Source organism: Pinus tabuliformis, chromosome J (genome assembly GCF_031772625.1).
Source record: "Pinus tabuliformis cultivar Carrire ecotype Pingquan chromosome J, CPIR1, whole genome shotgun sequence".
Lineage (NCBI taxonomy): Eukaryota > Viridiplantae > Streptophyta > Pinopsida > Pinales > Pinaceae > Pinus > Pinus tabuliformis.
In genome coordinates this window covers 302,071,123-302,215,301 of record NC_142295.1, presented here as the reverse complement: position 1 = coordinate 302,215,301, position 144,179 = coordinate 302,071,123, and the positions used below count along the sequence as shown (strand labels likewise).

General features: G+C 39.6%; 1 protein-coding gene across 1 annotated transcript; it reads left to right on the top strand.

Annotated features, from left to right (window-relative positions):
- Positions 1 to 53,440: 53,440 nt before the first annotated feature.
- LOC149226951 (cytochrome oxidase complex assembly protein) lies at positions 53,441 to 142,115 on the top strand. The gene is made up of 4 exons (XM_089377642.1): positions 53,441 to 53,625; positions 70,684 to 70,824; positions 97,238 to 97,425; positions 141,646 to 142,115. The coding sequence occupies exons 1-4, from the start codon at positions 53,543 to 53,545 to the stop codon at positions 141,828 to 141,830; spliced, it is 597 nt and encodes a 198-aa protein (XP_089233768.1). The 5' UTR covers positions 53,441 to 53,542; the 3' UTR covers positions 141,831 to 142,115.
- Positions 142,116 to 144,179: the final 2,064 nt, after the last annotated feature.

Genomic DNA, 144,179 nt, shown 5'->3' with positions numbered 1-144,179 from the left:
TCTCAAAGTATCCTCCTCCCCCTCCTCTCATATAGGGGAGGCCCCTGCCTCTAACTCATTTTGACCCCTCTGCTAGCATCATTAGGATCCCTTCAGCTTGCCCTCAGCAAGGCACACTCAACCACCATGAATAGGACCTTATCCTTTGTCCTTGCCTCATGCCTAATCACAACGATGGGGATATCTCACCCTTGGGGTCCCATATCTGCAACCACAACCATGAAAGATATATTCAAATCATCACATAAAAAACCCAAGAAATCACATAATAATTGAAAATAAACCAAAAAAAACTCATACTTGTGCATCCCCACACCTCACTGAGAGGTAAGTGCATATCAGGATCTACTAGAAACTGCATCCTTGCATAGGGGAACTCTATTATAATATATGGCATGGAGAGCCACCACTAACGCACTCACTTGGTTCAAAACCTTCTTACCTCTCCTCCCCCCTCACAAATCATGAGGTTCCCCACCTCATGATTCTTGGCCACTAGGGAGGAGTCACATCAACCCGTACCTAGGGATGAAGAAGCACTGTCACTCAAAGAAAAACTACAATGTAACAAAAGTGAACTCATGGAAGCGACCCTGCACTACCCATGTGAGTTGGGCTATCAAACTCCCATGAAGCAAGTGTGCCTAGCTGCATAAGGTGCCCCCCAACATCCTCTCAACCACCCCTAGAAGGTGACCCATAATGTTGTGAGGCGTTGTACAACAATATAGCCTAGACTTCTTAGTTGTTGATTCCTGCACTCCAACATCTTTAATCATCATTATTCATATAGCACCACCCTCCATTTCCCCAGGAATGTAGTGTCGCAGTGCTCACTCTGTTGAGAAATCTATAGGGAAATAGTTAGGATGGTTTCTCTATTCTTGATAACTGCTTGTGATGTCTTTTTATTTTTTATTACTTATTTGCTTCTTCTCTTATTATTATGTTTGTTCTTATTATCAAACAACTACCAAAAAAAGAAGAACAATAGTACACATGAACACAATATATAGGCTACAAGCTAGGGCCAAAACCTCTCCACTTAAGAGGAAAACCCGTAAATCTCCTCTTTTTATAGATTCTTCAATTAACAAATTCCAAGACCTCTTGACCAAGACCAATACCCTTCCAAGACCAAGTTCGACCTTCTTGATGTTGTGCTTCCTTTGTCTAAGTCAAACCCAATCATATCTCTTCCAACATCACAACTTTGAACCCCAGCTTCAGATTTTTAGCCTCTACTACAGGTCTAAAATTTGCGGTCGTGCAACTACTACTACATCCACACGTGTGAGAAAAAATTAGGCTTCCAAGGCCTCCCAATAGCTTCACTTGACTTGCTTCCTTTTCTAGGGCTAGAGAGTGACCTAGTAGGCTCCTTTTCCAGCAACTTCAATCTTCTTCTAACAACTTGATAATTTCAACCTTGAAGTTGCAAACCCTCGCTATTCTTCTTCTCACGTGTGAGAGAGAATTAGCCCAAAAACTTCTTCCTTCATCCTTCTCCTTCTTCCCTAGCCTTCTTGCTCTTCTTCTTCTTTGCTTAGATGGTGAGAAGTGAATGTGTGTCCAAGGGGGGTTGAGTTCCTTCCTTTATATACACCTCCAAGGTGGACAAGGCTCCTCAAAATAGGTCGGATTCTTAGCTGGCAGGCCGACTTGGCCTTAGAGGGTATTTTGACACTTTAGATACAAAAATAATTATTTTTACAAGCTACAATGTGGCCGATGGGGTCTTCAACATATGATAATGACTCTTTTAACTTATTAACCTAGGACAAACCCTAGAAGCATTCAATGGGTGCTTGACCTCTAAAATAACAGACCTTGAGCATGAAACCCATGCTTCAAATTAATAATAATATTTTTTCTTTTATTTTACAATATACAAGAATCAAAAGTACATTTTATAATTATGATCACCGAACCTAGTTACACATTTTTCAATGCTCCCTCTTAACAAGGGAGGTACTCATAAATGGTACATGGACATTCTCAATCTGAAGATATCTCATAAGAAGAGTCGGATTCGTAACCCATCTATTTAGCATCATATCAACAAACATTGTCGCATAGTAAGGCCTTGACTAAAATCTCTATCTCTCCACAAGATCATAGCACAATGTTGGTGAGACCAATGATTTATAGACACCTTCATCATGATCTCTCAAGGTACATACCCCACCTGGGTGTTCACAGGGTATGAAATTTCAGGACTATTATTATCTTGGATTCCCAATCCTCAAAGAATATCAATCCTCTACGAATAGTCTTATCTTGGATTCCCTACCTCATCCTCAAAGAGTATCATATGTCAGATGCTTACCCAATCCTCCATGCTTTCTTCCCAAGTGAAGACAAGAATGATGTGTCCATCTCTCCCTCTCAACTAGGGAGGATATATAAACTAATCCAATCTTGTCTCTCAAATACACAATCTTCTTATTAGGAAGATATGTTTTAAATATTTCAACTACTTGTTCATCAGTGGAGATATACCATAGCTGCAACACACCATACTGCACCAGCTTTTGAATGTAGTGATACTTGTTGTTTATATGCTTTGTCTTTCTAAGAAACATTGGGTCTTAAGACAACCTTATACAATTGGTGTTGTCACAATGTATCAATGTACAGTCCATTGGTCCTTCAAACAAGTCAAAGAACATCTTCCTCAACCAGACAACTTCTCTGCTTACTTCACAAGCTGCAATATATTCATCCTCAGCACTACTCAAAGCAAATCATTATTGCTTTATTCTCATCATTGAGATCATGGAGGATACCAAACTAAAACATCCTCTAGTAGTTCTTCTTCCATCATCCTCATTGCCTCCCCAGATGGAATATGTATATCCATTAAGTGGACATCATTCCTCTTATCATACTTCAGGCAATAGTGGATTGTTCCTTGCATGTATCTCAGTATATGATTGGTTTCTATACAATGATCATGCTTTGGCTCAACTTGGAACTGACAGAGAACATTCACTACAAAACATACATTTGGCCGAGTATTCACCAAGCACATCGGTGAGCCAATTAATTGTCTATACCTAGTATGATCCACAGGGATTGATTTAGAACTGCTTAGCCTCTTCAAGTTTGTGATCATGAGGGTTGCCATAGGTTTTCAATCCATCATGTCCTACCTCTTCAGCATCTCAATCACATACTTTCCTTGACCTAGATAAATCTCATCAGGTCCCTACCAAACTAACAGTCCCAAATAGTAGTGCATCAGCCCTAGATCCTTCAAGTTGAATTCTCCTGCTAGTTGTTTTTTTCACTCTTGGATTCGACCTTCCACACCTGTCAAGAGAATATCATCCACATATAGAAGAATGATAACATGCTCATTCTTCACAACCTTAATATAGAGATTTGGATCAAAATAATTCTTTGTGAAGCCCAATCTTTGTAGGTATGCATCCATCCTAGCATACCATACCTTTGGTGCTTGCTTAAGGCCATATAATGCCTTCTTCAACCTGCAAATATAAGCCTCTCTATATTTGACTTCAAATCCTAAGGGTTGCTCTATATAGACTTCTTCATCAATGGTGCCATTTAAAATGCGGTCTTGACATCCATTTGGAGGATGTCCCATCCCGTCAATGATGCCAAAGAGACCAACGAACGTATAGTTATATACCTTGTTGTAGGTGTAAATGTATCTTCATAGTCAATGCCTTCTTGTTGAGAGAAGCCCCTAGCCACAATTCGTGCCTTATATTTATCAATACTTCCATCTCATGCATGTTTAATCTTGTAGAGCAATTTGGAAGTTACTACAGATTTGTCTTCATGCCTAGGCATGATCTCCCAAACTCCATTTTTCATTATTTATTGATACCCTTCATTCATGGAATTCTTCCATTCTTGGTGTGTGACAACTTCTTCAAAGGTGGATGGCTCTGCTTCTATCAATTTCGTCATATAGGTTACATATCCATAATATCTTTTGGGCTTCTTACTTTCCCTAAATGTGCCTTTTATTTCTCCATGACCTTCAACATCTAGTATAATATACTTCAACCAATTAGGTCTCTATCTAGTTTCAGGGATGACCATTGGTTGCACTAGTTCACTGGGACCTCCATCTTCATGATTTGATTCTTCTTCCTCCCTTGTACCTTCCTCTTAAAATATAGGAATTTCTTCATCATCAGAGTCCATCGAGAGATCCTTTGATTTCTTGAATGAAATACTTTCATCAAATATCACATCTCGACTAACTTATGTTCAGTGTCCTTATTTTATATAGATCCTATAAGCCTTTTAAGTATTATTGTAGCCAACAAATGTTCCTTTCATGCCTGAAGGATCCAATTTCTTTCTATTTTCTTTTGGTATATGAATATATACAAGACAACCAAAAATTAGGAGATGTTCCACACTTGGTTTCTTCCTAGTGAATGCTTCTTCGGGAGCCATGTTATCTAGTGACCTGTGGGGACTTCAATTTTGAATGTATACAACAGTCTTAGTTGCTTCACCCCACCGAAATTTTGGCAAATCTTGGTCATGTAACATGGCTTTTACACTTTCTTAAATGGATCAATTTTTTCGTTCCGCAACTCCATTTTGTTTGAGATTGCATGGGACTATCAACTCCCTCTTGATCCCATTATCCTTATAGAAAGCTATGAGTTCCTTTGAAGTATATTATCCTCCATTGTCAGACCTTAAGATCTTTATCCTTATTTCTGTAAGGTAATTTACTTCAACTTTGAATTCTTGAAATTTGTTGAATACTTCATCCTTGTATTTCATAAAATAAACCCAAGTTTTCCTTGAATGGTCATCAATGAATGTTACGTAATATAGATGACCTCTAAGAGACTTTGGATTCATGGGACAACATGCATCGAAATGAACGAGATTCATAATTTCTTTTGACCTTGAAGCATTGCTTCCAAATGGTCTCTTGGTGTTTTTTCCCAATGCACATCCCTTGCATACTCCTTCATGATCCTTGTTGAGTTTGGGAATGCCATTTACCATTGTATTTAGAGTTGTTAAGATTTTGTAGTGAGGATGACCAAATATTCTATGCCAAAGTTCACATGGGCTAAATTCAATGTGAACCAAAGCTTGAGACAGGGGAGTAAACAATATGTAGAATCTCCTTCACATATCCCAATCATCTTTGCATTTTCGATACTAGAGCTTTTATCCCATACCACAACTTTTCCATATATGAAAACAATTTTGTCTCCCTTATCTTCTAGACATGAAATATAAAGTAGATTCTTATGCAAACCTGGAACAAATAAGATTTTTTTTGAGATAAATATTGCCTCCATTCTCTAGCTCTAGCGAGTTTGATTCAATTCCCCTCACATGCTAGCTCTTCTTGTCACCAAGTTCAACGGAGTAAGAAGATTTCCCTCTTGACAATGTTTTTAGTTGCTTGTGTTCACGAGTCATATGTCTTGATGCTCCATTGTATATCACCCAAATATTTTCATCTTCAAATGTGCCAATAAGTGCTAAGAACAATCCTTCGCCCTTTGAAGATGTATTGATCATATCCTTCTTGAGAGAGAATAGTAGATCCCATAATTTTTTGACGCCCTTCTTGAGATTTCTTGCTACTCTTGTAGACTTCTTCAAGAACTTTTTCAATGTAGTATATATCTTCATCATGCCCTTAAGTAACCTTAGCTCTTCCTCATACCCTTAAGAAACCATATTAAGAAATTTTTAGAGAAATAGTTAGGATGATTTCTCTATTCTTGATAATTGCTTGTGATGTCTTTTTACTTTTTCTTACTTATTTCCTTCTTCTCTTATTATTATGTTTGTTCTTATTAGCAAACAACTACCAAAACAAGAAGAACAATAGTACACAGGATACAAGCTGCAAGCTAGGGCTAAAAGCTCTCCACTTGAGAGGAAAACCCGTAACTATCTTTTCTTCTTATAGATTCTTCAATTGACGAATTCCAAGGCCTCTTAACCAAGACCAATACCCTTCCAAGACCAAGTTTGACCTTCTTGATGATGTGATTCATTTATCTAAGTCAAACCCGGTCAAATTTCTTCTAGCAGCACAAATTCGACCCCCAGCTTCAGGTTTTCGGCCCCTACAATTGCTACTGCATCCACACGTGTTGTACCAGCCTTGATAAAAAATCTATGTAATAAAGTTAATAAAGGAAAAAATAATAACCATGGTCAGGGGACATGTATTCCAAGTTGAATGTTGGGAGAAAACATAGTGATGGGGCTCACTTGTAATTAATTAATAGCTATGGAAATTGGCAAGGCAATGACAAAGGCTTTGGAAAGGCAAAGTGGCATTAATTGGAATTTTATTTATGAAAATAATGGAAATTAGGAGAAAAGGGAGATGAAAGGTCACAGGTTGCATGTCAAGAGTAAAATGAAGGAAAATAATGGGAAATGAAGAAAAATAGACGCCTCATTAATAAAAAGGATTATTAGGATCACTTTGTAGCTTTTTGTTAGTGTTAAGGTTTTTTTTTTGTTTTTTTTGTTTTTGTTTTTTGTTTTTTGTGTTTTTTTTTGTTTTGTTTTGTTTTTTGTTTTTTGTTTTTTGTTTTTTGTTTTTTGTTTTTTGTTTTTTGTTTTTTGTTTTTTTTTTTTTGGAGCTCTCATTTTCTACTCTCTCTCTCTCATACTCTTAGACACTTAGAGTTTTCTGGGAGCACTCTTAGAGGAGTGTGAAATACTTGGGATTTGGAGCAAGGAAGCAAAGGAAGAGAAGGAAAGCACAATAGGACATCGGGATCAGCAGCTACAATGGGTTTTGCTTGCATGGCACATGCATGTGGTTTCCTTGCTAGTTTTGGAATGCATGAAACATGCATGTGGTTTCTTGGTTATGGTGTGCCATTAGCATTGAGGATTGCCTAGATTAATGGTGGATTTGCCTAGCCTTGCCATTTCTTGGATAGCCATGGTGTTGTGGGTGTCTTTCCTTTTATTTTATGGTTGGTTCTCATTTTCCTTATGGTTGTGGGTTGAGTTACTAGTTCCCGAAAGCCTTCGTTGGACAAAAGCTCTGGAAGCCCTTGGTGGGTTGAGTTACTAGTACTGGAAGCCCTGGTTGGAAAAACACTCTGGAAGCCTAGCAAAAGTTGTGGTTTGAGTTACTAGTCATGGAAGGCTTGGTTGGAACAAATGCTCTAGAGCCCTGGACAACTTGGGTAGAGACCAATCTAGTTATGGTTAGTGATGTCCGACCATGAGGTGGAATCTTTGGTTAATGGTTGAGGTGGTTTGGCCTCTTGAAGCCTTAGTTTGGTTGTGTTTTCTTTTTTCCATGAGATCCCACATTCATGCTTGGAATATGGCACAGGAGTGATTGGCTGAAAGAAATATTTGGTTCAATCAATCTATGGTCAGGTGGTACGTGGAAGTCCCAGACCTAGTTGCATTTTGTATATGTTAATAAGAGCTCCTTTCCCCTTGTATTTGATGGGTAAACATAATTGTTCATGTTTGGTTTTTATGGCAATTATATTTGTTATTTTTGTTGAATATATGTCGGTTAAGAGGATGTTTTATGACAGTCTTGATGTATGGCTCTCATCATGTTTTGATTAGCACATAAACAATCAATGAATATATGACCTAATAGATGATAATGCAACTATTGTGATAAGGCATCAATGCTTCCTTATGAATCTCAGATAAGTATGAGACCCCTGTGCTCAGATCCATTGTTATGACTTGTAGATTTCATATTTGTGACATGTTTGACGAAATGCCTGTCATGGCTAGTAAGAGTCAGATCAAGTACTTATATCAATGATTTGAATTAGTAGCCTTATTTCATTGGTATTTATCATTTCTAAAAGTTTCATGAAGTTTTGGGTAGTGGCATGAGCCTTGGCCCTGAAAAAGTGGCACGGAGTCTAGTGTCGCTGACTCAAAACTGGCTGAAAAAGTCCACAGTCGTTGGCATGCCTTACAGGCCTCATTCGCCTGCATGGCTTGTAATGGGAGCAGTTGAGGGTCCAAATCAGTGAAATGTCAAGTTGTCTCAGGGGTAGGTCACCTGGAAGGGTTGGTTGGCTCCCGAAGGTTCTATAGCATGTGTGGAAGGTCAAAATGGTTTTGTTTTATCAGTTCCACTTCCTTAACTATACATGGGGAGTTGAATCACATCATAGTAGCCTATCATCACATGTTTACCCCGCGAACCAGTTAAGTTGGGTAAATGTGGGAGGAAGGTGTTACAGAGTGGTATTAGAGCATGGTTCACCCCATGGACTGTTTGGGTGGTGTGTATTGGTCATGCATACATGTCGGTTTCATACGCGTTCCTTATGCTTGTGGTCTATGTGCTTGTTGCATATGCATGGCATTGGTCATAGTTGTAGTGGTGTTGCCATGTGAAAAGTTGATGGTGTTGTTGTTGGATGTGGTCATCATGAGTGAATGTCAGTTGTGCACTGGTTATACATGTCAATGTTTATATGTTGTTATGAATACGTTGACATGGTGATAGTTGTCGTGCATGTGGTCATGGTATGTGGTTGGTATGGTCGTGCATTGATGACTAGATAATGGTTGGAATGATGATTAAATGTTGATATGATTATGTTTATATATGTATTGTGTTAATCTAGTTGGTCTCGTAGACAAGATAGCCTCCCCTAAACTAAACTGAGGTATGTTGGTTTGTTTATGATTTGGTTTAGATAACATGATATACCTTGCAAGAAGAGAAGAATAATGATGACTAGCAAGATGGTAGACTACAGTTCATGAGATTCTCCCTTTAAACCAAATGAGAAACATGGTGAGGGATATTCTCCTGACATAGTAGACACTTTGAGAAGTTTGAAGGCAGAAATAAGGAGTTGCAAATAAGATAATGACCGAATCATTCAATAACAAGAGAGACTTGTTAGGGAACATGAGGAACAAGCAGAGGTCAATGCAGTGATTCTTCAGAGCTTGTCAGACTTGCAAAGATAGGGACCACTTAGAATTAGTCATGGACAGGAGGATAGGACTAATGGATCACATGGTAACAGGTCACATGGTGGGCATAGATTAGATAGATATGACATGGTTAGAGATGGTATATTCTTGGATACACCTGATATACGAGGTAGTGGACATGGGTTTTACTCTACTTCTGGTTCAGACAGGTATCATGTTCATCATCGCTATCATCCATATAGGAGGAGTTACAGGAAACTCACGAATGCCCGGCCAAGAGCGATTTGGCTCAGCTATCAAAGGGAGGGAAATAAAGCTTGATAAAACAAATGGGTTTTTCACGCCTTGTTCCCTTGACTATATTTTGGTTTTCTAGGATAGAATAAGTTCAGAAGGGACAATCAATCCCGTGGGTACCAGTTCAGTAGGGACAGGCCCGGAATATTTTTCAAATGATTTCAATAAAGCAAAGCCACCTACATTCGATCGAGAAATACAGAAGTCACGGGATGCAGAAGCATGGTTGCTTAGGATGAACAAGTTCTTCAAATTGCATGATTACTCATAGAACATGAAGGTCGGAATAGCTACATTGAATCTTAAACGTAAAGCAAATATTTGGTGGGAAGATGTAAACAATGTTAGAGGTATTCATGAAGATGAGTTGTCTTGGAGTGACTTCGAGATATTATTCAGGAATAAGTATATATCAGAGAGATACCATGATGACAGGGAAAAAGATTTCTATGACTCGAAGATGGGATCTATGATCGAAGAGGAGTACACTAACATATTCTTGGAGTTATTGAGGTATGTGCCTTACCTCAAGGAGGACAAGGCCAAGATCCAGTGATTCATCAGTCGGTTTTCAGTAGCATTCAAGGATAGGATTGATTTTGATGAGCCTAGATCATTGGAGGAGGCCATATGGAAGCTAAAGCATTGTTTTAAGCAATCAAAGCACAAATCTAAGACTAAGTCAGACTAGAAATGTAATGCAAAGAATAAAGGAAAATGGGACAAGAAGTGAACAAGACCTTAAGATACAAGTAACAAAGAGAATGTGGTATTGCATAAGAAGTTCAATGCATCTGGTAGAGTATAGGGATTTCGGTATGAGGATTAGAACAAGGGTGCAGGTTGGAAGCCCTTGCAGTGTTGAACTTGTGGAGGAGAGCATCGCATGAGAGATTGTCCACAACATCAGGGTGGTATACCACAGATATAAAATGCTCAGGAGGCATAGACAATGGGATATGTTGGACATAGTATTCCTCATATCTATGCAACATTGGATAATAGGAAGGCAAATCACCAGGTGTCTATTATTGATATGGACTATAAGCTTTGCGATCAAGTTGTTTCTATTTTGATTTACCCTAGATCTACTTATAGTTATGTTAACCTTGACTTGGTGGATAAGTGTGGTTTGAATAAAGAAGTGCATGCAAAATCTTGGTTACTGCAATTGGCTACAGGTATAAAGAAGAGAGTTCATCACTGGGTAAGAGCTTGTGCATTTGAGCTGAATGGTATGCATAGATCAACACATTTGAATGTATTGTTGTTGCGATCATATAGTATGTTGTTGGGCATGGATTGGTTGTATCTTCATAGAACCAAGGTGGATTATTATAACAAGGATATTGAGTGCCTGGATGACAATCGGGAACAAAGAATCTTGCAAGGTAAGAAGAAGGCAACATTTATTAGAATGGTGAGAGTTATGCAGGCGAAGCGCAGTCATAGAAAAGGGTGTGTGTTATTTGCAGTGCATATTTCTAGTGACAAAGGTAAGGAAGTTGAGGATGTAGATGTCTTGAGTAGGTACCCAGTTCTACAGTAGTTCCAGGATGTGTTTCCGGAAGAGATTTCAGAGTTTCCACCTCACAAGGAAGTGGACTTTTCTATTAAGTTGGTACTAGCGGTAGCACCAGCATTAAAGGCACTATACAGGATGAGCACACCAGATATAGTGGAATTGAAGTTGTAGTTGAAGAAAATGCTTGAAAAGGGATACATTAGGCCAAGTGTATCACCTTGGGGTGCACCAATGTTGTTTGTGAAGAAGAAGGATGGTACTATCAGGTTATGCATTGATTACAGGTAGTTGAACAAGGTGACGATCAAGAACATGTATCCGTTGTCGAGGATTGATGACTAATTTGACCAGTTGAAGGGAGCAAAAATGTTCTCGAAGATCGACTTGAGATTCGGATATCATCAGGTGCACATTAAGGAAGAGGACATTTATAAGACTGCTTTCCAGACCAGGTATGGGCATTACGAGTTTGTTGTAGTTCCATTTGGTTTGTCTAATGCTTCAACTATTTTTATGTGCTTGATGAATAGTGTGTTGCATCCTTATCTATACAAGTTTGTGTTGTATTCATTGATGATATATTGGTATATTCTAAGAATGAGGAAGAACATGCCGAACATTTACTAGCAATATTGAGATTGTTGAGAGAGCATCAGTTGTATTCTAAGCTCAGTAAATGTAGTTTCTTTCAAACAAAGGTACATTATTTTAGGCATGTGGTTTCCAAGGAAGGCATAGTAGTGGATCTAGAAAATACAAGGGCTATCATGGGGTGGGCAACTCCTCGAAATGTGGATGAAGTAAGATCATTCCTAGGGTTAGCGGGTTATTACAAGAGGTAAATCAGGAAATTCTCACAGATTTCTTATCCTATTACATCGTTGCAAAGGAAAGGTAATAAATTTGAATGGACAAATAAATGTGCACCCATTTCTTAGCAGTTAAAGTAGTTGTTAACAAATTCTCCAATTCTAAAGATTGCAGATCGAGATAAAGAGTTTGTGGTACGTACATATGCTTGCAAGAGAGGGCTTGGTGGAGTCCTGATGTAGGAAGGACAGATAATATGCTATGAATCAAGGAAATTTAATGAGCACGAGTAGAATTATCCAACACATGGTCTTGAGTTAGCAGCAATCATCCATGCTTTGAAGATGTGGAGGCACTATCTTCTTGGCAGGTGGTTCATTTTAACGAGTGATCATAGTGGATTGAGGTATCTATTTAACCAACTAAATCTGAATGCCAGACAAGCTAGATGATTGGCCACGATCAGTGAGTTCGACTTTGAAATCAGATACATCAAGGGGAAAGAGAACATGGTTACAGATGCTCTTAGCAGGAGGATATAGGTAAATCATATAGAAACTATGAGCTCCTATGGGACAAATCTACATGATCAGATCTTGCAGGTGGGACAGCATGATGACAGGTATATGGAGTTTATGCATAGGTTACAACAGGGTATAGGTGACCAAGATGTGGAATATCATCTCACAGCAAATGGCTTGGTTATATTCAGGGACAGGATATATGTGTCAGATGACAGTGTGCTCAAGAAGCTTAGCTTGAGGGAATTTCATGCTAAGCCATATTCAGGTCACCCAATATATTAGAAGACGTTAACAATGGTGAAGAAGTTTTATTGTCGGTTGAATATGAAGAGGGAAGTGGTAGACTTTGTGGCTAGATGTTTGGATTGTCAACAGGTGAAACCATAATGTAAGCATCGAGGTGGACTACTATAGTTGATTCTGATTCCAGAGAGGAAGTGGGAAGTCATTTCCATAGACTTCATTACAGGTTTACCAAGGACATCTAGACAACATGATTCTATTATGGTTTTGGTTAACAGGTTGACAAAGGTAGCACACTTCATTCCAGTGAAGTCTATGTATTCAACTAATGATGTAGCACAAGTCTTCATCAAAGATGTAGTGAGGTTGCATTGTGTTCTGAAGAAAATTGTGTTAAACAAGGATACCAAGTTCACTTCTAGGTTCTGGAAAGAGTTATTTGCGGGTTTGGGTACAAAGTTGGCCTTCACTACAACTCATCATCCATAGACAGATGGACAGATAGAGAGCTTCAACAGGATATTGGAGGACATGTTGAGGATGGATGTGATGCATTAGCAGTGGAGGTGGGAAGAGTATCTTCCACTGGTTGAGTTCACTTACAACAATGGATACCAAGAATCTTTGAGGATGAATTTGTTTGAGGCATTGTATGGCTGGAATTGTAATACTCCCATAAGTTAGAGTGCTCCAGTTAACAAGGTGTTGATTGGACCAAACATGTTGGCAGAGATCGAACAGGAAATGCAGGTAATCGAGAAGAATCTAAAGGTAGCATAGAACAGACAGAAAAGTTATGCATATCAGAACATGATGCTTAAGGAGTTTCAGGGTTTGATTTGAATGATGGAGTGCATTAGGTTTTCGCTACTCGTCGTAGCTAAGGAGATCGCTGGCATTGGGGCTATATCTCTCGACCAGAATGTTGGAGGACAGATCCAGAACCGTACACCATGCTAGATGGGATAGGACTCCTTGGGAACTCTCTCTGCTCACATTTGAAAACCAGATATGAATCATCCATCGACTATGAAAGGGATGATAATTTTTTTCTTTTAATTGATTTACTGTTTAGGGCTAGATCTGCACCATCACAAATATGACAACATTCTTATGGATCTTCCTTAATCGATCTAAGTGAGTGGATCTCCGCATTGGTGATCACACACTCCGGGAGCCCTGAACAAATCGTTACGGGTGCACAAAATGTCACCGTAGAGGCCCGAAACACCCATGCTTTACGGGAAGGACGGTTAGACTGTTCAAGGGCAAGTAGATACATACCATATATGTTTTCCCATAGGCTAGATGGAATAGATCTGAATTTTTCTTTGCCTTTGTCATTTGTCATAGCAATTTCACTAAAAGAACTTAACCAAAGGACCAAAAACAATAGATCGATATCCATCATTGAGGTAATGCAACCTATAAATCTTAAATCTTCCTTGTCAGATATCGGATCTCTACCCATCTTGTGCACAATAATTTCAAGTCAAGACAGATCGTGATTAAAACATAGGCTTTTGGAACTTTTTACCTTGGATCTACTCTCAAATACAATAGATCCCAGAGTAATAAGGAAATCACAGTCGATGGTTGTGCCCCCATTGTAGTCTTCGCTACACATAACATAAACATCATATGACACTAAGCTGCAGGCCGAAAAGTATGATTCCCTGGATTAGGAAGAACATAACTTTTTCCAAAAAAAAAAAAAAAACCCTTGATGGTAAATCATCATTAGTTTGGGTGCAGACATCTGATAAGGTCTTTCAAATCAAGCAGAATATCATGCAAAATCTGGGCTATCCAACACATCAGCAAAACCTAATCTGTGGTGGCAGATCTCTGTAGGATGATTAGAGCCTACATGAATACAACGTTCTTCCTACATCCACCATCATCCTAAATATGAGATTGAGAGGCGGAGCAGCTGGATCAAGTAAATCAAAGGGAGCAGGAGGTGTTGCTGGCTCTAGCTTACCCAAAGGTACAAAATCGAATAAATGACATATAAATGGTGGTCTCTCATTGAAAGACATCCTCCAAGCAGAACCAACATCTACAGCAAATCCATAACAAACACACAATATTCCTAGTCCATACATAGTGGAGAAATTGAATAATGTCCCAAAACTAATTATAGATCTTCCAGAAACAAACAGCCTCTGCACAACTTATGAATCTCAAGCCATAATCTACAGATTTAATAGTTTCTATCCAAAAACAATGGATATATTCAATTGGATCTTCACAAATTGGACAACAAACTATGAAATACAACTTTGCTCTGAAGGTTTCTTCATCATAAAGTTTGCATCATCAGAGGATCAAGAAATTATCCTCCAGGAAGGTCCATGGTTCTGGGGGGGGATCGATGACACTTTTCATCACCCCATGGTTCCTAGATTTTGACGCAAACACCAGGATTGTATCAAGATTGCCATTTTGGGTAAGGCTACATAACCTCCCCCTCCATTTTCAGCATCCCCAAGGTCTAGAAGGCATTGGGAATCTCTTAAGTGTAGGTTTTAACCCCGTACAGAAATTACCTGCATACGAATTCTAAAATACAGAAAATAAACAATGCGAGAGCATAACACATAAAACACATATACACAGAGATTTTCCCCTGGATCCCAAAATCGGGACTACCAGCTTGATTTTTCATTATGTTCCTTTCAATGTTATAATACATATTTATACATGTCGAAGCATCCAATACCATGGACCGAAAACCATCGCGTCCAAAAAACATGTGCGAAAATCATGCAAAAAACCATAGGTGGGTCCACCCAACCTAACATAGGGTCCAAAACCAAAATTTTGGACCCCATAAAGTGGGGTTACGGGTGCCCCTCAAACCCCTTGTTAACTACGTGGAAAGAATATAACACAACCCAACATTCTCCCACTTGTTGTTTTATTTCCACAGGGGGCCACAAGAGAGCTTAGTCATTTTTCCAGGCCTGAAATGCCCATTGTCTCTCTACACCAAGAGAACTTCTCAGAGCTCACAGATTTTTTTAATCCATCTGCAATATTCTTCAAAGTGTCCACCTTTTCCAGCAACACCTTTTTGTCTTCTATCATATCCCTCACAAAGTGATATTGAACATCAATGTGCTTTGTCTTTGAATGATATGCGGGGTTCTTTGCCAAGAAAATTGCACTTTGGCTATCACAGTTTATCCTTATAGCTTCCTGTACTAACTCCATACTTGAACACAATCTTTGCAACCAAACTGCTTCCTTACTTGCATGAGTGGCTGCCATGTATTCTGCCTCTGTAGTTGACAGTGCCACTACAGATTGTTTCTTACTCATCCAACTGACTGCACCTCCAAATAGGTTAAACACATACCCACTTGTAGATCTTCTCTAATCCAGATCTCCAACCCAGTTTGCATCAACAAAGCCATGAATATCCAACACTCTGTCCAATCTTGGTCTTCCTTGGTAGCACAAACCATAATCACTAGCACCACGCAAATACCTGAAACCCCGCTTCACTGCTATCCAATGCTCCTTCCTTGGTTTTGACATAAACCTGCTCAGTACTCCCACTGCATGTGCAATGTCTAGTCTAGTACAAACCATTGCATACATCAGGCTACCGACTGCACTTCCATATGGAACACGGGACATGTCCTCTTCCTCTTCTTGTGTCTTGGGACATTGTTCAGCAGATAACCTCGCACCTACAGGAATAGGAACCTTCACCGGTTTACTATCCTGCATATTAAACCTCTGCAATATTGTCTCGACATACTTCCTCTGGTTTAACCAGAGCTTCCTCTTTGCCCGATCTCTTTTAATTTCCATGCCCAAAATATAGTTTGCAGCACCAAGATCTTTCATGTCGAATTTGGAGGACAATTGGGTCTTCAAATCCTAGATAACTTCTTTGTCATTTCCAACCAACAACATATCATCCACATATAAGACCAGATAAATAACACGGTCACCAATTAATTTAAAATACACACAGTGATCTGCTTTGCTTCTGGTGAAGCCAAGTCCCCGTATAAATGTATCAAATTTTTGATACCACATCCTTGGTGACTGTTTTAACCCATTAGAGACTTCTTTAACTTACATACCAGTTCTTTAAAGCCTTTAGGTTCCTTCATGTAGATCTCCTCTTCCAGATCCCCGTGAAGTAATGTTGTCTTCACATCCATCTGTTCTACCTCAAAATCAAAAGCAGCAACAACAAATAAAAGTAATCTAATAGAAGTTACCTTGGCAACAGGAGAAAAAATATCACCAAAATCAATTCCCGGCACCTGGGATAACCTTTTGCTACCAACCGAGCTTTGTATTTCTCCACTTTTCCTTCTGCATTTGTCTTCTTTTTGAACACCCATTTTCTACCAATGGGTTTCCTTCCAGCCAGCAACTCCACCAGATCCCAAGCCTCATTTTTGTGCAAAGATGCCATTTCATCAACCATGACCTCTTTCCAGAGTTTTCCATCCTCTGAATCCACTGCTTCCTTCACAGTTCTGGGATCATCATTAGTAACAGACAAAGGAAAATTTGAACAGAAAGCAGATGGACTATACCTTTCTAGTTGCCTTCTTTCTCGAACTGATCTTCTCACAGCCAGAGTTTGAGGCTCTTCATCTTCTGATTCCTCCTCTGCTGTAGAGTCTGATTCTTCCTCCTTTAGCTCAAACTCTATCTTCTCGGTTTCCTTTGGTTGGATTTCATGTTTAATAACATCTTTCACCTCTCCGAACACCACATCTCGGCTGTACACAACCTTTCGTGTGACTGGGTTCCAAAGCTTATAACCCTTTAAACCATCCTTATACCCAATAAAGATGCACTTTTTAGATTTACTATCCAACTTGGTTCTCTTCTCCTTTGGAACATGTACATATGCATCACATCCAAATACCCTTAGATGTGAAAGAGAGGATTTCTTACCAGTCCATACCTCTTGTGGAGTCTTATCTTCCAACGTTGATGAAGGTGACCTGTTGACCAGGTAACATGCAGTATCCATTGCCTCTGCCCAGAATTCTTGTCCTAACTCGGCGCCACTGAGCATGCTTCTTGCCCTTTCCATCAACGTCTTGTTCATTCTTTCTGCAACTCCATTTTGCTGAGGTGTATATGGAGTAGTCTTATGTCATGATATACCACACTTCTTACAAAATTCTTCAAATTCCTTGCTGCAAAACTCTCCACCGTTATCTGTCCTCAACACCTTTATCTTCTTCTCTGTCTGGTTTTTCACCAGAGCCTTAAATTCTTTAAACCTGTCAAAGACTTCAGATTTCTTCTTAAGGAAATATATCCATGTATTCCTTGAGAAGTCCTCTATAAATGATACATAGTACACAGACTTACCCAGTGATGGAACCTTCACATGTCCAAACACATCACTGTGCACAAGCTCTAATATCGGTTTCACCCTCTTACTACCAGAGGGGAAACTTACCCGATTCTGCTTCCCATATACACAATTTTCACAGAAATCAAAATCCAGAGAGCTATTACTCATACCTTCTACCATACCTTTACCATGAAGTATTCGAAGGCCCTTCTCTCCAATATGTCCAAGCCTTTGATGCCACAGCATGGTCTTTTCTCCAAAGACCACTAGATTTTCTGCTTCACTTTCAGGAACCACAGAACTATTGCACCCATCAATAACAGTGCTACCTTGCAACTTGTACAGAGTTCCAATCCAAACTCCCCCCATCAATACCAATGCTCCTCGAACCATCTTGCAGGTATCCTTCTCGAACATTGTTTTTACACCTGCATCATCCAGCTTACTAACAGAAATCAGATTTATGGCTAATGCGGGAATATGTAGAACACCCGGAAGTGTTCTAACCCTTCCACCTTGCAGCTTCAACTTTACTTTTCCACGACCAATGATTCTAGCCTTCCTGTCATCCCCCAAGAAGACATCACCACCATCATATTTCTCATACTCACAGAACCACTCTCTATGGGGAGTGAAGTGAAAGGATGCACCTGAGTCAATCAACCATGCCTCATGATCTACATGTGTACTTGAAGAAGCCAAGTAAACGTCCCCACCTTCATCTGAGGTGGTTTTCGCCTCTGCGGAAGGAGTATCATCAAATCCCTTTCCTTTATCAAGAGCTTTAGATTTACAGTCCCTTTTCAAGTGCCCTTCCTTTTCGCATTTCCAGCACACCACCTTTACAGGTTTACTTGGAGATTTAGATCTCCCACTCGATGACTTATTTTTGTTTCTGTCCTGGGACCGTCCTCGTACAGACAAGGCATCACCATTCTGGCTCTCTATATTTTTCCGTCTCATCTCCTCCGTCAGCAAGGCTGAGACTATTTCATCAAATTGCAATGTAGTTGCATTGCTACCTATTGCAATAACGAGACTGTCCCACGAATCTGGTAGAGAACACAAAAAATTGATGCACTTATCTTCATCTGAAATTTTAATATCAACAGATGCTAACTGACTTACCACACCACAGCATTAAATGCGTTCAGATGCTCTGTCACCGAGTCTCCATCTTTCATCCTCAGGTTATACAACTTTTTCCGTAGAAACAGTTTATTCACCAGAGACTTAGATTGGTACAAATTCCCTAACTTGTCCCACAAATCCTTTGTTGTAGCTTCCCCTGATACATTCAACAATACTGAATCTGAGACACACAATCGTATTGTGCTCTTTGCCTTCCGATCCAACTTCTTCCATTCTTCATCGGACACTCCCGTTGGTTTAGTTCCCGGATCTACCACAATCCACTGATCTTTATCCACCAACAGATCCTCCATCTTGAGTTTCCACAACTCAAAACTCTGACCATTAAATTTCTCGATCTCCATCTTTCCACTGCTTGCCATCTTCTTTCACCACTAGAATCGATCTCGCAGATCTCCCACTGAACAGGGTCTACCACAAGCCCAAGCGAAACCCCTCAGCAACAAAGGTGTCCCCTTGAAGCCAAAACAGCTCTGATACCAAATGTAGTTTTTAACCCCGTACAGAAATTACCTGCATACGAATTCTAACACACAGAAAATAAACAATGCGAGAGCATAACACATAAAACACATAAACACATAGATTTTCCCCTGGATCCCAAAACCGGGACTACCAGCTTGATTTTTCATTATGTTCCTTTCAATGTTATAATACATATTTATACATGCCGAAGCATCCAATACCATGGACCAAAAACCATCGCGTCCAATACCAAGGACCGAAAACCAGCGCGTTCAATACCATGGACCAAAAACCATCACGTCCAAAAAACATGTGCGAAAATCATGCACAAAACCATAGCTGGGTCCGCCCAACCTAACATAGGGTCCAAAACCAAAATTTTCTGGGGCGCTGCCCCGAACCCCATAAAGTGGGGTTACGGGTGCCCCTCAAACCCCCTGTTAACTATGTGGAAAGAATATAACACAACCCAACATTAGGATGATACATAAAGACAGACACACAAAGAATAGAAGAACGAGTCTATACTTTTACACGAATATGTGTGGAGGTGGACCTCAGTAAAGGCATGGTGGATCACATTCACTTGACACACAATAAGTAGAGTTGGACTCGGTTCCTAGACTTCTAGAACACAACATTCAAATGTTGAATATGCCGACAAACATGACATCTACAAAAAATGTGCCCTGATGGCAAAAAAGAGTTGTTGGTGTTGGGTGTGGAGCCTGATTATCTTCTGTATTCAAATGTCTCAGCTGGATGTATACCCCAGGAAGATTGTACACCCCTCCACGCGAGGGGGGGGGTGCGGGGGGGACTTGTCCCCCCCATGGGGGTCCGGGGGCCAGTGGTCCCCCGGCGGGAGCTCGGGGGCAACGCCCCTAAAGCTAAAAATAGATGTAAAATTGCCTTGTAAAAGTCTAGTAATTTCTAGTCAAACTGGGCCGTTCATTGGGTGGATGGTCTGACTGTAGAAGTTATGTTTAGTTTAGGGTTTTTTTGCCCTTGAAGGCAACCCCTCACTATATATGAGGGAATTGTATTGCATCTATGTATATATGTATTCTGAGTGAGGAAGAGAGAGGAAATTGAGAGCGAAGAGGGTGTTACAGCGGATCTGTTGTAGGTTGTATCTCTTCAGTTTGCTGGATAATATAATAAAGAAGGACTGGCTATTTCTCTGTGGATGTAGCCCAGACTGGGTGAACCACATATATATGTGTCTCTCTTGTTTTATGTGCTTTCTATGTTTATATTTCTGCAATATGATTATGTGTTCCATTGCTCTGTAATATATAATTTTCTAACAACTGGTATCAGAGCCAAAGGTCTATTTGGCTGATAAACTCGCAGGAGAGAAGGGTCCCTCGTTCGAGTGGGAGCAATGGCAGAAGATGGTAGGTTTAGGGTTCAAAAATTCAACGGCCAAAACTACCAGCTGTGGAAGATGCAGATGGAAGATTATCTGTATCAGAGAGATCTGTACTTACCATTGAGCGGAAAGACAAAGAAGCCAACGAGTATGACATACACAGAATGGGATATTCTAGACAGAAAGGCACTTGGAACAATACGGCTGTGCCTAGCAGTGTCGGTAATGTTTAATATTTCAAAGGAAACGACAACACAAGGATTAATGCCGACATTGGCCAAACTATATGAAAAACCCTCGGCCTCAAATAAGGTATTTCTTATGAAGCATTTATTTAATATGAAGTTGTCAGAAGATGGATCTGTTGCAGATCATTTAAATGATTTTAATATTGTTACAAGTCAGTTAAGTTCTGTAGGGGTAAATTTTGATGATGAAGTTAGGGCTCTGTTATTTCTGTGCTCATTGCCAGAAAGTTGGAATGGTTTAGATATGGCCATTAGTAACTCTGTCTCTGGATCTAGTACTTTAAAGTTTGATGATGTTGTCGATGCAATCCTTAGCGAGGAAATGCGACGGAAAAGCTCCGATGAGACATCAGGTACTGCTTTGACTGCAGAGACTAGGGGAAGAAAAATGGAAAGAGGAAAGAGCCCAGGAAATCGTAGTAAGTCAAGAAAAGGCAGATCCAAGTCCAGATTGGGGATAGTGTGCTGGAAATGCGGGAATAAAGGACACTTGAAGAAAGACTTCAAGTCTCGGAAGGGAAAAGAAGGAGACGCGCATCACGAAGCTAAACATGAAGAGAATGTAACAAGTGATGTGTTGCAAGATGCTTTGATTCTTTCATTAGAAAATATTATTGATGCCTGAGTGGTAGATTCAGGGGCCTCATTCCATGCCACACCTAATAAGAAACATTTTCATGATTATGTTCAAGGAGATTTTGGACAAATTCGATTGGGTGATGATAAACCCTATAAAATCGTTGGAATGGGTACAATTTTCATAAAACAGCAAAATGGAAATCAGTGGCTATTGAAGAAGGTAAGGCATGTTCCAGATCTGAAGAAAAATATGATTTCAACAGGGCAGTTGGGAGGTGAAGGTTGCGTAAGTACTTTCACAGATAAAACATGGAAGGTCACTACAGGATCCCTGGTAATAGCGAAAGGAGAAAAGGTTGGTACATTGTATTTATGCAATGGTATTTCTAATTCTGTTAATGCTTTAACCTCTACAGGAGAAGATACGACATTGTGGCATCATAGGCTCGGGCACATGAGTGAGAAGGGGATGCAGATTCTTCACTCAATAAATTTGTTGCCAGGTTTGAAGCATGTTGATTTAAAATTCTGTGAGAATTGCGTTTATGGAAAACAGAAGAGAGTCAGATTCCTTAGAGTTGGGAAAGAAAAGAAGATCAAAAAATTAGAGCTTGTGCATACAGATGTATGGGGACCTGCTCATGTATCATCTCTTGGTGGCTCTCGTTATTATGTTACTTTTATTGATGATGCAACCAGAAAAACCTGGATTTATTGTATTCGAAATAAATCTGATGTATTTGATACTTTCAAGAAATGGAAAGCTTTGGTTGAAAATGAGACAGGGAAAAGGTTGAAGTGTCTCAGATCAGATAATGGAGGTGAATACTGCAGCAAAGAGTTTGATAGGTACTGTTCAGAGAATGGAATTCACAGAGAAAAGACAATTCCAGGAACACCACAAGAAAATGGTGTGTCAGAAAGGATGAACAGGACAATCATGGAGCGTGCAAGGTGCATGAGATTGCATGCAGGATTGACTTTACAATTTTGGGCAGATGCTGTAGATATTGTTGTTTATCTAATAAAAAGAGGGCCTTCAAGTTCCCTAGATGGTGGTATTCCAGAGGAGGCATGGACAGGTAAAAAGGTGAACTACTCATTTTTAAAGGCTTTTGGTTATGAAGCCTTTGTCCACATTAATAAAGAAAATAGAACAAAGCTTGAGGCAAAATCAAAGAAATGTACCTTTATTGGATATGGTGTTAATGATTTTGGTTATCGCTTATATGATTATGAAAATCACAAAATCATTAGAAGCAGAGATGTAATATTCAATGAAAAGGTCTTGTATAAGAATCAGTTGCAGGAAAAGAAACGGGAAAAAGAAAACAGAGAATATATAATGCTTGACGATATCATAGGAAAAGTGATGGTGCCTGAAAATCATAATGATCAACAGCCAGAACAACAACCACAACAACAACAAGCACTTCAAACACCTGAGAGTGATGTTAGAAGATCTACCAGGATAAGTAGACCCCCTGAACGATACTCTCATTCATTATATTATGTATTGTTGACTGATTCTGGTGAACCAGAATGTTATGAAGAAGCAGTGCAGGTAGAAACCAGGAAGAAGTGGGAGCAAGCCATGAAAGAAGAGATGGACTCCTTAGCACATAACCAGACTTGGGACTTAGTCAGGTTGCCTACAGGTAAAACAACATTGTAGAATAAATGGGTTTACAAGCTAAAGGAAGAAGATGGAGGAAAATAGAGGTACAAAGCTAGACTTGTGGTGAAGGTGTTTGCACAGAAGAAAGGTATTGATTTTGATGAAATATTTTCTCCTGTTGTTAAAATGACTTCAATCAGAACTATTTCAAGTCTAGTAGCAGTTGAAGATTTGCATCTTGAGCAGTTAGATGTAAAGACAGCCTTTCTCCATGGGGATTTGGAGGAAGAGATATATATGCAGTAGCCACAAGGATATGAGGTAAAAGGGAAGGAGAAACTAGTGTGCAGGTTGAAGAAGAGCTTGTATGGCTTAAAACAGGCTCCAAGGTAGTGGTATCTAAAATTTGACAAGTTTATGTTTGAACAAGGTTATACTAGATGTCACTCTGATCATTGTGTTTATCTCAAAAGGCAAAATGATGGCAGCTATATTATATTGTTATTGTATGTAGATGACATGCTTGTTGCAGGTTCTAACATGCAGGAGATAAATGTGCTCAAAATAAAATTGGCAAACTCATTTGCAATGAAGGATTTGGGTGCTGCAAAACAAATCCTTGGTATGAGAATAACTAGAGACATGAGGAATCACAAATTAACATTGTCTCAAAGTGAGTACATAGAAAAGGTGTTGAAAAGTTTTAATATGCAGAATGCAAAACCAGTTGGTATACCTTTGGCTAGCCATTTCAAATTAAGTAAGGAGGTGTGTCCCAAGACTCAGGAAGAAATGGCTCATATGTCTAAAGTTCCATATGCATCAGCAGTTGGAAGCTTAATGTATGCAATGGTTTGCACAAGGCCTGATATTGCACATGCAGTGGGAGTTGTAAGCAGGTACATGAACAATCCAGGAAAAGAACATTGGATGGTGGTGAAGTGGATTCTTAGGTATTTGAGAGGTACCACAAATCAAGCATTATGCTTTGGTGGTTCAAACATTGCTTTACAAGGATATGTTGATGTAGATATGGCAGGTAACAGAGATAACAGGAGGAGCACTACAGGATATGTATTTACTATATATGGAACAGCTGCCAGTTGGGTTTCAAAAATCCAAAGTGTTGTTGTACTTTCAACAACAGAAGCAGAGTATGTTGCTGCTACAGAGGCTAGTAAAGAAATGATTTGGTTACAAAGGTTTCTGGATGAATTGGGTAAGAAGCAGGAGTTGGGAAGGTTATACAGTGACAGCCGCAGTGCCATACATCCTGCAAAGAACTCTGCATTTCATTCCAAGACTAAGCATATACAGCTCAAGTACCATTTCATACGGTCAGCATTGGAAGATGGACAGTTGAAGCTGGAAAAGATACACACTAGCCAGAATCCTGCAGATATGTTAACAAAAGTTGTAACCAGGGAGAAACTGAGAATCTACTTAGTTTCAATTGGTCTTCAAGTATGATGAAGAAGGTGAGAAACAGCCAGGTCCAAAGTGGAGTCATTGTCTAGCAAATGAAGCAGTGGTGGAGTTGTTATAATCAGTCTTCAAGTGGGAGATTGTTGGGTGTGGAGCTTGATTATCTTCTGTATTCAAATGTATTAGCCAGATGTATACCCCAGGAAGACTGTACACCCCTCCACGCAGGGGGGTGCGGGGGGGACTTGTCCCCCTCGCAGGGGTCCGGGGGCCAGCGGTCCCCCGGCGGGGGCTCAGGGGCAGTGCCCATGAAGCTAAAAATAGATGTAAAATTGCCTTGTAAAAGTTTAGTAATTTCTAGTCAATCTGGGTCGTTCATTAGGCAGATGATCTGACGGTAGAAGTTATGTTTAGTTTAGGGTTTTTTTGCCCTAGAAGGAAACCCCTCACTATATATGAGGGAATTGTATTGCATCTATGCATATCTGTATTCTGAGTGAGGAAGAGAGAGGAGATTGAGAGCGAAGAGGGTGTTACAGCGGATCTGCTGTAGGTTGTATCTCTTCAGTTTGCTGGATAATATAATAAAGAAGGACTAGTTGTTTCTCCGTGGACATAGCCCAAACTGGGTGAACCATGTATATCTGTGTCTCTCTTGTTTTATGTGTTTATATTTCTCCAATATGATTATGTGTTCCATTGCTCTGTAATATATAATTTTCTAACAGTTAGGTCCCTATACAACTAGTGTAACCCCTTATTGGTATTAGTGCAACCCCCTTATTATATTTTTGTGCCCATATAGTCCCCATATTGTTGTTATTGTGCCCCATAGAAGCTCACTATTGTTATTGTTGTGCCCTTATATTATTATTGTTATGTCAGCTCTGATTATATTATGACCCTTAGACTCCTATATATAGAAAGGAGGCCTTGTCATTTGTATCATCCAAGGTGTCCCCCTCAAAGAGGCTAATTTCTAAGTCATTGATCTATCTTTTCTATCTTTTGTGAGTTTGTTTCATAACATTTGGTATCAGAGCTTTGGATTCTATGGTTTTGCTGCTCCAAACAGGTCATCGTGGCATTTTCACTATAAAAAAAAAAAATTCCGCGACGTTTCTGTTGTGGGGGAAAATGCCTATGCAGGACGATCCTATCCACCTAAGGTGTGACAGTGCCTTAGCAACAAACGAGTACAGCTATTCTGGTTTCTTCCTTTATGAAATGTGAAAGAAGAGAGATCAATAGACTTACCGGTGTCTTCCGTTTGTCCCTCGATCCGGTCTCTCTTCTCTTTGGGAGTTCACAGCTACTTGCCTTCTTGCTTATCCAGCTTCAACTTCCTGCAAGATCACAAGAGAACAGCTACTTGCGACAAGAGAACAACTACTTGCGACAAGAGAAGAACTCTACACAAAGACAGATATTCACATTCATAACTAGTTTAGGATTAGAAATAAACCAAATACACTAATACATTCATACATCAAAAATACATCAGCATATAGGAGAAACCAAGATAGCTTTATTGATGAATAACAAGGTTCAGGAAGAGATACAACCCAGAGGGCTCCAATCCAGCATCTCCTTCCCAACAAATGGAATTCCTATCTTCACCCCTTTCAAAGCATTAAGCACCCAATGATTCCAATCTCAAACCAACAGCAATTCTTTGCAATAACAAGATTCCAGCCCCCTAGATCTCATGGAGGAGAGATCCATATATAGATGTTTGGAGAGAGGATGAGTCAGCTTGAGATCTGACTAGTGTCCTCTCCCTCTGTCAGTTCTTGAGTCCACTTGGAGGTTCTTGCTTCCACTTGGAGATTTGGAACCTCTTACTCATCACCAGTCGAATTCCCTGAGGCAAGTGTCATTTTGGAAGCTTCCTGGGTTTTGACACCTTGAGAAATGAGCCTGCCACTTGTCCATTCTCGTTCAGCGCAGGTAGCCAGTGTTCCAGTTGACATTCAACGCAGGTAGCCAGTGTTGGCTTTGAAATTCAGCACAAACAGCTAGTGTAGCCACTGAAATGATCCTGAATTGACTTGTTTTGAGTAGTTTCTGGTGGAGAACTTCTATGAATTGCTGTGGTTTGTTAGCCTTGTTCCTCTAGGGGTAGGAACAACATGTTTAGGGACTTTGGATCCCTTAGATTATGGACATTTCATGCTCAATGTTGCAAGGCACAGAAATGTCTATAACAGTTTCAAAAGCAACAAAAAAAACCCATTTGGGCCGAAATCCCTCTGAACCTCGGGTTCGAATTTCAGATCTTGGATCATAATATTTTCAGAGATATGATCCAAGGAAGTTAGGGTTTTTGCGGGATCCTGAATTATATCTCAAACAGGTGACCTAGGGAAAATCATCATAACTTTATTTCTGACCATCAAATTGAAATTTCGTAAGAAGTTGCAGAAAGAGGACGGCATGTAATTTTCGTATCAGTTTCAGGTCCGAAGGTCGAAATAGTGACACATGGAACTTCGTACAAGTTCGCTCTACTGAAAATGTATATAATCCGATCATCTTGGGAGATTGGGCATAACTCTTTCTTAGAGAATCCAATTTTGATCAGACTAGTGGCATTGGAAAGAGGACGCAAAGGGTTACTACAGGTCCCAATTTTAGACCTTGGAGATCTGAAATTTCAGAGATATAACAGATTGAAGATCGAGCTCCTAAAATCAAGAAAACACGATTTGAGGAAGTTTGATGGCAAGGATCCGGTAAATTGGACACTACAGATGGATAAATATTTTGATCTACATGATATACAATTGTTACAAAAGGTACCTATTGCATCTTTATATTTATAACCAAATAAATTTGTATGATATAGAGGGCTTTGTTCTTGTAAACCAATTGTCACATGGTCAATTTTCACGAAGGAAATGATAACACATTATGAGGATACAAAGAGAAACACCTTCTTTAGCCAATTGATAAATCTCAAACAAAAGGGTTCAATGGCATAGCACATTGAGGACTTCCAAAAATTGAATATAAGGGTAAATGATATCTAGAGAAGCAAAGGATTGATGCCTTCATAGGGACTTTAAAGGATAACATTCAACATGAGGTTCGTATTTGGGAACCCGATTCATTAGAAAGGCATTCAGGTTGGCAAGAAAAATTGAAAGCAGAAGTATGGAAACAAGGAATCCTACCACTCACAACTATAAATATGGAAGTGTTTTTTCTCCTAACCTTCCACAACCTACAAGGTTTACACCACAACAATTGGAAGAAAAAGGAGAAAAAGGGCTTTGTTACAGTTGTGATAACAAATACACTAAAGGTCATAAGTGTGCTGAGAAGAAATTATTTTACATAGATTGTGAAGAGGAGGAAGAAAAGGATCAAGAAACGTCAAAAGAAGAGGATAAACACTAGGAACCAACCCTAGAGAAAGAAGAAATGAATTCGACCATATCTTGTAAAGCATTGCAAAGAATTACCACTCCTCAAACTCTCAAGATAGAAGGGCATATGAAGAAGAAAAAGGTTCAAGAAGTGAAAGATAACATCGAGCATCAAGAAATGAATCTGACCATATCTTGTAATGCATTGGAAAGAATTACTACTCTTCAAACTCTCAATATAGAAGGACATATCAAGAAGAAAAAGGTTCAAGCAGTGAAAGATCACAACAAGCATCAACAACAAGTTCTCCACCTTTTAAAGGATAACCCCACTTTGGTGCAGAATCGAATGAAACAACAGGCAGATCAACATCGCAGTGAAAGAAGTTTTGATATAGGCGATTGGGTATTTTTACGAATACAACCATACAAACAAATGTCCCTCAAGCAAGCTAAGAAGGATAATAAATTATCACCAAAGTACTATGTTCTTTACAAGGTGCGGCAAAAGATCGGTACTATGGCATAGAAATTGGATCTTCCTGCATCTTCCCCAGTGCCCCCAGTTTTCCATGTTTCATGCTTAAAGAAGGTTATAGGTGACAAGCTCCTAGTTCAAACAAAATTGTCGGAACTTGACAAGGAAGGAAAAATCATATTGGAACCTAAAGCAATCACATAAACAAGAACCTAACAGCTACGAAATCAATCAATTTCTGAGTATCTCATCAAGTGGAAGAACATACCTGCTAAAGATTCCACATGGGAGGACGAGAATTTTATACAGAAGCATCCAAAACTACTCAAGCGTTGAGGACAACACTTTTTGAAGGAGAGGGGCATGTTAGGTCCCTATACTACTAGTGTAACCCCTTATTGTTATTAGTGCAACACCCTTATTATATTTTTGTGCCCATGTAGTCCCCATATTGTTATTATTGTGCCCCATAGAAGCTCACTATTGTTATTGTTGAGCCCTTACATTATTATTGTTATGTCGACTCTGATTATATTATGGCCCTTAGACTCCTATATATAGAAAGGAGGACTCGTCATTTGTATCATCCAAGAATTTTTCATTTGTGTAATGTAAAGGAGGTTGCCCCCTTGAAGGGGCTGATTTCTAAGTCGCTAATCTATCTTTTCTATCTTCTGTGAGCTGGTTTCATAACAAGAGTCACAAAGGAAGAAGAAAACAGGGAAGCAACCCAAAGGATGGAAATTTCCCTCCAATTTGCCTAAAGAGGAATAAGATGAAGAAGAAAAGGATCCCATTTCCAATGTGGAAAACCAAAATACACAAGAAAAATAAGGAAAGGGGGAAACCTCTTGAGAAGCAACAAAATTATAAGTTTCTGCAACACACTTAGTGAAGATACCCAAAGAAAAGGACTCTGGTGGATACAAGTGTCACCATGTATCGAATAATTCTGATTTAGACAAGGAAAGTACAAGAATAGAAGAAGGACATCAGCTATTTATTGTTTCATCCACGCCATCTCAAGGAGAATGACGAAAGGTTGAAAAGAAGAAATGGAGAAAAGGTTAACCTTTTCTCTTCATCTGTTAGTTTGATTATTTGTATGAACTTATGATCATCAGTCTTCGACTGGATGATGGAATGCTTGCAAGCATCTACAACATGTAATTTAGTTTTCATTAATAAAATTGTGATTTTTCCTTGGGAAAAAAAAGGAGGTTTAAGGAGTTTCAAGTTGGGGAACAGGTGTATTTGCACATCAAGCCCAAGAAGAGCTCCTTGAGGATTGGATCATGTGCCAAGCCGACACCTCGATTTTGTGGACCTTTCAATATTCTTGAAAGGATTGGACCAGTAGCCTATCAACTTTCACTGCCTCCGACAGTGAAAGTCCAGGATGCCTTCCATGTGTCATTGCTTAAGAAGCATGTTAAATATGTCGATAATGTGTTTGACTCGTCTATATTACAGGTGGAACTAGAAGGAGAATTCCAGCTGGAACCTCAGTGCATTTTGCAGAGAAAGATGCTCATGCTTCGAAACTGAGCAATCGAGTAGGTTAAGCGCAATGGAAGCACTTTGGGTCCGATGAAGCTACATGAGACATGACAGATCATATGCCAACTATATATCTTTCTCTATTCGCTAGTTGAGTGAATGTTTTTGGCATAAGTTTTGGTGTGATGTTTGGTATATGTATATATGTATATGGATGTAAATACTGCAATGAGTTGTGTTATAAAGCTCCAATAAGCGGTATGGGTGTCATGTGGTTATGTTTCTCATGTTGGTTTGCTAATGAGAAGAATGATCATTGTAAATATTGCAACAAGCTAAGTTATAAAGCTCCATGAGCAGTATGTTTTTCTTCTCAGCAGTGTTGTTGGTTGTAGGTGTCATTGAATACCGAGGACGGTGTTCCCCTAAGGGGAAGGGTCCTATAACAACCCTAGTAAAAAATCTGTGTAATAAAGTTAATAAAGGCAAAAATAATAGCCATGGTCAAGGGACACATATTCCAAGCTGAATGTTGGGCAAAAACATAATGATGGGGATTAATTGTGATTAATTAATGGCTATGGAAATTGGCAAAGGCTTTGGAAAGGAAAAGTGGCATTAATTGGCAGTTTATTTATGAAAATAATGGAAATTAGGAGAAAAGGGAGGTGACAGGTCACAGGTTGCACGTGAGGAAAATGAAGGAAAATAATGGAAAATGAAGAAAAATAGAGGCCTCATTAGTAAAAAGGCTTATGAGGATCAGTTTGTAGCTTTTTGTCACTTTAGTTTTGGACCTCTCATTTTCTACTCTTTCTCTCTCATACTCTTGGACACTTCGAGTTTTTTGGGAGCACCCTTGGAGGAGTGTGGCATACTTGAAATTTGGAGAAACGGGCAAAGGAAGAGCAAGAAAGCACAAGAGGACATTGGGATCAACAACTACAATGAATTTTGCTTACAGGTACTGAGTTGTATGTATGATTTCCTTGCTAGTTTTGGCATGCATGGCACATGGATGTGGTTTCTCGGTTATGATCTGTCATTAGCATGGAGGATTGCCTAGATTGACGGTGGATTTTCCTAGCCTTGCCATTTCCTTGATAGCCATGGTGTTGTGGGTGTATTTACTTTTCTTTTAATGGTTGGTTCTCATGCTCCTTATGGTTGTGGTTCGAGTTTCTAGTTCCTGGAAGACTTGGTTCGACAAATGTTATGGAAACCTAGTAACAACTTGGGTTGAGTTACTAGTCCTGGAAGCCTTGGTTGGATAAGTGCTCTGGAATCCCTTAGTGGGTTGAGTTATTAGTCCTAGAAGCCCTAGTTGGACAAACACTCTAGAAGCTTGACAACAATTGTGGGTTGAGTTACTAATCTTGGAAGCCCTGGTTGGAACAAACACTCTGGAGACCTAGACAGCTTGGGTAGAGACCAATTTGGCGATGGTTAGTGATGTTTAACTATGAGGTGGAATCGCTAGTTGAGAGTTGAGGTGGTTTGGCCACTGGAAACCCCGGTTTGGTTTTGTTTGATTTTGTTGGGTTGTGTTATATTCTTTCCACGCCTAGTCCCCCTAGTTAACCAGGGTGTTAGAGGGGGGGTGGAGCCCCCCCTTCGTTGTGCCGATTGCGCAACGAGGGGGTCACAGGGGGGGCGACAGCCCCCCCTGTCTAGGGGGTTTGATGGGGACACGTAGCCCCACTCTACGTGGTCCAGGGCAGCTCCCCAGGAATTTTTTTTTGGGACCCTATATTAGGTTGGGCAGACCTACCTATGGTTTTGTGCATGGCTTTCGTACATGGTTTTGGACACGATGGTTTTCGGTCCACGATATTGGATGCTTCAGCATGTATAAATATGTATTGTAACATTTAAAGGAACATAATGAAAAATCAAGCTGGTAGTCCCGATTTTGGGATCCAGGGGAAAATCTCTATGTATATGTGTTTTATGTGTTATGCTCTCACATTGTTTATTTTCTGTGTTTTAGAATTCGTATGCAGGTAATTTCTGTACGGGGTTAAAACTTACAGATTTGTTCCATGAGAACCTACACTCATGCTTGGAATATGGCACGGGGGTGATTGGCTTAAAGAAATATTTGGTTCAGCCAATATATGGTTGGGTGGTACGTGGAATTCCCAGACCTGGTTGCATTTTTCATATGTTAATAAGATCTCTTTTCCTCTTGTATTTAATGGGTAAATATACTTGTTCGTATGTGTTTTTTATGGTTGTTATATCTTTGTTATTTTTATTGAATATATGTTGATTAAGAGGATGTTTCAGTCTTGATGTATGGCTCTCATTAATTTTGATTAGCACACAAACAAGCAATGAATATATGACCTAATAGATAATAATGCAGCTATTGTGATAAGGCATCAATTCTTCCTTATGAATTTTAAATAAATATGAGACCCCTATGCTCAGATCCATTGTTTTGACCTATATATTTCATATTTGTGACATGTTTGACGAAATGTATGTCATGGCTAGTAGGGGTCAGATCAAGTACTTGTACCAATGATTGCATTAGTAGCCTTATTCCATTGTTATTTATCATTTCTGAAAGTTTCATGAAGATCTAGGCAGTGGCCTGAGCCTTAGCCCTGAAAAAGTGGCAAATAATGCGGGGTCATTAGCTCAGAACTAGATGAAAAATTCCACAGTTGTTGGCATGCATTTTATGTGGGAATGACTGGAAGGCCTCAATCGCATGCATAGCTTGTCATGGGAGCGACTGAGGGTCCAGATTAGTGAAATGTCAAGTGGTCTCAAGGGTTGGTCACCTAGAAGGGTTGGTTGGCTCCTGAATGTTTTGTACATGGGGAATTGAATCATATCATAGTATCCTCTCATCACATGTTTACCCCGGCAGACCGGTTAACTTGGGTAAATGTGGGAGGTGGGTGTTACACGTGTGAGAGAAAAATAGCCTTCCAAGGCCTCCCAGCAGCTTCCCTTGAATTGATTCCTTGTCTTGGGCTAGTGAGTGACAAATTAGGCTCCTTTTCCAGCAACTTCGATCTTCTTCTAGAAACTTGATAATTTCTACCTTGAAGCAACAAACCCTACCTCTTCTTCTTCACACATGTGATAGAGAATTAGCCCAAAATCTTCTTCCTTTGTCCTTCTCCTTCTTCTCTAGCCTTCTTGCTCTTCTTCTTCACTTAGATGATGAGAAGTGAATGTGTTTCCAAGGGCAGTCGAGTTCCTTCCTTTATATAGGCTTCCAAGGTGGATGAGGCTCCTCAAAATAAGTCAAGTTCTTAGCTAGCATGTCGACTTGGTCTTGGAGGGCATTCCGCCACTTTTAAATACAAAAATAATTATTTTTACAAGTTACAATTTGCTCGATGGGGTCTTCAACATATGACAACAACTCTTTTGACTTCTTTACCTAAGACAAACCCTAGAAGCACTCAATGGGTGCTTGACCTCTAAAATAAAAGATCTTGAGCATTAAACCCATGCTTCAAAATAACAATAATAAAATTTCTTTTTTTTTTACAACATACAAGAATCAAAAGTACATTTCATACTTTTGAATACCAAACCTAGTTACACATTTTTCAACGCACTCCTCTAATGACATTCATAGTTGTGGTGGCTCCAGCAGGACCTCATTTCACCAAAATTGAATTACCATTAAAAAATAGATATCCACCTTAACAAATATCTTGAGGTCCTCTCCTCGAGCCTCAAACACCCCTTGGTGGGGCCTCCAACAATCCACCAAAAATCTCAACAACTCCTCTTAGGAGTGGATAAGGGGACACTCGAAATACTCCATGAGGCCCCTTCATTCCTCGTCCTAGAATTCTTATCGACTATCCCACATAACAATGCAATATTTTAATAGTCTCTCTCCCTCTAGTGGAGATCCATTTCGAAAACCTGCACAAACGGATCGGCCAATGAAAAAGAAAGGCATACCCACCCTGGTTGCACCCGCATAACTGACCCTCCCTTACTTTTGTTGGTTCATGCATCTATATCTTAGACAAATGCGTGGGGCACCACATAACTATTCCTTGAACAGGCGCACAGGTCACCGTGACTGTTTCCCCTATCATCACATAATATATCACACTTTGGTATCCCTCATAGTCACACCCATCAACATGATTGTTTCTCACCTAGTCGTATGATGTACTACACAACCCTTTTAGTTACAGTCACACCGATTGATGTGACTCCCATTATCCCCACCATGAGGTTACCCACGTAAATGTATTCATGCACGCATGTGCCACTATCTTCTCCTGTGTGCATGGATCACCATGACTCCCCCTGCATCTCTCACATGGTTGTATGCCCAAAAACTTTAAAAAATGTACATACGACCCTCTCGACCATACAGACTACCTACTCTATTACAAAAAGTCACACAGGTACAGTTTGGGGACTCACTTGTCTCTCTAGCAATGAAAAAGGTCCATTGGAAGCCTCTAGAACATTGTACACTCACTGGGGAACTCATCAAGTGCCATCTCACCATCATCCAAATGATGTGGCAAGGTGGGCCAAACGCCCCTTATATTCCCATACATCAATCTTCCCCTTGACCATTTAGGACCCCCAGAGCTCCATTTTCTAAATTGTTTGTACTGTTGGGATTAGCACAATGCATGCTATGTGTTGGTATCTACTCTTCTCTATTTCAGAAATGTCCTCACAATGCCCTTAATAGGTGCCAAAATTGGCATCCTTTTAGCACCTTCCTAATGCCTTTTTTCCCATCTAATTCTTGTTTCCATATCATCTTAATACCTTATTCTTCGTAATGATGCATTTTTGGTAAAGGTATGATTACGCTCTCAATATTCCATGTAAGTACCTATTCTAATGCATTTTCAGGAAATCATCGGTTTTCTACTAACAGTGGTATACAGGAAACAAGGTTGCACAGACACTTTCCAAGTGTAGGTGGTACAACTCTCTCAACAACGGATACAAATCTACTTAACCGTAGGTAATGCAATTCTCTAAAAAACTATTGCAATTCATGAGTGTAGTTTTTGCAACTCTTCATGAGCACGGTGCCACAATTCTAGTTTGTTGTCATTATTGTTGCAAATTTACATTTTGTGACTCTCACCTCAATATTTCCACAACTCTGTGACATGACTCCCACCTCACCATGCTATGAATCTCACCTCACCTATGTTGTGACTCTCACCTCAGTACAATTTTTGCAACTCTATAGAAATGATCCTGCAACTCTGGGATAACTATGCTAGTGTTGGGTAATTAGTTATTAGTTAAATTACTTGCATTAAATTATCAATATAGGGTTTGTGAACTTGTGAATTCTACTTGCACTATATATGTTAGGCTATCAACTTTCAATTATAAAGAAAACTACTCTATGAAAATAATTGCTATTTGAAAATAAAAACCTATTTATGAAAAGATCTTAGTGAGCAAACACACTCTTTCTTTCTCAAAGACTATATCTAAGAAAACATCAAATGCAAGACTTGAAATATAAAGGAATTCAAAGCAAACTATGCTAATTTTGAACTATGAAAGCTTTTGAAATTCTATGCTATTAAATATAAAAGCAAATTCTAATCTACAAGACTTTAAAATTAAATCTATTCTTAATCTATGAACCTTGAAATTAAATTTAATCTATTGTGCTTGAAACCAAATCTAATCTATTGAAGACAATCTTTATCTATTGATTTTAAAAAGAAAATTTAATCTATGAATTAAAGACAATTCTAATCTACAAGGCTTTGAAAGTAAATCTAGACTATTATACTTGTGAAAGCAAAACTATTCTAGAAAGCAAGAGTGATAAAATTTATACTAACATGGAAAGCATGAACATGAATTGAAAGCCTAAGAGATTACTAGTGTGTGCATACTTGAACCAGAGCTAATCATAAAAGAAAATCAAAGTAAATCTTTTTGGTTGTTTTTGATCTTTTACCAAGTGCTTGACCTGTAGTAAAGCAAAGACAAATGAGTAAAGGCAAGATAAATTCTAATTAACAACATAGCCTCTAAATGAAATAGAGTTTTAATCTAAACACAGAGCATATACAAATTAGATGGAAAGAATGAAAATCATCTACATTATTCTCACCCATCTTCACGGGGCCCTCTTGAGGAGTGCAAGGTATTGAAAGCTCAGATCATAAGAATAAAATCGTCAGCAACAATTAAAAGAAGGCCTTGAACAAAGTTTATATTACTCGCAGCATGTAAATAGAGTCTTCACAACAATAAACTTCAAAAATAATAATAATCTTTGAACTATCTTTCATTTACAAATGAAGCACTTTTATAATGTTTCAAAATTAAACAAATTGAGAAGTATTCGCCTAGAAACTAGATTTGAAATCAACATCTAAGTCTTTGAATTGAAATAGGAATTTTTCTTCTCATGATTCGCTACTGAAGGAGTGAATCATGAGAAGACACTTCTTGACACATCATCAACTTCAATTTTGTCTTTAGATCTCGCTCTGCTAATAATCCTTGCTCGCTTGATTATAGAACTGGTTGCTTCATCTTCTGCGTATTATAAGTGCGTCATAGCCACGTTGACCATAGGTTTGACCAACGAGATACGCCCAACCTATGAACTTCCATCTGTAACCAACAGGTGGACCTCCATATTAACAACATTTAGCATATGCTCATATGCCTTGGCTAATCTCTAGCACATGCGAACCTATATAACTCTAGATCCAACTATGGAATATTATGTTAGTTGCAAAAAATGCACATTTCGGTAGCTATTGTCGAGTTAAACCAATTTCACAAAGAAAAATATCTAAATTTTAGTTGATGACAAACATTTACATTTTCAATTTATGACCTGGATGACTCTTAATCCATGGATAAGATGAAATGAAGTGAAAATATGTGGCAAAATAAGTGGAAAAGGGGAAGATAAACTATCAAAAAGAGTAAAAATTAGAGGTTCAACATTCTCCCACGCCGAAGGTGTTCCATGTCCTCATGCATCAGAGAGTTACTAAATTTCAAATCTTGCAGTGATGTTTTTCAGACTACCTTTGTGGCTTCAATAAAACATCAAGAATATTGTGTTTTTTCTTGCTTTTAACATTTAGTGTCCATCTCATCTTTCTCATCAACAATTTAGCTTGCAATGCCTTACTCTTTTGTTGGAGCATCATGTTATTTTTCTTAAGCTTCTGATTTTTCTTATACCAATAGAACATTCTAAGAAACATGTTTTCATTTTGTACCTTCACTAACTAATTCTCTTCTTTCATAGGGTTATTTAACAACTCAAGTTTAAAGATCTCTTGCTTCAATATATTGATAACTTCTTGTTGTTTTGGAGAATAAATATTTATTTCTAATTCAAGGTAATCAACAATTGGAGTGTCACTATGCAATTTTGGCTTAGGAGGAGAATTTTCCTTTCCTTGTTGTGCTTCTCTTTCCAATGTTTCAAAGTAATCATAGGCCTATTATTGAATAAGGTCTACTTCTAGGTTTTTCCTTGAAGGGGAATCCGACAGCACCTTGGTCTCTGTCTTGTCAATCTCGTCAATTTCTATAGTCATAGGTGGATCATGACTAACTTGTTTAGTCATATGTCCGGTCATCCTCCTACTCTTCTTTGGTTGTTGCTTTGGCACCATCATTTCCTTGTTGTTTTTCTGTTTAATGCTATGACATTGAGACTTATTTCTATCTTTCCCTAGAGGCTCTGTGTGTTAAAATGTGTTGGCTTTCTCCTTTCTGGCATTCTTTGATTCATTCTCCTTTTTCATTTGATTTTGTTACTTCTTCTTTGGTCTACCCTTTGAAAAATTTGTGTGCTTCATCAACTTGCTAAGTGAAATGTTATCCTATGTATCCTAAACATCTTGGACCTTTGTTTTTGCTTCCTTTTCATTGGTCAAATTCTCATTTTCTTTGGTTTTATGCTCGACATTAAAGTTTGTAGAAACCATCCTCTAAATCCTCTTAATTTTCCTGATCTCTTCTTCCTTTGCGCTTTCCACAAAATGATTCCTTACAAGGAATTCTTGCCAATTATCACCATTAATATTTAATTGTGCTTCTACAAGGATTTTTACCAAACCATGATGATATAAGGCTTAGTCTATGTTTCAAGAGTCTCTCTAGATGTTGAATGCCATCTTCTTCAGCCTCCACATAAGATAGTAGGGAAAATTGAGTTATTTTCCTCTAATAAAGTGCATTAACAACCTAGCATGATAGAAGAGTAGGGTTCCATACCTCCCTTCATAGGTGAGGAATTTTTGTAACACCAACAATAAATTTTTCCATTTGGATTTTAGTACAGAGATAGGAATACCTTTCTTGAAGATTTAGATATCCACACTTGGATTATGTAGAAAGGACTTTCATTGTTCGTCTTTTAATATTTGATTCTTGAACCAACTTTCACCACTCCTTAGAAGTTTTGTTGCCTTAGCGATGAAGGAATCTATCAATTTCAGTGGAATGTCCCCAATTTCTACCTCTACTCCATCAAAGGCCCGGGAAAATGCTATGGTTACTTCTATTTCATGTCCACTAAAATTTTCAAATAATTTGAACCATTCCACTTTCTGCAATTATTCTTGGACTTGAGGGTTAGAATTCAGGAAATTCATTCCCATATGCTCATGATGAACAATAACCCCTATCAATGTGAAGAAGCCTCACCTCCAAATCATCCCTTTTGACAATGTATCAATGGAAAAATGAGTGGCAAAATGAATGAAACTCGACAGTGGTGAGGTTTAAACAATATGAGTGGCTTAAGGTGGTAGTATTAGAGTAGGATTCTCCTTTTTAACTCATAATTACCCATGATATGTTTGGATGTATCCATTAATATCGTCATGGATATTGGGATTTGAGTTGTTTGTATGCAATAAGGAAATTTTTAGTTATGATGGAATAAAATAATAGGGAGCGTGAGATGATAGGGAGTGGGTTATGATTAAGGTCATCAATGAAATAAATGCAGACCATTAATTTAAAAGTCCATCTAAATGTTATAATAAATCCATCAACTCAAAGATCCATAGTTTTTACTTTAATGAAAATGATTAACCAGTCATATAATTACCTCATGTTGCGCACCTCACTTTTATGCTTTTGATTTTCCTTGCTTGCAAGTCCAAAGTGCATTTCAAAAGAATCAACTACAGAATGTTGAACTAGCTGCAAAATGTTGACAATCTTTAAAAATTTGCTTCAATTTTTCAGATGTTGGCTACTACTCAAGACTTGATGATGATAGATGTTTATAATCACTGATGATGCTAATGGTTGCTAATGAGTTCTCTTTAAAAGAGAAACAAATTCTTCAAAGCAATTATTTTGAACTTGAAAAAATATTTTGCAAAGAAGAAAGGGAAGAGAAGAAATGGGAAAAAGGAAAGGAAAGGAGAAAATTTAAGTTGCCAAAGATCCCTTGGTTTTCAACTAAGGTTCTTTTGCATAGGAATGCCAACAATGCTAGTTTCATAACTATGCTTTTATTATTTTCTTTTATTTTCTGTTTTCATTTATTTTTTAATTTTATTTTGGAGAAAAAAAAATCAAATTCCTTTTGGTAGTAGAGGAGAAGGATCTCCTTTTCCTACCAACTTTAGATCAAAATTTTCTTGCAGATTTTGAACAAACTCTTCTCTTGTCAAAGGCTTATGATATAACTTTAATCTATGCTCATTGACAAGGAAAGTGATCCCTTCTTCATCAATAGCCTTATTTTTAACTACTCCACTGTCAAAAACAATTTCTTTCTCATATGGACCAAGGCAATGTGTTTGAAATTTCCCTTGAAAATCTTCAAACTTGGAATAAAAAAGAAGGGTCCAATCACCTAGCTGAAATTTCTTAACTTGATGAACTTAGCATTCCATCTTGTCCTCTGTAGTTGGATTATGCTTGTTCTTTGTATGACATCTTGTTAGATCTCATATAACTCATTCAATTGTGTCATACTTTGTTTTTGGGCTTCAGAGAGATCTAGCCCCAACTTTGTTGTTGTCTTGAACGTCTCCACTTGGAATTCAATAGGAAGCAAAACTTGCTTCCCATAAACAAGAACATAAGGAGTATGTCTAGTAGTATTTATCCATGTGGTACAATATGCCCAGAGTGCTTCTAGAATCTTATCTGCCCAATCTCTTCTATATAGAAGTACAATTTTGGTTAGTATAGCTTCAAGAACTTAGTTAGTTGATTCCACTTGCCCATTGGCTTGTAGATGATATGGAGTGGATTTGTGATGCTTGATCCTGTAATGATCCATAATCTTCTGCGCTAGCTTAGATGTAAATTGGGCACTATGATCTATTACAATTTCTCTTGGAAAACCAAATCGAGTGAAAATATCCTCAAAAAGAAATGTAACAACAACATTTTTAGTAGCAAAAGTAAGTGGCTTAGCTTCTACCCATTTGGTAACATAATCAATACAAACAAATATATACCTCTTTCATCTAGATGGGGGATTGATGGGTCCAACAAGTGTCCAACAAAATCTAGAGCCCATTTTCCAAAAGGCTTTACTAATACTTGTGGTTGCATAGGCATCTCATCTGATTGAATAGGTCTTCCCACTCTTTGACAACTATCACATCTTTTGAATATTCCTTAGCTTCCTTGAAAAGGGAAGACCAATAATATCCCAAAAGTACTTTATATGTGGTTCTCCTATGAGCAAAGTTTCCTCCACATGGTTGATCATGGCATGTGTTTTAGTGTCTTAGGTACTTCATCTTCTTGAACACATCTTCTAATGATCAAATCAGGTGCTTTTCGGTACAATTCTACCTCTATCCAAGAATAGGGTGCACTGACTTTGATGGCTTTTTGTCTCTCTATTGCTGATAATTGTGGAGGAAATTTCCCTATAGCCAAATAGTTAGTAATATTTGAAAACCAAGGATTTTGAGTAGATACTGCAAAAAAATATTCGTCAGGAAAACTGTCTACTACAAGGGTATCATTATTATCATTTTTCATCCTAGAAAGGAAAGCAACAACTATGTTTTCTTTTCCTAGCCTATCTAAAATGTTAATATTGAATTCATGCAACAATAAAACCCATCTATTAATTATGGTGTTAGTAATTGGTTTGTTCATAAGATATCTAATAGCAGAATGATCTGTATGAATGAAAGTCTTATAACCAGTGATATAATGTCTAAACTTAGTAATGGCATGAACAACAACTAAAAACTCTTTTTTGTAACTATACGATTTAACTCTGCAGGAATCAAATTTTTACTTTTATGGTAAATAACATAAGGAGTTAAGCCTTTTTGTCCCAATATAGCTCCCAAAGTTGTATCTAAAGCATTAGTAGAAATATGAATTGGAAGGGACGAGTTTGGTCCTCTTAAAATTGGTGCCTCAAAAAGTTTTTATTTTAACATCTCAAAAGCTTTTTGGCAATCATAATTCCAATAAAATTCACAATGCTTAGTGAGTAGTTTGAAAAGTTGTGAAACTATCTTTGTGAAGTTTTCTGTAAACCTTCTATAGTAACCTGTAAATTTGAGAAAACTTCTAACATATCTTTGGCATGTTGGTACTAAAATTTTGGAGATAACTTCAACTTTTGATGAATCCACTTTGATTCTAGCACTTGAAATATGATGGCCCAAAACAATTCCTTCGTTAAACATCATAAAACATTTTTCATGACTCAATGAAATATTAGCTTCTTTACATCTAACAAGGACTTTTTCTAATTTTTCCATAGCTTCCTCAAAAGTATTCCCATAAACAGTAAATTCATCCATATAAAATTCTACTCAGACATGGATCAAGTCAGAAAAGATGCCTAATACTGATCTTTGGAATGTAGCAGGTGCTTTACATAAACCAAAAGGAAGTACCCTGTAAGCATACTTACCCCATGGATATGTAAAAGTGTGTTTTTTGTGTTTTGTTTTTTGTTTGTTTGTTTGTTTGTTTTTGTTTTTGTTTTTGTTTTTTTTTTTTTGTTTTTTCGATCTTTAGGTGCAAGTTGAATTTGATTGTATCCACTAAAACCATCAAGAAATGAGAAATATTTCTTCCCTGCTAGAGTATCTAATACTTGATCAATAAAAGGTAGTGGGAAATGATATTTTAGAGTTGCTTTGTTTAATTCTCGATAATCTATGCATACTCTCCACTTTCCATTTTTCTTAGGCACAATCACCAAGGGTGAAACCCATTGGCTATCTAAAATTGGGTAAATGAATTCACATTAAGCAATTTTTGTAACTCCTCTTTAACAATCTCCCTCAGATTAGGATTCATCCTTCTTTGAGGTTGTCTTACTAGTTTGACATTCTCTTGTATATAAATGTGATGCATACATGTATTTGGATTGATTCCTTTCATGTCAGTGTATTCCCATGCAAATGCAGAGGAATATTTTTGTAGCATCTTTATCAATTGTTTCTTTTGAAATTCCTCCAAGTTATTATTAATATTTAATGTTTTACCTAGATAAATTTCTACCAAAGAATTGCCAAACTTTTCCATAGAGTTTAATGATATTTGGACTATCGAGATGAGAAATATTCAATTCCACAATCTTCTTGAAAACTTTGATCTAGCATATGTACAAAGTAATTTTTCTCACAATATGAAGAAAAATCATGATTATTCATTAAATTTATTAATTGATATTCTTCATCATTTTGTGAAATAGTTAATACTGGTTGAATATTTTCAAAATCTACATCATCGTTTTTAATCCAAACTTCATTTTCTATCTCAATTATTGTTTTTGCAAGTGGATATAATGTGAACTTTTTAGTAGAATTGCCATCAGAAATGAACATATCACTAAACCTACAACTTATGAATGCATCAATTGTAGCTAACCATGGTCTACCAAGAATTAATGGATGTCCTCCTAAATTATTTTTGTGAGTTAATATCATAAAGTCAACAAGATACTCCCATGAATCTAATATACCATTAGGTTTGATAACAAATCTATCTACTAATTACAATAAAGTTGGAGTAAATTGAAGATTGGTTAACCTTAATTGATCCATAGTATTTTTTCTCATGATATTAATAGCTACACCTAAGTCAATCAAAGTGTTGGAATTTTAATACCATTAATATGGATTTTTACAATGGGCTACCTGGATCTAAATATTTTTCAATTATTGGTTTCCCATCATAATATCCACAACTTTTTCTTGCCAATTGTATTTTTTTAATGTATTCTCTTTTTCTTCCAGTTTTCTTGATACACAATTCCTTTATTGTCTTTGCAAATATAGGTAGTTCCTTTATAGCTTAAAGTAATTGAATCTCGATGCAAATATTTTTCAATTCATCTAGCATGTTATAATCAGGTAAAATTATTTGCCTCTCTATTCCTTTATCAATTTGAATTATCTCAAAAAGGGAGGATTTTGTAATGAAATAAAGGCTTGTTTAGCTATTGGAATTGCACGAGTTGATTTTATTCTATTATCATCTAATTGTATATGAATATCTTCCATGGGAGGAGTCTTTTCCTGTTCAAGAGATGCCCCCTTTCCAGGATTTTTCTCCTCTGTATATTCTTTGATGACAACTAGGGGTGATTTCTTTTGTAAAACTCGACCAGATCTAAGTTGGGCATCATTTAAATCGAGAGGAGTTATCATAGTATCTTGAAAATTACGGGCCTTAACATTATAGATGGGTTGTTGAGGTGTTTTATTATTGGGATTGTGGAGTGGTTGTGCGGGAAATAATTAGATTTTTTAGGAAATGAAGTGGATGGTTATGGAAGGGTTTGACTTGAAGTCAATTGAGGTTGAAATTGTGGTTGGATAGGTTGTGGAGGTTGGGGTGGAGAATAATACTAAGGTTGGTATTGAGGGTATTGTTGTTGGAAAGTTTGAATATACTGGGGACTTCTACCATAAGAACCTTGCCATCCTTGTGACCAAGTTGGATTTTTTGGTTGAGGTGGCCAAGTTTGCCATGGTAGGGGTGTATTCCAATTATTTTGTGGTTGTGCATATGATTGATATTGTGCATTAGGATCTTGTGCCATACTTGTTTGACGAGGCTGCCAAGGTCTTATAGGAGAAACATAACAAAGTGGTTATGTTTGACTTGTTCCATCTTCCTCTTGGTAAATAGCCTTAAGTCCATGTATTGAAGGGAAATCCTTTGTAGCATGAGTCTCTGCACATATAACACAAATTTCAACACTATCAAGAGGACATTCTCGTAATGCATGTTTCTTCCTATATTTAGGACAAAAAATAGATAAACCAACATTTTCAACTTTTTGCTTGTTTTACTTTTAGCATATCTAATTGTTCATTAAGATTTCCAAGAATATCAGTTTAAAGTTATCAAGAAAATTACCAAGTTTTTCTCTACTTACCATTCTCGATGCAGATTTACTTACTCTGGACATCATTGGATCTCTTGGATTCTTGCCATATTTTGACTTTCCTCTTGAAATATGTTTGCACAATTCATAAATCTCTTGAAAGATAACTGAGACACGTCTCCTTTACCCATTAAGTTAAGAAGATCAATCCATTCATCCCTTATGGCTTTTAGTAAAAGAGTTTTTAATGTGTCTACTCCTAAATCATGCAATTTAGCTCTTTTGACATTATAAGTAAATCTCTCCACTAAATCTTCAAGGCTTTCATCCTCTTTTTGGGTCATTTTGAAAACTTCTTCCCTAAGGTCATGATGTATGCAATAATCTTTGTATTTTTCTAAGAATATTCTTTTCATATCATCCCATGTCCTTATAGAATTGGTTCCTAGACCCATGAACAATTTAAGAGCCCCATATTTTAATGTAGCAAGAAACAATTTTAGATTTTGAGTATCAAACAATTAGTATTATGATCTACACAACACCTCAAACTCAAAAAGAAATGTTTTTGGACCCTCAATTCTCATACCATGAAAGTTAGGGAAAATATATGGAGAGATGTTTTTCATGATATCAGTAGTATCAATATCTTGAATAAGGAAACCAAAATGATCCTCTTCTTCAGGAAAACCTCCATTATCTCCTCTTCCTCCTCTTCCATTTCAGCCACCTCTACCACTTCCTTATGGTATTCTACCTCTACCTTCCCCAATTCTTAGTATTTCTTCTCCATTATGTACTTCTCTTTCTTCACCTGCCATTGTAGATTCTTCAGAGCTTATATAGGGTTCTTCGATAGGGTTGTTTTCAACTAATTACTCTTTCTCTTGTTCCTCTGCTAGTGGTTCTTCAAGAAACGTTTCATCTTCTTCTTCCTCTCCACTACGTATTTCTAACTCTTGTCCAATGAGTTGCTCACATGTAGAAGAAAGGAATTGACTCTTTTTAGTTGGGGATGTAGGTTCTTCTACCATTGTTGTAGATGAAGTTGGTGATTCTCTAGGTAGAATTTCCAATCTTTGAACTTCAAGGAGTCTTGATCTACCTGCGAATGATGAAATGTGTGTAACATAAGGTGGTGTGGCACTGTGTGGTCTAGCGGGGGTGGTTGGTGATGTTGGAATTGAACTACGTCATCTACTAACAAATATACCCCTAGAATCTCGTTATCTTTACATGCATCCTAAATTATTTTAATTCAAGTTAATTATGCATCTAAAGAATAAATGCAACTATAATAAAATGCAATCATGATAACTCTAGTTTAGGAAAAACCCTGCAATCGTGATGCACGAGTTCTTACCTCTCGTCTTACCACTCCTCCTAAACAGAGTTGTGTAAATGAAAAAAAATCCTAAATTAAAATTGAACACCTATGTATACTTCCCCAACAACGACGCCAAAAATGTTGGGTAATTTAATTATTGGTTAAATTACTTGCATTAAATTATCAATCTAGGGTTCATGAACTTGCTAAGTATACTTGCACTATATATGCTAGGCTATCAACTTTCAATTATAACGAAAACTATTCTATTAAAATAATTGCAATTTGAAAATAAAAACCTATTTATGAAAAGATCTTAGTGAACACACACACACACGTTCTTTCTCAAAGACTATATCTAAGAAAATATCGCAAGACTTGAAATATAAAGGATATCAAAGCAAACTATGCTAATTCTAAACTAATTAAACTTTTGAATTCTATGCTATTAAACATAAAAGCAAATTCTAATCTACAAGACTTTAAAATTAAATCTATTATTAATCTATGAACATTGAAATTAAATTTAATCTATTGTGCTTGAAAGCAAATCTAATTTATTGAAGACAGTCTTAATATATTGATTTTAAAAAGTAAATTTAATCTATGAATTAAACACAATTCTAATATACGAGGCTTTGAAAGTAAATCTATACTATTATACTTGTGAAAGCAAAACTATTCTAGAAAGCAAGAGTGATGAAATTTATACTAAAATGGAAAGCAGGAGCATGAATTGAAAACCTAAGAGATTACTAGTGTGTGCATACTTGAACAAGAGCTAATAATAACTTGTCAAACATAAATCTGAGACTAAGCTAGAAAAGAAAATCAAAGTAAATATTTTTGGTTTTTTTTAATCTTTTATCAAGCGCTTGACTTGTAGAAAAGCAAAGGCAAATGAGTAAAAGGAAAGATAAATTCTAATTAAGAACAAAGCATCTAGAAGAAATAGAGTTTTAATCTGAATGCAAAGCATAAAGAAATTAGATGGAAAGAATGAAAATCATCTACACTATTCTCACACGTCTTCAAGGGCCCTCCCGAGGAGTGTGAGGTATTGAAAGCTCAAATCACAAGAATAAAATCACCATCAACAATTATGAGAATGCCATGAACATAATTTATATTATTTACAACATGTAAACAAAGTCTTCACAACAATAAACTTCAAAATAATAATAATCTTTGAATTGTATTTCACTTACAAATGAAGTGTTTTTATAGTGTTTCAAAATTAAACAACTTGAGAAGTTGTTTCCTAGAAACTAGAATTGAAATCAACATCTAAGCCTATGAATTGAAATATGAATTTTTCTTCTCACGATTCACTATTGAAGGAGCGAATCATGAGAAGGCACTTCTTGACACATCATTAGCTTCAATTTTGTCTTCAAATCTTGCTCGTTTGCTAATTATCCTCGCTCACTTGATTATGGAACTGGTTGCTTGATATTCTATGTATTACATGTGCGTCATTGCCATAGTGGCCATAGGTTTGACCAACAAGATACGCCCAAACTATAAACTTCCATCTATGACTAATAGGTGGATCTCCATATTGACAACATTTGGCAGCTACTCATATGCTTTGGTTGATCTCTACCACATGCAAACCTATAGAACTTTGGATCTAGCTGTGAAATATTAGGTTAGTTGCATAAAATGCACATTTCTGTGGCCATTGTCTAGTTTGTTAGTGTCAGTCTTTCCAGCCTTCCTCTAGTGATCAAATATGCTCTTACAAAGTGGTCTCAGAGTGTCAAGGTCAAATTTTGTCATTTCAGTGAATCTTCAAGCAAAATTTGGTCACTAGGCATTGGGTCTAGGGTTTGCTCTCACTCTTTTCAAAGTTGCCCAAATGTCAATCTATGTCACTATTCAGCTGAGTCTATCATCATTCATAGGGTTTTCATTATCATCTCAGTGTCTAATGAGTCATTGTACACCTTGTTCATGCTTTAGTTGCGCCTAGGCAGGGTCATTTCCCTCTCCTAGGGTTTTGAAAGCTAGTTTCTCTTGAATGGTCAAATCATTAGCAAAACTTGTATCCTGATGTTCATACACCTTCCCCTATCCTTAAAATACCTTACCAAATGCTTCCCATCACTGAGATCCCCCAAAATCCTCATTTTTTCACAAACCCTAGTTTCTAGCTACAACCTGGCAATTTTCTAGGTTGGGCCTGTGTTTTGCCCTTTTGGACCCCTTCCCCTCGCTCAATCTCTGAGATTCCATTTTTCCCTGCTTCCTAACATCCCTCCCCACTTCCAAAAATTTCCCCAAGAATTTAGAAGCCCCCTATCCCCTTCATTTCGCTCCATTTCGACAAAATTCTTTGTTTCACACATCGGGACAAGTCACACTCAAATGATGTTCCAGAGCAATAAAAGATGAATTTTGGAAAACTGAGAGAGGTTTTTGTCCATAACATGCCAAAGAAGAAAAACCTCCTTCACTTTTTTCACAGGTGTCATGGTTTTAGAGAAATGTCAAAATTACAATCGCCGGATCCAAGGAGGTTGGCCAAGGCACTAAAACGACGGAAAAGGCCCGATCCACTCCAAATTTTGGCCAAAGCCTCTTTGACTGAGCATGGTACTTTATTGGGGACTCCCAGCACAAATTCCAAGAAATTTTGAGCATTTTGGGTGATTTTTGGCTTTTAAGGCAAAAAACAGGTTTTTCCGCTTGACGGGTCTCACCCCCCACGCGACCCTTTCACTTGGCAACTCTATTTTCAAAAAACTCAGAATTTGTGGATTTGGCATGAAAATTTACACATGCTCACCCATTGCCAAGAGATTTTATGAAGTTTTGGGCCTCCTGAAAGTCAAAAAACAAGCAAAAAATGACTTTCTGCCACATTTTTGACACACAGAAAGCAGTCTTGGGAGATTGCAATTTTGGAGGGGCAAATGACAACCAATTTCAGAAATTCCAGTTGGGTTGGAAAGTAGACTCACATATCTTTCCAACAAGCCTACTCTTGCCTCATTTGGACCCCTGAAAGTGCCCCAAAAGTGCTCTCAAAGGTGCGCGACTTGTCAGGATTTGGCGCGCGACCTGTCAGGCAAATTGCTCAGGATTTCAGCCTACAGCTCAGCAAAACGCAGTTTTGACTGTGTTTGACTTTTTGGAGTTGATTTTTATCCTCCTTGTTGTAAATGATGTAATTTTATGACACTTTTACACTTATGTATCTCTTCTAGAAGATTCATTCATGAGATAGGTGAAAATTTAATGAATGAATTGGTTTCCTAGCTTATAGAGGCAAGTTGTTTTGACTGCCTAGATTTTAGTGCTCAGTTTAGAATTGGTTGAAACAGCTCCTAGAAGGATGAGCTCGACCCCTAGAGGCAAGGAAAGGTGTTAGCTTGCCTATATTATGTATTTTCTTAGTCATTTTCAGGGGTTGGAAGGTTGGACTCTTGAGGGAGAAGCTCTGATTGTATTACTCACTGTATCTCTGCAATTTTTGGCAAAGGAAGACCAGGGTTTTCAAGTCCTTTTTGGGATTCTTGTGGTTACGTGTATTGATGGTGTGTTTCTCCATGTATTTGTAAGTGTGTTATGTGAATCATTTCCTTTATTTTCCTTCTGCACATTAAGTAAATGAAGTGTTAAAGTAGAACTCATGACTGTCATGCTCTGCTTTTAAGTTTGCTTAATTTCAATGTTTTCTGCTGTTTAAGGAGAATTCAAAGTTATTGTTTGCTTTCCTTAACTCCTCATCTGTCATTCTCATCAATCCATCGCTATTAAAGGCATCGATATTATTTCCTACCTCGCCCCAAAGAACCCCCTGCGAAAACTGTGTCCAATCCCCGCACCTAAAATTGCCATTTCCCCAATTTTCCACCAAAAACCCTAAAAATCCCAAATCAACCCTTTTGATCAGTTTACTAGCCTAAAATCAGTGTTACCCTATTGGTTATCTCACCCATTGAAGATCTTTATCGAGATAGACCGGAGAGAGCCCTCTCCTGCCCCGTAGGGCTAGCTACGAGGCTAAGTGGTTTGATGTTGCCTTGAGGTTTACCTTTCTCAGCCCGAGGTGAAATTTCAAGCGCTAACATAGTTAAACCAATTTCACAAAGCAAAATATATAGGTTTGAGTTGATGATGGGCATTTACATTTTTAATGTATTATATGTCCTGGATGACTCTTAATCCATGGAGAAGATGAAATGAAGTGAAAATATGTGACAAAATAAGTGGAAAAAGGGAAGATAAACTGTAAAACAGAAGACAAACTGGAGGTTCAAAACATAGTAGGAAAAGATTCATATTTTAACCATGATACATTGAATTTGAATGAGATTTGATGAAATAGATGATTCCTTTCCAATAAAGACTCAACCATAAGAAATTGGCCAATCCACCTTGCAACTATTGCTTCACCGGTTCTCCTATTTCTCCAAGTGGGCTTATGCTTAATCAAACCTAGATCACACAACTTGTGTTCCTCTAGAAGGTGGCTGAAATAGTCAGATAGGGAATCCACATGGGCGAGAGGGCCCCAAATGTCATAGGCCCTAAGAGAAAATTTCAAATCCCCCTCAACCACTAAATTATCAACTTTCATGAAGGAATGAGACATCAACAAACCCCATAAAGCAGTACTTTCCTGGTAAGGCTCATAAATATCAACCACTTTTAGTTCCTTCCCAAATTCAGAAGAAAAAAATATCAGCTCCCAATACCATATCAGGTCCCTAGGTGCTTATAATATTAATAAATTTTTGGTTAAAGCCAACAACAAGACCTCTAGCTCCCCCTTTTGCATCTGATGCCACACAAATCTAACCCTAAAACATAGATTCCAATGCCCTGACTATTGATTTCCCATTCCACAATGTTTCTTGTAAGAAAATAATATCAGTGTGTATAGATTGAACCAACCTCCTCAAAGCTAGTTTTTTTGAAAGGGCTAGCAAGGCCCCGACAATTGAAAGAGAGGAAAATCATTAGGGTGCAAGGCCCGGGTAACACACTGTTGTAAGCGCCCCGACTATAGACCTTTGTCTACTACCTGCAACGTCTAGACTAGCCTTAATTTCCTTTAAGATATTGGATTTTCTTCTCCATATTTGTCCTCCAGACTTGATCGAGGAGGAAGGGCCCAAGCCCCCAACACCTGAAACATAGTCCCTCTTCTTATTATAGGATTGAAGGTTATATCGTGAGTTTGATGATCCCTTAAGGAGCGCCAATGTAGGACCTTAACTTGGGTGGTGATCCCTTACCCTCTCTAGGAGGGTAGAAAAGAGGGGAGACGAAAGAGGCGACTGACATAACTGTCTCTCGAGGCTAAAGTGCATCATTAACTCCCAAATACATAGTGCCAATTGTCTCCCAAACCTCCACCTCATGCATCTGCAGTGGCATCTTTGTCTAGATTGGTGCATATTCACAAGGATCGAATGAAAAGTCCATTGCTTCCTCTATTCTGTTATTGCCCTCAACTGTGGAGTTTTCCATTAACCACTAGCATGAAAAATGAAATAAAAATGACCTACAAACGTAAAAAAACCAACCCCAGTCTACAGACTGCTCGCCTATTGAGGGTTATTGGAAACTTTTATATTACACCAACTCAGTGTATAAACCCTCACCATAGGCCTTCAACTTACACAAACCACATAGCTCCATCGCCTCTCCCCAACCAATGTGGTTCATCATTAGGACAAAGATTTCCATAACATATTGTTTGATCTAGAAAAAAAAATTAACAAGATATTAACGTTTTATCTTATCTGGTTGTGCTAACAAAGACTTGAAAATTCATAACCATGCTTACAACACTAGTGCTAATGAAAATAAACAAAAGATTTAATTGAAGGACCATCTACTTGGATGGTGAATCAACCTGTATTATATCAGGATAAGCCCCCTCTTCATTTGACGTTGAGAAAACTATATCAACTATCTTCTTCGCTAGGATTGAGATTCTGTGAATGAGCTTGTTTGTCTACTTTTGGAGTTCATCAATACATAACATGATTTCATGTTGTGCCTTTGATCATTCCACCAAGATCTTCCCCATTACATTCTTTAGCTTCCAATAGATGTTGATGGTCTATATGTATCTTGTGTTTGTAGTGGTGGTGCTCCTTGTGTTAAGGATCCATCCTCCAACCTTAGCTTCCACCTCTGCTTCTGCTATGAAACGACATTTCGACATCGCCTTCTGCTAGGTCTCCTGGATTTCAGCTTGAATTGCAGAGGGAACATAATGAACATAGATAGTAGCAGAATGCTCAATAGAGCATTGTGTTATGAAGCTGAATGGAGGAGAGCTATTGAAATGTCCCCCACAGTTTCCTCAATGTCCTTGTCTAGGCATAGTGAAGGAGTCGAGTTTGGCACTGGGAAGATCACACACACGAAGGAACCCAAGACAAGGAGGAGGGAGATTAACAATTTGAGGAAAGAAGAAAGGTTCTTGAGTACAGGGAAGGAAAAATTAGAGGTTGAGGAGTACAAGAACACCTAGTGCCAACACCAATAAAAGATTGCAGACAAGAAATATAATCCAACTCGAAAGCCAACATGAGTCTTCCTTTGAAAAAGATAGAAACTTTAATGAAAAGGAGCTATAATCGAGAATGTAGAGACAAGGGATGGAAAGTGCCCAACTTAACCCAACTACTTCCCAACCAAAGAAAAAAAGGAAAAATTCCAAGAGCAAAGAAGCAATGACAGAGAAATAAGAGTAGTGTGAAACTTGTTGATCGGAAATCCAAAAGCAGAACCTCAAAGCCTCTATTGTTGCCTTTGAATTTTAGTTCACAAGCACTTTGTGCTCCAAAACATCTATCCTGCAAACTCAGCTAGGAAATAGAACCCCAAACATTTCTCTGCTAATAGTAATGAGAGACACAACTTTGCTCCTAGAACTACTGGATGAAAATGAGCCAAAATGCTCTATCAAATCAAATAGAAAGTTTGTCGAAGGACAATTGAAGATATGTGAGTTGGCAAATCTACCATTGTGAATGTGAATGGAACCAATTTTATAGTGCGTTGAATTTTCCTCTCATGGAGTTTCCTTCGCTCGTACATTCCCAACACAGACTCATGAATATTTTCATTTTTCGAATTACACTGGACAAGGTCTTGTTGCTCGTCGTCCAACTCCACAATCCTCCATTATGCTTGTTGTTACAAGTTCAACTAGTCATCATACCATGTCTATTGCACTGTTGCCAAATGGGGGAGGCTCCTGCCTTCCATTTGCCCCTTGTATGCCAATGTCTATCACATCCCCTCATGCTTGTCATGTTCACTCATGATGGGGGAGATTAAATTTATTAAGTTACTTACGTTTTATAAATGAGGATTTGTGATTATTTGCATTATTATTATTATTATTTTAATTTTTTTTTTTAAATTTTTAAATTTTATTATTATTATTATTATTATTATTTTTTTAATTTTTATTTTTTGTGGTGGTGGACTCCTAACCCTAAAATTTGAGTAGTTGCTAATTTTATTGCCATAATTGTCTTTCTGGTTTGTATTCCTAAATCTATGCACATTCATCAACTATTTAACTTATATAATTGAACTAATTTCTATATATAGTTATTTTAACTTATATAACTAAACTAATTTCTATACATAAATGCACATTCATCAACTTTTCAACTTATATGATTGAACTAAGGGTTATTTTAACTTATATAACTAAACTAATTTCTATACATTAATAATTTTATGGTTTATTTTATTTTATATATATATATAAAACATGTAGGAAAAAACTGAAAAAATGATGGATAGTGACCTTGTGATATTAAACGAATTTCTATACATTGATAATTTTTATGGTTTCTTTTATTTTATATATATATAAATAAAACATGTAGGAAAAAATGATGGATAGTGACCTCGTGATATTTATGTGCACTCGGACCTCACAGTCTTCAAATGTTACCTACCCATAACAACGAACTTCCACTGCTTAAAGCCATGGTTATGCGATGAAACCTTTAGAAAGTAAAGGTATCAGTGATGGCGTGGAGGTGCAGTCTCTCTCATTTGAAGAGATCATGGAGAGGGCAGCAACGCAACATTTCTCTCTCTACAATTGCCGGGTCAGTTTCTTCCGCTTTTATGTTTTGTATCGCCGATTTTGTTTGAATTAATATACTTGACACTCAGCTGGTTATCTACCATTCTATTGTTTTGTTTTTGAGCGAGATGTCGGAAACCTTGAAATGACAACGTGGACCAAAATCACGAAAGCCAGAGAGATACAATAACTGAGACTGTCTTTCCCTAAGAAAAGATCAAGGGAAGTTACAAAGAATCAGTCATAATTTCAAAATTTTGTTTTTCGTGTAAATTCTAGGGCATAGGATCTCCATGTAACCTTGCAAGATGGAGGAAATATCAGTTAATATCTCTTTCCATCTTGAACTTGAAGAACGGTATACGTATAATCGCAGTTGCCCAAAAAAATATCCAAGTTCCAACATAAATGTACAACTATTTTCTATATGTACATGGTTACTGGCTGAAATGTGAAATTAGCATAGATTCATTTTAATCCCAATTTTGTTTTGTTATGCATTGACAGGGATAAAACCCAGGTGCAAACCTCTCGGCACTTAAAAGATCACGGATAATGATGTATCTGTGCTAGTGTAATTTCTTTTTTAATTGGCTTTTTAACAATAATGTGGGATGCCAAATGTTTTTGCATTTTTGTTTATGCACGTGATGGGAATGAGCTGGAATATGATGTGAATCGTGATACCTTGTGATGTTTGTGAAATGGTGTTTAGAAAATCATATTTGTGGGGATAGAGATGCCATCTCTTTGAGACGAGAGAACATATACCAATGGATCAAAGAAGGAAAACCTTATCTGATAAATGCCTGTGAGGGCAATGAAAATGTCTCTCTCATATCAACCAATCAATCAAAAAGGTTGATAAATGGTAGAAAAATGTTCATGTTACTTGTATTGAGGCCGAAGAGTCACCAACATTAGGAAGCAAAGTCATTTTGCTATGCCTATTTTGTGTTAAATAGAGACAGGAATTACAAGCTGTTGCTACAGTTAGACACACGTGCACATTAACGAAAAAGATTGTAAAACTGATGCTCAACATCATTCCCTTTGCTATTTTCGTAAAATGATAAGTTACAACGGTGTAACTGTATCTAATCTAACTGAATTGAAGCTGTAGCCCATTACCAAATTAACTAGCGATGTAATTATATTATTCTATTACTCCCCCTTAATTATATTCGCTAAATACTTCATCTATCACTTCTAAATTCTTTCAATGAAATTCAAAAACATCTATTGCCAATGGCTTTGTGAATATGTCAGCCAATTGGTCTTGTGATTTGTATGATTCTATTTACCCTTATTTACAAGCTCTCTAATAAAATGATACCTAGTATCTTCCTGGTGAAAAACATGATTTTTGGACAGTGCTATTTGTTGGAGTTTGTAGCTTGGGCAGGTACTTCTGCACAAGCCTTGTGTCTAGGCTTGCAGGAGTCGTCCACTCTCCTTAGAACACTTGTTCTAGGTTGAGCAAGTTGTTGATGTAACCTAGCCTAAGTCTAACTTAGGAAAAAATACATATTAATATGTTGGCTTATTGAGCTAATAAAACTTAATAAAAGTAAAGTAATTTACTTGAGTAAGTTTTAATCTTATCCATTGATCTCAAGTGAGGTGAGATCTGATCTCGGCCGTCAATCACTTTGAGATTATGGTTAGGGTTAGGGTTTTGCTCAATGCAAAGTTATAAAAACAAGGCTAGGGAGAGGGAGAATAGACACAACAACAACACAAGATTGAGAGCAGTATCTCAGTGAGCATGTGCTGGGTCCAAGGGAGTGCAAAGAGGCTGGATATCTAGATCTGCAAGAGGGAGTGGATCTGTTGGGTTAGATCCTGAAAATTTCAATATTGTAATCTGTATTTTCTTAGCTAGGCCATTATCCCAAGACAGGACCCCTAGTAGGTTCTGAGTTTTATTAATGAAGATATGATTTGTTGGGCAAAAATCTGTGTATTCATATGATTTAGATCGTTAATTGCTTCTGCTAAATATTTTTTGTTAGGAACCTATGTATGTGTTTATTCAGTAATTTTTTACTGGGAATTATAAACCGGGTGTTGGGTTGTAGAAAAACTAACATTATCGCTAAGTTATTGTCGCAATAGATTGGAGTTGATTTTTCTTGTCTTTGTTGAAGATTGCTAACAACTCCATGTAACCACACTACTTGATGGGCTGTTGATACATACTTTGGCTTTGTTGATGAGAGTGTCGCAATGGGCTGCTTCTTGGATGCCCATGATATTACCCTTGAACCATAATGGAAAACATATCCTGAAGTACTCTTCTTATCATATAGACTATTTGGAAAGTCACTGTCCGTATAGCTAATTAAAATATCATTCTCTATCCTTTAATATAAATTGCCACATCATCTTGTTCTTGCATGTCTTTAGGAGTGTCCATAAATCTGGAAATCAAGCTAATTGCATACATAATATTTGGTCTTGTAGTTTTGAGATACATGAGACTGCCGATAAGTCTCTTGAATGTTGTTAGATCTGTATATGCACCTTTGTTTTCTTTGACGAATTTAGTTCCTATTGCTACAAGTGTGGGTATTGCTACAAGTGTGGGTGTTGTGTTACAATCTTTCATTCTAAATATTGTTAAAAAATTAGATGCATATGTTGTTTGACATGTAAAATTCCATGTTTTCATTGATTTACCTCTATGCCAAGGAAAAACTTCATCAAGCCTACAGCAGTCATCTCAAACTCCCTTTTTATAGCAGATTTAAAGTCATTTACTGATAAATCTCCTGTATAAATCATATCATCAACATACAAACAAACAATCAAGATTTGACCAAGCTGATTTACCTTTGTGTAAAGTATAGGTTCACTACCACTTCTGCTAAAGCCTTCTTTGATAATATATGAATTTTCCTGCTGTACTAAGTTCTTTGGGCTTTTTTGAGCCCATAAAGAGCTTTCTTCAACCTGTACACTTTGTGTTCATGTCCTTTGATCTCATAACCTGGTGGCTACTGCTCCAAACTTCTTGTAGAATGGCATTTAGAAATGCAGATTTCACATCCATTTGATATACCTTCCACTTGTTTTGGGCAGCCAATGCTAAAATTGCTCGTACCGTGTCCAATCTGGCAATGAGTGCAAATGTTTCTTCAAAATCAATTGTGGGTTGTTTCGAAAACCCCTTTGCCATTAATCTTGCCTTATATCTATCCACTTCACTTTTTTCATTCAATTTAGTTTTATAAACCCATTTTACTCTGATACATTCTTTGTCTTTGTGTAAATCAACTAGATCCGATGTTTTATTTCTTTCAATGGAATTTATTTCCTTATCCATTGCCTTAATCCATTGTTCTTGTTTGATTGCTTCCTAAAAAATTGTGGGTTGATAGGTGAACAATGCATAATTTGAATGAGAGTTTAACTCTTCATATATATCTTGCAAATTTCTCATCTTTCTAGGAGTTGACTCATAATTATTACTAGATTGAAAACTTGGTACAGACAAACTTGATGGTTCTCTTTAAGTTGAATTTCTTGGAGTCCTTGATGGAGTGCTTCTTTCTAGTTATTGTACTTGTGAACCTTGTTGTTCAACTTGTTCTTTTCTTACCGCTTCTTTAGCATGTGGAATTGATGTCCCTATGGTTATGGGCTGCTTCCTGGGCTTCTTAATACTTCTTTCTCATGGATTTTCTTCTTTAAATTCTACATATTTGCTGATACTCACTTTCTTGGTTACTGGATTGTACAATTTGTAGGTCTTCGACTATTCAATGTATACAATGAAAAATACATTTTCCACTTTTTTCATCCAATTTTGTCCTCAGTTGTTTAGGTTCATGAGCATAAGCTATGCAACCCAAAACTCTGAAGTGTGCTACACAAGAATTCTTACCTGACCTTGCTTCTCGTGGCTCTTTATTTTTCACACATCTTGTGGGTGACCTATTAAAAATATACACGGAACAAGTTACTGCTTCTCCCCAAAATCATGTGATAAGGTTTTCTCTTTAAGCATACTCCTCGCCATGTTCATGATAGTTCTGTTTTTCTTCTCTGCTACACCATTCTGCTGCGGTGTATATCTAGTTGTGAATTGTCATTTGATGCCTTGTTGAAATCATTAAAATCATTCGAATCATATTTTCCCCCTATGTCTGATCTCAACACTTTAATCTGATAGCTGCTCTACTTCTTGACCAATGATTTGAATTTTTTGAACATGTCAAATGCTTCTGATTTCTTTCCAAGGAAGTACACCCAAGTCTTTCTGCTATAGTCGTCTACGAAAGTAAAAAAAATAACTTCTTCCAAGCGATTGAGTCTGCACTGGTCCACACAAGTCAATGTGAACTAGCTTTAGGGGATCCTTTTCTCTATGGGATACACCATTAGGGAAACTGCCCCTGTGTTGCTTTGTAAGAATGCAACACTCATAAGTGCCAACTGGTTCGTGGATGGAAGGAAGACCTCTTACCATCCTTTTCTATTGCAACAACTTCAGACCATGGAAATTAAGATGATCATATTTGGAATGCCATAACCAAAAATCATACATGTAGGTTGCCTTTTGGGTGAATGAAGTATCCTATTTGTTAGAAGTCATAACAAGTGGATACATTCGGTTTGATCTTTAAATGAACATTCAATTCTTACTAGGAGGTTTATCATAAATGAAACACTCTTCTCACTTGAAGACAACATTGTATCCCTTTTGAGTGATTTGACCAACACTAATCAAGTTATGTTTCAAACCTGGGGCATAGAACACATTTGGTATATGTTTTTGTTGGCCTTGTTTGGTCATGATATTGACCACTCCCTTACCCTTAACATTAACAATAGAGTTTGTGCCTAATTTAACTTTTGTTTTCACTGATTTATCCAAATTTGAAATCAAATCTATATTTCCAATCATGTGATTACTACATCCACTATCTAAAACCATACATCATTTGAGGTTTCATGGTAGCAAGACATGTAAGGAACAAAAATTCTTCATTGTTCTTAGAGGTATTTGAATAATTGGCATTTTGTCTTTCTAGATCAATCTTTCTTTTTCTACATTCTCTAGTGTAATGATCTAGATTATTGCAATAATAACATCCGATCTTAGTTTTATCATACCTCTGAGGCTTTGTCATTGCTTCCCCTTTTTCTTCTAACTCTTCCTGATTGTCTTTTTGGTACTTTCCTCTTCTGCCTCTTACTCTGCCTTTTTGATCTCTTCCTCCGGCTCTGAAAAAAGAAACTTGAGTCTTTAATGCATTTTCATGTGAGGAATTATCATTTCTGTTGATTTTGGTTTCGTGGGAGAGAAGAGACCCCATCAATTCATTTATAGAGAGTTGAGTAAGATCTTTTGCTGCTTCGATCACCGCGACTACTGAATCAAACTTTTTGGAAAGGGTTTTGAGACCCTAACTGACCATGTTTGTGAATTTCTTCTTGGACACAACCACCCCATAGTCGTTCCCAGTTCGGAAGCTTCTCCTTGGCACATATTCCGTTCGTAAAAGTTTCCCAAGCTTTGATGAATCCCATAAGGGAAAAACTCACAAGGTCTCTATCTGTATCTGTCTCTCCCACACTAGCTAGCTCGTCCCTTATATGGGTAAACTTGGTGAGGTAAGACACAACGGATTCTGACTTGGATAATCTGATGGTTCTCAGTTTATCCTTCAATACTATCTTTCTGGCCTTGCTCGAATCTTGATAGAGGTCAATAATGGTTGTCCACATAACTTTGTCTGTCTTCTTTCTGGTCAAGTGAGGAATAGTGTGGTCTTTGACTCCTACCAGGATGATTCTTCTTGTCTTGGCATCTTTCTTATTATGTTGTGCCAATTGCTGATGGTCATTTGGTGCAATTGGGATATCATTCTCAAACTCCCACACCCCTTGTTCCTCCAACGCCATGCCAATCCTCTCATGCCATGAGTAGAAGTTGGATGCTTCGTCCAACCTATCCTCAAATCTGAGACCCTAGTATGCCATTGTGCCAAGTTGATTTACTTATGAACTTGATCCCTCTGAACGTTGAACCTACTCTTGAAGATAAAACATGTGCTTGGTCTTCAATCGGAGGCTATGCTCTAATACCATGTTATATTTCCATTAAACCCAGTAATTGATTTTTGATTTTTGATTTTCTAAGCATGCAACCAGAAATACAACTAAACTATTGTTCTGAAACTTATATCACAAACACTATTGAGTTTTTAACCATAACATGCACAACAGAAGTAAATAAAACTGAAGACAAACACATGCAACACATAAAACACCAAATATACTCAAGAAACCCCAACTATGGGGAAAACATGCAATTTGTGTGTGTTTTTTCTATTAGCTTCAACAATGTTTTCTTGAGAAAATATTGCAACAAGGGAACACCTCCCTTTTATAGCAAAAATCCCTTAACAACTCCCAAACAAATCTCATTCACCCCCACAAGTGACTCGACCTATACGACCCGTGCAGTATGGGTCTGAAGCTGAGCTGAAGTTGAGGCCATTCAGTCCTCTCTCTCTCTTGGTCACTGAACTTGTTGCAGAGCTGTTGAAACCCTACCCTCCTTTTGCTGAGCTAACACACACACTCTATGCCAAATCGAACTGACCACTTTTGTGCCCTATTCCCCCTAGTAAGTCGACCTGGGCCCACCATCATCTTCAATTGCTGAGATTAACTCATGATGAAGGGTTGAGATCTAATCACATGTTGACTTTAGGCTTTTTAATTTTTCCTAAATCCAACATTAGGAAATAGTAAATTAAATTAATAATCTGCTAAGTGGTTGTCTTGTGGGCCCCTTTGCAAGCCTTGGCACTTAGGCAAGTAAAACCCTTGTTGCTCTACTCCAATCAACAGGAGCAAAATCCCAGTACCACTTGGGACAAATGCATTTAAATTACGTTTAAGTATCAGGGTTTTGTTGAGCGCCTTATGTGTTGATACCTAATCCTAAGGGATTATGATATTCATGTAAACCTTGTAAATAGGAAAATAAGGAAGCATTGGAAGATGAATCCCAATAGTCTCCCTCTCCTTGTATATATTATTGATTTCTCTTAATGAAGTACATATTTGTGGAGTTACCCAATGCCTGACTTAACATGGTATCAGAGCCAACCCCCATTTTTAGTTTCTCTTTGCCCTATAACTCCTATTTTTCTGCCATTATCCTCTGTCCGCTAGCGTCTCCTTCTTAACTGAATGTGTAGAATTATTTCTGCGTTGCTAATCTACAAGCATTGGAATTTTTCTGAAGGACCGTGAGTGTTGAGGCATTTCAAACTGTGAGTTAAACTCCATCGAAACTTGGAAATCGATGCATTTGGAGGAGCGAGTTTATGCGTTTGACTAACCGTGTAATGGCTCTCCGTTAATGGCCGCCGTGAGATTGTGTGCACAAACAACTTGTGAATGAAGTGTTGCATTGAAAAACCATGAATACTGCGTCTGGTTTGTTGAACGTTGAACTGGGCTGCGCTATTTTGAAGGCCATTGTTTGTTATGGTGCGTGCTGTATAGTGTTGAAGTTGAATATTTTTGAAGGCCATGGTATGCTGCATAAGCTCGAAGACCTCTGAGCGCTGGTTATACCTCTCTGTGTTGATTAAAGCTGGTTTGAGGTATGAGTTGACAGCCTGAACGAAATGTTTTTAAATATGTTGACTGTTTAGTTGAAGATCGTGCATTGCAAATGATGAATGGTTGAAAATTCGTCGAGTGTTATTTTGGAAAATGTGCTGATTGTTTTTTATTTCTGTTGAATGTCGTGGTATATAGTGCATTTGGAGTGCTGAATACAAACATATGCTTGTTTTGTGAGCCATTTTTTATGAAGGTTGTGCTCCATTGTTTATGCATTGAGCTTTTTTAAAGGGACCGATATATATTGTATGTTATATGGATAATATGAAAGTGCGTTGAGTATGTATTTTATGTGATGGACATGATATATGTTGTAACCATCATATATATATATATATATATATATATAATAGATGATGAGTGGTGGTTTATATGCTCACATTAAAGTATTGACTTAATATAGTGAAGAGTGAAGTTGGTATTGAAGTTTTTAAAATCAATTTCTTACCTAATCAAGAAGGTAGAAAGTGAGGTTGCAATTATTTTGGAAATTGAAACAAATAGTTTTTTTTGATGATACATTCACTCATCTCCATAGTGGGAGTAGTTCTCACTAGCAAATAGAACTACCATGAGTGGTCCAGGAAGATAAAGCACACCTTGATTTTCAATGAGTTGTGGAAAGGAGTTTGTGAAGGAGGAGGAGGCAATCCTCCTCAGAAACCCACTTCTGACAAGGAGCTTGCCATCTGGGAGAACAAGAACAATAAGGTCTATGCCTTGATTGCAACATCAGTCAATGAAGAGGTGAGTCGTCATAATATGCCATTTACAATTGCTTTTGATGCTCTAAAGAAGCTGTAAGAATTATATGACTCACATTTAGAGCTAGAAGTTGTTCAATTGATGATCAAACTGTTTAATTTAGAATTGAAGGATGATGATCCCCTTGCCTTAGCCTCTGAAATAAGAGCCATTATGCATGACATAGAAGCCATTGGTGTCAAAATGGATGTTCCTCTCATATCTTTTGTCAAGGCATTGTATCCCACTTATTCTCATTATCTTGAGTCATTACAAGCTAGTGGCAAACTTTCAGAGATTTCTTTTGACTCTTTTGTGGACAAGTTTGCTGAAAGAGATAAGGATTTTGGCCAGAAGAAGATAACTGCTCAGTTTCTTGAAGAAGCTGTATGCCTTGCAGAAAAAGAGAAGAATCAATAACAAGATTCTTCTAGAGGAAGAGGTGGTCGAAGAGGACAAGGAAGGAAGAATAATAGAGGCAAAGGGGCAGGCATTTCTAAAGAGAAAGGCCCGATCTTCATTGCATACGGTGTAAGAGAAATGGACATGATGCTTCTACGTGTAAGCTCTCATGGGATAGGATTAGACAGGACATAGATGAAGAGAAAGGAAAATCATCAGATAAAGGGAAAGGTAAAGCACCCGAGTCCGCTCATTATGTTGTGGCACATTGCAAAATTAGAGTACTTGAAGACTTATTTAATGCTTCACTTGCTTCGTGGAAAGATGCTTGGTTGCTTGATTCAAGAGCAACTTGCCACTTGACTTTTAGAAGAGATTTCTTTAAAGAAATCACTGACAATGTTGATGGAGCAGTCTACTTTTCAGACAAGTCAAAACTCAAGCCATTAGGGCTTGGCACCATCAGACTCAAACTGTCTAGTCTTCCAGACTTTCTTCTACTTGATGTTCTCTACCTCCCAGAGTTGAGGAGAAACTTGTTGTATTTGGTCCACATCCTGCCAGCAAGGACACTCCATTCACATATTTGATGGCAAAGTTGAGGTTAGGAAAGCATCAAACAACTCACTTGTCATGATTGGGATAGAAGATGAAAGACTTCTGAAGCTGCAAGGAACCTCTTCTCGTGCACAAAACTTTTCATACAGTTCTCACTATGATGAAGGTACACTTTCATCAAGTCTTTTATGGCATTCAAGATTTGGACATTTGAACTACTACAACCTTCGTTTGTTGAAGAAAAATGGTGTTACTGGTTTGCCAACTATTCCTAGAAAACTTAAGCAATGTGATGCTTGTATCTTAGGAAAGCACAACAAACAATCATTTGATGATTCTCATTCCAAAGCACATAGAAAGCTTGAACTCATTCATTCTGATTTATGTGGCCCAATACCTGTTCCTTCTGCAAATGGTAATAAATATATGATGACATTTATTAATGACCACACCAGAATGTGTTGGGTTTTTTTATTGAAGAAAAAATCTGAAGCTTTTGAAACATTCAAGAACTTTCATGCATGGATTAAAAATGATACACAATCTCATATTGGCTCTATTCGTACTGATAATGGAAAAGAATATACTTCAAATGAATTTGAAAACTATCTTTGCCAGCATGGGATCAAACATCAAACGACTGTGCTTTATAATCCCTAATAGAACGAAGTAGCTGAAAGAATGAATAGGACAATCTTAAATATGGTACGTTCAATGATGTTTTTCAAGAATGTTAAGTTGATGTTTTGCGCTGATGCAGTTCTATGTGCTGTGTAATATAAAGAATAGGTGTCCATCTCATGCTCTGAACAAGACTCTCTATGAAATCTTGTATGGACACATTCCTTCAGTGAGGCATCTCAGGGTTTTTGGTTCCACTTTTTATGCATTGATTCCTAAGGAACAAAGAAACAAACTCGGTGTAAGGAGTCAAAAATGTCTCTTCTTGGGGTACTCAAATACCTCCAAAGCATATTGTCTCTACGATGAAGTAAATAAGAAGTTTATAATATCTAGATATGTGATCTTTCAATCTTCCAAGACTGATAATGTTGTTCAGTGACAGCTTGATCGCTTAGACAGATTTGGGCATGCAAAGTCTTCTCAAGAGTTTGGTAATAAATTCCACATCTTGAAGGGGGGATCCCCATACTGGATAAATATGTGGAATCTCCATTTGAAGCACTCTCTCCCCCTCATGAAGCTCCAACCATTGATTAAGAAGACAATTTGAGTGATGTGATTGAGAGAATTGGGAGGTTAAACCTTGATTCATTCCCACCTCAGTCAACTGAGTAGCCTGGGCCACCTTTCGGCCATCTTAGAAAGGTCCTCCAAAATGGCTCACAAAGACACTTGAAAGTGTGCGTCCTGATGAGGTTGGAAAGATGGGGACAAGAAGCTTTGCTAGACAGAATGGAGATGATGTAGACAATTCTGATTCACCTATTGATATGGATGTTTCTTATGATTGTGAACTAAATTTGTCTACAGATTTCGAGCCAACTTCCTTCAAAGAAGCTGCTTCTCATGATGAATGGAAAGAAGCGATGCATAATGAATATGATGCTTTGATAAAGAATGACGCCTAGAAGCTAGTTGATCCTCCATTGGGAACTAAATCGATAGGCTGCAAGTGGGTCTTCAAAAACAAGTATAAAGTTGATGACTCACTTGAAAAGCATAAATCTAGGCTCATGGAAAAAGGTTTTGCACAAAAGGAAGGGGTTGATTATGAGGATACTTTTGCCCCCACAACAAAATGGGTTACCATCTAGACTTTCTTTGCCTTGGCAACTCAGAACGATTGGAAAGTCCATCAAATGGATGTAAAAACTGCTTTCTTGAATGGAGATTTTTGAAAGAGAACGTTTTATGTCCCAACTAAAAGGATTTGTTGTGAAGGGCCAGGAACACAAAGTATGAAAGCTTGTCAAATCCTTGTATGGCCTCAAACAAGCACCATAAGCCTAGTACAAGAAAGTGATTAAGCATCTTCTGAAATTCAATTTCAAACACTATGATCTTGATGATGCAACTTTGTTTGTCAAGAAAGTTGGCAAAATAGTTGTATACCTTGTGGTGTATGTAGATGATATTTTGATGACAGGGCACAATCAGAATTACATTGCATCCATAAAGAAAGCACCGAGGAAAGGTTTTGAAATGACAAATTTGGGCTATGTTCACTACTATCTTGGTATTGAAGTTACCCAACATTCGAAGTTTATATTCCTCTCTTAGAAGTACATTAGAGATATTTTGAACAAGTTTGTCATGGCTGAGTGCAATCCTTTGACTATTCCAATGAAACAGAATTTAAAACTCACATTCACTGAAGGAAAAGAATTTGAGGAGGCAACAATTTACAAACAACTCGTAGGAAGTCTCAAGTTTCAACTACCTGACTACTACCAGACCTGACATTTCATTTGCTATTGGAATCCTCTCTAGTTTAATGCAAAAGCCTTCTGAGGGTCATTGGTCTGTTGCAAAAAGAGTTCTAAAGTACTTGAAGGGCACTCAAGACTTTGGACTCAAGTATACATGGGTGGATGGCTTCAGCTTGATTGGATACTCTAATTCAGATCTTGACGGAGATAAAGAAACTGAAGTATCTACTTCAGGTTATGTTATGTGTCTTGGATCAGGAGTCGTCTCCTGGAGTTCATGCAAACAATCAGTTCCAGCAGATTCCACAACTGACGCAGAATATGCGGCAACAATTGAAGCAACAAAGGAAATTGTGTGGCTCAGGAAGATTCTGGAAGATGTGCAGGAGAAAAAAGTGCATTCAACTCCTCTTTTGATTGACAACTCTTCTGCAATAAAGTTGGCCAAGAACCCAAAGTTCCATGATCGAACCAAGCACATCATTATAAAATATCATCTAATTCGACATCATGTTGAGGCCAAGACTATCCATCTATGACATTGTTCCACAAATGAGCAGATTGCAAATATCTTCACCAAAACACTTGGAAGAGAAAAGTTTGAAAGATTCAGAATGATGCTTGGACTCACCAACATCCCTTCAGATTAAGGGGAGAATGTTGACACCTAATCCTAAGGGATTGGGAAATTCATGTAAATATTGTAAATAGGAAAATAAGGAAGCATTGGAAAATGAAGAGACATTGGAAGATGAATCCTAATAGTCTCCCTCTCCTTTTATATATTATTAATTTCTCTTAATGAAATACATATTTTTGGAGTTACCCAATGCCTGACCTGACATTGTGCCCCATGTTGTGGCTAAATCTTGCACCTACAACACAAGTGCAGCAGGAGGCAAGGAAAGCTCCCTAGAGACAACCTATGGGTTGATTGTAGACTAGTGCCTAGGACATCTTGGGTAGAGGAGTGCTTGTGAGATGTTTCGAAAGGGGTGTGCAACACTCCAATTGTCACGAAATTGAGATGGTGGTCAGAGGGTTTAGTTCCGGTTCTATGTGCCTTTAATGAGGGAATTTCAGGCTAATTTAAGGATTTAAGTGCAGGGGTTGTATGGGACAACTTCAAAGAGGGATGGCTTCTTCTTCTGCTGGCCTACACATGGAAATGGAACAATTTAAATTGAAGTTGAAATGATGATGGAGAAGAGTAGGAGAAGGAGGAAATCAACTAGAGAAGGCTGTGAAAACAAAATCTTCAGTTACTGATTTCTGGCAGAAATATGAAAGAAGAATAAGGTGGAATGGGAGCTACAGAGGGAGTTGTTTAAAGACTTCAAGCTGAGACTCAGGAATCAGCCTCAAACATCACTGCTATTTGACTTTCTGAAGCAGTGAGTGACAACACCCCAAATTTTTTTCAAAAGCTTAAATCTGTAATATTTTTTTACTTTTGCAAAGCGCTCCTTTTTAGAAGAGTTGTTCATTTGTGGTTTAGAAACTTTAGTTAAAGTTGTATGAATTTCGTGAATGTTTTTCCCATGATCTCATGATTTTACATGAATGAAATAACTCTCCGATATTTGAAAATTCGTTATCTTGTGTCTACCCTTTTGATATGCTTCAATGGTATCTTCTCACTGTGATGGAATGGATGGATATTGTGCTTAATTTTCAACTTTTATCTTTGGTTATTCCTTTCTTTGTATTCTTGAAAAAACACCTAGTCCACTCATAGGTGCATTTATTAATTTTTTAATCTTACTTCAAGTTATTTGAGTGTGTTCATAAAGAGGAATACCGCCTCTATAAAAACATAGAGTGACCTGCACTCAGGCCCTAGGAGGTTAACATTTTCCCTTAGCGGGGAAATAGATCAACACCTTCATTTCAATTTTCTTCGCTCCCATGACAAGTGATGATGAGTTTGTGGAACAAAGATTAATGAGGTAGATCATGTTTGTTTCAACATAATGATAAATGGTGTTGAACATCAAGTGGCTTTGGCTTGAGTTTAGGTAGCATGGGAGGTTGGGTGATAGGCATGCTTCCCCTGCTTGCTTGAGGTTTGTAGCATGATGGATGATTTCCAATTACCCCTAGAGTTTGTGTAGGTTGCATTGCATTCTGATCAATATGTTTTTACACAAACATACATGTATATGAAGTTGTCATTGTAGGGTATTAAGCAGGCTAATCCGTAAGAGGTGCTTTGACTTGTCACCACTTTTTTTAACCCATTAATTTTCTTCCTTAGTTATTGCAATTGGCTTTCTTAGTAGGTGATCTTTGTTGCCAGAAAGATTGAGATCATAATTTTCATATTGATTACAATTTGTTTGGCATGCAATTGTTGTTGTTATGACTTGTGATGAAAACTTTGCAGTGCAATTAATTTTTCTTTCTTGGTCTATTGCTCAATCTTATAGCTAATAGATTGCTCCCTTTGTGATCAATATACCATTAATTAGTGATTGATTTCTAGTCGTATTGTGGTGGATGTTCATTCTCAGAGAGTTATTATGTAATCATATTCCAAACATTGAATGGTAATATAGGAATGATCTGTACTACATACAATGGGTGAGCAATGCTTAACAATTTTCTTTCAAATGTTACTCAACATAAGTGGAACTTGTAAGAATTGTATGTTTAATAGCAAATAGTGGTGGCTCAAAACGGTCTGCAAATCGAGTTAGGGGAACCTGCCCCTAGTTTTACTATGTAATGTTCCCGAGTAATTAATTGCCTAAGGGACAAACTAGCCTATCGATCCCTATAGGCTATAGTCCTCGATAAAGGGAAAACCCCCAAAATACCCAATGTCTGGGCGAATTTTGGGGCAACTGGGTCAAGAAACCCAAAATTGGGGTTTGAAGTAAAGTTTACTCAATCAATTAAGAAGAAGAGACCCCTATGGCAAGGTCTATAATTATGGGAGGGATGAATTCATTTTGGAGCATCATTGTGGATCAATCTATCTCTGTTTTTTCTTGAGCCTCAGGCTCTGAGGGTTTTAAGACCCTTTCTCTTCTACTAATTTTGGTGTTGAAAGGTTCCACCCTGGTTAGTCCTTTTTCCTTTTGTTTTTGTGTTTTGGCAACAAGGATTTCTCTTCAAGGCACAATGAAGTAATTGTGGGCAAAACCTAAGGCAAGGAAATATCAAATCTTATTCCCGCTGAGCGGATCTCCTTTGAGCATAGTCTTGGACAAAGTGAGTTTATCCAGTTGAGCAAACTCCCTACAGAACTAAGTTTGTCAAGATCTGTGACGTCAATTTCTCACTAATAATCTGGGGTCAAAGTGTGGATGGGACCTACTCTAGGTCACCGCGAAGCATGAACAAAAACAAAGATTAGAAATGGGCCCAAATATCTTTGGAGAAAATACCATAGATTTGGGATTGAATTCTAAAGAAATTGATCATCTACCAATCATGGACAACATTTTATTTAGAATAGTTTTCTTTTGAAGGGATCGAGTTATATGACTAAAATATGAAGGTTGGAACAAGGCCCTCTGAAGCAACGCATTCCTTGTGGGCAAAGAGAATCGAAGGCCAACAATAGGAGCACCGAAAAATCTTTTGTGACGGAAGTGGAGTCATCTAAGGTTGACCCAGTGCGAGGATTCCTCGAAGTAGATCAATGCCATCCAGAGTAGCGGAATGCATTGCTTGAGGCATCAAAGTCCATTATAGGATGAATTCCTAAAATTCTATGTGTAGCAACCGAAGCTGTAGGTTGAGTGAATTTCCCGTTTTCTTGTGTGAGACCCCTTCTGTAGTGGGACCGCTCCTCATCTTCTGAAGAAAATTCGAGGTCTTGGCCATAATAGACATTCTTCTTCTGGTCGGAGTGCTTTGTAATATGTTTGGTAGGATTTTTAGGCAACAATCTCAAGGAGATAGTGGGCATGCATTATTTAGCCTTTATTCAGTCAAATTTTGTCTCTCGTCTATTATAGCCAATGATGTGATAATCGCGATCGGGATTAAATCTGCGAGGGTCTGGACAAAGAAAAAAATGTAAAAATTGGGATAAAATCGGTAAAAATTGGCAAAATTGGCAAAATATAAATAATATAAAAAATAAAAAAATTTAATAAATACAAAAATTACGAATTTTTGGGAAAAAAACAAGATTAAATCTCGTCAAAATGAAAAAATCGCTGATTTAATTGTTGCAGGGAAAAAATTGTGATTTTCGCAACACTGATTATAACTAATCATCGCTGTATCTATGAGCTGAATATTACATTATCTGGGTCATACGTTGCATGAACTTCTTTGACCGAACTATTGGGTTTGACTCATTATTGATGAATGGTTGACTATATTTCTCCGCCAATATTTATGGTACTGTAAGAAACTGCCTATGATATTTACTTTAAAATTGGGTTTGTTGTATAACTGTTGAAAAAATATTGATACTGTGAATGATACGTACTAAGGTTATCATATCATTTGGAAAGAAATAAATGGTTGTGTTGAATTTAATTATTAGATGAAAGAAAAAGTCCATTGCCACTGGAAACCCTAAGGCAGAAATCACCTTACATGCTAGATTGATTGCCACTTTCACTTAGCAAGTTGGGATACTTTTGACATCATTTTCATGTCTTCCTTGGTATAACCTAGCTTGTATAATTGTAAATAGAACAAAATGATTTGAGAATGTCATTGCACATTCAATAAGTCCCCCCCCCCCCCCCCCCACCATTTTACTAGTTTGATTTCCATTTTCACTAAGCAAGTTGGGACCCTTCTAACATCAGTCTCATGTCTTCGATGGTATAACCTCCCTTCTATAATTGTAGATACAAGAAAATAGTTTGAGAATGCATTTTTGCCTTCAATATGTTTTCACTACTTTGAAGAAGAATACACTTTGATTCATAAAAAACAGAATATTGCTTGAAAAAGGCCCCGACATGAAAGGTCAGATGTTTGGACTAGTTCTACATGTGGTTGGAAGCTTAACTCTTTTTGTAAAGCCATATGTAATCATGCTTGTATGAACGAAAATCTGGTAGGAAACATTCTATTCAAAGAGATATTGGAGAAATATAATTTTGGGCCTTTTTTGTCATTTTCCTTATACCTTCCATGGTAATTTCTAATAGCCTTGCTTGTACAATTGCAAATACAACAAAATGGTTTAAGGTCCTTGCACTTTTAGGAACAGTGTAATTCAAATAGAATCTCTCATATTGTGGCATTATAAGCAAACACCTTTGGAGAAATATAACTCCACTGCAATTTGAGCATTACATAGGAAAAATTAAAAAATTCACCATGGGACTCTTATTATTGCATTTCATGTGCAGGGTGTCATCTCCAGTTGAGTCAGCTGACAAACGGTTTACCACACTTGGGAAGAGAGCAACATCCTTTGTATTACTTGGCCTCACCGGAGCTTTTGCTTTGAGTGCTTTTGATGACTTCGCAATCTATTATAATTGTAGTAGGTATGTAGAGAAGTGGGATATTCACATTGCAAATTGTACTAGGTGTGCATAGGAAAGTAGGATATATGCTATCATAAGAACACACATTTAAATTGGTTAGAAAAGAAAATTTATTTGCACAAGGTTTTATGTAATCGAGAAGAAACTCATTCTTTAGCTTCTTATTGACTTTATTATATTAGTGATACCATTCTCATATTGATAAGTTGTAAGGCAAATCTATCTAACCAATCTCACCCTAATGTTAATGAATGATAGATACACACATTAGATTTATTATGACATTCATGCTATGCACATTTCAGAAGCATCGTGAGTTTTCTCTTAAGTAATTGTGTCTATTCATTTCTTGAACTATTTTTGCTAATCAGTTGTGGGATCATTTTTTGTTGTTGGGATTCCTACCCTGTCTACATTGTTCGCTGCTTTGTTCACCCATTGAACATTTGGTTTAATATTGTACTTTTAGTTGGTTGCACATTACTTCATGGTTGACTTTATGTTCTGGTTGGTTTGCCTCTTCTGATTTTGGATTGTCAGTTGGCCAACCTTTGTTTTGATCCAATTTGTGATGCAATGGGCATGGGGTCTCACCATTCCTCATTGTTTGTGCCCAAAATCTCATTTGCATACTTAATAAACAAAATAACTAATTTACATAGTTAGGAAACAATATTTTTTTTGAAATGTTACTTCTTATATTATATGAAAGAGCAAATACAAGTATGAAGTGCTTATCTATCTTATGCCTAATAAAACTGCAATGAGATCAGAATAAGCCTCAATAGAAATATTCTTAGCATCTTTTCTATCAACGAAAAGATTTTATCCTTGTTGCTGCAAAATCTAGTAGGCCTGGTGCAAAGCCTTATTAGGCAAGGGGGCAGACCTTATGGCAACAAAGAGGAAGGGTTTCCAGTGTCATCTCAACAGCCTTCCTCCTCTTTAGTGGGATTTAAACCACAAGGAAGGCTTCCCTAAATCACCTATAAAGATACTCTAATACTAGGGCTCAAGGTGATGAGTTTTTTAAATGTCTAAAGTTGGATAGAGCTCTAGCAAGGCCTAGGATGGCCAAGGTCTTCCATGCTATGACTCAAGTTCTTGATAACTAGATCACTGAATAGGCTGCTATAAGTTAAAGTTTGGATGATGTTCAATAATATGGCATTCAATGTCTTATAGCAGCCTTATAAAGTGCCTAAAAATGATATTCAACAAGAAAGGAACAAGAACTTCAAATAGAGTTTATGATTGGGCTAGGGTAAATTGTTCTATAGCTGTTAGATATTCATAAACAGCAATAAAAACATCAGCTCAAATAAGGTATGATGGACCATGCCCTATGCTAGATTTTGCTTGTAGACAATTTCTAGAAGCCATGCCTAAATTATGATCCAACCACATGCAATGGAATGACACTTTTATGTTTAAATCATGTTGAAAATTGGCAGCTGAGGGAGCAATTCCTTTTGTTGTCGCCCAAAGTGTACACCTAAGGCACAACGCTCAGAGTAGGAGCTGTCACCCTGATCCCTACTCACTCCATTTAGACTCTCTCCTAGCTAAGTCGAGGAGGGTAGTCCCTAAAGGTAATAATGAAGGGAAAACTTGTTGGAACAAGAAGTTCTAGGAGATTTGAGGCATGGCAATTACTTCTTTAGGTAGCTTGAATTAAGATTAAAGGGTAAGTTATTAAATTGAGCAATGTGAGACAAATAACTTCAGTTAGGATAATATGATACTTAAGATGAAACCATAAAAGACCAGTGCCTAGATACAATGCTCAAATAGATTAGAGAACTTTTTCAATGATGCAATATACCTCAAGCCACAAGATAAATAATGTTACAAGGAAATGTTAGTGCAAGATGCAAGACTGATATGTGAGCAAGAGATGACTCGCGCGAATGATAAAGCAATGTACTTTCACAATATAGCAATATCATATGATAAAAATGAGTGGCAAGTACAAAAGAAATGTAACTTTGCATAGAAAGATTATACCATGAATGGACCCCCAAAGTCTTTTTATTAAAGCTCTTGAAAAATATACAAAATAGCAGCGCTTCCGCAAGCACAATAGCTAGTAACAAAAGATACAATATGAGAGCTCAAGGCTCTATTATATAGAGAGATGGGAGCAAATCCCAATGTAGCAACCAAGTGAAAAATGGCCATGGAGAAGATCCCAAGAGAGGAAATTGAATTCCATGTGGAGTGAAGAGACACCAAGGCAAATCGAATTTCATATGTGGCACCATGAGATCTTCAAGCAAAATCGAATTTCACATGTGTAAAGATGAGCAAATCCAAGTGTGAAGTAATCAAGGAGCTAACTCAAGTCAAACTCCAAGAACAAACCATGTGATGCCACCTCCTGTAGATGCTTCCAATGAGCTCAGCGTAGATCCCTTGGAGAATGTGTGGTCCCTCCTTGAGGAGATTTCGATGTGCCATGATGAATGCCAAGTGTGCAAGAGAGGGAACATAAGTGGAGACAAACTCCCAAGAATATCTCAACCAATATCATTCCAATATCTCCCATGTGCATTGACTCCCAAAATACCCTGTTTTCTAAGTCACCAACTGCTGCATTTATGTCAAGAAATTCAATTTCCTTGAGTGGGCCATGTATTTATGATGCAAGGTGCCAAATCATCCTCCAATTTGTCCTTTGACTCATTCCTTTGACTTGAGATAATTTCTAAGTCATTTCCATGTCATTTTATCATTTATTTCTCTCCATTTAATTTATTACCAGATTTCCCACTAAACTTAGGAAAAGTGGGATTTTAGGGTCTATAACACATTTTTGAGGGTCTAGAACACATTTCTAACCCCTCAAAGTGTGTCATAGTAGAAAGTTGAGGGTGAAAGGTGTAATTTTATTACTCATACCCCATACAATTTCTCTAGACATCACTTATTACATTTCATATACAAATTTTATTCCAATTTCTGCCCTGCGGGAAATTTTAAAAATGAAAAAATGACCCCCTAGACCTAACCAAATTCCACGAAACTTTACGAGTGATCTAGTATGGTAATATACAATGACTCTAGACACTAGGACTCATCGAAGGTCTTGCCATCAAGCCGTACTCCAACTTTGGGGGTATGCTTGGAGGAAAAAACTCAATTGATTATTAAATTCTTGGAGGAAAATGATAATTAACCAAGTGAAGAAAACCTCCCAAAATAGACTCACTTGATGACAAGGTCCCAATCTACCTAGGCCTGTTACATGACTCAAACTCATCATACTAGCATCACTTTAGATCATCTCCATAGGGCTTGTGGAATCTGGGTACAATAGAAGAAGATGAGAAGAAGAAGTAGAGTTGAAAAACTCTAGTGATATGATGATCTCTGATGGTACAAGCAACCTTTGGTACATCCTTGGGCATGGAGTCTTCAAAAAATCTTCAAGTGCCATTCCAGTGGTCAACAGGGATATCATAAGCCCAGGCTAGCATTGGGATCTAGGTGGGACTACCCATCATTTCCCAGATACGTTGGTTGACTACGACAATGGTGGTATAGTTGATCTCGCAGTTGAGTGCACACATGCACTAGGGGAGTTTCAATGAGCACTAGTGGCGAACCAGTTTATGGACAAACTCCTTGGGTTGTCCTAGTATGATGGATGTACATGGGATCACAGGATGATCAACATACTCTAGCAGGAGTTTGTTGGAGGAGGTAGCATTGGTAGGCCACCAGACAGTGCCTTGTATGGAACCGAGGGTTCTCCCCAGTTATGTGGGACACAACGGTCACGGAGGAGCAACACAGTGTTTGCATCACCACTGGTACATAGGGGGATTCACCTATCGTGTCTCTTAGGGAGGATTTGGAGGCGAGGCCCACGCATCAGAGGGAATGGTGATGCGATAGAGGTGGTGATATCGATAGGGTGAGGATTGACGCATACTATCTTAGCTTTAGATCATGGCATCCAGTGGCAGGTAGGAGCATACAACGTTGAGCAGTGGTTTGCAGGTGAGCACGAAAGTGCATGGTGGTGTGCCACAACGCATGGATTCACACCCTGGAGTAGGGGTAGCGACTCACACCACATTGGGTTTGTTAGTGGAGTGACAAATGCGTTGGTGCATATGGGGCACTTGACGGTACAGGGTGGTACAATAGCAAGCAGAGTAATCCAATGGTGTACATACTACAGGGACAGGTCATAGCGTACAGTGGCGTGCTAAGGAGTATGAGGATACTTGGTGGTATGCAGTGGCATATGATGCAACACAGTGGGCTCTTGGAGCGTTTCCTCCAAGGAGACTTATTGTTGATTTGGGGTAGCATCGGATTTGCTCTAGCCATGAAAATTGGTGGAGAGGCTAAGGCACATGAGATATCCAAGACCCAAAAATCGTTTTGAGAAATTCCATTTGGATGAGGAGTTATTAAAATAATTAATATTTTTAATGGGTTCCTAAATCTAAACTTAGGAAAATAAAAATATTAATGGGTATTAATAAAGATAAGGATGAGAAGCTTCTAAGAGACGAGGATCAAGTCTGTTTTAATCTTAGCCGTTGATTAGGGACTTAATCTCGGTTGTTGATTCATCAATAGGAAAAGTATAAGGGAAGACTTAAGGGTCATTTGGAGACACACCAGCAGATACCCAGTATCCCAAGGAAAGTCGATTCTTAGAGAGAAGGATATCGATTTCAGAAGGAGAGTTGCTGGGTGGAGGAAGAGTGGGGATGAGTAGCAGTCAGGGAGCTCAGAAGAAGTGACGCAAGGACTTTGACAGACAACGTAGAGGGAGATGCAGATCAGAGAGACGCAGGGATGATGCAGAGAGGGACCAAAGCTGCAGAGCCACGTAGAATGACGCAGGGTTGACGCATTAGAGAAAGGAAGCTCTCCGGGGTGTCAGAAAGTCTCGGAGAAAAGTCTCAGGTGTTTTCTCCTAGTGTCCATGTAAATTTTTCTGTAAAAACGATTGTTGCTGAAGAATAAGAAAACCCTCCTCTGCTGCACCGATTTTCCCGCATTGGGTTTTTCCAGGGACAATTGTCCAAAAATAATTGTGTTGATGTGATTGATTCTTGTGCGTATATTTGTTTTTGTATAATGGTGTGATATCTGCAGTAGAATTTATTTTAATATTTACTGAAGGGATTTCATAAATAACTTATTGGGAATAATAAGTAGGCGAAATAAATCAATTGCTGTAGTAATAGAATTTCTGTTTAGAAATTTTCACATGGTATCAAAGCAAAGATTCAACGACAGGAAGGGAAAATCAATTATGGGTCAAGAGCATGATGCAGAGGCATCCACTCAAGGAGACTCGTGCAGATTTTCAGAAGAATGCACAAGAGACAGAAATTACCATTATTCTATGTTGGCTTCCAGATTGGAAGAAGAAGCAAGCTCTGCCTCCTCAGAGGTTTGGTATATAGATAGTGGAGCTTCCTGGCATATGACAAGGATCCGAGAATGTTATTCAGATTATCAGGAAGAAAGAATGAATTTTCAGATCACCATGGGGAATAAGGTAAAGTGTACTCCAGTAGGGAAAGGTACTATAGTTTTTCAAATAGAAACAGGAGAGCGGTTCTGAGCTACCAATGCGTTGCATGTGCCAGGATTGGGGATGAACGTACTTTCCATATCTCAACTTCAAAACAAGGGCTATGACGTTTTCTTCATTAAGGAGAAAGAATACGTCAAACACCTGAGTTGGAAAAAGAAGGTTTGGATTGGAATCAAAAGTAACAGGTTACAAATTGCAGCGAGAATCACCAATGGCACTGATAGGTAGTAATGGAGACAAGGATTTGAATGAACTATGGCACAGAGGGATGGGACATTTGCACCATGGGGCTCTGAGAATTCTCAGAAAAACGGTAACAGGAGTTCCGGATCTTAGTACTAGTCTGAACAAGATGATGTATGCAGAGGATGTACGCTGGGCAAGTATGCTAACGCAGCGTTTCCAAGAAGTAACAATAGGGCCAAGAGTGTACTAGGATTCATACACTTAGACATCTGCGGACCTATGTCCACAAAAGCTCTTAGTGGTGCCGAATACTTCGTCGCCTTCTTTGTTGACCATTCCAGGAAGACTTGGATCTACTTTCTGAAAACTAAAGATGAGGTTTTCGGTCGATTCAAAGAGTTTAAGGCTCAAGTGGAGAATCTGATAGGAAATAAGATAAAAGTGTTGACAAGGACTTCACTGATTTTTGTGCTAGGGAGGGCATCAGAAGAGAGTGGACAGCTCCCTACAATCCAGAGTAGAATGGAGTAGCAGAAAGGAAGAACAAGACTATTGTGGAAGTAGTTAGGGCTATATTGTATGATCAAGATATGCCAAAATTCTTCTGGGAAGAAGCATGCAGCACGACAGTCTATGTCTAGAATATAACTCCTCATAGGGCATTGGGCAAGATTACTCCAGAAAAGGTCTTCACTGAGAAGACACCTGTAGTTAGTCATTTCAGGATATTTGGGAGTTTAACATACTGCCGTATACCCGAGGAGAAGAGGAAGAAGTTAGATCAAACTGCAGAGAAAGGATATCTTGTGGGATATAGCAAGAACGCTAAGGCATATAGAGTCTATCTTCTAAGGAGCAGGAAGGTAGTAGTTCAACGAGATGTAAAGTTCATGGAGGATAGAGCTTTCAGAAAATCTCGAGAAATGTCTTCCGAGGAGTAACCAAAAGATGAGCTGTTGGTCAAACCACTTCAACCAGCGGAAGCTAGCACTAGAAATTCTCATCCAGAACAAGAGGAATCATAGGAAAAGGAATAGCTGACAGATGCGCTTACTACTAGAGGAAGAACGAGCCGGGAACTTCGACAGATTTTGCGGGATGCAGAGTAATTCATTGGTGCACCCAGGAACAATAGAAGGGAACGAAGCCAACCAGACAGATACCAGGCCTTAGTAGCTCAGGTTGGGGAACCCTCCAGTTTTCAGGAGGCCGTTCAGCATCAAGTATGGGTGGATGCGATGGTGGAGGAATACAACTCTATAATGGTGAATGATGTCTGGGAAGTGGTACCTAGGCCTCAGGACAGATCAATGGTAGGTTCGAGATGGATCTACAAGATCAAATATGCTGCAGACGACAATGTGGAGAAATACAAAGCCAGGTTTGTGGCTAAGGGGTATGCTTAGAAGGAAGGAATAGACTACGAAGAGACCTTTGCCCCAGTAGCCAGGTATACATCTATTAGAACCGTGATATCTCTTGCAACTCAGATGGGGTGGGAGATTCATCAGATGGATGTCAAGACGACATTCTTGAACGGGGTAATAGAAGAGGAAGTATACATTGAACAACCAGAAGGCTTTGAGACACATGAGAAGAAATCTCATGTATGCAGATTAAAGAAAGCCTTGTATGGGCTTAAACAGGCACCTAGAGCATGGTATGGTCGAATTGATGGCTACTTGCAGAAGATGGGGTTCGTCAAGAGTGATGCAGATCCCAATCTCTACTATCTGGTTGTAGAGAATGAGCCTCTAGTCCTAGTATTATATGTGGATGATCTCTTCCTGACAGGATCATCTAGGCTCATTGAGGATTGCAAGAAGAATCTAGCCACAAAATTCGACATGAAGGATTTGGGAAAGATGCATTATTTCTTGGGGTTGGAAGTTTGGTAGCAGAAGGGTGAGATCTTCCTTGGGCAAGGGAGATATGCTACAGAAATCCTGAAGAGATTCAGGATGCAGGACTGTAGGCCTATGGCTACTCCAATGATCACCAACTAGAAGAAAATTGATGCATCGGAAGACAAAGATGTTGATCCCACCTTGTACAGGCAACTCATAGGATCCCTGATGTATCTGGTCAATACTAGGCCAGACATTTGTTATGCTGTCAACACCCTCAGTCAGTTCATGGTGGAACCTAAGAGGGCGCATTAGGCAGCAGCCAAACATGTTCTCAGGTATATACAAGGAACAATCGAGCATGGACTATTGTACACCAGAGGCAATGACATCAGGCTGAGTGGGTTCATTGACGCAGATTGGGCTGGAAGTTCAGTAGATCGGAAAAGTACCACTGGGTATTGTTTCAACATTGGATTGGGGATGACTTCCTGGTGCAGTAGGAAACAGAAATCTGTAGCTCTGAGCTCAGCAGAAGTAGAATATATGGCCGCTAGCACAACTTCGTGCGAAGCCATATGGCTTAGAAAATTGCTTGTGAACCTATTCAGTAGAAGGATGGAAGTGACCAGGATCATGTGTGATAATCAGAGTTGCATCAAGCTCTTTGAGAATCCAGTATTTCATGATCGGTCGAAGCACATTGATATTACGTGTCACTTTGTTAGAGACTGTCCAACGAGGAGCAGTAAAGTTGAGCTACACTCCTACAGGAGAATAGGTGGTAGACATCCGCACTAAGGCTCTAGGAAGAACAAAGTTTGTTCATTTCAGGGAGAAGATGGGGATGGTAAAGAATCCATTTCAATAATGGACAAGTATCAGAAGTTGCAATGCAGCAGTTAGCAATGGCAGTGCTATGGGCAGCATGGGCAACATGTTGAGAGGGCGCTGTAGTACATATGTAGTAGTGGCAGTGGCAGAGCCATGGGCAGCAGTATAGGAAGCAACAGTGCAGTGGATGTAGGGCAACAAGCCCAACATCAACATAGGTACCGATACGAATGGATCAATGTGATGTTCAGTGGTGGAGCATTACTAGAGCACCTTCCTCGCTAAGAGGGAGTGTGGGGGTAGCATCGAATGTGCTTTAGGCATGAAAATTGGTGGAGAGGCTAAGGCACATGAGATCTCCAAGACCCAAAAATCGTTTTGAGAAATTCCATCCGGATGAGGAGTTATTAAAATAATTAATATTTTTAATGGGTTCTTAAGTCTAAATTTAGGAAAATAAAAATATTAATGGGTATTAATAAAGATAAGGATGAGAAGCTTTTAAGAGACGAGGATCAAGTTTGTTTTAATCTTAGCCGTTGATTAGGGACTTATTCTCGGCTGTTGATTCATCAATAGGAAAAGTATAAGAGAAGACTTGAGGGTCATTTGGAGACACACCTGCAGATACTCAGTATCCTAAGGAAAATCGATTCTCAGAGAGAAGGAGATTGATTTCAGAGGGAGAGTTGCAAGGTGGAGGAAGAGGGGGGATGAGCAGTAGTCAGGGAGATCAGAAGAAGTGACGCAGGGACTCTGAGAGACAACACAGAGGGAGACGCATGAATGACGCAGAGAGGGACCAGAGCTGCATAGAGCCACGCAGAATGACGCATGGCTGACACAGTAGAGAAAGGAAGCTCTCCAGGGTGTCAGAAAGTCTCGGAGAAAAGTCTTAGGTGTTTTCTCCTAGTGTCCATGTAAATTTTTCTGTAAAAGCGATTGTTGCTGAAGAATAATAAAACCCTCCTCTGCTGCACCGGCTTTCCCACATTGGGTTTTTCTGGGGACAATTGTCCAAGAATAATCGTGTTGATGTGATTGATTCTTGTGCATATATTTGTTTTTGTATAATGGTGTGATATCTGCATTAGAATTTATTTTAATATTTACTGAAGGGATTTCATAAATAACTTATTGGGAATAATAAGTAGGTGAAATAAATCAGTTGCTGCAGTAATAGAATTTCTGTTTAGAAATTTTCACACTTACGGATAGGGACATTAGGTGTACCATTGGGTGCAACTCACCTAGGATTGATGAGGATGTTGTTAAGCGTCTCGGGACACCATGTTTAGCGGAGACAGGTCTTCGATTGGGTTATCACTAGATCTGAGGCGGAGAGAGGGACGTCCATAGGATTACTCTTCAGCATCCCGACAGACTCTCGATCATACCGTTGGGGAGCTACCCACTCATCACCCTCCAGTGTTGATTACAGTGGCAGAGTGTTTGGTTGTTGCCCCTTGATGCTCTCTGTTAAGGCAACCAGACATGGGAGGCTCACCCTAGGCAGTTGGATGAAGCAATGTGTGTCATGGGCAGGGAGGAGACTCTCCAATTGAGACACTTAGTGGGTGCGTGAGCTGACAAATACAGGCTTAGTGATGGCGTGGTTTATTGTTGAGGTAACATATGTTCCACCCCTGGGCTCACACTTGGGGAGGTAATTGTGAGGGAGCTGCATGATGCACTTTCGGTGAGACAGTCTGAGGCATTACATGAGCATGAGGGACAGTGGATGGTAAAATTCCTTTACAGGAGGGTGTCCAAACTCCGAGCAGTGTCCGGGCGTATCAGCGGGAGTTGGGATAGTGGATTTCACTGTGTGGTTTGGCAGGAGCAAGTCAGATTGGCATGCGTGGGACAAATTCTTGATACTTGGGGACCTCCTATGGGATACATACAAGGGTTAGAGATGAGGGCCAAAGGAGCTCTAGCTGGTAGCAGTGCTATGCAGCGGGAACCCATGAGGTGTGGGAGTTGTGAGCTCCCAGTATGGTTGGGGGATCCAGGGATTCGAGTGGTGAGTGGATCACTCCACTTATCGATGGGCAGGGTTACGATGGAGAGTGATCCAATTTGTTCGCATCTTGACACATGGGGAATCATTGAGACCTTCATCATATGGCGAGGCAGGTTGCTGCTCAGGATCAAGGCTAGTCGTGGAGTGGTGGACTTTAGCATTATTGAGCTGCCCTTGCAGGTTGGACATAGCGCTAATCATGAAAGATATAGTGGCCAAGTGTTACCGAAGAGGAGGATCTGATACGAGTATGTTGAGCAGTCGTGTATGTGAGAAATCGGAGATCTGATTCCTATTGCAGCAAACTGATGATATTTCACCTATTTGTTAAATTACTTGAACAAATTACTTGCAGTTTTCTATGGCAAATATTGAAATACATACACTGTAGCCTACACAAATAAAATACTGCGAAACTAAATACTGCGTTGGAGAGAAATAAACACACATATACACTGTTGTTTTTGGACAAATGTCCCCGGAAAAACCCAATGTGGGAAAACTGGTGCAACAATTGAGGGTTTTATTTATTATGCAATAGTAATCTGAGTACAAATCATTAGATGCCCAAACTGGAAATTTGATACAGAGAAATACTAACAAGGAGATAGTGAGAAAAATCTCACACTGTCTCTGGCGATCTGAATCTGATCTAGGCTCTGGATGGCTAGCCCCACACTGCCTTTGCGTCAAAGTCTCTGGGCTCTGTGTCACCTCCTCGTTTGATCTCCTGCTGGTTGGAACTTCAATCCTCTGGCCCTCAGGTCTCACACCCCGACTTCTGGGTTTGGAATTCGACTTTCCTAGTTGAATCTCGGACTCCCTCTGAAGCTCTATGCTGCCTCTGCATGGCACTGCGCTACCTCTTTGAACCTCTCTCTGTCTTCTTTGCCTTGCACTCCCCGGATCTGGAAAACTCTCCTTCGGTCTACTATCCTTGCCCCTCTCTCATTGCTTCGACTTTACTATGTCACTTCCAGCAACTCACAACTACTACTTAGGAAATAGACTTCCCAACAAAATCGAACTGCACAAATGTATTCTCCAAGTGCCCATCGAACTCCTTATAATCTCTCATTGGATCACCAACGACCAAGATTAAAACATAATCAAGGGTTAAGATTAACTGGGAGTTGATCCTCGTATTCTTATAGAAGATTCACACCTGATTTAATAAATGCCCTTTAATTAACCAAATTTCCTAAGTTTAGACTTACAGAACCATTTAAAAAAGTTAATTATTTTAATTAAATCATCTATAGGTGGAATTTTCCCAAGAGATTTTTGGGTATTGGAGAATGCATGTGTCTTAGCCTCTCTGCAAAATCTCGAGGCAAGAGCCCATCCAATGCTACAAAAATCAACACTCCCTCTTAGCGAGGAATGTGGTCTAGTGCTGCAACCCATTGAAGCATCACTCTCTCTCTGCACCATCTCTTGCTACGCTGCTGATGTCTGGCTCTACTACCCACCAACTACTGCGCAACTCTGATATGAGATGCATCTGTGCTGTTGCCGACCTTGTTGAATTGCTGCCAACACTACATCTGCACTGCAACCCATCCCATTTGTTGCTGCTACAACTGCAACATCTACAACGGAAAAGCATCCAAAATACTGAACCAACTGTGGTTAGTGTGATGCATCCGTTGTTCGAGTTCTGACTACTGCTAGCCTTTGCGTTGTCACTGAAGTCTCTGTGCTACTGCTGACTTTGCTTTGTGCCAACTGCACTGCTGCCAACTCTGCTCTGCGCTGCTCAGTCTTAGACTGCTACTAGCTACTACATCTGTCACTCTGGCACCTGACTGCACCAACTGCCACTGGTCCATCCTGCTACTGCTGACTATGGGCTCCCGTAGCAAGGTCTTGATCCAAGAGGTGGACTCCTCAAGGATCCTGCCCATCTTGTAGCTCTCTGGGGCTACAATTCCAGATCGCCCCACCTCACCCTTGGAGGCATCTCAACAATCATGGCAAACTCTTCCTCCAGTCTGGAGGACAACCTGTCGATCTCAGCGGATGCAACTTGCTGATCCTGCTTCTCCTCCTTGCCCTGTATTGTAGTGGCCCATCTCACCACATCTGAAGCACTTGATCTTCGAAATATCCTTCTTTCTTCTACGCTGCTCCTGCTGCCCCTTTGATGTAAGGGCCACATCCTCCTCTTCCTTCACCTTCTTTGTCCCACTGTTGCTATTGCCACTGATGGTGGCCTTCACCAGATCACTCCTCATTTCCTCCTGCCGGAGATTAGCTCACACACGTTAACAATCTGGCAGTTTTTCTTTGCCCAGGATGCTCTGGACGAAAACTTGCCAATCTTCAGAAATTCTATTCAACGGTAATCGTACAAACTCTGAGGCTGGGGTGTTGACCCTACTGAAGCCAGCTGGTCCTGGACATCTTGAAGCCTCATAAAGAAGGGGACTACGCGCTCCCCTTTCTGCATCCTCGTGTATCTCAACTTCTCCTCTTAGTACATCTTCCGTTGCTCGGAAGATCCTTAGTACAACGTAGCTAATGCTTCCCACATCTACCGGGCAGTATCTTTGCCAGTTATATGGGATATCACATGATCTCGAACTCCGTCGAGAATGATCCTCTTAGCTCTCGCCATCTCAACCTTGTACTTCTTGAGTGGATCTGCATTGGCGGGTACAACTACCACACTATCAACATAATTTTTGAGATCATGCTCATCTAGAAGGTAGGAGATCCTAGCCTTTCAGATCACATAGTTGGAGGCTCCGTCCAACCGATCTTGATCTCTCAACCCAGCTGATGCCGTCTCTCTTGAAAAAGTTGAACTACTTCCTCTTCTCCTTTGCACAACTGCTTCCTAGCTATTTGCACTCCCTTCTGGAGTGAGAAATCCCGCACACAGCTACTGTTGCTCTGCTAAGAAAATTCAAACTTCTTGTCCTTTGAGCAAGAAATTCCCTCAGTATGTGCTCTTCTTTCCTTCTGATGCTATTCTGCTAGCAACTGCTACAAAATAACTGCGTCCCAGTGCAAGATCTGCGCTGCAAGGAAACTGCTGCTACTCCCTCTGCCTTTGGTACTCTTCGATTTGGGAAATTTTATTCTCTGTCGACTCATTTAGAGAAAAAATTCCCACAAAAAACTGACCCTTCTTGCCAAGGAAATACGATGCCCCTGAGGGTTTCGATTTGCTGCCTATGCAGAAATTCGAACTGCCTCCTTCCTTCTGCACTGAGCTCTCCGGCTTATGATATGTGCTCTAATACCATGTGAGATATCGAAGATCTGATTCCTACTGCAACAAACTGATGGTATTTCTCCTATTTATTAAATTATTTGCAGTTTTCTATGGTAAATATTGAAATACATACACTGCAACCTACACAAAATAAAATACTGTGGAAACTAAACACTGCATTGGAGAGGAATAAACACACATATACACTGTTGTTGTTGGACAAATGTCCTTGGAAAAACCCAATGTGGGAAAACCAGTGCAGCAGCTGAGGGTTTTATTTATTATGCAATAGTAATCTGAGTAAAAATCCTTAGATGCCCAAACTGGCAATCTGATACAAAGAAATACTGACAAGGAGATAGTGAGAAAAATCTCACAATAACTGGCGATCCGAATCTGATCCATGCTTTGGATGGCTGGCCCCACGCTGCCTCTCTGTTAGCCTACGCAGATCTGCGTCACAATCTCTGGGCTCTGTGTCACCTCCTCCTCTGATCTCCTGTTGGCTGGAACTTCGATCCTTTGGCCCTCCAGTCTCACACTTCGGCTTCTGGCTCTGGAATTCGACTTTCCCAGTTGAATCTCGGGCTACCTCTGAAGCTCTGCACTACCTCTCTGAACCTCTCTTTGTCTTCTCTGCCTTGCACTCCCCGGATCTGGAAAACTCTCCTATGGTCTACTATCCCTGCCCCTCTCTCACTGCTTCGACTTTACTAAGTCACTTCCGACAACTCACAGCTGCTACTCAGGAAATCGACTTCCCAGCAAAATCGAACTGCACAAGTGTATTCTCCAAGTGCCCATCGAACTCCTTATAATCTTTCATTGGAGCACTAACATCCAAGATTAAAACATAATCAAGGGCTAAGATTAACTAGGATTTGATCCTCGTCTTCTTCTAGAAGATTCACACCCGATTTAATTAATATCTTTTAATTAACCAGATTTCCCAAGTTTAGACTTGGGAACCATTTAAAAAAGTTAATTATTTTAATTAAATCATCTCTAGGTGGAATTTTCCCAAACGATTTCTGGGTATTGGTGAATGCATGTGTCTTAGCCTCTCTGCAAAATCTCATGGCAAGAGCACATCTGATGTTACAAAAATCAACAAGGTACAATCGGGGTGTCCCGATGTCAGTAGGATAAGTTCATTCTGCGACTGGCAGGGGATTCTAGCATAGCAGTCTAGCTACCCATAGAGGTGAGAATCTAGATCTTCCATTGGGTTTTAGTGATTCATTGATGATGTGGGGGACTTCATCGGTGTGGTAGGGTGATTGGCAGGAGGAGATCAGGGGAAGCTCATGCAGACGAGGATTCAATCCCACAGGGATTGGATTGCATCTTCAGGAGTCTACTCCTGGAGTGCACAAGAGGGACTATTCAGTAGAGTAGTTTCACGAGGAGATGATCATGATTTTATTCTACCATGATGCTCTACTTAGTGGCGGTATGCAGGGGGTGTCTGGTGCCCATGTCGGGTTGGGCAGTGAGTGGAGTGCAGGGGGTGTCTGGTGCCCATGTCGGGTTGGGCAGTGAGTGGAGTGAGGGATGCCTCATGCTCATCAGGATGTCTTGGGATCCTAGTATTGAGGGATTCCCCCATGGCAGGTCAGTGCAGAGATCAAGGATGACTCGGTGGCACATTTGGGACCTTGATATTGTTTGTAGTGACTATTTGGGTCAGTTGATCGAGAGGCTGCTTGTTCAGGCATTGCTTGAGGACAAGCAATTTTTGGTGGGGAGAACTGTAATATCCACAATTAATTAATTTTGTTAAGAATAATTTCCATTTTTTGCATTTTTGGCAATGGGAAGATATTTTGGCATTAAAACTTAGGAAAGTTGGCTTAGGAGGACCCCACTTGACTTTTTGAGTAAAAAAGGATTCCAAACATTAGAAGAGGAAATAAATAAAGTGCAAGTGGAATGTGGGGGGCACTCCAAAGGAAATTCGTACCCCTTAGGAGAGTTTGAATTTGTGAGAAGAGAGAGAGGAGGGAACTTGACTTGTGGGCCCTGCTACCCACCATTTTGTGGGTGCTGTCCCTAGATTTTTTTTTCTAGAAGATGGTCATCAACCGGCAGCTAGCAGCCCCTTGTAGCCACCAACTAGCTCGTTGTGCCACTTCTCCGCCACTTGAGCCAACCATGTGGTCCCTCACCCATCTGTCATGATCGTATGTTTGAAGGTGGGCCTCCGAAACCTAAAGGTATGCCTTGTCATTTGGTAATCGGGTATTGTAGTTTACTTATCATGGAAACTTTTGGGCATGGATTAATAGGGGAATTCGGCAGAAAGAGTGGGCTAGGTCTGTGCTCTTGTCCCCTAGACCTCCTTTTGATGTTAACCTTGGACCCTAGTCTCGTGGGATCTCTTTTATTGACCTTTGGGATTTAGGGATGGTACTTCATGGGAAACCCGATTTTGGTTGCATGGTCACACTCCCTCATCCACATATATCACTCCCCTTCCGCTCATTATAACCCCATTCATCATTCCTCCCACCTGGGTCCACATTCCTCCACTGGATCCACATAGGGTTTACCTTCCTTGTCCCCTTGCCCACATCTTGGGTTGGGTCTGGAATGATCCTTCAGAGATTGATGCAGCTGAAAAGAAAAGTAAAAGCATAATTGGCCACATTCAACAGGAAAATGTACCACAAAATGCAAAAGATGGCTGGGACAAACATATTTAGCACGTGGGCAAAAGCCAATGCATGAGCTCTACCCCATCACCATGGCCATCACCCTGGTTCTTATAGGCCCTAGATGAGCCTCCTTTATCATTCAAGAACCGATGATTGCCCCAACCCCTAGTGGGCAATGAACCACTCTACCTTGAATGGGTATCCACCGCTATACCTTACACATCATGCTCTTTTCCCTTGAGCCCCAAGTAGTTAATCAAAGAAAAAACATAAAAGGAAAAAGGCATATAAAGAAGGGTGGAAAAGTCAAGGTTAGGGCACCTCATGCACCACAATTGCTCCCTCCTATACATTATATACCCAAGTGTGGGCTTCCCTTTTATTAGCTACTCTTGTACCCCAGCATGTGCCCCAGGGCTGCCCCTTTCATTCCCTACTTCATTCATCTCTTTATCACATGGCACCACCCTTTCAAGGATGTACCTTGGACATACTGCCCCCTTTAAAGGTAGAAACCACCCAATAGGATGCTTGTTTAACTCCATTTGGAGCTTGGAGACGTTAGCACATGCCAAAGCCCACTATGGAAGGGCATGCCATTATGAAGTGCCCACCTGTTGTCCATGGTTTGTAAGCTCTTTAACTCAATTTCCTTTGATGACTTGTTGTACTGGAAGGCTAGGGGACCCATTGGATCGTGTGTAGTATTACAGATGGTCTCCATTTTGGGTTTGGTCTCCCTATATGGGGTCCTAACCCTCTAGAGGGCTACATTGGCACATGTAGGATGTGTGTAGAGAGCCATGGGCCTCCACAGCAGTAGACAACACTCCATGGATCCCCAAAGATGTTTAGAGGTTATTCGAGATTTACCTATTGGACGAGGAAGGTTCACCTGGTTCACCATGCCCAGCTGACCCCACAATTGTACCATGCATTTGGCAGATGACCCAGGACTTGTATGTTGATGTGGCACCACTTACACCATCATCTGAGCCCTTACAGATGGTCTACAGACATCTTCGATCTACTTGGAGACCCATGCGGTTACTTGTCTGCCCTCACACCCATTGGGAGCATCACAAGTTTATTATTTGGAGAACAAGGGGGCCAACCCCTTGTCCATTACTTTTGGGAGTCTTATTCATCATTATAGCACTTATGGACTTCATCGGGCTTCTTAGAAGGCCCAACGACATGTATTATTGATCATTTGACCTTTTGAGAGGCTTATTCTTTTGTTGATGAGCTAGTTTGGTGGGCTTGTCACCAAAAGTTTGTTGTTTTGCACATTATTTTATTTTAGGGGCTAATGTAGGCCCAATAGCTAAATCAAACTCATTGGAAGTGTATAAATTGAAGTGATGAGGATTCATTTTAGCATCATCACTTGGATTTGGAACTTGTATCTCTTAAAGATTTTCGCTATCTTTCTTGGAGGACGAATTTTTGGAGCATGGAATGAATTTTGATGTTTTGGATGATTTTCATATGTCTTGGAGCTTCTTGAAGGTAAGTTTTTAGACGGTTGGATATTTTCTTATACATGTAAGTACCTTTTAATGTTATTTTTTCTTTCTAATTTTGTCACATACATTGTTGTTGAGATTTCGCTACACTAGGGCTTATTTGCTGCATCTCTTATGCGAAGTTGTGGAAATTTTGTTTCTGGATAGTGAATGCTTCATGTATGGGCCATGTATAATGAATGAATGTTCCTAGCGATGTTTCATTGCTGAAATTCATCTTGATAAGCCATTTATCTTGAAAAACGAAGTATAAAGTCTTTGAAGTTGCTTTTGTTGCTGCCCTAGTGCTAAGCGAAGTTGTCTTTGAGGCCTCCTTGACCTAGAAAATTTGAAGGTCCATAGTCATAATTCTACCTGACTCCATTTCTCCCCAAAGGATTAGGCATTGGTCCACTCAAAGGTGATCATCTTACACCTTTCACATCAACCCCCTCTCCTTCTCTAGGCCTAGCCCATTAGGTCTCATAGGGCGTCATTTATCTTGCAAACCACCCATAAAAAGGTTCGGTCTCTTGGCCCCTACTACGTTGGTGTGTCTCTTAGGTGCCCTCCAATTTTGAAGAAATTTCAACAGTGGGATTTTGAGATATTTGAAGCCCTTGCCTTGAGATTGAACCTTGCCCTTGGTTTCCTAGGCTAGAAGCCTTACTGGGACCCTCACATTGTCTTGCATTAAAAATTCTTTCTTTGGTCCCTCTCCCCCTTCATAATAGGTCAAGCATATCATTGGTTGCTAAACCCTACCCCCTTGGCCTACCCCCAGGTCCACTTTGTTTTGTGTGGTTCCATACACTATTAAAGGTAATTCTTCAAGGATCACTGGGATCCAAGCTTTCACAAGAATTACAAGGCCTAGGAACCTCAATTATAAGATACATACCTTAAACCTAAACCTTGAAATTCTCATTAAGCCCTTCCTTGAGAGCTTTAAACCTTGCCTCCAAAGCAAGCAAGCCACATTTTTGAGCCTCTCTTGTGAATAGGCTTCTAGGATCACCCTTCAACCTATCATTGGTCTATCCATTTAGTGATCCTCATCATAATGGGTCTCCTCCCATCGGCGAAAGTCGGTAAAGAGCAGGGAGCCTTAGCCGAGGTGACAATGGGCTATTGCTCCATTTGTTGCCCTTAGCCTAGTAGTTGCCCTTCAAGGATCCCCCTTTAGGACCCCTGTTAGTTTAAGCAGTAACATTTTGGCGCCGTTGCTAGGGACACGAAACGTGTGTTTGGTTCCCCATACGAAATATTTCCATAACATTTTTGGCGACTCCATTGGAAGAACGAAGCCGTAGTTCTTCATTGAACTTTAAGGTCAATGCTTGTAGGGTGAAACAAGCATTTTTCTAGGCATCTTTAAATTCACCCTGAGAACTCCTACATATTTTTCATGTATGTTTCAAATAGGTTGACTTTCTTTGATAAATTTCCTGCTTTGGACATTGCTAGCATCTCTAGGCACCCTAGTCATGTCACCGGAAGGATGGTACGTGGGGTGCCGATTTTGATGGTGATCCACTCTCCGCAATTGACCACGTAGAAAGATTTAATGCACGTGCTTCAAGAGAGGAGGTTGTTTACCAAGATGTCCTTATTTTGATGTTCATGGGATCTCTTGGTGGTCATAACTCATGGCTGCATGATCATGAACCCAAGAGCATCTCATCTATTGAGGACTTGGTTGATGGCTTTCTTAGACATTTTCAGGTATGCCCCACATTAAGCATCCAAGAGGAACCTTCATTGATCATCATCAAAACATTGAGAATCTAAGTAATGAGCAAGAAGACGAGTCCTCCTCGGGTCCACATGACGAAAAGGATGATTTTGAGAACACGTGTTGGGAAGGATAAAGTTGAGACTAGCCTTACGTTTCTCGAGGATATTACTCCTGATGACTCTCCTTTTGAGAACCTTGAGGAAGGTGGTCCCATTTTCCCTTAGAAGATGATATTGGAGATTAATTCCATATTGAAAAGGATAAATGGGAAATTGTTGGTCCTCAATTTGATTGTGCTCCCATTTACGACACCGACAAGGAGGATGAGGCTGAAATTGGTCTTCCCTTTCTCTCTGGTATTATTTATGATGACATATCCATTGATTCCATTGGGAAGGATAATTTTTATTTTTCCTTGCATTAGGAGGGGCAGTTGAAAGTGATCAATTTTCCTGTTAGGAGAGGTCCAATATATGATACTAAGGAAATCGATAACGCTCCTCCTTATGATTCTATATTCAAATCACCTGAGCCTTTAGATTATGATTTTGGGGAAGAGAAACCTATTGGATATAACACTCCACCCTCCCCTTTGCCTTCTTCTCTTGTTCATCATTTTGAGAGTGATTCCTACGCTTGTTCTTATATGATCTCAAGTGACCTTGATCCCTTTCCCCTTTCTGAGTATAGTGTCGAGGAAGAAATCCTCATTGAATATTCTTTACCTCCTTGGGCACCCCGTCATGATCATGATCAATCTATAGCCTCCTCTTTTCAGTGTGATCATCTTGGGCAACCTACTTGTGTTTCTACATCTCAGTAGTCTCCCGTTCCTACTAATCATAACCTTGTAGAGGCCATAAAATATGACATAAATGATAAGGACCATCACATGCCCGAGGTTGCCATCCATCAAAATTTTATGAGCCTAATCATTGACATCTCTATATTTTGGTTAGAAGAGAGGATCTCATGGATTAGATTACATCATTTTCTTACCTCTTCTCACATGATCATCCATGTGTGGACATTCTATTTTCCTACCTCCCATCGGCCTTATCATCCATGTGATTCTGTCCACATTCGCTTTGGCATTTGTTGCATGAGTAATCATATAGGCTGGCATATTTATATTGATTTGATGATATGTTGGTTGCACTGGCTTTATGATTACACTTAGTATTAGTTTTGTACCATATGCATGTTAGGGTAGGATGCATTGCATACTGATTTTCACATTAGAACTAATGCCATATGATATTTCTCATGATAGATTCGCTGCATTTAGATTTAAAAGTGTATTTTTATGAGTCGATTTTATGGGTCTAATCCAAGCATGTGCGATCATGAGACACCGTGAAAGCATGCTGCTTTGTGTTTTTCATCTATGTGCAGATAATAGTTTTGTGGTGTACCAAGAGATTGTTGGTGTTCTCGTGACCACCTCTTGTTTGTGTAGCTTCGCCCATTGTTCGATAGATCACGTCCCAGTTGGAGCCAGATGTTACACCCACAAATGGTCCTCAACCAGTAGCCAACAACCCCTTGTAGCCACCAACTAGCTCATTGTACCACTTCTCTGCCACCTGAGCCAGCCATGTGGTCCCTCACCCATCTGTCATGATCGTATGTTTGAAGGTGGGCCTCCCAAACCTAAAGGTATGCCTTGTCATTTAGTAATTGAGTATTGTAGTTTACTTATCATGGAAACTTTTGGGCATGGGTTAATGGGGGGGTTCGGCGGAAGGAGTGGGCTAGGTCTGTGCTTTTGTCCCCTAGACCTCCTTTTGATGTTAACCTTGGATCCTAGTCCTGTGGGATCTATTTTACTGACCTTTGGGCTTTAGGGATGGTACTTAAGGGGAAACCTTGATTTTGGTTGTGTGGTCCCGCTCCCTCATCCACATATATCACTCTCCTTCCGCTAATTATAACCGAATTCATCATTCCTCCCACCTGGGTCCACATTCCTCCACTGGGTCCACATAGGGTCAGCATTCCTCGTCCCGTTGCCCACACCTTGGGTTGCGCTTGGAACGATCCCTTGAAGGTTGATGCAACTGAAAGAAAAATAAAAGCATAGTTGGCCACATTCAACAGGAAAATGTACTACAAAATGCAAAAGATGGCTGGGACAAACACATTTAGCACGTGGGCAAAAGCCAATGCATGAGCTCTACCCCACCATCATGGCCATCACCCTAGTTCCTATAGGCCCTAGATGAGCCTCCTTTATCATTCAGGAACCCATGATTGTCCCAACTCTTGGTGAGCAATGAAATGCCCTACCTTAAAGGGGTATCCACTGCTATACCTTACACATCATGTTCTTATCCCTTGAGCCCAAAGTAGTTAATGAAAGAAAAATCATAAAAGGAAAAAGACATAAGGAAGGGTGGAAAAATCAAGGCCGAGGCACCTCATGCACCACGATTGCTACCTCCTATACATTATATACCCCAAGTGTGGGCTTCCCTTTTATTAGCTACCCTTGTGCCCCAAGATGTGGCCCAAGGCTGCCCCTTTTATTCCTTGCTCCATTCATCTCTTTATCACATGCCACCACCCTTTGAAGGATGTACCTTGGACATATTATCCCCTTTAAAGGTAGAAACCATCCAATAGGATGCTTGATTAACCCCATTTGGAGCTTGGAAACATTAGCACATGCCAAAGCCCACTATGGAAGGGCATGCTATTATGAAGTGCCCACTTGTTGTGCATGGTTTGTAAGCTCTTTAACTCGACTTCCTTTGATGAATTGTTGTACTGGAAGCCTGGGGGACGCATTGGATCTTATGCAGGATTATAGATGGCCTCCATTTTGGGCTTGGTCTCTCTAAACGGGGTCCTAACCCTCCAGAGGGCTACATTGGTACATGTAGGACTCCATAACAGTAGAAAACACTCCACGGATCCTCAAAGATGTTCAGAGGTTGTTTGAGATTCACCTATTGGACGAGGAAGATGCACTTGGTTCACCATGTCCAACCGACCCCACAGTTGTACCATGCACTTGGCAGATGACCCAGGACTTGTATGTTGTTGTGGCACCACTTACACCATCATTTGAGCCCTTACAGATGGTCTACAGGCATCTTCGATCTACTTGGAGACTCATGAGGTTACTTGTGTGCCCTCACACCCATTGGGAGCATCACAAGTTTTCTATTTGGAGAACAAGGGGCCAACCCCTAGTCCATTACTTTTGGGAGTCTTATACATCATTATAGCACTTATGGACTTCATCGGGCTTCTTAGAAGGCCCAACGACATGTATTATTGATCATTCGACCTCTTGAGAGGCTTATTCTTTTTGTTTATGAGCTAGTTTTGTGGGCTTGTCACCAAAAGTTTGTTGTTTTGCACATTATTTTATTTTAGGGGCTAATGTAGGCCCAAGTAGCTAAATCGAACTCATTAGAAGTGTATAAATAGAAGTGATAAGGATTCATTTTAGCGTCGTCACTTGGATTTGGAACTTGTATCTCTCTAGAGATTTTCGCTATCTTTCTTGGAGGACGAATTTTTGGAGCATGGAATGAATTTTGATGTTTGGATAATTTTCATATGTCTTGGAGCTTCTTGATGGCAAGTTTTTGGATGGTTGGATATATTCTTATACATGTAAGTACATTTTAATGCTATTCTTTCTTTCTAATTTTGTCACATACATTGTGCCGGGATTTCACTATACTAGGGCTTATTTGCTGCATCTCTTACGCGAAGTTGTGGAAATTTTGTTTCTGGATAGTGAATGCTTCATGTGTGGGCCATGTATAATGAATGAATGTTCCTAGGGATGTTTCATTACTGAAATTCATCTTGATAAGCCATTTATCTTGAAAAACGAAGTATAAAGTCTTTGACGCTGCTTTTGCTGTTGCCCTAGTGCCAAGCGAAGTTGTCTTTGAGGCCTCCTTGACCTAGAAAATTCGAAGGTCCATAGTCATAATTCTACCTGACTCCATTTCTCCCCAAAGGATTAGGCACTGGTCCACCCAAAGGTGATCATCTTAAACCTTTCTCATCCAACCCCCTCTCCTTCTCTAGGCCTAGCCCATTAGGTCTCTTAAGGCATCATTTATCTTGCAAACCACCCATAAAAAAAGATCAATCTCTTGGCCCCTACTACCTTGGTGTGTCTCCTAGGTGCTCTCCAATTTTGAAGAAATTCCGACAGTGGGATTTTGAGATATCTCAAGCCCTAGCCTCAAGATTGAATCTTGCCATTGGTTTCATTAGGCTAGAAGCCTTATTGGGACCCTTACATTGTCTTGCATTAAAAGTTCTTTCTTTGGTCCCTTTCCCCCTCTAGAATAGGTCAAGCATATCATTTGTTGCTAAACCCTACCCCCCTGGTCCACTTGGTCCTACACACTATTGAGGGTAATTCTTCAACGATCATTGGGAATCCAAGCTTTCACAAGAATTCCAAGGCCTAGGAACCTCAATTATAAGATACTTACCTTAAACCTAAACCTTGAAATTCCCCTTAAGCCCTTCCTTGAGAGCTTTAAACCTTGCCTCCAAAGCAAGCAAGGCACATATTTGAGCCTCTCTTGTGAATAGGCTTCTATGATCACCCCTCACCTTATCATTGGTCTATCCATTTAGTGATCCTCATCAGAACGGGTCTCCTCCCATTGGTGAAAGTCGGTAAAGAGCAGGGAGCCTTAAATGAGGTGATAGTGGGCTATTGCCCATTTGTTGCCCTTAGCCTAGTAGTTGCCCTTCAAGGATCCCCCTTTAGGAACCCTGCTAGTTTGAGAGGTAACAGGGCCCACATGGAGGGAGAAAGGGGGCAGCAAGATAAATAGAGGTGGACGGCTTCATTTTGTAACACTTTTTGCTAATTTGAACATTGAACCCCTTGTATGCTTGAGCTGTTGAGCCAAGTCGACGCATTGCTGCTTAGCACCTGAGGTTTCCAAGCAGAAATCTCAACTCCTTCTTCAGTGGACTTCTAGTGCCACTCTTGGGGAGAATATCATCACCCTTCATAGTTGTTCTGGGAGAAATTACAGGCACATTTAGTCACCATTCGGAGCAGACTAGGCAAAGGAAGGGAACATGCAATCCTTGGAGGAACCAGAGTGAGAGCAGTCAACATTCTGGGCTTTGGTGGGCAAGTTTCCTTTGGGTTTTGCTGAGGCTTTCCAATGATTTGTTGGGCTGATTGGAGGGCTATCATCTAGGCTGAGTTTGGTTGTTTCTGGGCATGCGTAGGAGTCGACTTGCAGGTCCTGTGCAGTCCTTGGGGAGCTAAGTTCATGTGGGTTGGAGGACCAGGGATTAGGAGCTGGGAATTACAAGGAGTCATAAGGAGAATTAGTGGGGAAATTTGCCAGCATTTTGGCATCATTGCAGCTAGTTTTTTGGTCGTGTGTTTCAGCTAGAGAAGAGAGCCAATTATGCCCTAAATTGTGGGAAATTTGGAGCAGTGGATTTTTGCTGAAAGCTTTCTGGGTTTTTATGGGTTTGTTGAGGAGAGCCTACTGCCAATTTTGCAGGATTTTCTGAGCATTCTAGGGGAGTCAAACACAGGTTCTACTCCAGCTAGAAGCAACAGAATTACTGGGCCAGCGCAGGGGTTGGAGGACCTGGGATTTGTCTAGCTTGTTTAGCAAGCCTAGGTGCACTTATTCCAACTCATTGTAACCATTCCATGAAATATAATAAAATGGTTCAGTTTAGTTGGAATAAATGGTTGGTGTGCTGATATCTCTGCTATGTTTTGATTTTTGGTTGCATGTTGGGAATTTTATGACTGTTATCACTTGATATTTCTATTAGGAATATTACAAAGTTGGACCATTTGACACATAAGATGGAGGCACACTACCTTTATCAGAGGTTGAGTGAGGTTTTCTCTTGAGACAATCCCTAATTTGTGATCTGGAGCTTAGCTGCAAATCAAACATTTGGTAGATTCAGATATCTCACCTTATGTAGATGAAGGCCGTCAACTGTAAATAGCTCAAGTGTGGTTGACCTTTGTTATAGAAGTTGATCTCTTCAACCATACCTATTCAGTGTTGCGATTATGACATCCTTATTAATCTTGTAAATATTCTTATCTTACTGATTGCGACTAGCATATACAAAGCAAAGTTGCAAAATATTTTGTGATGATTATTTAGGGGTTGGTTAAGGGTCCTTGTTTTGTCTTCTCTTCACATACCTCCGACAGTTTTTGAATACACAAATGTGGTTTGCATGAATACTATGAATGAACTTTCCTCATATTTTTGATTTGATTTAATTCATTTGAAAAGGCTATCTTGTTATTGTTCATCGTTATCAACCATTCTCTTCGAGTTGCCTATGTTCCATGCCACAATTATTGCTTTTTATGCAATTAATTCATAAGTTTCATCCAATCTGCCCTATTCTTTACTAGCTTATTTTCTCATAGGTCTACTTAATGTAGTTTCAAAGTGCTCGTAAACAAAAGTCCTACTCAGCATTTGAAATGTTTAGGCTTTGAGCTCAGTGCATAGTATTTGTGATGGTGTCCTGTGTCCAATGCACAAGCCACGATAGTGAGTACACAGTTTGGCCTCAGAGCAGAGTTCCAGTCTGATATTATTGTAACAGGAATTGATGTTAAGAACATGAGTAAATTTTGTGAAATTTAAATTATTTATATATGTTCTAATTTTGGCTAAAATGTGGGCTAATAGTAAGTTCAAAATTTCAAACATACTAAACAGGATTGTAGGATGTGCCAATCATTACTATTGAATTGATATCTGAATCATATATTAGTTCAGGAATGTTTACCTGGACAATTTCTGACAAGTTGTTTCATTTACATACCAGCAAAGCTATAGAGAAAGTAACCAATAATGCAAGCCTTCGAGAGGCCTTGGGAGAGCCAATCATGAGAGGCCAGTGGTATAATGCAACCTTGTCTGTGGCGCACCATAAACATTCTGTATCATGCACATTTCCTGTTGTTGGTTCACAAGGAAGTGGAATTCTTCAGTTGAAGGCTGTTCGTCGTGGAGGTAACTTAATCTATGTTCTGTACATTTCAGATAGTGTGTTACTTGCTCCTTTTCCGTTATTTGAAAAGAGATTAGAAACATTATTATTTTCAAAATTTAGGACAGTAGGGAAGTTAACTGTGGGTTCTGTTGGGGCATTGCAATGAACTCTAAATGTTACATGTAGAAACATTTCAGTCATAGAATGTGTTTTTTATCCACTTATATAAGACTTTTGTTTCATACTTTTCGAATAACAGATGGTCAGGATTAAATAAAGTAGGTTTCTTGAAGATTTTGCATTTGATTTGTTCCCGAAGGAGAATTTGTACAAGTCAAAGCTCAAGAATGCACTCTTTTTCTTTATTTCATGCTTTTGTAAATGTTGTACCCTTGCAATTTTTTGCTACATGGAGAGAGTAGTCTGAGAAAGCTAATATACTGCTGTTGACAAATTGATAAGAACCTTTGACCCGAAAGTCAACCAAGTAAAATAAATGGCATTAATAACAGGCAATATTTTAGTCAAATCATTCAAAGTTATGTTGTATAAGCAGTAAAAATGAGCGCAGGCAGATACTGTGGCTATAATTGTTTAAAAGGAAAGAGTTTGCTAAGTTTTTTTGATTTTGTGATGGTAAAACTCGAGACTCCAAGGCAACTCCATGCTTATTTGGCACCCGCATTCTGACTGTGGCTTGGGAGGTCTGCACCACCCACTTGAAAGTTAAAACAAGTTAAAAAAAGCTAGTACTATGCTGCTCTTAAGATTATAGCTCCTTATTCTTGTTCTTTTTTTTTGGTTTTAATTGCAACTAGTGGAATCGACAATTGGGACAGTCTCATACTTATGTGACACGGAGTTGATTCCCTCTGTGACCACTATAACCACTAGGTGCACAATGCCTGACCCTAATGTGGAAACGTGTTTAATCGTGGGATCGAACCAAGGACCTCATAATATTTTATATAACATGTTTACATGCTTTTCCAAATGAGCTACCCCTAGGGCTAGCTCCTTATGAAGGTCATGTCATAGCTGAACCCTCCAATATACACGGCTGACATGGGCCATGTTACCCACCACTTTGTGGGTGATATCCATAGGGGCCCTGTTAACCTCTTACCCACCACTTTGTGGGTCATCAATTGGCAGCTAACAACCCCTTATAGCCACCAGATAGCTCGATGTGCCATTTTCTCTGACACCTGAGCTAGCCATGTGGTCCCTCGCCCATCTGTTATGATCGTATGTTTGAAGGTGGTCCTTCCAAACCCAAAGGTATGACTCATCATTTTTTGATCGAGTATTTTTGTTTACTTATCATGGACACTTTGGGCATGGATTAGTGGGGGGATTCAGCGGAAAGAGTGGACTAGTTCTATACTTTTGTCTCCTCTGCCCTCTGGATGGTTATCCTTGTATTCTAGTCCCGTGGGATCTCCTTTATTGGCCACTAGGTTTTAGGGATGGCACTACATGGGAAACCCCGATTTCGGTTGCGTGGTCGCTTCCCAAAACCATATACATCACTCCTCTTCTGCTCATTACAACCCCATTCATCATATTTCCCATCCTGGTCCACATTTGTCCACTGGGTCCACAGGGAGTTAGCATCCCCATCCCCTTTTCTACAACTTGGTGTGAAAATTCCACAACTGGAATCTTATTGCAGCAATTGGTATTATTTCTTCTAACTGATAAATTAATTATTCAGTTTATTGCTATGGCAACATCGAAATAAACACACCGCAACGTTCAAAAATAAAAATTGCGGAAATGAAATAGTGCTAGAACTGAGAAATGCTAGCACACATAAAAATTAACACAGTTATTTTTGAACAAAAGTCCCCGGAAAAACCCAATGCGGGAAAATCGGTGTAGCAAATGAGGGTTTTATTTTATTATGCAGCAGTGAAATCTAAGTACATCTATGGATGCCCAACTGGAAATCCAAACAAGAAGAAAATCTGGGCGAAATTATTTGAGGGAATTACCCTTCCTCCACAAGCAATCCCGACACGAATTCTCTTCATAAATTTGTCCTCCTAGACCCTCTGCATTAGCCTTTGCGTCGCTTTGCACAGACCCTGTGACATCTAACCTCCGAATTGCTTTGATGAAATCGTTCTGCTTGTCTCTGCTGAGGACATTGCTTCTCAGGCACATTCGTCTCTTTGCCTGGCCTCTAGAACTGAAAATGAATTTCTCCCCAGCAAAATCAAATTGCTTTTGAAGCAACTGCGCAGTCCTCTGCACTGCCCCACTGGGAATAACTCGGCCCCTTGCTGTTGCCTCTCTGGGTTTGGAAAACTTCTTTCGGATCATTGTCTCTGCCCCTCATTGACCGGCCCCTTGTTGTTGCCTCTCTGGGTTTGGAAAACTTCTTTCGGATCATTGTCTCTACCCCTCATTGACCGTGCTTCAATCTCTGGCTCTCTGGCAACTGTTGCTACTCTCTGGAAATTGATATGCCAAGAAAATCGAACTACATAAGTGTTTTCTCCAAGTGTCCATCGACGACTTCTTATAATCCTTTGTTGGGACTCCAACAACCAAGATTAAATCTTGATCAATGGCTAGGATCATCTCGAAGTCCATCTATGTGAGTTTCTAGATGATTCTCACCTTATCTCAATTAATACTGATTAATTAACCATATTCCCTAATTTTTATATTTGGGAAATATTTAAAAATCGGCTAATAATCTAATTGAGACACTTCTAGGTGGAATTTCCAGAAACGATTTCCGGGTTTTGGAGATCTCATGTATTCTAGCCTCTCCACGAAATTTCGTGGCTAGAACACATCTGATGCTAGAGAAACTAACATTTTGGTCGGGCCTGGAATGATGCCCCGGAGGTTAATGTGGATAAAAAGAAAAGAAAAAGCATATTTGGCCACTCTCAATAGGAAACTGTACCATAAAATGCAAAAGATGCATGGGACATACAAATTTAGCACGTGGGCAAAAGCCAAAGATGAGCTCCACCCCTTATCCATGGCCATCACCTTGGTTCCTATGGGCCCTAGATGAGCCCCCTCCATGATTAAGGAACCCATGATTATCCCAACCCCTGGTGGGCAATGAAATGCCCCACTTAGTGGGGATATCTATTATTGTATCCCACACATCATGCTCTCATCCCCTGGAGCCCCGAGCAGTTATAAGGACAAATTAATAAAAGGCAAAAGGCATATGAAGAAGGGTGGAAAAACAAAGGTCGGGGTAACTCATTTACCATGATTGCTCCTTCCTACACTCATATACTCAAGTGTAGGCTTTTCCCATATTAGCTACCCTTGTACCATGGCATGTGGCCCAGAGCTTCCCCTTCACCCCCATTCCATTACATTGCTATATCACATGCCTCCTACCATTGGATGGATGTACCATGGACATTTCACCCCCTTTAGAGGTTGAAACCACCTAATGGGGCCCTTGGCTAACCCCCTTTTGAGCTTGGAGACCCCTGTACATGCCTAAGCCCACTATGGAAGGGCATGCCATTATGAAGTGTCCACTTGTGTTTCATGATTTGTAAGCTCTTTTACTTGATTACTCTAATGATTTTTTGTACTGGAAGGCGAGGAGATGCATTGGATCTTATGCAAGATTGCAGGTGGGTCTCCATTTGGGGTTTGGTCTCCCTATATGGGGTCCAAGCCCTCTAGAGGGTCACATTGGCACTTGTAGGTTGGGCGTAGAGTGCCACGGGCCTCCACCATAGTAGAGAGCACTTCATTAATCCCCAACACCATTCAATGATTGCTTGTGTTCCATCTTTTAGATGAGGTTGATGCACATGGATCACCATGCCCAACCAACTTCACACCTGTACCACACACTTGGCAGAGGTTCTAGGGTCCAGATAAGGATGTGTCTCACCGCGGGAGACAAAGGGAAGGCTTATGTCATCATCCTAGCCCTTGCAGATGGTTTACAGGCATTATCGATCCACTTGGAGACCCATGAGGATGTCATTGTGCCCCCACACCCACTTGGGGACACCACATGTGACTTGCTTGGATATCAATGGGCCAATCCCTTATTCACTATGTTTGGAGCCTATTCTTACACCTTGGCACACGTTGGACTCCACTAGGCCTTCTCAATGTCCCAACGACTCATTATGTTTACTATTTTTCCCTCTTGAGAAGCTTATCTTTCTATTTTGGAGCTATCTTGGTGGGCTTGTCACCAAGTCATATCATTATTGTACATTATTTTATTATTTGGGGCATTATTAAGCTAATTAGGCTATTCAAACCCCCTTATGGATTGTATAAATAGATGAGAGGCTCATTCATTCCTCTCATCGCCACTTGGATTGGATTGGTAAATCTTGAGAGAATTCCGCACTTGTTTTTGGGACGAAATTTTTAGAGTTTTTGGATGCACTATGATGTTTGGATTTTCGCTATTGCCTTTGGAGCTTCTTTCTAATGCGAAGTTGATGAATGGATATACTCTCCTTCTCATGTAAGTGAAATTTTAATGCTATTCTTGTTATCTTACTTATCTAATGCATGTTATTGTTATCATTATTCTTGTATGGGTTAAAGTAATGCAAAATTCTTTTGGAAACCTTGAATAGGTGATTTAATGCATGCGTTGCTCTTTGAGGGAGTTGGTGAATGTTCCTAGAGGAACCTCATAGGTTGAAATCCCTTGAAACTTTTATCTCCTTTGCAATTCAAAGTATAAATCCCAAAATGCTCTTGTTGTTGCACCTTGAAAGGCTATCAAAAGTCATCTAGGGTTCCTTAGCATTTGAAAATTCTTGATCTAGGTGTATCTTGACTCCATTAAGCCCAAGAAGCAAGGCACTGATCCTCGCATCCCCTGGGTGGTCAAAATTACCCCTTTTGTAGCCATTCAAAACCCTTGAATTTTGGTCCACTACTGTGCTAGGTTTTTCTCAAGAAGTCCTCCAAGTTTGAGGCAAATCCGACGGTGGAATCCTGAGATATAGCAAGCCCTAGCCATAAGACCATCTATTTTCCTAGGTTGATTTGGGTTAGTGTCCTCACTTGGATCACTGCATTCGAAATTCAAAAGAAAATATGTCGTTTGATCCTATTCTCCTCTCTTAGCAAGTCAAGCCCCATTAGTGTTAATCAACTCCACATCCTTAACCTAGTTTGGGTCCGCTTTGGTTCTTTGTGGTCCTGCAACTTTATAACCTAAATTCCGCAAGGACTGCATAGAAGCCCTTTCTCCACCAGGATTCTTAGCTGAAGGAAGCTTCTTGTCAAAGGATATTCTCCAAACCTAGGCTTAAGTATCCTCTTAGCCCTTCCTAGAGAGCCCATCACCTTGCTTCTTAAGCAGGTAAACCATCTAATTGAGTCTCTCTTGGGAATAGGTTGTTAATTTTAGATAACGATTGTATGTTCTGTTGAAGAATCTAGGGCATCGAGGTTGGATGAGATTCTTCTGACGATGATAACTATTTGTGAATCACTTTTTACTTTTTCTTATTAACACAATCTTCTCTTAATGTTATTAGTGTGTGTTCTCTTACTTCATCAAATAGTTACCAAAACAAAAGAGACAAGAATACAAGATATTAGCTCTCAGCCAGGGCAAAACCTCTCTCTCCTAGAGATGAAAACCCTTTTGCAAATTTCTCTTATTGAAGCTTCAATTGACAAATGCCAAACCTTAGACCCTTAACAAGAAGATCCTCAAAGCACAAGTCAAGCCTTTCCCTTTGTTTCGAGATTATTTTTTCTTGCACCACTTCGACCTCCTTTTTCGTCCTTCTTTCACTTCTGACTTTCTTGCAACAACCCTAGTCATGCATACCCTAGAAGAGACATTCTTCTTTTCTTCCTTCACTTGAGATGGAGCCTTCCTTTAATCGAGGAGAAGACCTTGTTCCTAACCCAACCAAGCTCTCTTTTCTTCACTGTAGTTACAGATCTGGGACAGCAGCAGTATGGCTCCTTTTTCTTCGCACGTGTGGAGGATACCTTCAAGAATTGCAACTTTGCTTGCTCTCTTTCCTTCGCTTGAGTAGTCTCTTCCTTTGCTTGAGTAAGAGGCCTACTTAGCACTCTTTTACTAGCCCAATCAAGCCTCTTCGTATGATTGTAATAGTAGGTCTGATATGGCAGCAGAATGAGCCTCTTTTCTTTCGCACATGTGACTGTAATTGGGCCAGAAATAGACCTTCCAAACTCGACCTTCTACCCTTCCTTCTTCGTTGAAGTAGAGACACCTTCTCTTGCCTTTTCACACTCTTTTCTAGCCTTGTCCTTCGCTGATTTCAGAGATCACTTGCTTCTTTTTTGGTGAGGTCGAATGGCCCTATATATAGGAGTCTGTCCCTCCTATTGGGCCGACTTGATCAATTGAGGCCGACTTGTCCTTCAAATTCTGAATTACTTCTTTTGTTGAGGCCAACATATGGAGGAGGCTTATGACTTTGCTTGGAGGTCATTCTTTGATTCTAATACATAGACTTACATAGTGTAACATGCCCTCATGGGTATTTAACACTTACATTGACTCTTTGACGTTCCTAGAAGCACTTCAACATGTGCTTGACCTATCAAAAGGGACAAGAAATCCATTCTTGATAATGACAAAAATAATAATGCTTTTCTTTTACAAGTGCAAAGATCAAAATTACATTTATGAAGACCGAACCTAGTTACACTTTCTTCAACAGTCCCTCTTAACTAGGGAGGTATTCATAAATCATTTTACAAGGTGTTTGGACATCTTCAATTTGAAGAATTCACAGAAGAGAAATCAAAGTGGCAATCCATCTGTTATAACATCACAGTAACCAACATTGTTTCCACAGCAAGGCCTTGATCGACAACTCTATCTGTCAATAGATCAGGGCACAATGTTGGTGAGACCAATGACTATAGACACCTTCATCATTGTCTCTCAAGGTACATACCTGCCCGAGTGTTCACTAAGTATGACCTTCTAGGACTATTCTTATTTTGGGTTCCCAGCCCTCAAAGAATATCGGTCCTCTTGCCTCTCTTATCTTGGATGCCCTACACATCCTCAAAGAGCATCAGATGCTAGATGATTACCCAATCTTCCATTCTTTCTTCCCAAGTGAAGACAAGAATGTTGTGTCTATCTCTCCCTTTCAACTAGGGAAGATATGCCCATTCCTATGAAGGAATGTACCCAAGATTCCTCTAACCAAAAACTTGCCTAAGCTCCCTCTTAATTAGGGACTTGTTAGAGTGTTGATTTGGGGTAGCATCGGATGTGCTCTAGCCACGAAAATTGGTGGAGAGGCTAAGGCACATGAGATTCCAATACCCAGAAAGGGTTTGGGTGGATTCTAAATAGTTTGGGAAATATTAAAATAATTAATATTTTTAATGGAGTCCCTAAGTCTAAACTTAGGGAAAATAAAATATTAATGTGAATTAATATAAAATTGTGTTAAAGTGGTCCAAAAGTTATGGATCAAGCCAGATCTATTTTAGCTGTTGATTAGGGACTTAATCTCGGCCGTTGATTTGTCAACGAGAGAAGTATAAGAGGAGGCTTGAGGGTCACTTGGAGAACACACGAAGAGATCAAGATTTCGACTTTCTGGGGCTGGGTTTGCTAAGAAAGTTGAGGGAGTGATCAGAGTTGCAGCTGAGGGGCAGTGAATACAGAAGCAGAGAGGCAGAGATAGCACCGGGAGGATCAACGCAATAGTCGGAGAGAGGGATGCAAAACTAGCCAAGGGTTCACGCAGAGCCAGCCAGGGCTCACGCAAACGCAGCCAGGAGCTGTGCAGTGCCTCAGAGGGCCAGCGTGGGTGAGGCAGACGGCCAGAGGGCTGATGCAGTGCCTCCAGAGGCTGACGCAGGCCAAGCCAGAGTGATGGTGGGCTAACACTCGGCTAGTGAGAGCTGACGCAGTCCTTAGAGGCTGATGTTGGGGTTTCGTGGGGCAGATTGGAGCTGTCGGAGTGTTTATCCGGGGTTTCAGATGGAATATCTGCTTCCGAGAAGAGAGGTACTACTGCCGAGATTTTTCTCTGTTAGGTGAGCCGGATTAGGCACCCTGATTGTATTCTGAAACTGGTTAATAAATCAAACCTTCAGATAGCTGCACTGATTTTCCTGCATTGGGTTTTTCCGGGGACTTTAGTCCAAAAACAACGGTGTAACTTGTGTGCTTGTTTCTATTTTCTTCAGTTGATGATCTGTAATGTGTTGAGCATGTACTTGTATTTATTTCCTGTATTTACATGGTAAATAACTTGTTAATTAACAGAAAAAGTAGGTAGGAATAAATCATTAAAGTACGTGAAGGGTTTCTAACAGTTAGACTTAGAAACTTCAACATGGTATCAGAGCGTGGTTGCAGATCACAGGAGCATTGAGGACATCAGCCGAGCAGAGCAACAATAGCAGAAAATAGCTGTCCCGAGTGACAGAAGCTGTTCCTAGCAGAGAAGCAGCAAGGGGTGACACAGTGCCTGCGTCATCAAGTTCGAGCCAAGAAAAGGCAGTGCAGAGGTTGAGGGAGGCAAAGACAAGCTCACGCAGAGGCTAGGAGGGCTGACGTAGTTCGTTGAGGAAGTTGATTTGCCGGTGCCGGGATTGCGCAGAGCCTATGAGCTCTAACCTTCAGTTTGCTGTGTGTAAGTTGCAGAGTGGAGCTGGTGGGGTAATGTAGTCAAAACAGTACCTAACTGAGCAAGGCCAAGGAGGGAGTTGCTACCGAGGATTTCTAGCCGAGAAATCTGGATGAGTGGTGCAACTGCACTAACGATCAGAGTGGGGGCATCTCGACATTGGCAGAAGGGTTTCCAGGAGGGAAATCGAGGCTTAGATCGAGTCACACCAAGAACTTCTAGGAGGGAAGTAGAGGAGCAGCGAGATGGCAGTGAACGGGGTAAGAGACCAGGACAGACTGGACGGAGCCTCAAACTTCGTAGTTTGGAAGGCCAGAATCCTATCCGTTCTAGACAGGAATGGTGTCAAGCACTTCGCCTTGAGGACGATAGCTATCCCAGTTGACCCAGTGGATAACGACAAGTACGAGGAGGCAATGGCGAGGGCCAAGAGCATCATTCTTGACGGGTTCAAGGACCATGTAGTACCACATATTGCCGAAAAGAACACGACAAATGAGATGTGGGAGGCCCTAAAGAAATTGTACCAACATACTTCTGTGCAGAGAAGGATGTTACTAGAAAATCAGTTGCGATCATACCAGATGTAGAAGGGAGAACAGATCGACCCCTTCCTCGGACGATGGGATCAACGGACTTCCATAGTGGCCACGCTGGATGAAGAATTGATGGTGAGAATAGCCCTGAACGCAGTCTTAGAAGACTGGGAGGTGTTTGTCTAGACCATACTGGGCAGGGTGACCCTTCCAGATTGGGAGGAAATGTGGGCTGGTCTTCGTCAAGAAGAGATCAGAAGGCTGAGCAAGCCGGGAAGCAGTGGCAAGGGGATCAGAATCAAGGAGGAGGAGGTGAATTCTACCCTAGCATCTGAGGGAAAGTAGAAAAAACAGAGGAAGAAGGACCTATCTAAGGTCAAATGCTTCCACTATGGGGAGCTGGGTCATTATGCGACCCAGTGTCCGAGGAAGTAGAGCAAGGGAGAGGCCTCCGAGACCAAGGCTGCGCCAGCAAGGGCAGAGAAGGAAGTGGAGACAGACGATGACTGTGCCATTAGTGCACACACACCACTTGAGCGGAAGTGGGGAGACATCGAGCTGTAGTCAGATGGACTATAGGTGATGAGGGGCAGGATCTTTGAGGTACCCAACCTCTTGGATTAGACCTTGCTACGGGAGCCCCGAAGAGTAGTGGTACTGGCGGATGTCAGTAGAGACGAATGCAGATGGAGCGACAGAGGGAGCTATAGTGCAGGATTCCCAGGACAGCGTGAGGCAGCAGTGCGAGAAGCACGAGAGTGTTGCACCAGTGCAAGATGGCACAGAGAGGTGTGCAACGGTGTGAGATGCATGGAGTTGTTGCAGCAGCGCAGAGGTCAGAGAGGGAGCACTTGTCAGCAACAGAGGGAGTTTCAACATCGAGGGTGTCTCTAGCCTGACAGAGATGTCAGAGTTGGGAGATCAGTTACTTACTTCTCAGTAACTGGGTTGCAGTGCAACAGTTAGCAGTGACAATGCTATGGGCAGCACGATGCAACAGGATGAGAGGGATTTGTAGTAAGGATGCAGCAGTGGCAATGGCAGGGCCATGGGTAGTAGTATAGGATGTAGAAGTGCAGATGATGGGCAACAGGGCTAGCATCATCACAGGGACCGATGCCGGATGATCAGGGTGATACTCAGTGAGGAGTATTGCTAGAGCACAATCCTCGCTAAGAGGGAGTGTTGATTTGGGGTAGCATCGGATGTGCTCTAGCCACGGAAATTGGTGGAGAGGCTAAGGCACATGAAATCTCCAATACCTAGAAAGGGTTTGGGCAGATTCTAAACAGTCTGGGAAATATTAAAATAATTAATATTTTTAATGGAGTCCTTAAGTCTAAACTTAGGGAAAATAAAATATTAATGTGAATTAATATAAAACTGTGTTAGAATGGTCCAAATGTCATGGATCAAGCCAGATCTAATCTTAGCTGTTGATTAGGGACTTAATCTCGGCCGTTGATTTGTCAACGAGAAAAGTATAAGAGGAGGCTTGAGGGTCACTTGGAGAACACACCAAGAGATCAAGATTTCGACTTTCTGGCACTGGGTTTGTTGAGAAAGTTGAGAGAGTGATCAGAGTTGCAGTTGAGGGGCAGTGAATACAGAAGCAGAGAGACAGAGATAGCACAGGGAGGATCAACGCAGTAGTCTGAGAGAGGGACGCAGAACCAGCCAAGGGTTCACGCAGAACCATCCAGGGCTCACGCAAAGGCAGCGAGGAGCTACGTAGTGCCTCAAAGGGTCAGCATGGGTGACGCAGAAGGCCAGAGGGCTGACGCAGGCCAAGCCAGAGTGACGCTGGGCTTACGCTTAGCTAGAGAGAGCTGACGCAGTCCCTAGAGGCTGATGCTAGGGTTTCATGGGGCAGATTGGAGCTATGGAGCTGCCAGAGTGTTTATCTGGGGTTTCAGTTGGAATATCAGCTTCCGAGTAGAGGTACTACTGCTGAGATTTTTCTCTGTTGGGTGAGCCGGATTTGGCACCCAGATTGTATTATGAAACTGCTTAATAAATCAAACCCAGCGGCACCGGTTTTCCCGCATTGGGTTTTTCCGGGGACATTAGTCCAAAAACAACGGTGTCACTTGTGTGCTTGTTTCTGTTTTCTTCAGTTGATGATCTGAAATGTGTTGAGCATGTACTTGTATTTATTTCCAGTATTTACATGGTAAATAACTTGTTAATTAACAAAATAAGTAGGTAGGAATAAATCAGTAAAGTACATGAAGGGTTTCTAACAGTTAGACTTAGAAACTTCAACATAGAGATCCCTCTTCAACTGGGGACTCTCCTTTTCATCAACAACTTCTTCTTTGTGGGTCCTGCAGCGGCTCGATCAATTTCTTTCCTTGATGTCATGAAATTCAATCGAGCTTCTTCCTTGTAGGGCATCAACCATAGATCACTTTCCTGTTGATTTTGGGTAGCATCGGATGTGCTCTAGCCATGAAATTTGGTGGAGAGGCAATGAGATCTCCAAGACCCAGAAATCATTTCGAGAAATTGCATCCGGATGAGGAGTTATTAAAATACTTAATATTTTTAATGGGTTCCTAAGTCTAAACTTAGAAAAATAAAAATATTAATGTGTATTAATAAGAATATGGGTGAGAAGGTTTTAAGCGACGAGGATCAAGTCTGTTTTAATCTTAGTCGTTGATTAGAGATTAGATCATGTCTGTTGAATCATCAGTTGGAGACACACCAAATGATCAAAGAATTCGATTTTCTGGGGCGAGGTTTGCTGAGGAAATCGAGTTAGTGATCAGAGTTGCAGTGAGGGGCAATTCAGCAAGGGATTTTCATCCGAGGCTGAAGAATACATAGCAGAGAGGCAACGCAATGTCAGGTGAGACAGCGCAGGCCCTGGAAGGGTTGACGCAGAGGTTGAAGAGCTGATGTAGATGACGCAGAAGGCTGACGTAGGTGACACAGAAGCTATAGAGGCTGACGCTGGGCTTTAGAGGCAACGCTGGGGAGATTCTATGGGGTAGACTGGGAGCAAATCAGTAGATTCTGAGCCAGGAGAGGGTGACGCAACTCTTGGAGGAGTGACGCAGTTCCAGAGCAGTGCTTGGAGTAGCTTTCGCTGTCTAGCATAGGGAACAACCGGAGTCGCTGTGGGGTTTGATCATCCGGTTGCTAATTTGCCGGAATATCTGTCTCCGGATAGAGGTATTACTGCTGATGATATTCTCTGTTGGGTGAGCCATTTTTGGCACCCTAGTTGTATTCTCAAAATTTGCTTAATAATACAAACCCTCTATATGCTGCATCGGTTTTCTCGAATTGGGTTTTTTCGAGGAAGATTGTCCAAAAATAACGGCGTCCCTTGTGTTATTGTCTCTGTTTATTTTAGAGCATGATCTGTATATTGTGAAGGCTGCAATAGTGTTTGCTTTAATGTTTATGCAATTAAATAACTTGTTAATGTAAAGAACAAGTAGGAGATTGTAAACCAGCAATTGCAGTAGGGGTTTCTGATGTGTTAGATACATGAATTTTCACATGGTATTAGAGCGATTGCAGATCATAAGCGACTGAAGACACCAACTGAGAAATCTGAGAATTTGTACCAAAGAAGTAGCTGTCCCAAGAGACAGCGTTATTCCAGAGTTGAAGAGGCAAGAGGAGTGACGCAGTGCAGAGTGTGATGCAAAGGCTCACGCAGTGCCTGCGTCAGCATTCTGAGCCGGGAGAAGAAGACGCAATAGCTGGGAGGAGCCCACGCAATAGCTGCGTCAGCCATCAGGGCTAGCGCAGAGGTAGAGGAGGGCAGATTAGGCACACGCAGAGCCACGTCATCCTTCTGAGCTAGGAAGGATTGACGCAGTTGGCTGGGAGGAGCAGATTCAGCCCACGCAGAGCCTTAAGAGCTCAGATTCTTCAAGTTGTCGGGGCTAAGGGAGCTGTGCAGATTTTGATTTGTGGAGTTGGTGGGATGTTGTTTCTGTTGGTGCAGAACAATGTCTAAGGATATTGAACCAAGGTAGAGGGAAGCAGTACCTCGACAGATTTCTAGCCAAGAAATCTAGATTCGGGTTGCAGCGACAAAGGAGGATTGGAGAGGAGTGATTCGACGATTAGCCGGAGGATTTCCGAGAAGGAAATCAAGACTCAGAGGGAGTTTAGAGAAGAGGAGCAGAAATGGCAGTGAACAGAGTGAGGGATCAGGATAGATTGGATGGGGCTTCCAATTTTGTCATCTGGAAGGCCAAGATCCTAGCAATCCTGGATAAGCATCGCATCAAGGATTATGCCTTGAAAGTAGTAGCTGTCCTAGTTAATGTTGATACAACTGAGAAGTATGAGGAGGCCTAGGCGAAGGTGAAATGCATGATCCTGGACGGGGTCAAGGATCATGTCATACCACATATTGCTGAGAAGAAGACAACAAAGGAGATTTGGGACACCCTGACCACCTTATACTAGGGCTCTTCCGTGCAGGGGAAAATGTTATTGGAGAACCAACTAAGGTCATATCAGATGCAGAAAGGAGAGGAGATAGATCCCTTGCTTCTCAGGTTGCAGGGGATTCACGACCAGCTTACTTCTGTGGAGGTCTACTCCAGATCTAGAGTTCTTAGTCAAGACTGCCTTGAATGCAGTATTCGAGGAGTGGGAGACGTTTGTCCAAAGCATTTTGGGCAGAGCAACTCTCCCTAGTTGGGAGGATATGTGGGCAAGTCTTTGACAGGAAGAGCTCAGGAGATTGACCAAGGCAGGGAGTAGCGGTAAGGGAGTTCGAATCAAAAAGGAGGAGGAGGAGGATGCAGCTCTCGCATCAGCGGGACAACAAAGGCTACAGAAGAGGAAGAAGAAAGACATCTCCAAGGTCAAGTGCTTCAACTGTGGGGAGCTGGGACATTATGCCTCTCAGTGCCCAAGGAAGAAAGGCAAGAGAGAAGCTTCCGACTCAAAGGACGCTCCAGCAAAGGCGGAGAAGGATGTCGAGACTAATGACGATTGTGCCATGAGTGCTTATGTGCCTTTGGAGAAGAGGTGGGGCGACATCTAGTTATAGTCAGGAGGACTACATGATTGGGGCAGGATCCTTGAGGTGCCCAAACTCTTGGATCACATTTGGCTATGGGAGCCCTTAAAGACAGTAGCATGATGACAAGTGTTGGGTGGAGCAAGGTGTGATAGAGCAACAAGGCAGTGCTAGAGTGCAGTAGTTTGTAGCAGCGCAGTGGAGGTTGCAGCAGTGCGAGAGGCACATAAGAGGTTGCAACAGTGTAGTGTCCAAATGAGGAAAAGGTCTATCCTATTTATACACTTCGTTGAGGGTGAAGAGACACATCTATTGGGCTTCATGAGCCTACATTTGACTGTGGCTGACCTTGACAATTTGTCCATAAGAGAAATAGATTCGTAATTCCATTTCTGCTTGTCAGAATGAGATTGTATTTATATCAAAATTGTACCTCTCTGAAAGAGGAATCCAATGCAATAATCATCTCCGTCATATGAGCTGTCCTAAGGTGGAAGTTGGCCCTAGTTGCCAATTTTAACACTCCCTCTCAACTAGGGAGAATTCCACCTGCCAATCCATCATTATGCCAACCTGTCATCCTGAACCATCCCTGTCGTCATTGTCCTGCACTGCTCTGCTGAACCATGAAGTAATAATGAAGAAGACGTGATCGAGAGTGTATCATACAACTCTCCATTGACTAAAGTAAGTCCTTGATCCCAGATCAAGTTGTTGAACACCATGCATCCTAGTCATAGGGAGTACGACAGTACACAATGCGTCCATCGGTAGTGCTATGGTCGCTAACCAACTTTTCCCAACTCATTGGCCAGATGCAAGGTACTTCCCATGAGTCTCGGACTTTATGGGTAGGATGTGTGTCGGGGCAACAAGAGAAGGTGAACCACTCATCCTGCTCATATGCCATAGGAGAAGGTGAACCACTCATCCTATGCATATGTCAATCGTAGGGGAAGGTGAACCACTCACCTTACATACATGTGTTTGGGTAGGGGAAGGTGAACCACTCACCCTGTATCCAACGCACCAGTAAGGTAAGGTGAACCACTCACCTTATGGTCACTCATAGCTAGCTCCAAGAAGTAACCCACGCCCCCAGGAGCTCCAAGAGCTCTGTGTTCAACTCATACGAGTTCCTCATAAGAGGGTCGCTCCACGACTCCAAGTTTCTCTCAAAAGGTTAAGAATTTGACCTTCCCGAGAGGCTTCGTGAGAATATCTGCAACCTGCTCATCTATCTTGATCTGTTGGAGCCTAACTGCTCCCCGTTGTAACATATCCCGGATAAAGTGGTACATGATATCAATGTGCTTGGAGTGGTCGTGGAACACGAGATTCTCTAATAGATGAATCCCATTGTGGTTGTCGCAGAAGATCACGGTGGTATCTAGCACATGCTCAAATAGCTCACTGAAGAGCTTCCTCAACCAAACTGCTTGATAACAAGCCATACTCGCAACAATGTTTCAGCCTCGACGGTGCTTAGTGCAACTGATTTATGCTTCTTGCTCATCCAAGATATAGGAGCAGATCCCAAAGAGAAGCAACACCTAGACGTGCTCTTACGATCCACCACACTGTTAGCTCAGTCAACATTTGTATATCCATGTAGTCTCAAATCCCCGGCAATGTATCTCAGTCCATAGTGGATTGTGCCCCGGAGATATCTCAAGAGATTCTTGGCAGCAATCCAATGAATGTGATGAGGCTCGACCATATATTGACTCAACATGTTCACAACAAAGCATATGTCAAGATGGGAGTTGACCAAGAACATTAGTGCCCCCACAAGTTGACGATACTCGGTAGGGTTCGTCAATTCGAGCCCAACAACACTTCCAAATAGCTTCTTGAAGTTGAGTTCCATCAGAGTAGTCACGGACTTGCAATCCACCATCCCACATCTCTCAAGTAGCTTCACGATATATTTTCCCTGAGAAAGGAAAATCTCACCTGGCTTTTGCCAGACCTCCAAGCCTAGGAAATAATGCATCAGTCCTAGGTCCTTCATCTCAAACTCGAAAGCCAACTCCCTCTTGCATTGATGAATGAGAGGGTCATAACCTATCAGAAAGATATCATCCACATAGAGGACCAGAATGAGAGGTTTATCCTTTTCAACTTTAAAGTAAAGGTTCAAGACAACATCACTTCTCATAAATCCCAACTTTATAAGATAGCTATCGATCCTCTCATACCAAGCCCTAGGGGCTTTTTTCAACCCATAGAGGGATTTTTTCAACCTGCATACATGTGTCTCACGATCTTGAATCTCGAACCCCTCGGGTTGTTCCACATATACTTCCTCTTTAAGCAAACCCTGCAAGAAGGCAGTTTTGACATCCATCTGATGAAGGTTCCATCCTTGCGAGGCTACAAGGGCTATGATTGAACGAATGGTGGTATATCAGGCAACTGGTGCAAATATCTCATCATAGTCTACACCTTCCTTTTGAGAGAAGCCTCAAGCTACAAATCCGGCCCTGAATTTCTCAGCACTCCCATCAACTCCATGTTTGATTTTGTACAGCGATTTCGAAGTAACCACAGACTTAACCTTGGGTCTAGGAACCACATCCCAGACATCATTCTTCATGATTGACTCATACTCCTTGTTCATCGCATCCTTCCAAACCTGTTGCTTTATGTCTTCTTCGAATGTACAAGGCTCAGATTGTACAATGGTACTCATGGAAGCTAAGTACCCTTGGTACCCATTTGGCTTCTTGCTTTCACAGAATGTCCCTCTCGGTGCAATGTGTTTCTTGGCATCTTCAAGAGTATCTTTGAGCCACAAAGGCCTCTTTCTTGTAGTAGAGGGATCACTAGGAAGTGGATCAATGGGATCCATCGAACCTTCAACATCGGGCATCGGTTCATCAGACGGAGATTCATCCTGCTTTTCTGCATCAGCATCATCATTGGCCTTCCTAGGAATAGGAAGATCTCGAATCTTTCTAAGTGCAGAATTTTCATCGAAAGTGACATCATGACTTAATTCCACTTCCCTTTGACTAGGCACATAGATTCTATATGCCTTTGAAGTTTCATTGTAGCCCACAAATGTTCCTTTCTTCCTAGATGCATCTAGTTTGTTTCTTTTCTCTTTCGGCACATGAAAATATACGAGACAACCAAAAATTCTTAAATCAGAGACATTAGGTTTCTTACCGGTGAATACTTCTTCTGGGGTCTTGAAGTCCAAAGCTTGATGTGGGCATCAGTTTTGGACATACACAGCGGTGTTGGCAACTTCTCCCCATAAGAACTTCAGAAGACCTTGATCATGAAGCCTAGCCAGGGTGACTTCATTGATAGTACAATTCTTCCTTTCGGCAACACCATTTTGTTCAGGAGTATAAGCAGTTGTAGTCTCCCTCTTAATGCCAAATTCTTTACAACAGTCTTTGAATTCATTAGACTCATATTCGGTCCCATTATCGTTTCTCAGAATTTTGATCTTCTTCCCTGTTTGATTCTTCACCAAGGCTTTGAAGGAGAGGAACCATTTGAATACTTCGTTCTTCTTCTTTAAGAAATAGATCCATGTCTTGCGAGAGAAGTCATCCCGTTAATTTTAGGTATGTTCTAGGCTGAGAGCAAATTTACTTCAATTTTCCATATTAGCTCAATATCAATTCCAGATTAGCATTCACATTTAGCATGATAGTAAAATGCAAATAGAACATAAACATAAATTGCAAAAGACAAGCCAAGACAAGAGGACACAAGATGTGGCACCAGCCAGGGACAAACCCCAATGTGGGGAAATCCTTGATCAATTCTTCTTATGTTCTTCAATAGTTCAGCAGAGAGAGTGTTATGAAACTAGCTCACAGAAAGAAAGATGTCCGCCTTAGAAATCAACCTCTTCGAGGGGGCAACCTCCTTTACATTACACAAATGAACAATTCTTGGATGCTACAAATGACAAAACCTCCTTTCGATATATAGTAGTCTAAGGGGTCACAATATAATCAAAGTCGACATAACAATAATAATATAAGGGCACAACAATAAAAATAGTGGGCTTCTATGGGGCACAATAATAACAATATGGGGACAATAGGGGCACAACAATAATAATAAGGACTACAATGACAATAGTAATGGAATCACTAGTATTATAGGGACCTAACATGCCCCTCTCCTTCAAAAAAGTGTTGTCCTCAATGCTTGAGTAGTTCTGGATGCTTATGTATAAAATTTTCATCCTCCCATGTGGACTCTTCAATGGGTAAGTTCTTCCACTTGACAAGATACTCCGAAATTGGTCGATTTCGTAGTTTTCGAGTTCTTGTTTCTGTCACTGCTTCAGGTTCCAATATGATTTTTCCATCCTTGCCAAGTTCTGGCAATATTGTTTGAACGGGGAGCTTGTCACCAATAACTTTCTTTAAGCATGAAACATGGAAAACTGGGTGCAGTCGGGACACTGCAGGAAGCTCCAATTTGTATGCCATAGTACCAATCTTTTGCAACACCTTGTATGTACCATAATACTTTGGTGATAATTTACTATCCTTCTTAGCTTGCTTGAGGGACATTTGTTTATATGGTTGTAGCCGTAGAAATACCCAATTACCTATATCAAAACTTCTTTCGCTTCGATGTGATTTGCCTGTTGTTTCATTTTATCCCGTGCCAAAGTTAGGTTATCCTTTAAGAGTTGGAAAACTTGTTGTTGATGCTCGATGTGATCTTCCACTGCTTGAACCTTAGAATTTTCTCTTAAATATGATGTGATGGACGGTGGGTGATATTTATTAAGTGCCATAAATGGGGTCATTTTTGCTACAGTATGGAAGGAAGTGTTATACCACCATTCAGCAAAAGGAAACCATTTGACCCATTGTGTCTGTTTATCAGATACAAAGCAACGAAGATATCCTTCCAAACATTTGTTTACTATCTCAGTTTGCCCATTAGAATGAGGATGATAAGATGAGCTATGAGCTAACTGAGTACCAAGACAAGAAGATAATTCTGTTCAAAAATTTCCAGTGAAAATGGGATCTCTGTCGCTTACAATAATCTTTGGGTTTCCATGTAGCTTTTGAATTGTTTCCATAAATGCAATAGAAACTGTACTGGCTTTAAATGGATGAGATAATGCACAAAAGTGTGCATACTTGGTAAGTCTGTCAACTACCACCATGATGACACTCTTTCCTTCGGACTTGGGTAAACCTGTGATAAAATCCATTGAAACCTCGTCCCAACGTTGACTTGGAATGGATAAAGGTTGTAATAGACCCGGGGTCTTCATTGTTTCAACTTTATTTTGTTGGCAAACCAAATATTCCGCCACAAACTTTTGAATATCTGATTTAAGGCCATCCCAAAAAAATTCCTTCTTAACCCGCGGTGAGTTTTTAAAAATCCCGAGTGCCCTCCTAAGAGAGAGGCGCGCAATTCCATAAGAATCTTTTGTTTGAGTTGGGAATTCTGACATAGGTATAAACGATCTTTGTACCATAACCTAGATAACCGGATTCGCCCTAGAGGCCCCTCAAATCCCGAATCCAGCGAATCCGACACGATTTGGTTCGGATTCGTGTCCAAATCATATGACACGTCGTGTCCTTTTCTGACTCGTCGAATCCGAGGTCGTGTCACGATTTTCAAAAGCGTGTCGCGATTTTGGGAATTGTGTCCTGTTTCCAGGACTCGCTAAGCTCAGCGCGGGTATGAAAAGGGTGTGTTTGCTCATTAATATTTTCATTTGGCAAGTGATTTGTGCTGTTGCAGCAGGGAGTATAACATTTAGCAAGGAGAATCGACCACCGGTCCACCAGGTAAGTGCATTTGCAGCATTTCTGATCTCACTGTTCAGTGTTTGTAGAATGCAATTTCTTCCATAAACTAATGAATGGGGTGGTGAACCATTAAAATTTAACAGTTTACATTATGGCTCCTCGCGCTGTCCATCAGTTCACCAACTCAAAATGAATTCCAAACTTAATCTTTAAATTGTATCTCGTCATCAGTATATCCCAGAACAGTGGACTGTATAGCAAAATGGTCTCCATGCCTCGCTATGCCTTGTAACATTTCCTTAAATAAATCAAGACAGGCCTTCGATGCCATCATTGACCGCTCAATGCTAATTAAATGCACTTGCATGTATCAATGACCGAACAATGACTTGACTTGGTAAAAGTTTAAAACCCGGTGTTCATATCCATTCAAACTACACATTGCCAAGAAGTGCGCTCATTATGTTTGATACCAGACTTTAGATAACTAACCTATGCGGCTATGCCTGAATTTTGAAAGTGAAAGGTTAATCCGGTGCCATGCTTTTGAAAGTTAACCTGCATGAAACATGCCAGACTGTTCTGAACCTGAATAGCTACCAATTTATAATAGTATGGACCTTGCGGTTGTTATGAATGGGGTCGATTTGTAATGAAATTCAAATAACTTTATATCTGGACAGTGGAATCTATTTAATTATGTGTATTGTAACCTTGAATTTCTCAGAATACTCTGGAAACCTTGAATTTCCAAAAGACATGCTAAAACTGTCTCTGTTCTAAGACTGGCATTTCACCTCCATTTTTTTTGCATTTTTTACAGTAGTTTGTATATGATTTTTTATTTGCAAATTTGTGCATGCTTTGTTCATTTTTTTTACAGGTAATTATGCATGCTAATAGCTATAGATGAAGATCTATGTTTGAAATCAATAAATTTGTATCATTAATTAAAATTTGTGTAAGAAATATCTAATTTTTAAATTTTATATATATATATATATATATATATATATATATATATTAAAATATATATATATATATATATATATATATATATATATATATATATATATTTAATAAAATAATATATAACGAATCCTAACGTGTCCTGTTCCGGGGGGTCAGCGTGTCCGAATCCGACACCATGAATCTCGAATCTTACCTGTCCCGAATCCCTATGTCAGGTGACTTAAACCATAACGAATCATTTTTCCAGCTAAATATATATATATATATATATATATATATATATATATATATATATATATATATAAAATAATATATAACGAATCCTAACGTGTCCTGTTCCGGGGGGTCAGCGTGTCCGAATTCGACACCATGAATCTCGAATCTTACCTGTCCCGAATCCCTATGTCAGGTGACTTAAACCATAACGAATCATTTTTCCAGCTAAATGTATCAGATGTACTGGGATCTTGTTGTAACTTTTGAGTGAGTGCCCACACTTCTTCGTCATTCTTCCATTCATCCCTTGCTTCGTTTATCCAATCTGGTTGGATAATAAAAATGGCACAAAGCAATGCTTCCACATCCTCATCCTTTCTTGAGAGTGCATCTGCCACAATATTTTGCTTCCCTTTTTTGTATATGATTTCAAATTCATAACCCAACATCTTTGTGACCCATTTTTGCTACTCTTCTGAAGATAATCTTTGTTCTAAAAAGTATTTAAGACTATTATGATCCGTTTTTACCTTGAAGTGTCTTCCCATTAGGTAGGGTCGCCATTTCTTAAGTGCATGTAGTATTGCCAACATTTCCTTCTCATAAATAGCTTTTTGTAAATACTTTCCTTTGATTGGACGACTTTCAAAAGCAATGGGTCTTTCTTCTTGCATTAAAACAACACCAATTCCATTTCATGAGGCATCACATTCCACAATAAAGGTTCTGTGAAGTCCGACGTAGCTAAGACCGGTGCTTGACACATTGCCTCTTTAAGATGTTCAAAGGCCTTTGTTGCTTCTGGAGTCCATAAAAATGCATCTTTCTTCAATAATGTTGTTAGAGGTGTTGCTATTTTCCCATAATTCTTAACAATTTGCGATAATACCCTGTCAACCTGAGAAATCCTTGTAGATGCTTTATGGATGTGGGGATTTTCCATTCCTTAATGGCTTTAATTTTGCTAGGGTCTACCTTAACACCTTCATGAGATACAATATGACCCAGATATTCCACCTCTTGTCCTCCAAAGAAACATTTGGAGCTTTTTGCATATAATTGTTTCTCCTCCAATAGTTTGAGCACCCTGTCAACATGTTGAACATGATCCTTCCTAGACTTGCTATAGATTAGTATATCATCAAAAAATACTAACACAAATTTTCTAAGGAAGGGTTTGAAAATGGAATTCATCATACTTGAAATGTAGAAGGTCCATTGGTAAGACCAAAAGGCATGACCAAAAATTCATAATGATCCTCATGAGTTCTAAATGTTGTTTTCAAAATGTCTTCAGTCTTCATTTTGACTTGATGATATCCTGAATGAAGATCCAACTTGGTGAAGTAAATTGATCCATGCAATTCATCCAATAGTTCATCAATGACAGGAATGAGAAATTTATTTTTAATAGTGAGCTTGTTGAACTCCTTATAAGCTGGACGCATGTGCCATGATCCATCCTTCTTGTGCACCAATACTACTGGAGCAGAGAAAGAACTTTGACTAGGTTGAATTATACCAGCCTCTAGCATTTCTGCAACGATATGTTCATATTTCACTCTTTTGGGCATAGGATATCTGTAAGGCCTGATGTTTGGAGGAACACTTCCTGGAATCAAATGAATATCATGATCATGATCATGAATAGGTGGGAGACCTTTGGGAGTCTCAAATACCTTGGAGTGATTGTCCAAGGCTTTATGGAGATCTGGAGAAATAGATGATTTCGATGTGGGAACCTCTAGCAAACATAATTGTGCAATTAGGCATCGTTGTTCTTTCTTTAGAAGCTTTGTCATTCCATTAGAGCTGATTATCTTTCCTGGTTTCCCTGCAATATTTCTTAATTCGACTTCGTTTCCTTCCGAAGAAAATTTCATGAAAAGTTCTTGAAAATTAAAAGCTATTGTACCCAAGGATTGTAGCCATTGGACTCCTACTCAACATCAACACCATCCATTGAAATGGAAAGCATTGGGCTATTCAATACATATTCTCCCATGGATAGCTTGATATTAAGGCACTTTCTAGAGCAATTTATGGTTCCTCCACTTGCAACCATCACTTGACAGTCTGATGCTGGATATAGGAAGCAATTCAGTTCCTTGGTTATCTTACAATGAATAAAATTATGGGTACTGCCCGAATCAACCAACACTATTACCTTTTTCTTCTTGATATGTCCTTTTATCTTGATAGTTTGAGGAGTGGTAATTCTGACCAATGCATTACAAGATATGGTCGGATTCCTTTCTAATTTCTCTAGGGTTTGTTCCTGGTGTATATCCTCTTCTTTTGACATTTCTTGTTCCTTTTCTTCCTCCTCTTCACAATCTATGTAAAATAGTTTCTTCTCAGCACACTTATGACCTTTAGTGTATTTGCTATAACAACTGTATGATCTGGAATTTATCCAGGACAAAGAATTAAAGGTATCACAGACTGATGTGCATAGATGTGCCTATGTTACTTTATGCAATGGAACGATAAGATTGCAAAATACATAGACACTGAGGCAGTTAGAGAAAACATAACAAGAAAACATGTAATACAACAAGTTTAATAAGGAGTTCACCCAATACTCTTGGGCTACATCTCCTGGTCCAGCTTTTAGTGGTGGCCTCTCTATTATGTTTTGAAAGCAGAGTTTCTTTACAACAGTGAGCTCAATTTGAGTCTCACTCAATAGATATGAATCAGTAGGATTGGAGTACACAAACTCTCCTTATTGATGCTTGACCTCTTCTGGTCACAGTAGTATGAGCCCAATCTGAAACTCATACATGACAGGCCTATGCCGAGGAGCTCGCTTGAACCTCTCAAGCTTTCTCTGGAGTGCACAGACTCTCTGACTCTCTCTGGCTCTGTCAGGCTCGATGCTGCCTTCAGGTCAGCTCGACTTCTTCTCTCTGTTCTCTACTCTTAGCTTTCTGCGTCTAACTAACTCCTCTCTGTGTGTCTGTCCTCTGCTTCTGTCAGTTTATGGCTTTAAAGCCAGTCTGCTTTCTGTCGGTTCATTTCCGCTTCCTGGTGTTCTGGTTTTCCTGCCTCTGTCCATTCGAACTCCCCTGTTTTGTGTCATCATCACTGGGTAACGCTTCACAGGGAGGTGGCCACCTATTCTGCAACGGGTAGGTGTGTCAGGTTCCTTGGACACATTTGAACGGTCGTTATTTCCGTTTGCTCCAAGATGCCCGCGAAACACGAATCTTCTGCCAACTCATCGTCCACGTCGGACTTCAAATCCCATGTAATCTTGCTTTATCTTTGTCAAATCCGGTCATTTATCGGGATGCGCCTCCGCCGTTGATCTGGGCCCCCCAGATCCTACGATTGTCGTTCATATCGGGCGGGTAAGTAGGATGACGTTTACCTATCCGATGTGAGCGGTTTTCTCTCTCTTCCGCCGGATGCGTGTCACTCAATATGTGGCATCGGGCGGGACTTGGTCGAAACTGCTTACCGCCTCGAGGCCTTTCGATATCCTACCGGTTTTGTGGAATCCACGGAACCGAATTAATTACTTTTCCGCATTTCATAGCCATTTCGGGTTCGGGCACTTCGGGGCTTTCCTTCACTGAGGGGGACGCCCTGCGATATGCGATTAGCGTTAATCGCGTATCAGAAACCACCCCCGTTTCTTGAATTAGCCTCTGGTTTTGCCAATTTGCGCCAGTGCGCATTACCATGGGCCAACGGTCTGCGCGCTCGACCGAGGGTCCTCGTTGCTTCGCGCTGATCACAATTGCAACTGTCACCAGGATTTCTTCTGATAGCGCGATCTTTCTAAGACTTGAATCTGTTTGGCATAATTTGAACGAGTTTATGAAAACTTAGAGAGTGTTTAGGATCCAATTCGGATCACTGTAACAAAGCCCTTTTGATTTTTTTTTCTTCCAATTGTTGGGGTGTCAACCTTGTAGGTTGTGGAAGGCTAGGGGAAACAACACTTCCATCCTTATAGTTGTGAGTGGTAGGCTTCCTTATTGCCATAATTTTGCTTTCCATTTTTCTTGCCAACTTGAATGCCTTCTCCAATGAGTCAGGTTCCCAAAGGCGAACCTCATGTTGGATGTTATCCTTTAAAGTCCCTATGAACACATCAATCCTATGCATGTTATCCTTTAAAGTCCCTATGAACACATCAATCTTATGCATGTTATTCTTTAAAGTCCCTATGAACACATCAATCCTATGCTCCTTTGGAATATCTTTTACCCTTATATTCAATTTTTGGAAGTCTTCAATGTGCTCCATCATTGAACCCTTTTGCTTGAGGTTTATCAATTGGTTGAAAAAAGTGTTGCTTTTTGTATACTCATAATGTGCTATCATTTCTTTCGTAAAAATTGCCCAAGTGACAATTTGTTTACAAGAGCGAAGCCATCGATACCATACAAACTAATTTGGTTCCAAATATAAAGTTGCAATGCGTATCTTTTGTGTGTTTTGCACATTATGGAGATTGAAATATTGCTCCATCTGTAGTATCCATGTTACAGGATCTTTGCCATCAAACTTCCTCATATCGATCTTTGGAACATGGTGGGTCTTCAATCCAACGTTAGAATCTATGTAATAATGATTAACATTTCTTTTGTTCTCATCATGAGTTTCCTTTACTACCCTTTCACCATTAGTAAGCATTTCTTGTAGCAACTTAGTCAAATCTATCTTCAAATCTTCCATCTTAGCGTCCATGCCATTCATCTTAGCTTCCATGTCATCCATCTTAGCTTCCACACCATCCATCTTAACTTGCACACCATTCATATTAGCTTCTACGCCATTCATCTTAGCTTCCATGCCTTTCTTTAAACCATCAATCTTAGCTTTTGTTACCTTTTGTGAGAGTGAAATTTGTTGCACTTGGTCTCGTAATTTTGATATATCATGTTGCATTTCTTCCTCTTCTTCATGAGTCATGCTAGAGCTTTTCGGTTGCTTACTAGGTGTTTCCATTTTCTTTCTTCGGGGCATCGATTAATGATAATTATGCTTCACTATGCCCTTTGAACTACAAACTAATTTTTCAACCCAAACTTACGCAAAATTTTAAAATGACTACACACTGTTTTTTCGCTTTGTAGAAACCCAATATTGAATTTGTTGTATCTCTGTAATTGCAGATCTCCAAGGTCTGAAATTGCTTCTTGTGGTAGCCCTCTGAGTCCTCTTTCCAATTCCACCAGTCTGATCAAAATTGGATTCTCCAAGAAAGAGTTATGCCCAATCTCCCAAGATGACCTGATTATATAATTTTTCAGTAGAGCGAACTTGTACGACGTGCCATGTGTCACTGTTTCGACCTTTGGATATGAAAAAGATACACAGAAAACTAAAGTCTGTCCTCTTTCTGTAACTTCTTACGAAATTTCAATCTGATTCTCAGAGATAAAGTTATGACGATTTTCCTAAGGTCACTTGTTTGGAATGTAATTCGGGAGTCTGCAAAAACCCTAACTTCCTCGGATCATATCTTTGAAAATATAGCGATACAAGATCTCAAATTCGGACCCAAGGTTCAAAACGATTTCGGCTCAAATGAGTTTTTTTTAGCTTCTGAAACGTCGAAAAAAAAAGTTGTAGCAAAAATGCCACGATGACCTATTTGGAGCAGCGAAACCCTAGAATCCAAAGCTCTAATATGAAATGTTTTGAAACCAGCTCACAGAAAGATAGAAAAGAAAGATCAACGCCTTAGAAATCAGCGTCTTCGATGGGGCAACCTCCTTTACATTACACAATTGAACAATTCTTGGATGCTACAAATGACAAAACCTCCTTTCTATATATAGGGGTCTAAGGGGTCACAATATAATCAAAGCTGACATAACAATAATAATATAAAGGCACAACAATAACAATAGTGGGCTTCTATGGGGCATAATAATAACAATATGTGGACAATAGGGGCACAACAATAATAATAAGGGCTACAACGACAATAGTAATGGGAGAATCACTAGTATTATAAGGCCCTAACAGAGAGAGATAATACATATACATTAGAAGTCAACATTTTGACTTGACAAAGTAAGAGCAGAGATCTTCACTAAGAAGATAACATATGAGGTAGCTGATTTGAACACAGGGGATTCCATCACTGTGTTGCACCCATCACTGTGCTGCACTTCATTACACCATGTTGCACCATGCTGCACTATGCTGCACCATTCATGATCACTATGCTGCACCCAACAGTGTGCTGCATTAACCATGCTGCATCCAACAGTGTGCTGCATTCATTGTCACCATGCTGCACCCAACAATCAATGCATTCATTGTCCATGCTGCATCCATCCAAGCTGCACCAACACCAAGTTGCACCCACCACTGTGCTGAATCGCTGATCTAAACAAACTCCAAACAATTCGAAGACAACAACCCTAAGGTAGTCTTAGCTATGGTGCTATGGCCTGTGGCCTAACACATAGCAACGCTGAAGAGAGTGATTTCAAAACATCACCAATGCATGTGATACTATTTCCTCTCATTGCACACAAACCATGAAGGAGCACAAATACACATATGTATATATACCGAGACGTGTTGTGATATCACTGATATACATATTAATATAGCAAGGAGGCAAATCCATATACTGTGAGATAAATCTCTATACACAGAAATGCTGAGATTGATATCACAGAAATTGTGACTACGTCATTCATATTAATATAGTGCCTCTTTTCTGCTTCGTCCACCTGAAGACTATCTTGACTACGTCTTTAATTTACAGGTGTGCCGAGAATGATACAAGTACATAACTCCTTGTATCCTTCTACCATGAGACTAACTTGTGGTGCGGATCTGGGTCTTCCTCTTGCTGCGTTTGAGAGTCTCTTGTAATAATGAGTAGACCTCTCCTTAGCCTTCTTCTGCGTTAAGCCTTCTTCTATGACTGTGATAGGGCTATCTCCATGATAGCGTTTAGGGTCACTTTTATGACAGCGTTAGGGCTTGTCTTTAGTCCTCCTTTATACAATCATTAGCCCTCCTATTCTCTGTGGCTAGGGCATAATATGACCCTCCTAACTCTGCGTCTAGATGACTGCGTTTAGGACATATAATGGCAGCGTCTTAGGGTTTGCGTTTAGGGCACATGGATTGTGCTATGAAAGCCTCCTTTATGACTGCGTTAAGGTCATCTCCTATGACAGCGTTAGGCTTCTCCATGACAGAATAGAGCCTTTTCCATGACAATGTTAAGTTTCTCCACTTGGGGCAGCGTATCATCTTAAGATCTCTCCTCCCACCAAAACCCAAAGACAAGTGGAGAGGAAGAGATCACAAGAGGTGTGTCTCAAATGACTTGCAAGCCACCTCTTTTTATAGCAAAACGTTGAGGATAGATGGGGGAAATTTGGTTGCTGGCCGACCTTGACGAATTGTCCCATAACACAAATAAATTCATATCTCCATGAATACATGTCGGAATCGGATGATCTTTAGATCAATCCTACACCTCTCGACGAGAGGAATCCAAGAAAAATATCAGCTGCCATAAATAAATAGACCCACATGGAGTTTGACCCTAATTGCCAATTTTAACACATCCACAAAAATAACATAATACAAATATCCACCCAAAGATGTCATGGGCAACATACCTGATAGATCAGAATGGACCAATTGAAGAATATCAATGGTTAGAGTCTCACTTGAGGGGAATGGTCCCCTTGTATGTTTTCCAACTTCACATCCCTGTCAAACACCTTCATGATTTAAATTGAATTTGGACATCCCTATGAACATCTTCCTTACATCGGGTAAGGCTTTGAAATGAAGGTGAGCAAATCTTCGGTGCCATAATTCAGATTGAAGAGAGGTGTCACAAATCATTGCTCCCAACGGACTTCCTCCAACCTGGTAGAGACCTTCAACCCTGAATCCTAGAGTGAATGCATCTCTTGGATTCCTTTGCCAAAGACGAACCTTCCCATCAATGAATGGCACCTTAAAACCTTTGTCTTCCATTGCAGAGATAGAAACCATGTTTTTCAAGTCAGGTACATATAGCACTTCTTGTAGGTGAAGCGTTTGACCTTGATTTAAGTGAAGAGTAATGGTCCCAATTCCCTTCACGGGATAAGTGACATTATCCCCAAGTATAATCTCCATATTTTTCTCCTCTTCAAACAAGTTTGAGAGAGCTTCTTTGTAACCAGTGAAGTGCCTTGAGGCACCACTATCAATCAACCAATGGTGCATTGTATCCGGAGGAGAGGCGGTGGAGAGGGCAGAAATAACCATTGCCCTTGAAGTTGTTGTTGTTATTGTTGTCATCATCTCTTGGAGTATCCTTCTTGTAAGGGCACTCTCTAGCGAAGTAGCCAAACCTGTTACAATTGATGCACCATCCTTTTCTTCCTTCCTTGAACCCCGACTTGAACCCTTGTCCTTGATTCCTTGGACCAACATTTTTCCTTCTTATAGAATGAGCGGAGAAGGTAGTAGGATTGTTTCTATTTGAGGGCTTGTCTCTTTCCATCATCCTTATTTCTTCTTGAGTGCATCTGGCCAATAGTTCCTCAAATCCCGGAATCCTGTCATTGTTGAGGATGGTAGTGTTGAACACATCCCATTCTCTTGTAAGGCCTCCAAGTGCAATAAGAGAGAGCTCCTGGTCACTAGTGACTTCTCCAGTAGATAGGAGATCATTCTTGATCTCAGTGATCCTCTTGAAGTAGGATTGGATGGATTCTCCTCTATCCATCTTGATGTCTTTCAACTTGTTCTTGAGAAAGAGAATTTGATTTGCATTGTTCACTTTGAACATCCCAACCAGTCTTTCATACATCTCCTTAGATGTTTCCAAATCAGAAATATATGCAACCAAAGTCTTATGAATAGAATCAACAATAATCTTCTTAGATTTTACCTCACCTTTCTTGTACTTGGTTTGAGCAACAACGGATGCATTTGAAGGAGGCTCAGTTATTCTTCCTTTGACATAGTCCATGGCATCATTCTCTTCCAAAGTCAAATCCAAAGTCATCTTCCATGCATGATAGTCGGACTTGTCCTTAAGCTTGTCCTCGGATTTGAAGAAATATGTAGTCTTCATTGGGACTAGTTCCAAGTCCTTGTCCAACAATTTTTAGTGATTACGTTTGCTTCACTCTTGGTTGGGCTTTGTCTTCACCTGAGCTCTGATACCATGTTAATTATAGATAACAATGGTATGTTCTATGCTTAAGACAATTTACTTCAATGTTCCTTTAGCAGCCTAATGACAAATTCCAATTATATCCAGTAGCAATCACATTAACTTACAAACATTAATAGTAAATGCAGATTGAACATAAAATCATATGCAGAAGACAAACCAAGACAAGAGGACACAAGATGTGGCAGATGTGAGGGAAAAACCCTAATGTGGGGAAACCCTTTGATCAAATCTTCTTATTATTCTTCAATAGTTCAACAGAGAGAGAGAGTACAAATATCATAAGTATAAGCCCAAAACAGATCTGCTAAATCAGCAGTCAAATCAGCGCTAACCAGAAAGTCAACAGTGGTCAAAGCTATCCCAAGACATCCTCCAAACAATAGTTCAATTCGGTCTCCAGGAGATTCAAAGTCAGACCAAATGCTTCGGTCAAAACCTAGTCAAAGGAGAGAGAAAGTCTGATGTAATTTTCTGCGGTCAAAACAGAAGTCAACCTAAGTCAACCCTAGTAAAACTATTCCCAAACACCTCGATTTCTGAGCCAATAAATGCAGCCTCTTAAAATCAAACTTCTGGCACAAAAATCGAGGTCAACGCTGGTCAATGCCTTGAAATCTGCGACCTGTTTCGCCCAGAAAAATTCGGCCTCTTGCCGCACGTGCGAAGTAGAGAGAGAGAGAGTTGCCACACTTGCGAAGAAAGAGACATGCCTCCAACGTTTACAACCCAATCAAGAGAGAGAAGAAGATGTGATGAGATGATGTCCAAATGAGGAAAAGGTCTCTCTTATTTATACACTTCATTGAGGGTGAAGAGACACATCTATTGGGCTTGATGAGCCTACATTTGACTGTGGCTGATCTTGACAATTTGTTAATAAAAGAAATAAATTCATAATTCCATTTCTGCTTGTCAGAATTAGATGATCTTTATATCAAAATTGTATCTCTTCGAAAGAGGAGTCCAATGCAATAATCATCTCCATCATATGAGCTGTCCTAAGGTGGAAGTTGGCCCTAGTTGAAAATTTTAACATAGGTCCTAGGAATCACTCTCCATCCACTCATTGATCTATTCATGCTTGTGATTCCTCTTATATTGGGTCTCCTCCCATCGGTGAAAGTCCATAAATAGCAGGGAGCTATAACTGAGTTGACAATAGGTTGTTGCTCCATTGTTGCCTCTTGACCTAGCAATTGGTCTATAGGATCCCTTCCTAGGACCCTTTGCTAGTTTGAGCGGTAACATTTTGGCGTCTTTGTTGGGGAGGAAGCAAGTCTATCTTCCTAGGAATCATTGAGGAATTGACTCATAAACAACATCTCAATCATTCCTCTGGCAACTCTGTTCATTGTCCAATCCCCTAGTTTACTTAAAGGCGACAACACACCACCTATAACTAGGGCAGCTACAAAAAAGGGAGAACGAACTCCATTTCCTATTATAACAAAGCCTTTCCCTGAGCTTGTAAATGTTGGATATTCCCCTCCCAAAATGGCAACAACTTCAAACACCAACCAAAACCAAAACCAATCCAAGATCTCACGAAGTAGGAGGCATCTAGTTGATGTTTTTGGGCCCTTAAAGTTGAGTGATAATCTCGAGGAATTACTTGGAAAATACCCTGATTGGTTGCCCAAGTTTAGAGGTGATGCCACCAAAGATGCCTGTACACATGTTGAAGACTTCTACTAGATGATTTCCCTGAGTTAAATATTTGATGAAGATAGAATCATGATGCTATTCACCTTGTCTTTTGAAGGCCCTGTTAGGGAATGGTACCTTAGCCTCCCTCACCAAAGCATAGATGATTTTGACAAATTTGAAGAAATATTTTTGAAAAGGTGGTCATCTGATGCCCAGGGAACATTCAACATTGAGAAATTTTACCACATAAGTAGGGGTAGGGAAGACATCAAAGAGTTCATCGAAAAGTTTGATAAGGTAGTTAAGGATATCCCTGATTACTTGAAACCCCTTGAAGCAAATACACTTGATAAATTCATCAAGATTGTAGGAGGAAATTTCACATATGTTTTGAATGAAAAGAAACCTAGGACCCTTGCCAAAGCCGAAGAGATAGTCATGGAAGTTGAACACAACCTAAGAGTCTCCAAGGTAGATGTGAATGAGACCCCCAAATCCAAGGTTGAGGTCAAGAAGAGTAAATTCCAGTGTTCCATGCGGATGCATCCCCTAGGGTCGGGTGCGCGCACCCCACGCACCTAGGATGGGGGGACGCCTGGGGAAACGTTTCCCCATGTCCCCCTTTTGGGGAGAGGTGGGGAGACGCAGGGGGGGACGTTTCCCAGTGTGGGGGACACGACTCCCCAAAAGTTATGCGTCCCCCCATGATTTATGACAGGGGAAATCTAGTATTTGATCATATTGCCCTACTAAGGCTATGCAATTCATAATAATGTTACATTCTTAAAGTAAAAGTGACATTCTCCTTTTGGTCTCCCTATACGGGGTCCAAACCCTCCAGAGGGTCACATTGGAACTTGTAGAGTGGGCATAGAGAGCCATGGACCTCCACCATAGCAGAGAGCACTTCATGGATCACCAAAACCATTTAGTGATTGCTTGTGTTCCACCTTTTAGATGAGGATGATGCACCTGCATCACCTTGCCCATCCGACTTCACACTTGTACCACACACTTGGCAGAGGTTCCAGGGTTTAGATGATGATGTGTCTCACCACGAGAGACAAAGGGAGGGATTATGTCATCATCCTAGCCCTTGCAAATGGTTTACAAGTGTTATTGATCCACTTGGAGACCCATGAGGATGTCATTGTGCACCCACACCCACTTGGGGACACCACATGTGACTTGCTTGGTTATCAATGGGCCAACACCTTATTCACTATGTTTGGAGCCTATTCACATACCTTGGCACATGTTGGACTCCACTAGGCCTTTTCAATGGCCCAACGACTCATTATGTTTACTATTTTGCCCTCTTGAGAGGCAAATCTTTCTATTTCAGAGCTATCTTGGTGGGTTTGTCACATTATTTTACATTATTTTATTATTTGGGGCATTATTAGGCTATTCGAACCCCCTTATGGGTTGTATAAATATATGATAGGCTCATTCATTCCTCTCATCATCACTTGGATTGGATTGGTATCTCTTGAGAGATTTTTGCACTTGTTTTCGGGACAATTTTTTGAAGTTTGTAGATGCACTATGATGTTTGGATTTTCGCTATTGTCTTTGGAGCTTCTTTCTAATGCGAAGTTGATGAATGGATATACGCTCTCTCTCATGTAAGTGAAATTGTAATGCTATTCTTGTTATATTGTCTAATGCATGTTATTGTTATCATTATTCTTGTATGGGTTAAAGTAATGGGAAATTCTTCTAGAAACCTTAAATAAGTGATTTAATGCATGAGTTGCTCTTTGAGGTAGTGGTTGAATGTTCTTAGAGGCACCTCATAGGTTGAAATCCCTTGAAACTTTATCTCCTTTGCAATTCGAAGTATAAATCCCTAAAAGCTCTTGTTGCTACACCTTGAAAAGCTAGCGAAAGTCATCTAGGGCTCCTTAGCATTTGAAAATTCTTGATCTAGGTGTATCTTGACTCCATTAAGCCCAAGAAGCAAGGCACTGATCCTCACATCCCTTTGGTGGTCAAAATTATCCCTCTTTTTCTCATCTCTTCCAATTCTAGGCCTAACCCTAGTAGGTCACCTAGGGCATCAAGCAAAATCTTTTGTAGCCATTCAAAACCCTTGAATTTTGGTCCACTACTGCACTGGGGTTTTCTTAAGAGGTCCTCCAAGTTTGAGGCAACGCTGACAGTGGAATTTTGAGATATAGCAAGCCCGAGCTGTAAGACCATCTCTTTCCTTAGGTTGATTTGGTTTAGTGTCCTCACTTGGGCCACTGCATTCGAAATTCAAAAGAAAAATTGTCCTTTGATCCTATTCTCCTCTCTTAGCAGGTCAAGCCCCTTTAGTGTTGATCAACTCCACATCCTTGACCTAGTTTGGGTCCACTTTGGTTCTTTGTGGTCCCGCAACTTTATAACTCAAATTCCGCAAGGACTAGATAGAAGCCATTTCTCCACAAGGATTCTTAGCTCAAGGAAGCTTCTTGTCAAGAGATATTCTCCAAACCTAGGCTTAAGCTTCCTCTTAGCCCTTCCTAGAGAGCCTATCACCTTGCTTCTTAAGCAAGTAAACCATCTAATTGAGTCTCTCTTGTGAATAAGTTCTAGGAATCACTCTCCATCCACTCATTGATCTATTCATCCTTGTGATTCCTCTTATATCGAGTCTCCTACCATCGGTAAAAGTCTGTAAAGAGTAGGGAGCTATAATTGAAGTGATAGTGGGTTATTGCCCTATTGTTGCCACTTGACCTAGTAGTTGCTCTATAGGATCCCCTCCTAGGACCCCTGCTAGTTTGAGTGGTAACAAGCCCACATACATCTGAATGGATAAAGTCCAAAATCCCCTTGGACTTGCTATTGATGCTGGGAAACATAGTTTTGGTGTACTTTCTCATGGCACACCCCTTGCACAAGTCATGTTGATCTGTAGTGAAATCAAGGGGCCTCCTTGAGCAATTTGAGTGCTCCATGGTGCAAGTGTGCCATTCTCTTATGCCAAGCTCCCCTAAGTCATGGTCGTTGCTATTGCTGCTTACCAACATTTTGGTTGAGTCAAATTGAGGTTTGTATAGCTTGTTCCTTCTCACTCCAAGCACCTTTGTTACGTTCAAGCTGGAACCCTTGGGAAAAATATACACCTTTCCATCTCGGAAAATCACCACATAACCCTTGTCCTCCAAGGCTCAAACAAAAATAAGATTCTTCATCAGGCCTGGAACATACAACACAACGTTCATTAGTAGAGGCTTCCTAGACTCTCTTTGGAACTTAACAATTCCATGGCCTATTGGCCTGTACTTGGCATTGTCATCAAGCTCAATGTGGAAGTCCAAACTGTGCTCCTTCAGAATAGTAAAGTAGTCTCGCACTCCAGTCATGTGACATGAAGTGCCACAGTCAAGTACCACATGTTGGTGGTTATTGAGTTAGAGAGACATGCAATGAGTGAGAACTCATCCTCAAATCTGGCTGCAAACTCATCCATCTTAGTTGTGGCAGTGACCTGCTTCTTTTGTTTGCCCTTTTTCTTATTTGGGAACTGGCTAGAAAAATGCCCTAGGTGGTGGCAAGCAAAGCATTTTACTTTGCTAGCATCGAACTTCTTTTGTTGCCCTTCAATGGAGCCTTTCTTGGCCTTTCCCTTGCACTTAGAGGCTAGGGCTAGGTTCTATTTCTCCTCACCTGTCTTCTTTTGGTCTCCATGTTGAGACCCTTCGCGAATCTCCTCCGGTGTGAAATCATCCCACAACCTTTCCCAGGTGGGAAGATGCTCTTGCCCCATGATGCATTTTACAAATACATCCCACTGCTTTGTAATGCCATTCAAGGCTATATGCACCAATTTAGAGTCAAGGATTGTCTCCTCTATAACTGCCATCTCATCTCGCAGCTGCATGGTCCTAGTAAGGTAGGAAGCCACATCTCTCCCTTGGACATCCTGGTGCCATAGAGCTTGTCCCTTAACACCATATTTTGGTTCAGCTTGTAACTCTAGGACAAGTTGGTGAGTGCATCCCACATCTCTTTAGCAGTCTTTTTCTCAAACAGACTGCGAATCAGGTGATCATTCACCCTGTCCAAGATGATCCTCTATGCTCTTGCTTCTTTCACCTCACGGAGATCTAGGGCAATAGGATCTGACGCTAGCACAACCACAGTGGAGTTAGCGCAACTCCACAACTTGTTCTCCTTGAGAGCAACTGTGATCCGAAATTTCCACTGAAGATAGTTTGATGCTCCTTCTAACCCGTCTTCATACCTAACATTGGTTGCCATGGTAAATCAAACCCTTGAATAACTTTTTGCTGAAAACCCTAGAAAGACCACAAACCCCTTTGAGCTTGAACCTATGCATGCTTGAATTTCTTTTAGAGGCTTCACTGTGATGCCATGTTAGTTTCTCTAAGCCTTGCCAAACAATTAATGTGACAATAAATTCTTATACCTTGAAATTTATTTTTACTAAAAATCCAAAAAAGAAATTTAGATCTGAAATCTACACATAATTAACACAACTAAGCTTCTAACAAATTATACACAATAGAAACAGGAAATCCAAGCACATAAACTTTTACACAACTTTTACCCTGGAAAACCCTAGTGTAGGGAAAAACCAACAAAGAGGGCTTTTATTAGGCTTCAGAGAATAAATCAGGAAAATATTATAGCAACAGTTCCAGAGAATTTACGGCCAAGAACATTCCTAGAAAATGGCCCCTCTCTTCTGCATGGTACGACCGAGCAAATGGCCTCTCCCTTTGTAGCATATGACCCCTTTCTCTTCAACAAACTAGGCCTGAGACATGACCTCTCCTCCAGTAGAGGACTTGGCTGTAAAGACTTGGCCTCTCTCTCATGTGAACTCGGCTTGGGCACGACCCCTCTCTTTATTAGGTGAGGGCCTGAACACGATCCCTCTCTCTCTGTGAACTTGGTCCCTTCTCATCAACTGCTCAACCTTCCTTCTTCTCACCCAAATTGGCCCTCTTCTCTCTCACTCAATGTGATTACTAAATTGTCTCCTTCACGCACTCATTATAACAATTTATAATTTCTCTCATAACCCTATTTCCCGCTTGAGATCTTCAAAGAAAAGATCAAAGGTAAAAATTTGATCTTATCACTTTCTTTTCATGTAATTGAAAAAGGAAATATTAATTTCCAAAGTTATAAACTTTAGAAATGAGTGCTAAGTGAACTATTCAAAAATCATGAGAAATTAGTCAGTTACGACTACCTCTCATGGAAATGGTCATACGTGAATGACTTACTTAACACAGTTGAATCCCAAAATGATATCCAATAATAACTAATTAAATTAATTATCATTCTTTTCCTAAGTTTAAACTTAGAAAAAAATGTTGAAATAATTAATTATTAAGGTATCTTCTACATGCTTGGACACAAGGTCTATGCAGAGGCACCTGTCCAAGCTACAATTTAGCAGTTGTAACGAAGAAAACTAGGCACATCACAATTTCTAAGGTTTGTAGATGATGACATTGACGAAGATCTAATGGTATAAGTGTCCAAAAAAGGGTTGAAGCAAGGATGTAATCGTTTCATAAAGGAAAAGCCTAGGACCAAATGGATGGTCCATTGAATTCTTCATTGGCTTTTATGAGTTATTGGAGGAAGATCTTCTTGTGATGGTTTAGGAATTTAAAACTTAAGGAGGGTGCTAGGGGCACTTAACTCCACATTTTTTTTCCTTCATCCCAAAGAAGGATTCCCCCTCTTCTTTTGAGGATTTTAGACCTCTCTCTTTTTGTAATTCAATATATAAGATTATCTAAAAAATAATAGCTACTAGATTGAACCCTATCTTTTCTAAATCTATATCTCATGAGTAGTCTAGGTTTCTCGATGAGAGGCAAATTCATGATGTACTTGGACTGGTTTAGTGTAATGTCCCCAACCCCCAACCGAGCAATGCTACCACAACCACATTGCTTGAATCTGAATAAATTTATTGTGGAAGCGAGAAAACACTAACCCTGCCATCATTGCTCCTGTACCTGCTAGTTCTGGTTTAGCATGAATGCAATGTTAAATGCCATTAATGTAGTATTCACACATGAATGCATAACAAAAAATACAAGCTAATTAAAGACAATGAACTGTAGAACCCTGAAACTAGGGTTTCACTATAAATTAAATATACAACATAATGCATACATATAAATCAATACACGTTAACATAGGCACTTATCTTGTAAAAGAAATCCAACTCGTTGCGGGCTCTCCACATTCCACCCAACCATATACCATGTGGTTCATAAATCTCAACCATAGGACAACCCCAAACTGGGAATACAACTCCACAGGCAACATTTTGTAAACCAAACATCAGATAACAGATACTATCCAAGGGACCAACCCCAACAACGTTAGTCTCCAGCCACAAGCTCACGCTCCCCTGACTTACACCCAAGTAGCGTAGCTTGAGTCCCTCGGCAGTGCCCACCTTCCAGGGTGCCTTACAGCCAGACATAAATGCTCTCAACTTGCAGCTCCAAGAGCTCTAGTACTTTTTGGGTGTCCAAGTGCCCTACCAACCAAACCAAATAACCCCCAATTAGTATAGAGTCCAAGCACAGGACTCATTGACTAGCTCCAAACTGAGTTCCACTAGAACTCCATGGCTATCCCACCCATAATCCAAAGCCACCAAGCTCTCGCAGCCTCCAAGGCTCACAAACCAGGAGGCATCCAATTCGGTGTGATTAACTAAATAACCACACCTTAGTCATTTCTAGAGTCCAACCCTAGGACTCCCTAAATAAACCAACCATCCAACCATGAATCTTTGAATGACACCCATCATAGGCAAAACATCACCTTTTTATGTGCATGGCTTTAGCTCGCCATGTGGTGCCCTTCAAAGCCACGTGGGCCCTAGGTTACTTTTCACCAAAACACCACACAAATGTTTCCCTTATCCATGGAGTTGTGCCTCCCATACTCTTTTCCCTGAAGTGGGCTCCGCAACCAACCATTATTTTATTAATATATGTCTACATACAATATTTACATCACAATTATATTTATGAGCTCTCCGGCCTCATAGCCATTAAAGGCATATCTACCCAGGTACACTAGCCCTAAAACATGTATACATATATACATGGGCACACAAGCCCCCAAAATAACCTCGGCTCACCAACCTAGTAGTTACATACATCCAACTCACCAGCACAATATCATATGTACACTTATTTACATTATCATATGCTGGCAGAGGTATTACATTTAGCAAGGACTCTATACCATCAAAACAAAGAAGATGCTTGTAATGGTTATTAAACTCGACCTACCTATAACATACAATAAGGTGAGTTGGGTGTATATAAGATTAATGCTTGCACACACCGGTGTTTGTTTGTCTATGGTGAAATGGATAGCAAGATATCTTTCATCAATGTCTTTCTTAGTCCTGATCAATGGTTCAACTCCAAGATTTTTTAACCCTTCAAGAAGACTTACTCAAGGCTACTCGTTACCACTCCTATTTCTTATAATTGTTGAAGGACTTAATAGGATTGTGAATGAATATAAAAAGAGTTGATCTCTCAAGGGGATCAAGATGGGAGGATCACTGTACTTAGGATTTTTTGTTTAAAAATGGCTCTCCTAGTGAGGCTAGGAAACCTAAGGAGATTGTAGGCTTATATTACAACCCACAAGAATGGAGATCCATTCTCAGAAGTCTTCTATTTCTTTCAATGGATTATCTAAGATTTGTCCTTACTCGCCAATTGCCTTTAACATTGGATTGAAATATCTTGGTTTCATCCTTACTCCCCATGACTATGGGTTTAGGGGATGTATGTAGTTATATCAAAAAATAGATATAAGAATCACAATTTGATGTAACCACTAGCTGTCCATAGGTGGAAGATTGACAATGGTCAAATTGGTATTAGAAGCTATCCCTATATGTCGGCCTTCAATGGCCCACATTCTTGTGGCATTGTTGGAAAAACTCAGAAAGAAGAATTTAAAGTTCTCATGGACATGAAACAAGGAGAAAGATGGAATTTCGTTAATCAAGTGGAAGAAGATGGTTAAGCTTAAAGTTGGAAGGGATTGGGGGCTTAAGAACATCCATTTCTTTGATAAAGCCCTTGCTGCAAAAAAATTATGGAGATTCATAAACAATTTTGGGTTATGGCACAAGGTAATCTCTCAAAATTGTTTATTAATCTCCATAATTTTTTTGTAGCAAGACACAAGGTAATCCCTCAAAATATTTGGAGCCCCTAACTTTTGAATAATGGATTAGACCTAGCAATGGATCATGGTGTTTCACAAATCCAAATATATGTATATTCCAAATTTGTTGTGGAGTGAATGAAAGGGGGAGATGCAATTCGGTATTTTCTTTTAGTTCCTATTTATGAGTAGCTTAAAGTTCTAGAAGTTAAGTTTACCAAAATTTCTTACTCTTGTTGAAAATTGGCGGCTAAGGGATGAATGAAAGGGGGAGATGCAATTCGGTATTTTCTTACTCTTGTGGAGTGAATGAAAGGGGGAGATGCAATTCGGTATTTTCTTTTAGTTCCTATTTGTGAGTAGCTTAAAGTTCTAGAAGTTAAGTTTACCAAAATTTCTTACCCTTGTTGAAATGTGGCAGCTAAGGGATGAATTTCCTTGAATAAAATCCATTTTTTGACAATTCTAGAGTGACTTTCTAAAAATAAAAAGTCATGTCTATCATTTCTAGCATGAATTTCCAAAATTAGTAAATCACCTTGCTTCAATTGGTAATCAAGTATAGATGATGGAAAATCCCTTAACTTATCCTTAATCAATTTTAATTGGTCAATTTTTACTTAATCATCAATATTATCATCCTTATGATACTATAATATTATTATCAAAATGGAAATACATGTCACCTTTCTTACTTAGCATTCAATCATGCCACTTCACACCTCTCTCTCTCCTTGATGGCACTCGTACCTCTCTCTCTCACTTGATGGATTCGTTGCACTCCTCTTACACTCTTACATGCATTAAAGTCTCGTCATAAAAGATCCTCTTACACACTCTTTAGTGCATATGTTACACTCTCTTTCCTTGAAGGCATGCACACTCCTCTTTATGGCATGAGTTACAAGGCATGTGTACTCCTTTATGGCATGAGTTACAAAGCATTCATATCTCCTCCCTAAATTGGCATATGTAACTCTCCCTCAAGGCATACAAGTTACTCCTCCTTTATGATTCGGACTCCTTGCTCCTCCTATATATATGTGCCTCTCATCCTCTCTTCTTACTTGTGCATTGTGAAAGGAGAATTCGATCTTGTAGAAGAGAGAGTTGGAAAGACTAGAGAAGGATTGAGAGAGAGAAAGAGAGACTTGGAGAGTAAGAGCAGAACTTGGTGAGCCAAAGTGATTCAGTGTTTGCATCAGCGGCTACTAGAGATCTTCCTGCTACAGTTATTTCAGATTTGGGTGAACTTACTAATTCTCTTGATATCTCATTGTATTATGTTTCTTTGCTGAACAATTGATTTCTAATAGAAGAAGAATCCTCCTATTTATGATGATGTCAATTCTTTTGTTAATGCAGGACACATGGTCCATGAATAGGTTTTTTGGCTCATTACGAGCTGATTGTAGTTAGGGACACTATTTAGAGCAATTTTGATGAGTGCTCTGGGCATGTGCAATTCTTTTTTTTTCATTTCTTCCTTTGAATTAGAAAGCTACAATTTTTTCCTTGGATGGAGCACAACAATCTATGTAATGAACAACTCCTCGACCAAAGCAATAAAAGAAACAACTCTTGAGGATCCTAAGGAAATAAGGAACAAGTTGGATGTTAAAGGTAAGGAATATGTATTCATTAGTTGAGTGAGATACTAATTGCATATAAGTTGTCATACCTTCTTGAGAAGAAATCGGTGGTTAAGAGGGACATAGTATCCATGAACTTCTAGATGCAATCACAGAGGAGACAAACAATGAGAATAACAACAATAGCTACATTGCAACCAAGCTTGCGTTGGATCTTTAGATTTTGTTGTGGGGAAGCCAATGATCACCTATAGGGGGGATGGATCAAGGAGTGGTGGAAAAGAAATTAAAAATGCACAAGCAACTAGAAGAATTTTTGCAACAAGGAGAAGAGTAAGAAGGTTAATCTTCAATGCCTAAAAAATCTACTAGAACTGCAGCAATGAAGATTGCAAAAGGGGTGAATATTGTTAAATTCTCCCTTGTCATTTTAACATTGAATTCCTCACATGAACCAGTGTTGTTAGCGAATCTAAGAAAACTAAGGAATGTATTGATGTAATTGATATAGAGTTTACATCATTGTATATAAAACGTGGAGGTTGGTTGAGCGACGTAAAGGAAGAAATCTGTTGGCTACAAATGGTTTTTTTGAACAAGGTATAAGCAACTGGCTCCATTGACAAGTGTAAGGTGAGTTTGGTAGCAAAGGGGTATGCACACCAAGAAGGGGTTGAATTTGAAGAGACATTTGCCCCATCAAAACTAGTCATAACAATCAAGTTAGTGTTAGGGCATTAGCATTAGCAACACAATTTGGTTGGAGCATTCATAAGATGGATGTAAGTGCATTCCTAAATGGGGGTCTTCACGAGGAGCTCTACATGAATCAACAAAAAGGTTTTGAGTAAGTAGGTAAGGAGTGTTTGGTTTGTGATTTGTTAAAATCATTGTATAGCTTGAAGTAGGCACCAACGACATGGTCCCTGATGATAGATGAGCATCTATGAGCTATAGATTTTTAGAGCACATCAGATCTGAATTTGTACACCAAGCATAGTGGTAAGGACATCATTATTGGTGTTGTTTATGTAAATGATCTTATAGTCACGGGAAGTGGAGCAGGTGTAATTGCTGAAGAGAAGGACCTGGAAGCAGCTATCGAAATGACAAATTTTGGGGTTTCTGCATTATTTTCCTGGTTTTGAGGTATGGAGGAATGGAAACAGCTTTTTCCCCTTCAACAAAATATGCTAAAAATTGCTTAAGAAAATTAAGATGACTAATTTCAAGCTTTGCTAAGAGTGATGCACTGGAGTGCTGCAAACATGATATTGATATATATGTAGAGAATTATTGATTTTGGTTTAGAGTTGGCCAAGAAAGCATTTTTAGTTTGACATATCTATAGATTCAAAACACTGTTGTTGGAACCAGAACTGGAACTAGTCGAGGTTCAGACCAGAACTAGCCAAAAAACAAGTGGAATAACTAGTGAGAACTGACTAGATGAGGGTAGGTCTGGATAGGAAATAACAAATTGGTCTGGTTTAGAAATTGGTCTAGCCTGGGCAATCCTGATAACATTGTATGTGATACAATGTGGCTAAGGAGGATCCCGGAGTTTACAAGAGTTTAATAGAGTGAAGTGATTCCCTTGCACTATGACAGTGAAGGCATTTTAAAGTTGGTGAAACATCTGTTTGTCGTTTGAAGATGAAACATGTGGAGTTTTATCAGCACTTCATCCATGATTCATTCTGGAGAAAGTCCAAAGTAGAGGGAGAGAAAATTTTTATATTGTACTGCTCAGGACAACTGATTGATGTATTTACCAAATCCTTGTCTAAAGACAAATTTATAAAATTGCAAGACAAGCTTGGGGTAACAGTTAACAAGTTGGTCATGAAGGAATGGTGTTAGAATATAATGGCCGTTTAACATTGTAAATAAATAAAGTTGTAAGCCCAAGTAAGTAATTGTTAAGTAAAAAGTAATAGTTAAATTACGGAAGTTAAATAAATAAAGGTGAAAAGTTAATTATGTTATGAAAGGGTTAAGACGTTCCCTTATTGCCCTTATGTCCAAATGGTGTATATAATATATATTACCTTTATTTTATAATGAGATCAATCTCGCGTTGCGCATCATTAGCTTGTCGTCATTATTTTTATTATTTTATCAATGATAAACTATAAATTTACCTCCTGTAAGCAAGGCATCCCCAAAGTAGGAAAAAGGTGCCAATTCGTGCATCATTCAATATGAAAATTGACTACTGGTGAAGTGGATTGCTTAATATCCTTTTGGAGCTAAAATTTTACTTTTCCATCTTGTGTACATATCTAAAGGAATCAATGTCAAATCTACTGCTAATAGAGAGTTTCTTGTTTGTTCTTTCCCAGAAAGTCTCATCAAGTTACTTTTTCGACAAATCAGTAAATAATAATTACCTGATTTAAATACCATGTCATTATAGTGTTTTTTTGTTGTTATCTTCCTTTTTTTATTGCATGCATCGGCAAGTTTGTTTTCATTGGTGAACTGTCTCTTGGATGTAATAATATTTCTATCTTTTGTGCAACAGATAATAACTGGTTTACATTCCTCGGATCCCAAGAATGGGAAATACTTTTCTTGGAAGCACTTGTGCATACTCGTGCAAATGAAGAAAGCAAGTGTACATTTCGGATCAATCTCATGACAGATTATAATTTACCAGACAAGAAGGATTGTAAGGAATGTAAGCTGTCAACTTCATCAAAGGCATGATTAGGATGTATAGAAGAAATGCTTGAGAAATTTGAAATGACTTCGGATTTGGAGTGATGTGGCTTGATAATTGTCATTAAGTGCACACTGGAAAAGTGCTAAATATTGCCCATTAATTAGATAACTCCATAATTCTCAGTTTGTTGTATTGGTGGCTATTTTTGGTAGAAATTTATTGGCTGGTATTGCACCATGCCTACGGATAAAGATTTAGTAATGGTTGTATGTTTGATTGAGAGGAGGTCTACAAATTTTGTTGCTGAATAAAGCATATCATTCTTGCAATATTGTGAGCTAATGTTGAAGGAGAACATCTCCGTTAAAAGGACACTTGCATACTTATTCATTGATTAATATATGAAATTTTTTGGCAATTAAGATGCTCTTAAACTTTGAAATTGGAAAAGAAGATTTTTAGAGATGTCAATGTATTTCAGCAGATGCAATTAAGACTTAGCAAGGGCATTCAGTAGGTTCTTAAGCTTAAAGTTTGTGAAGTATTAAAGCACCAAATTTTATTCTAAATCCTTTTACGTCAGTGCACAGATTAGAAAGAAGAATTCCTACAGTACATGGAATATTAATTTTTCTTGTATATTCAGTTTGGGAGACAAGTACGTTGTTGTCTTTAACTTGAAGTTGATGTCATGTCTGAAGTTTAAACAAAGGTTTAATATCCTCAATTATAAGTTCCATAAAAGCTTCTAGGGGTTTAGTTTATGTTGACACCTAATCTTTAGGGATTGGGAAAAGATTGTAAATACAAAAATGAGAAGATGAAAAGACATTGGAAGATGAATTCCAATTGTCTCCCACTGCTTGTATATATTAATGATTTTTCTACATCATTCATGGAGTTACCGATGCCTGGCCTAACATGGTATCCTAGCACAGGTCTTAATTTAGTCTTTTTCTGCTAAGTAACTCCTCTGCTCTTCCCTTTCCCTTAACAGAAAATCCTCATTCTGCCTTGATTCTGCTCCTTGTAATGCAGATCTCTCTATTCTCTGTGTTGTATTGTTGGAGTGTTGACTCTACATTTTTGTGCGTTGAAACACCTGGTCGGTTTCTCTGTGCATTGAGTTTTGAAGGTCGTGCACTAGAATATGTTTGTTAATTTATGGTATGTTCTATGCTTATAACAGTTTACTTCTTTTTCTTATTATATTCCACAGATTAACAATCACATGTACATAAAGTAAAGTGCAGATAGAACATTAAACGATCGACAGAAAACAAGCTAATACAAGAGACACAAGATGTGGCGGCTAGCCAGGGACAAACCCCACAATGTGTGGGGAAACCCTTTGATCAAATCTTCTTTTATCTTCAATAATTCAGCAAAGAGAAATAGTACAATAAATCTGATTCATATCAGCAGTAGCAAACCCTAGATCAGCAGCATTAACATTAGCGGCTTCATTATCAAACTAGGGCAGACGATATCTCACAAACCGACCGTCGGATTGACTTCATTCCACCACCAAAAGTTTCGGCTTCTAGAGGAGGTTCAGATGAAATCTTCTTTTATCTTCAATAATTCAGCAGAGAGAAATAGTACAATAAATCTGATTCATATCAGTAGTAGCAAACCTTAGATTAGCAGCATCAGCATTAGCGGCTTCATTATCAAACTAGGGCAGACGATATCTCACAAACCGACCGTCGGATTGACTTCATTCCACCACCAAAAGTTTCGGCTTCCAGAGGAGGTTCAGATGAACCTACAGCGCAGTTCAGATGAGGAGATCTTCTAGGCCACGCAGGTCAATCTTTACTTCTGCAGTGGCAACTTCAGTTTCAGCAGTTTCCGGCTTCAAACTAGGGCAATTGATATCTTGCAAACCGTTCGTCGGATTGACTTCATTCCACCACCAAAAGTTGCGGTTTTCAGAGGAGGTTCAGATGAACCTACATCGCAGTTCCAAAGACGAGATCTTCTAGGCCACACAAGTTAATCTTTACTTCTGCAGTTGCAGCTTCAAATTCAACAACTTCCGGCTTCACATGTGTGAGAGAGAGACCCATTTTAGCGCAGTAGAGAAGAGACTCATTTCTGCGCAGTAGAGAGAGAGAGAGATGTGATGAGATGAGTGAGTCCAAATGAGGAAAAGTCCTCTTATATTTATACACAACGTTGGTGGGTGAATAGATGCGACTGTTGGGCTTCTGAGCCTACATGAGTTGTAGGTCGGCTTGATAATAATTCCATAATCAAAATAAATTCATATCTCCATGAATACTTATCGGAATCGGATGATCTTTATATCAATCGTACACCTCTTGACGAGAGGAATCTAATAAAAATATTATCAGCCATGAATAAGATGACCCACATGAAATTTTGCC

Coding starts and splice junctions, on each gene's coding strand:
- LOC149226951 (XM_089377642.1), top strand. CDS start 53,543: ATGGCGTGGAGGTGCAGTCTCTCTCATTTGAAGAGATCATGGAGAGGG. Junction 53,626..70,683: donor TCTCTCTCTACAATTGCCGG/GTCAGTTTCTTC, acceptor TTTCATGTGCAG/GGTGTCATCTCCAGTTGAGT. Junction 97,426..141,645: donor GAAGGCTGTTCGTCGTGGAG/GTAACTTAATCT, acceptor TTTGTGCAACAG/ATAATAACTGGTTTACATTC.